Raw genomic sequence first — 112267 nt, forward strand, 5'->3', positions numbered from 1 at the left:
ATATCTTTTATATTCATAAAAGTGCCACTATGTCAGAAATTAAAAGAGGAAGAAATCCAGAGTTTAAAAGATGTTAGTTGCTACTAATAACTATATGTACATAATTAAACCACCTGGAACAGCAGGCTGTAAGTGCTTGGTGAATCAGAACTTTAAAACCAGCATCTGGCTCGCGGGGGGGGGGGGGGGGGGCGGGGGGGGCGGTGGCGGCTCACATCTGTAATGCCAGCACTTTGGGAGGCCCAGGCAGGATCACTTGAGGCTAGGATTTTGTGACCAGCCTGAGCAAGAGCAAGACCTTGTCTCTACAAAAAAATAGGAAAATTAGCCAGGCATTGTGGGGCATGCCTGCAGTCCCAGATACTTGGGAGGCTGAAGCAGGAAGATCACTTGAGCCCAGGAGTTTGAGGTTACAGTATGCTACGATAAACATCCCCAGGATTAGTAAAGGCCCTGGGTAGACTCTGCACTCACATGTTCCAACAGTGCAAGACAGCTGTCACAGCTTTCCAAAGACACCAGCAGAACTCAGCTGTTCCCTTCCTGGTCCCTTTACCCTCTTTTTAAAATTGACAGTGTGTGTATGTGTGTGTGTGTGTGTGTGTGTGTGTGTGTGTGTGTGAAAGAGAGAGAGAGAGTTTCAGACCCTATATGTTTGGATTAAACAGGGACTTCCCTATATGGAGCAGATCGTAGCCACATCTGAATACACAAATACACAGCAGTTTCACTAAGGACATAATTTGAGAGGAAAAGAAAATGTTTCTTTGCCCCAAAATATGTCGTTTTTTTTTTTTAGTGTCCTGACGTGGGCCTTAAATTTCACCTTTAGTTTCATGCCAGTAAGTTGAGAAAGTATTTCAATGTTCAGGGGTCTCCTATGAAACATAATACAAACAGCCCTGGCAGGAGAAATGCCAGAGCCATTGTTATTATTTAATACCCTGGCAGAACATGGAAACACAGATCGAGTTGGGATTGGCAACCCAGGACGGACGAGGTGTGAGGAAGTGACACCAAGCCGAGCTCTGTCGGGCCAGCCACCCGCGTGGTGTCAGGCGGGGACAGAGTGCCCGCATAGTCTGCCAAAGAACACAGATTGACTTCTCCTCTTCTTATAAAAAGAATTACTACTGTTTCAAAAAGTACCATCAAAAATTCCAAAAATTTGTCCTCGAGAAACTTTCCTAAAGAGGAAAAATAGTAACAGTGTGGTTCAGGATTATACCACGCCACCGGAACTCTCGAAGAACTCCTGTGAAAATCAGTCTGCTCCAGTCATTTTGGTGCCCAGTGGCCCTTCTCTATATTTTGAGAGCAATTTCAATCCTTCTGTATAGAGTTTTTTGGGTTTTTTTTTTTTTTTTAGGAAATTCTAGTTTTGTGAGGCTAGGGTTGGGGCAGAATGCTGAAGAGCCCCTTGGGACAGTGCCATCGCGTCGCTTAGAACATCTGGCCGTGGGTCACAGAATGCACCTCAGTCTGGCTTGCACACATGGGGACTTGGTTGGCTTGTGGGACTACTGAGCCCCAAGGTGGTTCAGGCGTCAGCCGCGGTTCACTGTGGAGGTTCGGGCAGCACCAGCCCTTCCCCTGCATTTCTCTGGTTTCCCTGAATGTGGGCTTCACTTTCAGTGGTCGGAGACCCCCACCTCCACATTGTCCATGGTACAGAGCGCTGGAGACACCTTTACCCCAAAGCCCCACCGTCCATTCTGATTAGAATGGCTTGGGTCTTATGACCACTCCGGACTAATCACTTTGGCCCTGCCCTGAGTGGCTTGACCTAAGTCACATGCCCCATCCCTGAAGCTGGATCAGAGTTAGTCCCACTGGAACCACACATATGGAAACAAGAGGAGTAGCAAAGGGGTAAAGGGAGAAGAAGGGGGGAAAAGGCTAAAGGCAAGAACATGTATAGAATTAGGCCAGGTTTTGAGTTCTAGGTCTCCCCCAGCCGTTCACTGCACAAGTGCCTCACATTGTACAAGCCCCAGTTTCCTCGCCTGTAAGTGCTGACTACAGTAATACCTACCTGGTAGCGCTACTGTGAGAATTAAGTGAAGAATTCATGTGAGATGCAGAGAACAGTGTCTGGCGTGTCACTCAGTAAGAGCGACTTACTATTATGTAAGGCTGGGTGGGTGTTCACCTGTGGAGCTAAAGTCCCTTTTCCTAATTCACCTCTCCTATCCTTCTGTATTATTGGGAAGCAATCGTAGAAGCCTGGGCCTCACTCGCAAGCCCACATTCCCTGTCCTGAAGCAGTTTCTTGGCATCTTGATTTCGTATAGCTTGTTTGTTAGACCTGGCATGGGGGCGTGTTTCCTGAGTTACATGCTTGGACCAGGAATTCTGAAAAGAATTTAAGGGAAATATTTAGGTAAAATTTCCTCCAAAACAAAAACAGTGTAACCAGCCAAAGGGGCCTATGAAAGAAAATGTATTTTTTAATTAAACTTGTTTCCTGCAAATAAAGACACACATCCCAGACGTGAAGAACTAAATGTAACATCTGCAAATGTAACAATTACGTCTGCCTTCAGAAAACAGCCCAAAATAGCTAGTGAGAGAACAGAAAGGGCCACATCCTGATTACAACCCTGACTTGTTAGGGAGGGCAGTTTATCATCTCAGCTGCTCAATTTCAGATTTGAATTGGCTGTGTTTCTCTCAGCCAGTAAAACAAGTTCCTCTGCCCAATTTCCCAACCATTTCGCCAGAGTTAGTTTATGTCTAGTTTGTGAATGCTTTCAGTTGTTCACTTTGGAACTGATGCCTTCAGCGTCCTGCAAATGCTCCAGCCTGAAATATTCTTCTCCCCCACACCGAGCTTCCCTTAACAGGTGTGACAAAACCAGATTCTTCCTCCAACATCTCGGTCTCGCCGCTCCCAAGGATAAGAATGTTTGTATCAATGTCCCTTTAGCGAAAAGCAATGATTTATTCCCCCAGCTGATATTTTTCTGGATTTCCCTGAAACCCACCCAAGGATGGAAACACAGGAAGCATCCATGCCCCTGGAGCCTTCATCGTTTTATTGTGGCTTTCCTTCCCTTTCTTCCGCTGGAAGAAAATTTGAGAAAGGGCCAGAGATTATTATTGACATGATCAAAGGGCTGCAACCAGGTTTCCACATAAAGATAGACTAAAAAGATTAAAATGCGTGAGTGCAGAAAGACCACATCTGAAAAGGCAGATACTAACAACGTTGTGACAGGTAACAGTGAAGAGAGGCACTGTGCTAGGTGTTTCCCTGCAAATCGACACGTAATCTCTAGAGCAGCCGTGGCTGGTACACAATGGTCCATATTACAGGAGAGGGGTTGGGATTGGAGAAGTTGGGGGACTGGCCAAAGGTTCCCCCGGCTCATGAGCTCAGCCGGGATTCAAATCTGTCTGATTCCAAATCCAAGCTCTTTCTGTCTGACGTTGCCTTGGCCATTTGGTTAGAGACTATATGACTACACTTTTAGTTGTGGGCTTGCAGAATTTGCTAATTCAAGCAGCAAATAAGCTAAAAACAAAGGAAGGCTAACACAGGGTTAGATTAATTCATTGATGAGAACACTGAAAAAAAATCATGGCTGTTTAAGGAGTGTATTGAACTACTGAGTTTCCTGATTCGCTTGTGCTCTTCAACAAAAATCTTTGGTCCCTCACTGTCACACCCACCTGGATGGATGGGCCACCAGCATAGTCTGGCTTTCTCACTTTCTCTTTCCTTCTTTCCATAAATATTTATTCAACACCTTTGCTGAGGACTGTATTAAGCACAATACATAGAACAGAAATTCAATAATGTATAATATAATCCCAGTTCAAAATCAGTTTATTTTTTGGTTCCATGGAGAGTTCAATGGAGGCTTCCATGAGGAGGGGATGGAAGAAGTGGGGACAGTCCACTGGGGACAGTCCCCTGGGGACACCCCGCATTGCTGCCACATCAGGCAATGAACTCAATGGGAAGAAGAAAAGTATCAAAATTGTCTCATGATGGGGAGACCATGGTAAGTACAAAAAGAGAAGAACAAGGCACTGTCACTGTGAGGTGGGGATGACACCAGGCTTGGCTTTGTGGTGGAGGGAGCAAGTGAGCTGGCCCTCGAAGGTAGGCTGGGACGCTGGAGGTCCTGGCGCCCACCTGGGACTCCCTGGCCATCCACCCTGGTGTTTCACTCCCAAGGACAGGGACACCCTGCTTTTCTGCTACCATCAGGCAACGAACCCACTTTCAGACTACATAAAGTGTAAAATAAATAAAACTTCCCCGAAGTGCAGGCTTTTCTATGACTACTCAGTTGTGATTCCTGACACTCAAGTGAATCGGTAAGTGTTTCCTAAGGCCCACTGGGGACCCAGATCTCCCGTGGCCACTGTAAGCCTGGCTTCCACGCCAAGAGCACCCTTGTCACCCTCCTGAACAACTGATTTTGCATCCCTCCCTGGCCAGAGGTTATTCTCTTCACCTGGTGGGTCCTCACCTCTTTTCATGTTTGACTCATGTGCTCTGAGTCCTCTTCAGGGGCGGAAGGCATGGAGCTGATCCAGTGAGCGAGGGTTCCATGGGGTTCCGTGGAGGGTTCCGTGAGGATGGAGTGGATGAAGGGGTGGCAGTCAGCCAGAGGAGAGCATCAGAACAGGGAGGCAGCATCGCGACCCAGAACAAAAGCTGTGAGCAGGTAGCAGAGCACAGGGTCAGAGAATCAGGAGCAGAAGCTACCATGTTGAGGGTCACAAGCAGGAGGTGCCCGCAGCAGCCTGGATGTGCACCGGAGGCAGGGAGGCCGGGACCTGCGTGGCTACAGCCATCAGCTTTCTTCTCCCCTTTGCCTTCCAGAGCCTGGCGTGGAGCTCAGTACAAACTAATACTCACAAGCCACAACTTTCACAGAAACCAGGAAAGTGATCTTTGTGACTTTTCTTCCTCCCTTCTATTTTTAATTTTTCCCACCTCGTGTTTGGCAATGACTTAGAAGGAATTGAAAGACAGGTTAACTCAGAAACTCCCCTAACTGGTCGCCAGGTGTCAAGTCCAACCTGGCCAACCTCCACGGCCCTTAGCAATGACCCCCCCCACCCCCCGCCAGCTGGGGTGGCAAATGTCACATCTGGAGTCATTTAGAAGAGAAAGGCTCTTATTTCTCCTGCCTGGTTCCCTGGCCACAATTTTTCATTATCATATTGAATTTCCCCACTCCTGGCTCCTGAGGTGCCAAACTTTGTCTGTTAGTTTGGTTTCGTTTTATTCCCCCTTTACAGTCACACCCTGAGCTGTCCATCTGGAGTTGTTCCTTTCTGTTTCCTTGTTTCAGCTGGCTTGCATCGTGCAATGTCGTGTGTGCTGTGACTTCAATACTCCACAGTCACATTCCAGCTTCCAGAATCTTGGAATCAGGAACAAGTCACTAACGGGAGAGCGCGGTCCCACCTGGCCTCAGAGAGCTCATCCCCAGAGACCATTTAAGGCTAGAGAAGCATCCTAGGAAATAAATCATTGAAAATAAACACAACTTTGAAGGAAACTGATTCTCACCTTAGCAAAGGACACCACGCCATCTCCTGTGGATACTTTCAGGGTGGAGGTGATGATGTCGGCATTGTGTTGTGGGCAAGCCCCGGGGGCAGAGGCAGCGTGGGAAGGAGGGCCTTGTGTCCTGTCTCCCCACACAGCACCTGGGATTTCGGCAGAGCCCCCAGGACAGAGAAGCTACAGCCAGGAGTTGACTTTACAAGGGAGTCAGAGAAACATCAGGGTACCTGCAACATTTTGTGGGGTTCTAGAGGCAAGGGGCACAAGGTCAAGAGGGCAGGACACAGCATGGCTTGTTCCATGCACGGGGCACCCAGCACAAAGGGGAGGGAAGGCTGGCCAGGCCTGGGCTCGGGCGCCACACACCCCCACAGCAGCCAGACGCTCTGCCTGCACGGAGCTTCAGGAGTTTGGACAGCAGCCCCAGGATTGGGGACTGAGGGTAAAACAGGAAAGAACTGCTCTTGAGCCGACAGGAGGCTTCCAGCAATACCGGGTAGACAGCAAGGAGGGCCTACAGAGATTCCCTAACATGCAAGTGGGGTTAGAAGTCGGTGATATTTAACAAAGTTATTATTGCTGAAGTGTCTTCATATGAACCCGTAGGACTGTTGTTGGCAGGTAAGAAATTCCAGTGCCCCTGACGAACAGGCTTTCCCTCCCCCAGAGCCACACCAGAATGGGGACCCCGGTTCCTTACCCAGCACGCCACCCCAGCTCCGTCTGTTCCCCCCACTGCCATCTGGAAGTCCATGTGGCTCTACTTGTGACGCCTGCACTGTCCCTATATCACTGTTTTTCCCTCTGCTCCTGTTGCAAATAGAGCCTCTTCCTCACTGTGCTCTGCACCATAAGCACTAGAACCTGTCGTGTGTCCATATTTTGGGCGGGGGCACACTTCCTGGCCCCACAGCATGTCCACTTCCCTCACTCCCAAAGAAAATTGGGGGAGGGGGCTATGGTGTTCTAGAGGAGAAGAAACTCCAAACTCAGGGTAATTTTCAAAGTATCAGACATTTAACTATATGACAAGAATGGAATTTATAAAGACCATTGTCCTAGAAACCCAAACAATATTTATAACACACATTTATTAGCCAATTATTTAGAGCTTTATTGTGTCCTTGACCTTCTAGGCTCCACGAAAACCAAATGTAGCCTTGACTTCAAGTGCATGAGCCAAAAGCCATAGAGTACGAGTTTAGGCCAGGAGGTTAGCTGGGGGGTGGTAATCTAGCTAATGACATAGGTGTACATACTAAGGTCATGCAGGGCCTGGCTCTAATCATATAACAAGGACTCCTTGGCAGCTTTCCAACATGTAGAATGGCCTTTGTTTCAAAGAAACAAATGTCTTATCAGGCAGCCAGTCTCAAAGACCATGCTTGGGATTCTACCAACATAGATGGTACCTCTATGTGAGTTAGAAAAAGATGCCCCTGTTTAGAGGAACCAGGATCAGTGGCATATGATTTGGCAAGCAGGTGGCACCTTTGTGCAAAAGGAAGGGGCATCCCAAGACACACAGCTTCGGCAAGTGAGCACAAGCTGGATTTCAGTCCCCACTCTCCCCTTGGTCAGAGGTCCTTGTGCAGTCCACAACCTATACAACCTTACCCAGCAGTGCAGCCCATGGTTTGGAATTGTCTCCTGCCACATGGTACATGTTGAAGAAAGAAAGCTAAATAAAGGGAATATTTTGCCTCAAAAGACATCAGTTTCTGCCTGTTGATTGATGGTGCCTGATCTCATCGTCACCTACCCTGCTACAGCTCCCACTCACCACTCCCAACCAACCCCCAGTCTTAATAAGGAAACACCCCAGCTAAAGGTTATTCTGGAGGCCGAACTGCTAAGTAAAACAAACACAACGGCTTCCCTTCTAATTTTGCTTATTCCTGTCATTTCTCATGTATACTTGGAAAAGGACTTGTTCCATTACCACAACAAAAAGTCATTAACTCCCTTGCACCGTAACAGGCTTGTTCTCTTCCAAATAAAACTACAACTCTATCAACTTGGGAACATCACTCCCTCAGAGAAGCTGTCCTTCTCTGATGCCCAGGCTGGGCTAACAGCTCCTCTCTGCGGGTCCAGAGCACCCTCCCGTGGGCCTGCCTGTGGCTGGACACTAACCACACTGGACTGTAATTGCGTGTTTACTAGTTATTCCCTGACTGGGACATGAGCAACCTGGGAGCCAAAACAGGATCTCGTTCGCCTCTGAGCAAATCCCTAGCACCTGCCTTAAAATATCTGTTGAACGAATGGTCTAAGAAGGAAAAAGAACATTGATTGTGTGCTCTATTAGTTTCCTAGAGCTGCTGCTAAAAAAAAAAAAAAAAAAAAAAAAAAAAAGGGACCACAAACTGAGCGGCTTAGAACAATGGAACTGTACAGTGGAGGCGGAAGTCTACAACCGAGGTGCCGGCAGCGCCACGTTCCCACCGCAGATGCTGGGGACGGACCTGTCGTGCCTCTGTCCTCACTCCTGGCAGCCCCAGGTGCTCCTCAGTTTGTAGATGCATCCCTCTCACCCTGTCTCCACACGGCCTCCTCCCTGCCTGTCCGCGTCACCGTCCTTCTGTGGCTGTCTGTTTCTCTGTTCCCACTTCCCCTTTTAATAAGGACGCCAGTCATATTGGATTTGGGCCCACCCTTGTGGCTTCATTATAATTTGATTACCTCTGTACATACCCTATTTCCAAATAAAGTTGCATTGTGAGGTGCTGGGGCACAGGCCATCGATGTATCTTTTGGAGGGGGGCACACAATTTGACCCATAACATTTGCCTATGGTCTGGCCAGCATTTCCAGGTTGGTACTTTGACTTAATCTTCATAGCAGTCCCATGAAGTAGCTGCTCTCATTCCCCTTGTTCATAATATTAGGAAACCCACGCTCAAGGAGAGATCGCCAGGCAGTCATTAGTGAAGCCGCGTTAGCGCCCACGCCTCGGCGACTTCAACACCAGACAGCCGAGCGCCAGGTAGAGGCCAGCTCTGGCTGGGGTACAGGTGGACCTCAGCTCAGATCCTGCCTCGGCACCCACAGACTGCATGTCCTGTTTCCTCATCTGCTAAATGGGGCCAATGACAAAACAATTGCCATATAATGTGTAGCACAGAGACATGAAAATGAGCTCATGATATCACTGGAACTAGGTCCTCCCAAGAAGCAGCCCCAGGGACTCTTAATTATGAAGAAGTATCTGTTTCCTTTTCAACTCTCCCAGCTCCATCAGGGGTGTCCAGGGACAGCCCAGCCCGGACCCTGTCCCCTCTGCTGTAGCATCCCATTGCCTCAAGCTCTCTATACCTGTCACTTCTGCATCTTTGTCCTTATTGTCACTGTTTCACAAAGATAAGTAACAATGGGGCTACTTTGGGGTGGCCACAGTCACGGAAATCCTTTAGGGGGCCTTTCAGTCAAAGGACACCCTAAGGAGAACTGACACTTCCCAAGAAAGCAAAACTCACGCATTCTCTCAGAGTCTCTTTCAGTAAGTAGCAACCCTACAGTCCTAAAGTTCACGTTACCCTGTTCCCTCCACATTTTCTCTATTTTTTCTTTCTCTCTCTCTCTCTCTCTCTTTTTTTTTTTTCTTAAAGTGCTATAAACTTGAGGGGGTTGAGTCTTAGCTCCATCACTTCCTGGCTATGTAGCCTTAGGCAAGCTACTTAATTTTTTTATACCTCAGCTTTCTCATCTGTAAAATGGGTTAACAATCTGCTTTAGTGATTGCATAGAATATGCAACATGTCAGGCTTGGTAAGCACTCTGAATATTATTTCCTCTTCCTTTGAGTCCTTTTTAAGTACATGCATTAAAACAAACATGATATTCATATAGAACATTAGAACAATTTTCAATATAGTCAAGAAGACAATGTAGACTCTAAATTCAGTTATGCAACTGGTATCTTAAAAAATAGAAAAGTCAGCTCAGGAAGATGAAAAAATTCTGGAGATAGTGGTGATGGTGACCCAACAATGTTAATGTACTTAGTGCCAGAGAACACCTAAAAATGGTCAAAAGGGTAAACTCTATGTTCTATATATTGTACCAAAATGTAAAATACTTAAAATTGAGATATTTAAGTTAAAATTGTGTTGAGAAAAATAGAAAAGAGTTCATTCTGAATTTATTTTCCTTACTGGGCAAGGAAAAAAAATAGATCCATGAATGTTTAATACTTGACATGCCTTTCCCAATAATTTAACATTTTTTACAAAGTGTTCACTATTGTATAAGTCTATTCAGATTTCTTTGATCCTGAAATGTTGGCAGACATTGACACTATAATAAAAATTCATTCAAAAGCATTCTTTAAATTTTTCTCAAAATTTAAAAGTATATCAAAATGCTTTGTTCTTTATAAGGGTAACTAACAGTCCCTTCAGCTGAGGCTTGGAACAGATTCAAACTCTTAATGGAACGGGAAAGTATCTCTTATCAGAGAAATACGGAGGGTGAAGCCCTCATGGGCTTTATAATACTGAGGTTTCTCTCTCCACCCCCCCGCCCCCCTTTTCTGAGGAAGAGAAGGGAAGGAAGCAGGAGCCCTGGCGCTACGCAAGCAAATTGGTTCAAATATCCCAGAAAGAATGAAAACAGGAGAAGAGAGCACTTCACTGAGAATCAGTGGCCTTGGGAACTTTGACCCTGAATTCATCTGAAGTGGTTTCTTCAGTCCTCAAATGTGGATGGGCTTGCTTTTAAGGGTGCCGTGCTAGGTTCTTTCTCCTAAATTAGGTAATTTAAAAGTTACCACTGTCCTGTGAAATACTACGGCCCCATTTTTAAAAATGTTTTTAATGAGGTTCAAGGAGGTTAAATAAATTGCCAGTTTACCATGAGTGAAGCTATTAATAATATCTGGTCAGAGTAATTTAATAGAGCCATTCTTACCAGAACCATGTTTCTGCAGAAGTATGGAGACCAGTGTGTGTATGTCAGGAAAGGGGCCCGTCCTCCCTGCCCACCCGGGGCTGCTGTCCAAGCTCCTGAAGGTAGAGCCTCCCTCGCTGCTGATGTGTGTTTGGGGGACAGTCTATGCCCAGACTGGCTTGTCCTTCCTCCCCTTCGTGTGGACACAGAGCAACCCGGTCACTTGGACCTCCTCAGTGCTTGTTAGGTTTCCCCCACGAGGCCCCGGGATAGAGTACAGGGGGTGAACAAGGCAGGGGTATAGTGTGAGCGCAGTGTCCGTGCCCAGGGCCCTTCCAGTGTGACAGGGAACTTGTTATAAACAAGTACGAAATGTGAACACAGGACAGACACTGCAGTACCCAGTTATATTAGTTACCCATCACTGCTGCAATGAATTACCACAAACTCAAAGGCTTGCACAACACAAATTTCTCATCTCTCAGCTCTGGGGGTCAGAAGCCTGAAATGGGTCTCACAGGACCAAAACCCAGGTGTAAGCAGGACTGCATTCCTCCTGCAGGCTCTAGGGGAAAAGCCCCATCTGTGCCCTCTGCAGTTTCTAGAGGCCACCCACATTCCTTGCTCGTGGCACCTTCCTCCATCTTCAGAAGGCTGCATCTCTCTGTGCCTTTCTGCCATGGTCACACCTTCCTGTGAGTCTCTCCTGTCCCCCACTGTCCACCTTTAAGGACCCTTGTGATTACATTGGTCCCACTGGGATAATCCAGGGTCATCTTCACACCTACAGGTCCTTAACTTAATCACACCTGCAGAGGTCTCTTTGCTATGTATGGCAACAGGTTCTGGGGATTAGGACACAGACATCTCTGGGGGCCATTATTCTGTCTTCCTTGCCAACCCAGATTAGGGGACACAGGACAGGCTCCCACAGAAGGGGCTAAACTCAGCTAAGACCTTTCCTAGCTTTTTAAAAAATGAAATCAATTCCTTGTTAAATTAAAATATTCAAGCCTAGTGCCACAAGGTAACGCCAAATCCCAGATAATGTTGAATTGTGCATAGTCAGTTACAGAGAGGTGACTGATTTGTCTGAACTGACCGCCAGCGTGAGAGTCTTTGTGTGTGGCGTGGCAGTCTCCCAAAAAATAAACATGGAATTACCATATTATCCAGCCTCTGGTTCTGCCTCTGGTTATGCAGCCAAAGGAACTGAAATCAGGGATGTGAACAGATATTTGTACACCCAAGATATGTCAATGACAAATGAATAAACAAAATGTGGTCTATACATACCATGGAACATTATTCAGCCTCAAAAAGGAAGGAAATGCTGACACATATTACACCATGCATGAATCTTGAAGACACTATGCTCAGTGAAATAAGCCAGTCACAAAAGGACAAATATTGTATGATTTCTCTTACATAAGATGCCCAAAGTAGTCAAATTCATAAAGACAGAAAGTAGAAGGTGGTTCCCAGGGGCTGGGGGGAGGGAGGGGGAGTTGCCGCTTGAAGGGGACCCAGTTTCAGATCTGCGGGATGAAACGTTCTGGAGATGGACGGTGGCGATGGCTGCACAACAGCGTGAATGTACTTAATGCCACTGAACTGTGCACTTAAAATCCTTAAGATGGTAAATTTTATGTTATGCATATTTTACCACAATTTTATTAAAAACTGTGGATTTTTTTCAACCATTGATTAAAAAATGAAACCGAAATGCTGAAAAGTTAAGCTTTGAGGAAGTTAAAAGTGCCATCTTTTAGTAAATTTTTAGGTTGTTTTTTTTTAATCAGCTCTTCTATTCTTGGAGTTTACGTTGGTCTAAATGGGCAGACCAGGCAGGGGCAGCAAAAGGGCCAAACTGTCCCCACACATCTTCCTCGGCCTTGGGATCTAAGCCAGATCTTTCTTTCTTTTTTTAATTTGTCATTTCCCCTGTCCGTGTCCCATTTCCGTCAGCTCTCCTGGAGCTCTGTGACAGCTCGGCTGCCCCGCCGGCATCTGCGGCTGTCGCTGCTCCCCGCCCGAGCCCGCGGTCCCGCAGCTGCCGGCGCGCTCAGGCAGAGGCCCGGGGCTCCGAAGCTTCAGGGTTAGGCAGCGAAGCCAGACCCTTCCACGCAGTTCTGCCTATTAGGTTTGTATCCCCGCAAGACTACATTTCCCTTAAACGTTTCCGATGTTTAGGCGGCGCCTCCTTCCGCCTGTCTCCCTGTTGGAAACAAGAGCGCGCCAGCCGCAGGGACGGGACACTCGAGCTCGCGGGAGAGGGCGGACAGGTCCCTCGCAGAGCCCGGCTCTGTCCCGTGCGCTCCCAGGACCCTCGGAGCTCTGGTGGCTGGGACAGAGGAGATGAGACGTCGAGGCAGCCACGTGGCCCTGCGCAGATACGTAGACGGTCACAGACGGGGAAAGGCCACACTCAGGGTGGGAAGCAGGGGGGTGGGCAGGTCTGCGGGTGGGGACACGGGAAGCGCGCCACGCACCGCTCCGCGCACACGCAGCAAGCGCTCCACAACCCAGCGACCACCCTCAGCTGCGGGCACTGTTACTGAGTGACTTGGGACAGACATACTTCAATCCAATCCAGAATGCATGCTGGGCTTGTCATTTTAACCCAAAAATAACATGTCTTCATTAATTATTTTATGACCCAAGTACAGACCCAGTCCGCGGTCTTTCTTCATAGAGTTTAGAAAACAGGAATTGGAGGAGTCAGAATTTGCATCTCGCAAAGATGGACCACAGGAGAATTCCCAACCGCTCGGCAAGTGGAATTAAATTCTTGCTCTGATTCCATGAGTGCCCAGCAGCCTTCCAACTGTCACTCGGTTTCCTGCAAAGGGCCAGGGGCGGGGCGTGTCCAATCCTGGGGGTCCGCGTACAAAATGGGCTGAAGGTTTGAGTTCTAATCCTGCCACGGACAAGCTGCACAGCTTTCAGTGTGCGTTTTTACCTCTCTGGGTCTCAGTTTCTTGGACTAAATTATCTCAGACATCTCTTTGGCCCTAACAGCCTATGACTGTGACCAGTCCAGTCCACTGGCAGTTACATTTGTCACAGCACTAAATGAACTCAGTATTCTCCTTTTATCACCTGGCCTCTCCTGAGGTTGATTTAGATGTGCCACTTTCTCTGATTCTGATTATTCCAGGGGGAAATAATGAAAATTTAGTTTCTGGATTCATTAGCCTGAGAACAAAGACCTACCTTACGGAGAGGCACCCAAAATTTAGTAATTATGTCTTCAAATTTTTCAAATACATAAGCTCCAGCCTCTTTTCCATCTGAAAAATAAAAGTAAAGCCAAACTTCAGTTTGCAAAGAATGATTGAATGTTTAAGGGGAAAGAAAGTTCATGAATTATACATCTGAGTAAGCACAAGTTATATCATTCATTTACTTTACAAGGGTCCCTGGGCTGCAAATTTACACTACCAGTCAGATAGGAAAAAGAAAATGTAATCTCTTTAGTTCTGGTCTGTAGCTGGTCTGCTCTTCCTCCTGAGCTCCACCTGTCAGGGCACAGAGGAAAGATAGTTAATGTATAGACTGGTTTTCAGCCTTACTTAGATGCAGTAACTTAAGCAGTCCTTTTGGAGCTCAGTTTTAGGGGAATGCTGTCTCCATGCCCCTTTTCCATACCCACCGCTTCCAGGACAGTATCTGGATATGAGGGAGGAGGCTTCCTGTGATCTCATGATGGTGGGATGAAGGGTTTTGGGGACCCAGGGACTATCCTCAGCCTCTTGCTGTCTTGGCCAACCTGGCTTGATTTTGTCTGTTGGATCTGCCAGTCTGCTGGTGATGTCTGTGCCCCACGAACCCATACCTCTTCTTTGCCAGTGGGATCTCCCGTTGTCTCAGTCTTCTCAGCTCTAGCTGCCCAATAGGCCACTGAGGCTGAGTTCCCCGCCCAGGCTGTGTCGGGGGTGGGTGGGGGGGCGCTTACCTTACCTTACCTTACCACAATTGGCCTCTGGCGACTCACTGCCTTTCTGCTCAGCGTTTATGCCATGACAGAAACAAAGTAGGGATGAGAGTGTTAGGTAGACTCATTCTCTATGCAAACATGTCACAGTACCATGTTGGATCACCCCACAGTGGCCTAAGTCCCTGCATAGGACTTTTTCCAATGTTCTAAATGGTAAACAGGGAAAGCATGCCCAACCCCTCTACCCACTCCCATATTCTCTATGATTTATCTGTCACCAGTCCTGTGCTGGTAGTTTAACAACAGGCTTTCCAGGCTTTGAAGTGTTTGCCGCTTACCATGATGTAAATATTCCCACCATGTCCAATCTTAAGCTGCTAACTATTTAACCATCAGCTTGCAAAATTCCTGGAGTTTTAACCATCAGCTCTCAAGAGCTGATACAAACCGGCTCCCACACACCACTGTCTGACACTCTCAGTCCTCTTCAGCATAAAGACAGAAAATTGCAACAAAGTTCCAACCAGCTATCTCTCTTGCCTCTTTCCCTATATTTTTTTGCTTATCATCTCTAAGAACATTATCACTTCTCAGACTTCTAGCTAAGATCCAGTGTAGTATCATCTCCAAGAATGAGAAGGTATGAATTTTCTCCCTTCTTTTAACACCCAGAGTAACAATCTGCTCAGCCAAGACAGGCATCTTCTCTACACTTAGTCACGAACTCCAAGATCTGAGCTCCCCAACGTAGGTTCTTAAGATGCTAAATAGGAGCTAAAAATATTAAAATATGTTTTTCTTTTCCAAATCCTATTGTCAGGCTATTATAACAAAATTTGAGTGTCAGAAACTGAATATCCTATCATTCATACTGGATCATTTCTATTGATCTACCTTCAAGTTCGCTGATACTTTTTGTCATTTCCATGGAGGCCATTCAGTTAGTTTTTAAAATTTTGGTTATTATATTTTTTGCTTCCAAAATTCCCATTTGATTATTTTTTCCATTTAGTATCTTTATTTATATACTGAGATGTTCTTTCTTTCCATTCATTTCAAGAGGGTTTGCCCTTGCTGCATTGAGCATTTTTGTAATCACTGCTTTAAAGTCTTTGTCAGGTAATTTCAACATCTGTGATATCCTGACCTTGGCATTTTCTGGGGCCTGCTTTTCCTACGCAAGTTGAGATTTTCCTGGATCTTTGTATGCCAACTAATTTTGAATTGTTTCCTGAATATTTTAGATATTATGTTATAAGGCTTTAGGTCTTATTTAAATCCTATGAGAAATGTTGATATTTTCAGTTGGGCAGGCCAACTGCTTTGTTTAGCAAACTCTATTGAATTCAGGCTGTAAATTCTAACCAACTTTCTCTCAATGTGGTTTCAAGGTCAGTGTCATCTTCAAAACTTTTGCAGTGCTGTTCAGACATGTCCTACATGTGTGCCATCCAATGACAAGTCTGGTGCTGGACTGCAATCTGTCCCCAGTTCAGTTCTCAATGATGTTCTGTTTAGAGTTAGGCCCGTGCATATTTAGCTCAGGAATGAGCTCTGGAGCTCATAAACTTTCTGAGGTTGATCTTCTTAGATCCTTCCTCCCCACATTCTCCCCAGTGTTTCCTGCTTCTCTTTTCTGTTTCTAGCCAGAAAGCTGGGGATCTATTCACCTCACTCTGCCACACACTTGCTGCAACTGAGCCCATATCTGGGGCCAAATGGTGGAATAAGGAATTTCAAAAAGCAACAAAGGTCCAGCCCACACTCTTGGGACCACAGCTCCTCCAGTTGGAGGGGAAGTTTCCCTCTCTCAGAGGTTTGGGCTCTTGGGGGTCCCCCCTGCTGCCACTGTCTCTGGTGCCACCTCAGGATTGCTTGAGGACTGGGATGCAAGAGATTGCAGGAAAAAAGTAAAAAGGAAAACTTCCCCAACTCTTTCTTAGTATCAAATGACACCTTTCCCACTTCTCAAGCCTGAACCGATGAGCTTTTCCTGGATCTTCCTCAGTGCCATGTTTCAGGCTGTGCTGAGTCCAGGAAATACTGGAGGGGAAAAATATGTAAACTCACTACCAGTTTAGCATTACTTCAAATTCTAGTCTTCTTATCCAATCCACCTGCTGCTATTTACTTTTCAGAGCCTCAAGTAGCTGCTCCATGCATTCTGTCCAGGTTTTATAGCTGATTTTAATGGCAGTGACAGGGTGGCATGTATTTAATCCATTTTATCTGGAGCCAGAGCCCCCACAGTGTCAGCACAGAGATCTTGCTAAAGCACAAATCTAGTCCTCTCTGGTTAAAGTCTTTAAACCACTCCCCACCCCTGTGCCCTTAAACCCTTCCATCTGTGATGCCATCACCTCTGTAATCTGTCGTCCTCTCTTCCTCGCTCCAACTTCCCATTCCCACCTCTCGCTCTGCCCAGCAGCAGCACTGAGCCACATGCAGCTTCTAGAACACACGTGCTCCCCTGACCTCCTGGCCTTAGCACGGGCAGCTTTCTTACCTAGAAGATGCCTCTCCCTTTTATCTCTGGCTACTTTCCCATAGGTCTTAGAGATGCTGCTTTCTCTAGGAAACGCTTCCTTATCCACAAGAATGGGTTGGCTTTCCCTTCTGTGAGTCCCATTGCATCCTATGACAACACTCACCACTCTGTGCTATGACTGTCTGTTTACCTGTCTTCCCCACTAGACGGTGAGCACCTTGAAGGCAGGCACTGTGTCTTCACCAGTTCCTAAGAGAGGGTCTGGCACATCATAGGTTCTCAATGAACATCTGTGGAACTGAACTTGGGTACCAATAGTGCCTCTGGGAAGTGGACTTCCTACCCTGATAACAACCTGCCATTGGTTCTTTGTCAACAACATGCTCTACCCCGGATCTTAGACTTCACCTTAGATTGATGACACTACATCTTTCTAAACCCCCATTACCTGAACCGCCAGATTTCTAGCCTGTCTTCTGACTCAGGGAACCGAGTGTGGCCTCCTGACATGACCACCCCTTGACCTCAGTCTGACCTGAGGAACTGAATCATATTGGTACCGGCAGTGCCCTTGGGAAGTGGGATTCCTCCCCCAAACCTCTGCCTCCTTTGTCCCACCCCCCAACAACCACCAGATACTGACAAAGGGAACCGTGGTGTCCTTGTTTCCTTAACCACTCCCATCCCATCTGTCTGCCTAGACCTCGTCCAAAAAAAATCTGACATGCAAGCCATAGAGGTCATTTTAAATTTTCTGGTAGTCACATTTTTTAAAAAAACAAAGAAACAGGTGAAATTAATTTTAATATTAATAACATATTTTATTTAACCCAATTATCCAAAATGTTATCATTTCAACTTGCAACCAATATTTTAAAAAATCATTGCAGAGATATTTTACATTCTTGTTTTTATACAAAGACTTCAAAATCCAGTCTGTATTTTATACTTACAGCAAATCTCATTTGGACTAACCTCATGTCAAGTGCTTATTGGGCACTTGTGGCCAGTGGATACTGTATTGAATAGCACATGACTTGAGATTAGGTATTAATATTAATAATAATAATAGCTAATACTGTGTACTTAGAATATGCTCAGCACTCTACTGAGCCCCAAAGACTTTCTATGTATTATAAAACTTAATTCTTACAGCAATCTCTAAGCTACGGACTGTTATTAATCCCATATTATAAATGAAGAAACAGTGTCACAGACCAAGCGCTTGCCCAAGGTGACACAAGCTGTTGAGGGGCAGAGCCAAAGCTAGAAGCAGACTGGTGAGTCTCTGGGCTCATGCATTTATCACAACTGTGACACTGCCTCCTAACCCATGGGACAGTTCATAAACTTACGGAATTTGCTAACCTTAAGTTGCCACACATTGGAAATACATGTGAGGGCTAAAAATGTTATGGATAACATAGACAAAAAGTATTGTTGGGTAAAGTCATGTTTTGAAAGTCATCAAAGAGGGTAACCATATCCTTCCAGAAAATACCCCCCAGTGCCACGGCCAAAGAACGGTACTGGGTTGAACAAATGACAAGCTCAGCAAAGGTAATATTTATTATGTTCTCGAGCTTTGAAAGCTTCAAAGAGGATTCATTTAGAAAAAGTTAGTTTTCAACAGATTTGGCAGACAATTAAAATCAAGCTGGTTTCCTCCTTGGTCCCCTCATTCGACAAACTTTACCCCTCTGGAGCCAGTGTTCTTAGCCCAGCACACAGTGGGGGACTTTTAGCTGCTTTCCCAAGTGCTGTTTTCAGACCTGCTCCATGAGGGACATCAATGGCCTCCTTCTCTTGTCCTTGCTAACTAAGTGGAGCACCCTCCCAGCAACAGGAAGGGGAGATTCGCTACCACCTTCACCATTTAGAGCAAACAGCATCTCCCAGGAATAGCCTTGGGTAATTAAACTTTTATTTTTGTTATGATTTATTCTCTGGGAAATATTTACCCCTTTAATCTTTGGACTTCACACATAAAATGTAGAATTTTTATTTCAGTTAGGATTAACTCCTATGGTAACAGAAAATCAAGCAGTGACTTACACACGTTAATTTCTTTCTCCCATGAAACTAGGCAATCTACAGTGGCCCAGGATCAGTGGGGTTCAGATTTCTTTTATTTTGTTTTAATAACTCCATCATCCTCCACACATGGCTTCTGCCACATGGTCCTGAATGGCTGCTGGAGATCCAGTAATCTCATCACATTCCAGCCACCAAGAGACAAGAGAAGGCAAGGAGGTGATAGCACTCTTCTTTTAAGGACTCTTTTCAGAAGTTGTGTCTACAACTTACACATACACCATATTGGCCAGAAGGCCACTTCAGAAGACTGAGGGTCTCAGTTCTTTCCTGGCTGTTGGCTGGAGGTCATACACAGTTTCCTGTTACATGGGACTTTCCAACATGGTAGCTTGATTTGCGAAAACAAGATCCAGCAAGCACAAGAGAGACACCCCAGCCTCGAGGGAGGATGAGAAATGTAATCTTTGCTCTCAGTGTCTGTGGTAGCCACGAGATTATGCCTCTCAGATCTCTGACCGCAGGGAACATAGTTGTCCGAGGCCCCCAGCTGCTGCACTCTGAATCCATCGCAACATCTGCATGAGGCCACATTGCCTGCGGGCTGTGCCCAGCTAATGACTGGGTGCATCAGGGCTACTAAGGCAGGCGCATTTCTGGGGGTTGTAAAACTTCTCTCATGGGAGAGGTTGGCTCAAGGGCCACATTCACTACCTGTTGCTGCATAACAAACTACCCCAAAACTTAGTGTCAGGGGTGGGGACCAGATGTCAGGTCCACGTTCCCTGGTTCTTGGTTCCCAGTACCGAGGAATGGTTGCTGGTACTGAGTGGACGGAGCTAATGAGCAGATGAAGCGGATGCAAGCAAAGTGCCGGAGTGTGTTAATGCACACTACGTTCCGGAGAAGGAATGGGTCAACCCCTGTGAGTGCGGGAGACCCTGAGTTTAACAAGATTTTCCCCTGTGTGCTGATTCCCTAACTTTATGTTAAGTGGCGGGGGGATGGAATATTCACGGTTTTTCTTGCAAAGTGGTGGGGAATTCCTGGAAATGGGAACCCTCCCCATTTTTCACCTTATAAGGCAATTTCTGGGGGTTGCCATGGTACTTGTAAACTGTCATGGCACTGGTGGGTGTAATTTTTACTATGTTAATGAGGGTAGTTCATTTAAGGGCACAGTTACCTCAACTGTGTGTGTTCCAAAGACCTTCTTTCATGGCCTTTTTCGTATCTCCACTTTGTGGGCTTTCCACCTCTTTCTGGTTGGTCAGTCCTTGGAGACCCCTTATCATAGACCTTACATCTGCTCTTTCTTGGAAGCCCCCTTGACATGTCATCTGTTCTTTCTTGGAAGCCCCCTCCCCTTCTGGTCAATTTGTTCCTCCTTTTGTAGACAAAGCAGCTCCTAGTGTCATCTGCTCCTCAATGGACACTCCCTAGACTAAGCATCTGTTCCCCTTCCTCCTTGTGCCACCCTAACATTAGTGGCTTAAAACATCACACATTTGTCATTCCACATTTCTGTGGGTCAGGAATCCAGGCACAAGTTAGCTGAGTCCTCTGCTTCCAAGTCTCTCCTGAGGCTGCAGCCAAGGTGTCACCCCGGGCTGGGTCTCATCTGAGGCCCGACTGGGGAATCTGCTTCCAAGCTCACCTAGTGGTTGTGATTAGGACTCAGCTCCTCATGGGCTGTTGGACTGGGGGCCTCAGTTCTTTCTTGGATGTTGGCTGGAGGTCACTCACAGTTCCTTGTAGACTAGGACTCTCCAACCTAGCAGCTTGCCTCACCAAAACAAGATTCAACAAGAGAGAGAGTCTAGCAAGATGACATCATGGAAGTGACATGCCATCACTTTTGCCGCATTCTATTCAGCAGAAGCCAGTCACTATGTCCAGCCCACCCTCCAAAGGGAAGAGATTACACAAAGGCATGGCAACCAGGAGGGGAGATTGCTGGGGGTTACCTTTGAAATTTTCCCATCACAAGGATCCCAACAGCCTTGCCAGACTTCCCTTGGAATCACTGTAGCCCCAGATGCTTCCATTCAGCATCCTTTCCCTCCCTCCCTCCCTTCTTCCCTCCCTCTCTCCCTCCCTCGCTTCCTCCCTCCCTTCCCTCTCTCCTGCACCTGGGCTCAGACCTGCATTGCGGTCTGGTCGCCTTCTCAGCCTTCCTCCAGCTCCCTCCCCATCTTGTGGAACAGGGTTTCCCCCTAATAAATTCTTTGTATATTTGTTTATGATCATTCATTTATTGCACATTTTATTCTTATTACATTGGGCTGGGGCATGCACCAGTGTATAGATTATGTGATTCTGTTGCTTTCAGGCAGAAATGGGATCCAGGTTCTAGTTGCCTCCAAGTTCAGGATCTGGATCACAATTAGCAGAGGGTGACCACTGCTGCTACAGGGGAGGGGGTGGCTGGAGGATGCCGGGAGAAAGGCAGGAAATAGGCATAGAGCTGACCAAGCAGGGTTCATGCTCCAGGGCTCCCATCTTGGGTGCCCAAGGATCCTGCCTGTGGCTCATGGGTAGAGGAGCCCATGACAGCCCCTCAAAGTAAACGGGGATGGCACAGGCCCAGGGCTGGAGCTCAGGAGTTGGAAAGATGACCACATCTGCACAGGGAGGGCCTACAAAGGTGTTGTTCTTCCATCTGCCTCCCAGAATCCTCTATAGGGCCTCTCCATGAAGACAGGGCCAGGGTTGCTCCTTGGCCTCCTGATTGTCCAGTAAAATCCTGTAGACTTGTCACCAGCTGGAGACACTCTTGCCAGCGCCTATCCACGCCCCTCTGTTTGAGAAGCTGGGCAATTGCTTTGGGCCATTCAAGATTCTTCTTCCTCAACTCTTCTAATTCAAGAGAGCTCCATTCTCTTAGGAAGGTCTGTATCTCCACGTCACATCAAGGGCTAATTAACTGGTCTGATGGTTTCTCTGGTTTCTTGGTTTCTTCTTCCTTCTTGACTTCTGAGGGTTTCTAGTAATTTCAGTCTGAAGTCTCACTTTGTCCATTTTTACTTCAGTTTTCATCTGGGGTACTTTTCACTGCCGCTGGGGGACCTATCCCAGGGTCTGCAGACGCCAGTACTTACTTGCCCTAGGGGGACCCAGGAGAGGCAGGACGCGTGTTTGTTCGCTCCTCTCTGCTTGTGGCGGCCTCTTCCTGCATGTTTAATCCCTTCTTAGCATCTGCTTCTCAGAGGACCCAGACTAACGCAGTGGCCACGGCCAGCTAGCATCTGGCAGAGGGGAAGAAGGGGAGAGAGAGCTCTGGGGAGTCTCTGTCAGTACCCTTAATATAGTTCCAACAGCATCCCCCTGTGGATCTCGGCACTCTTTATATTACAGATAAAATGCAGCCTCTTCCAAAAGCATAATTTAAGTAACTGAAAAAGCCTATCTCTGTGTATGTGTATTGTATGTATGCTACAATAATCCTTTATCTAACTTAGAATTTACATTTCTAAAGGCTAAGGGCCTAAGCATAAAACCAATATGAAATAATGAAGAGGACAGATATCAAATCCTACATTTTTTACTTCATAATTTAAAGACATGCTTTAGATTCAATAACTTTTATATTGCAATTTTCCCTTTAATCCTTTAATTTTGCACTAATTTTCCAAAATGACGGGTAGATTTCCCCTGTATGCTAAGAAGTCAGCCTTAGAGAGTGGACACGGGTCTTAGAAACTCAGAGAAGGGCTTAACGCTGACTTTGCACAACGCTAGCCCTGAGTCCGACGGTGCAGTAAATGGCACTGATGAATTCTTTTCCCTATTGCCTGAGATGACAAAAGTCTACTATGATTTTATTCCTCATTCTTGTGTCTGTTTTATCTTCACAGTTAATATTAAATATACCAGTAAATACCCTATCTTAAAAAGTAACTCTTTCGTTTCCCTTTTGCACCACAGCGAACTTGTGGGAAGGGGGAGGTGGAAGAATTGAGTAACTTCCTTAACACGGTTGGCCCGGGAGGCCCGTGCTGTGTAGTTCACAAACGCAGCCAGGAGGTGGCGGTAGTGACCAACGACAAAATCCTCCCGCGCTGCCTCTATCAGCTCCTCGCTGCCCTGCGGATGCTTCCTGGATCTAATCTGATACTTTTGAAAGAGATTTCCTTCTTTCAAAAACACCAGGCCCAAACAGAAACTAACCTCATCCTGCAGATAAAGAATGTTTGTGCCTTACAAGTTGTGTCAAACCCTCCCAGTGACAGCCAGACCTTCCGTAAATATTTTCCCAGCAGCAAAATGCAGCTGCACAATTTATGCAGCCGGGAGGCAAAGTCCCCCTGCGGAAGCCCACGCCCCATCCCACCTCCCCGTGGGGGGGGAGGTGTGCAAAGGGAATAGCGACCTCCGCTAGGCCGATCCCAGCTCCGGGAGGCCGAGCGCGCTGAAGGGCCCTGCAGGAAGTAGCGGGAGCTGAGCCCCGTGCTGTGCAGGGGTAAGGGTGGTGCCCCAACCCTGACTCACTCCCACCGGACGCTGCTGTGCCTGCTCAGACCCTGAAGGGTCCCAGAGGACATGGGAAGCCACAGTGAGGAGTCCAGACCTCACTAGAAGGCAGCAGCACCACTCAAAGCTGTAAGGCCGGGAGTAGCACGGCTCAAGGAGTTGAGAAGTGGCCGAGAAAATAAGCTGTAGGACGTTGAGTAGGTTTTCCTATCTTTGAGTCTCATAGTGAATTTCGGATAGTGTATCTTGAAGAATGCTGAGGAAGAGTCTAGACATGAGCCCTCAGGCTCCTTTCTCTACTGCAAAAGCCCTTTATGATCTGGGGAAGCAGCCTCGTCTCCATGTGATCCCAGGGAGATGGGTGGTGGCAGAACGTCTCATGAGCTGTGGCCTCGGAGGGACCCGGCTCAGGATGCAGAAGAGGCGAGTGAGCCCTCGAGCCTCCCTCTTCTCCTGCGTTCAATGCAGGGTCGTGTGAGAAGTCAATGAGATCATGTATGTAGGTCACTGGCCGATGGCAAGTGCTCAGCAAACAGTTGCCATGGCGGACACTTGGCCTGCCCACCAGGCCATAAACACACGTGTTCCCGTGCACACACACGCACACAGAAGGTCCCTCCTCCACCTCACACACGGCAGGTCTGCCGGGAGTCACTTCTGTGCTCCAGCCAAAATGCCCTGGAGGTTCCCCTTTTATGGTCTGCATGAAAACGCTTTCGAGGGTCCCCACTGGGGTTTCAGCGCTTTCAGACTCTGCACCCCTGGGGGTGGCCCTGACTGTGGCCACCATTCCAGGGCTTCCCGGAGCAGACCTCTGCTTTTATTGTGGCAGAGTCACCTGCTGATGTTGGTAAGTCACTGGGAAATGTTTGTTTCTATGGCATCGGATGCCTTGAGACTAAGCTGAGGCTGCGTAGCGCATATTTGAACTACAGGGAAGGGAAGGTCAGTCCTGCCAAGGTTAGAAAGAAGGTGGGAGCTCACAGAAACCACACAATGAAAAGCCACTGCTGATAAAAACCAATTTCACACCTGTTAACCACGGAGAATGAGCTTGCAGCAGCCCCGGGTGCCTCTCGCAAGGGACCTAGGTGTGCCGTCTCTGCCTGGTGTGCAACCCACCCCACCGTGCCCTGCGGTCTCATGGGAACTCGTGCTGTTTACAGGCGCCAAGTCGGAGTTCATCAGCGTTCGCTCAGACCTGTTCCAGATGACTTCTCCCGCCCAGCAAGGCTGGGACAGCGTGATGCAGCCTTCCCGGTGGAAGCTTCCAGTGTTCTAAAGGAGTCTTACAGCAGGAAGGAGTTCGCTGCCAGGCCCAAACTGCATTCCTTTAACAAAACCTGTGCAGACCCCGGCTTACAGCGGACTGTGCTCCAAATGTTGGTTTGGAATCTGTTTTCCCACCCAGTGAGGCTTGGGGTGGGTGTGTTTCCAGAACTCCCACCGCTAGCCCTCCTGCAGAGGCGGGGAAGCCAGGGAAAGCCTGGCACGTCTGGGGGACTGCACTGAGCTCAGGTGGCTGGAGAACCGACCAGGAGAACCAAGGAACAGAGAGAGAAGAGACAGAAGGTGCGCAGAAGCCCATTGTACGGTGAAGAGATTTTAGAGGCCACTTTAGGGAGTTTGGGCCACAGTTACCCTGAGGATCACGGGGTGCCATTTAAAAGTTTTAAATAAAGAGCCCCCTGATCAGAGAGACTGAAACCCTTCTCCCCCCAAGGTATTGTGACAGCGGGAGCAAAGTCTACAGCCTCAGACTTGGCGCTGCAGCGGTTCGGATAGCTGGGAGGAGAGCAGAGAGGCAGTGAAGGGCCTGGGTCTGCCGTGGTGTGTGGGCAGGGGTGTGCGGGGAGGGGTGTGCAGGGAGGGGACCCTGAAGCTCTTGGCTGCAGGGTTCCCTGGAGGAACCCTGGAGGGCAACCAGGGAGAAGGAGAGGCCAAGAAGACACCAAGCCCCACTAAATCCCAGATCGAGGAGCTCTTTTTAGGTGGGGGCTGTGTTTAATGCAGGTGTTCGTCAATTGGCACCTGTCTGTGTTCTGCTTTCTTAGAAAATCCATTTCCTCCAAGCCTAGAAACTGCTATCATTCCATACAGGATGGCCGCACGGCAGTGGCCATACTCAAAAAAAGGTGCAAAATGGGGAATAAATGGATCTACTTTATGTGGGACGCTTGCTATCTGAAAAAGTGTGACAAAAACCAAAGTCCATTGCCCTTCAAGCCAGAGTATATTGATTTCTCTTTATGCTCACATATGAACTGCCTGAAACTGGAAGCCTATGGGAAGTAATTTAAGGTTAAAATTTTTTATGATATAATAATGTTTTTCTAAATGCAAAGATAGTATAAATACACCTGCAGCACTAATGAGAAGGTTAAAATTGTGTATTTAACTATATTAATAAATAAAGCCATGGGACAAACTAAGGGAACTAGAGGAAGCACAGATTCCTAATCATGAGTCAGTCAATTAGAGCAAATGGGCAAAGCTTTTGAACTGAAATATTTTGTAAAAGCAGCACCAATTTTGCACAAACGGTTTTTTGTTCTCTAGAGTGCACATTTTATAATGCAAGCATTTTAATTGTGCTCACCTTTCCTTTATTTTATTTCTGCTTTAGACACATGCCAGGATTAACAAAAACTTTAAACAAAAATATATCTAGAACAGCGTTACAATGTTGGAACTTCCCCTCTCGACAGCAAGAGAGCTTCTTAGCTACATTGCAAAATCATTGGCAGGCTTCTGTGAGATTTCAGAAATAGTTTAATGGCAAGATGGCTCACATATTTTTCCATGAATACATTGGAAACAGACTGATGACTATTGAAACATAAAACATAACTACTACCATATTTCATGGAATCTACAACTGCATCAGTGTAAGATGCACTATTATTTAATGAAGGACTCAGAAAGGAAAAACGCTGACACAGAACTATATCTGTCACAGTACTTTCTTACCACTTAGAATTTTTTTAACATATTAAAAGAGCTCTTTTAGGCCTATTTGGGTTTGTTGTTGTTGTTGTTGTTTTGAGACAAGGTTTCCCTTTGTCACCCAGGCTACAGTGTAGTGGCATCATTGTAGCTCACTGTAGCCTCCAACTCCTGGGCTCAAGAAATCCTCCTGCCTCAGCCTCCCATGTAGCTGGGACTACAGGCGTGTGCCACCATGCCCGGCTAATTTTTCTATTTTTTGTAGAGATGGGGTCTCACTCTTGCTCAGGCTGGTCTCGAACTCCTGACCTCAAGCAATCCTCCTGCCTCAGCCTCCCAAAGTTAGACCTACTTGGACTTAGAATTCATTAGTCACATATCACTCTTCTGCATAAGCTAAAATGGAAAAATAGGTGAGTAAATGAGTTAAGATATGCATAAGATTTCTTCACAGTCAGAATCTAACTCTTTAAAATCTCTCTTTGATTCAGGACCTTTTATATCCATGTCTTCCCAGACACTGTTGAACTATGAGCCATCAAGAGCTTCCAGGAGAGTCTCAGTGAAGCCATATTTCTTTTAAAAGTGCCTCACAGTTGTCTTCGGGATTTTTCTCCAAGTCTGACACTGGTTGTCTGAGCTCTGATGCTCACAGCCAACAGCGTGTGCAGGGCACAGAGATTTCGGAGCAGCTAAGGCATGAGAAAGCATTCCCCTTAGAATCGATGCAATACTGTCACTGGCATTTAACGTGTACTTTTGCTGTCTTTCATTTTCACTTCTCCTCCTACCCCTAACCAGACACATTTGTATACATATATGTCCAAAGATAACTTCTAGGGAAGGAAGAAAATCTGACATTCACAATAAAAAATAGGGAAAACCACATTTCAGACAACCATGGCAAACCTATACTTGGGGATTACGGTGGCGGTCTACCCTCCAGAGTGTCCCCGACTGGTGCGCAGAGTCTCCAGCGCTGGGAGCGGGAAGGAGCAAGCGCGGGGTAAGAAGCCAGGGAGGCTCGGAGAGGCGGAAATGGCCAGGCCTTGGGGTCAGGCGCCACTGGGTTTGGATGGTGGTTTTTCTCATTTAACTCACCGCGTGATGCTCATGTTCCCTCACCTTTCTAAGGCCCAGGCTGCTCATCTGAAAAAAGGAAGATTGTAGAACACGTCCCACAGAGTTGTCATAAGGAGTAAATAGAGTACCAAATGGAAACACCATCAATAAGTGCCAAATACTTTGGGGTTCCCCCACTTACCCAACCCTCAATAAAGAGCCCCAGGCATCACCCCAAAGGCTGAAAATAAATCAGAACCACTCCAAGAAAAAAAAATAACCAAACAAAATTAAGCATGCTTTTGTCTGTATTACACTGAGATTCATGAATGGAGACAGATTCTCTTGAAAGTAACATTTTCCTCCTCCCATGGGAGGCCAGCCGGGATTCCAGGCAGGGAGCCTCCCAGCACACATCAAAGTTGTGGGGGGCTCAGCAGGCTTAAGGTCCTGCCTGCTGGCAAAGGCCAGAGAGAAACCACCAAATAGAGGAGGCTGGAAAGGAGCGAGGCCTACTCCAGACTGCCAGATTGAGGGTTTCAGACAGCCCCACCTCCACATGCAGACGTTCTGGCTGAGTGGGTCCACTTCATCCCCTCCCTGGCAGCTTTGCCCAGGGGTGACGAGCAGACCTTTGGTCCCTGCTAAAAGCATCTGTGGAGCTTGAGGTCAGGCTCACCCAACCCAACCATGCCCAGCCTCACTCCTCCACCTGCCCCTGCTGTGGTGGAGAAAAGGGCACACCTGGAAGTCCCAGGGACCCCCCACCACCTGAGGCATTAGAGTGCTTCTCCTGAGGAGCTAGAGCTGGTCACAGGACCCCCAAACAACATTGCAGCTTGTTCCTTCCAGCAAGTGCCACCTACTGTGAGGGAGGTCAATTTGCATGCCCTTTTACTGGATTTACTGACTTATCATACAGGGTGTGGTCAGTTCTGACCCCCAAGTACCAGGTACTGGCTCAGAGATTAAACTGCACATGTCAGGATCTAAACAAAAGAAAATCCAAATGTAGGAAGCAACAGTTGCCCCAGATAATGAGGAATCAGTGAAAGAACCCTGGAACAATAAAGAATCAAAGTGAAAGAACACCTGCAATGGATACCAACCAAAATCAGAATATTGAAATGACAGATGAAGAATTTGGAACATGGATGGTAAGAAAGCTCAATGAAATGTAAGATAAAATGGAAACCCAACACAAAGAAAGCAGAAAAACCATGCAGCAAATGAATGAAAAATTCAGTAAAGAAATTGAAATGTTGAAGAAAAACCAAAAAGAACTTCTGGAAATGAAAAATTCATTCAAGGAATTACAAAACACAGTGGAAAGCCTTAAGGATAGGTTAGATCAGGCAGAAGAAGGAATTTCAGAGCTTGAAGACAACGCTATTCAATTAAACAAGTCAGTCACAGAGATAGAGCAGAGAAATAAGAGGAACAAGCCAAGCCTACAGGAAATATGGGATTACATAAACAGGCCTCACAGAAGAATCATAGGTATCCTTGAGGGTGAAGAAGAAAACACAAAAGGGTTGGAAAACCTACTTGAGGGAATAGTAAAGGAAAATTTCCCTGGTCTTGCTAGAAATGTAGATGTCCAGGTACAAGAAGCTCAAAGGACTCCTGAGAGATTCATGGCAAAGAGGCAAACTCAATGACTCATAGTCATCAGACTGGCCAAAATAAAGAGGAAAGAGGCCCTCCTGTGAGCAGTGAGGTGAAAGCACCAGGTAACTTACAAAGGAAAACCCATCAGACTAACTGCACACTTTTCAACAGACACCTTATGAGCCAGAAGGAACTGGGGCCCCATTCTCAGTGTTCTCAAACAGCATAATGGCCAGCCTAGAATTTTGTATCCTGCAAAACTAAGTTTCATATATGAGGGGGAAATAAAGACTTTCTCAGACAAGGAAAAACTGAGGGAATTTGTCAAGACAGGACTTGCCCTGCAGGAAGTACTGAGAACTGCATGATACACGAATCAGTGCGACAGACACCCACCAGTGTAAAACCTAAAAGCTAAAGGTCAAAGCCCAGATACCACAATGTCTCAAGAGACAAAACAAACCAACAAAGATCTACTCAACAGGATGAACAGAAGTCCATTGCACTTATCAATTCTTTCAATAAATGCGAATGCCTTGAACTACCCACAGAAGAGATATAGGCTGCACAAATGGATTAAGAAAAACATAAAAGCCAAGTATCTGCTGTCTTCAGGAAACACATCTAACCAATAAGGACTCATTCAGACTCAAGGTGAAAACAACATTCCATCCAAATAGAAATCAAGAGAAACTGCTGGTGTAGCAGTTCTCCTATCAGATGACATAGTCTTAAAATCAACAAAAGTAATGAAAGACATAGATGGTCATTATATAACAGTAAAGAGAATAATTCAACAAGAAGACATAATAATCCTAAATATTTATTCACCTACCATGACAGTACTTAGATTCATAAAGCATATCTAATTGATCTAAACAAAATGATAAACAGCAACACCATAATAGCTGGAGACTTCAACACCCCTCTGCCAGAACAGGACAGATCCTCCAAACAGAAAATTAACAAAGAAACAATGGACTTAATCAGAACTCCAGAGCAAATGGGCCTGACGGACATTTACTGAACATTCTACCTCAAAACCACTGAATATACATTCTTCTCATCAGCTCATGGGACATTCTCTAAGATTGACCATAGCCTAGGCCACAAAGCCTGTCTCAAAAAATTTAAAAAATAGAAATTATACCATGCATCTTCTGATATCACAGTGGAATAAAAGTAGAAATCAATCCTAACAGAAACCTCTCATTTCTACTCAAACTCATGGAAGCTAAATAACCTTCTCCTGAATGATTATTTCATAAATGAGGAAATCAAGATGGAAATCAAAAGATTCTTTGAACTAAATGACAAGAGAGACACAAGTTATCAAAATCTGTGGGACACAGCTAACGCAGTCCTGAGAGGAAAGTTTATTTCCATAAATGTCTATATCCAAAAGACAGAAGAATCACAAATAGACAACCTAATGAATTGACTCGAAGAGCTGGAGAAAGAAGAAAAGACCGACCCCAAACCTAGCAGAATAAGTGAAATTAATAAGATCAAATCAGAACTAAATGAAATTGACAACAGGAAAATTATATGGAAGATTAATGAAACAAAAAGTTGGTTCTTTGAAAAGATAAACAAAATTGACATGCCTTTGGCTAGACTAAGAGCAGAAAAGAAAAATCTCTAATAAGCTCCATCAGGAATATGAAAGGAGATATTACAACTGATGCCACGGAGATACAAGATATCACCTATGAATTCTACAAAAAGCCTTATGCACACAAACTGGAAAACGTGGAGGAAATGGACAAATTTTTAGAAACACACAGCCTCCCTGGGCTCAAGCAGGAAGAAATAGAATTCCTGAACGAACCAATATTAAGAGCTGAAATTGAAACAGCAATAAAAAACCATCCTAAAAAGAAAAGTCCTGGACCAGATGGTCTCACACCCGAATTTTACCACACCTACAAAGAAGAATTGGTGCCTATCCTGCAAAAGTTATTGCACAACATTGAGAGGGTTGGAATCTTCCCCAACACATTTTATGAAGCCAACATAACCCTGATACCGAAACCAGGAAAGGAAGCAACAGAAAAAGAAAGCTACAGACCCATATCCTTTATGAAAATAGATGCAAAAATTCTCAGCAAAATCCTAATCCAGGTGCTTATCAAGAATATAATCCATCACAACCAAGTGGGCTTCATCCCAGAGATGCAGAGATGGTTCAATATACACAAATCTACAAATGTAATTCACCACATAAATAGAAGTAAAAACAAAGACTGTATGATCCTCTCAATAGATGTAGAAAAAGCATTTTAGAAAATTCAACACCCTTTTATGATAAGAATGCTTAACAAAATAGGCATAGACGGGGCCTACCTAAAAATGATACAACCTATATATGACAAACCCATAGCCAACATCATACTGAATGGGGAAAAATTGAAAGCATTCCCACTTAGAACTGGAATCAGACAAGGTTGCCCACTTTCTCCACTTCTATTCAACATAGTGCTGGAAGTCCTTGCAAGAGCAATCAGGCAAGAGAGCAAAATTAAGGGCGTCCAAATGGTGGCAGAAGAGATCAAAATTCTCACTCTTTGCTGATGATATGATATTATATCTAGAAAACCCCAAGGATTCAGCCAAGAGACTCCTGGAATTGATAAATGAATTCAGTAAAGTCTCAGGATAAAAAAATCAATACGCACAAATCAGAGGCATTTGTATAGGCCATTAACAGTCAAACTGAGAACCAAATCAAAGACTCGATACCCTGCACAATAGCAACAAAGAAAATAAAGTACCTAGGAAAATATTTAACTAAGGAGTTAAAAGACCTCTACAGGGAGAACTATGAAACACTGAGGAAGGAAATATCAGAGGACGTAAACAGGTGGAAAACCATACCATGCTCGTGGGTCGGCAGAATCAACATTGTTAAAATGTCTATACTACCCAAAGTGATCTACAGATTCAAGGCAATCCCTATTAAATTACCAACATTATTTTTCACAGATATAGAAAAAATAATTTTATGCTTCGTATAGAACCAGAAAAGACCCCATTTAGCAAAAGCAATTTTAGGCAGTAAGAACAAAATGGGAGATATTAATTTAACAGACTTCAAACTATACTACAAGGCTGTGGTTCTTAAATAAGCTTGGTATTGGCACAAGAACAGGGACACAGTCCAGTGGAACAGAACTGAGAATCCAGACATTAAACCATCCTCATATAGCCATCTAATCTGTGACAAAGCAGACAGAAACATACACTGGGGGAAAGAATCCTTATTCAATAAATGGTGCTGGGAAAATGGGATAGCCACATGTAGAAGACTGAAACAGGACCCACACCTTTCACCTCTCACAAAAATCAAATCACAGTGGATAACAGACTTAAACCTAAGGTGTGAAACTATTAGAATTCTAGAAGAAAATGTGGGAAAAACTCTCATAGACATTGGCCTAGACAAAGGATTTATGAAGAAAACCCCAAAGGCAATCACAGCAACAACAAAAATAAATAAATGGGACCTACTCAAATTAAAAAGCTTCTGCACAGCCAAAGAAACTATCATGAGAGCAAACAGACAACCTACAGAATGGGAAAAAATTTTCGCATGCTACACATCCGATAAAGGGCTGATAACTAGAATCTATTTAGAACTCAGGAAAATCAGCAAGAAAAAATCAAACAACCCTATCAAAAAGTGGGCAAAGGACATGAATGGAAACTTTTCAAAACAAGACAGAAGTATGGCCAAAAAACATATGAAAAAATGCTCAACATCTCTAATCCTCAGGGAAATGTAAATCCAAAGCACAATGAGATATCACTTATCTCCAGTGAGAATGGCCTTTATCAAAAAGTCCCAAAACAATAAATCTTGGCATGGATGTGGAGAGATAGGAACACTCATACAGTGCTGGTAGGACTGCAAACTAGTACAACCTCTGTGGAAAGCAATATGGAGATACCTCAAAGAGATACAAGTAGATCTACGATTTGCTCCAGCAATCCCATTATTGGGCATCTACCCAAAAGAACAAAAGACGTTCTATAAAAAAGACATCTGCATCTGAATGTTTATAGAAGCACAATTCACAATTGCAAAGATGTGGAAACAACCCAAGTGCCCATCAATACATGAGTGGGTTAATAAAATGTGGTATATGTATAGCATGGCTATAAGAAAGCTATATTTTCTCAGCTATAAGAAACAATGGTGACATAACACCTCTTGTATTTTCCTGGATAGAGCTGGAACCCATTCTACTAAGTGAAGCATCCCAAGAATGGAAAAACAAGCACCACATGTACTCACCATCAGATTGGTTTCACTGATCATCACCTAAGAGCACATATAGGAATAACATTAATCGAGTGTCGGGCAGATGGGGGGAAGGGATGGGTGTATACATACATAATGAGAGCAAGGCGCACCGTCTAGGGGATGAACACGCCTGAAGCTCTGACTTGGGGTGGGGAGGGGGGGACAAGGACAATATACATAACCTAAACTTTTGTACTCCCATAATATGCTGAAATAAAAAAAATTAAAAAAAGAAAAATACTTCTATTTAGTAAACCAATTTAGAGATTTAAGAAAAACATCCCTCAAAGCCATTTTCACCATTTGCTTTCACCACCCTTGTGCATTTCACTCATCATGTGGGGAAAATCAAGCATTTGGCACTGAGGAATAATTCAGAGTACCAAGTCCAAGGGGAGCATGAGATAGTGGAGCTGGTGATCAAAAAGAACTAAGGCAGCTCCAAAGGCAGTGAGCTCCTCACACCATTACCGAGGCCTCAGAGGGGGGCCTGCCCTTTGTCATCCATACACCGGACCCTCAGACTGACCAAAGGATTATTTTTAACCACCTGATGAATTATACTTCCCTTCTTCCCTATGTTAACCATTCCCCATTTCACACACATGACTTTATCTAGAGTGGAAAAACTATAAAATATTGCTGGTCTCAAGGCACCCTCTGCTGATAATTCCAAAGATCACCATCAAGGAAGGTTAATGTACCGAGTGCCTGAAGCTGCCAAGAGCAGCAGCAGCAGGAGGAGGACTTAACCCTTTCAGTTTACATGGTCATCTCCCAAAAAGTTAAACTCATTAATGTTTCTAGTCAAAAGAATGGTGAAAAGCAATTTTAGAACAGTTATCACTGCCTAAGTATAAAGCTTCAAAAATACTTAGCTGAAAGGCCAACAGACTATGCTAACTACATAAGAATAATAAGGGGTTTTAAAATCAAAAGAAGGCGAGAGATATAAACAGTCCTGGATGAATATTTTAAAGGTAAACTGATTTACCTACATCATTTTCCTAAATTATAGTATCTAGTTAGCTGTCACATCACACAAACCTCATGAACTTGTCCCACTAAAAATTATGCCTTCAAGCCTAATTAATGAGCTTAATTTATTTTCTATGATTCCATATTTTGACTTACATGTTTACATGACAAGGATTTTCTAGCTTCTACTTCTACTTGATAGAGTAGATTATATTTTTCCAATTCAACATTTTTAAGTCTTCCTGAGACATTTTCATTTTGTAGAGTTCGGATTCCAGATCTTTAGTTCTGAGTTCCACCTGAGTTTTTACTGCAGCCATATGGCTGTCTCTTAATTGCTCTATGTTTTCTTGAGATGCTGCTTGTGCCTGAAACAAATTAAAATGATGCATTTTTAGTCATTAAAACCTGGACAATTATTATATATATCTTTCCTTTCCTTTTGAATCAGTGCTTCAGAGAGTAATTTTATCTTCTTTTATTTTATTCTTTCTCCTTTTCAGAAACATGGTCTCCCAGTGCCACCTAGGCTGGAGTGCAGGGGCCAGATCATAGCTCATGGTGGCCTCCAACTCCTGGCCTCCGGCAATCATCCTGCCTCCACATCCTGAGTACCTGGCACTACAGGCACACACCACCAGACCCAGCTAATTTTATTATTTTTTGTAGAGTCTGGGGTCTCCTATGTTGCCCAGGCTGGTATCAAACTCATGGCCCCAAGTAACCCTCCTACCTCAGCCTCCCAAGTTGCTGGAGTCACAGGCATGAGCCACTACATGTGGCCTCAGAGAGCAATTTTACATCTGTGAAAAAAGAAGCTGAAGTTTAAGCCATTTATCATCAATATCAATTAATTGATCGTTGTATCTGAATTATTAAAAAATTGAGGGGGACAGTGAAGATGGCTGACTGGAGACATCAGCTGGCAGATCATCCAAGAGGGAAGGAAAGTTTTCAGACAAAGGAGGTAAAGGAGAGGAAGGAAAAAATCCTAGCTCACGTGTGGTCTGCAGGTGAGGGTGCCAGAGCCTGCCGGATATGCCATGGGAAGAAGCTGTGGACCAGAACAGGAAGAAAAGAGATATCCACACAGATCAACCCCAGAGAAGCTCAGAACCTGGTGGAGAGGGCAGGTGGGGGGTTCATTTCTCCTTCCCTCCCACCTCTGGTAGCCAGTGGGCCCCCAAGCCGCTGGACAGCTTTTCTACCCTCACGAGCCCAAAGGCTGTTGCCACCACTGGACTGGCAGCTTCCAGAAAGTAAAGTATCGGGCTTCTGGCCCCTTCGAAATTGCCCCCCAGAGGCACCGTCTTGAGCTGCGATGGCAGGTGCCACCCTGCTTCTCCACACATGGTGTTCCCTTGTCCACCCCAGGGAGCTCCAGCCCTTCAGTTTTCTTGTCACCTGTTCCTGCACAGACAGTTCCCAACTTGTGCCCACATTGCGGTGGACCCTGAAGAATTTGGGTGACCCCAGACTTTGGACATGCTGTGTGGGCTTCCTTCCAGATGGATGAGGAGGGCTGGAATGCTGGCTCTCAGCCTTTAGACTCTTTTTCTTCCCCATTACTCCCCCACCCATTGCAGCCAAAATGGACGATTGAGCTGAGCCTCTCAAAAGTGACTGTCTCCCCTCTGTTGGTGCACCCAGGACACCTTTCCCATTGGGGACCTTCAGTGGACCTGTGGGTGCCCACTCTGGCAGTTCCCTGCCCACCTGCACCCCCTGGGGCTGCTCGGCCACATTAACAGCCTTATGGTATTTTTTACTGGAGAAACATTTCTACATCCCCTAGAGATTTTCCTATCTCTTAAGTCATCTATCTCCATTTTTCCATGGTACACTGCCTTTTTCAAGATAATTTATCCCCACACTTGTCATATGTGTGGCCAAAAACTTTGCAATAGGTCCAGGTTTCTCATATTTCTTTAAATCATATTCTGAAGATAGATTCCCACCGCCAACACTCTAAAGGGGGTTTGGGCATAGTTTTTCTGCAAAGGGCCACATAGGAAATATTTTCAGCTTTGTGGGCTGCCACAGCTATCAGACCAGGACTCTGTGGCGCAAAAGCAGTCATAGGCACTGCACAAACAAATGGACAAGGCTATGGTCTAATAAAACTTCATTTATAAAAACAAATAAAAGGCCAAATTCAGCTCCAGGCCCACAGTGTGCCAACTCCTGCTTTAAAATTCAGAAGTTTGAACTGTAAACCAATGTGGAAATTTTTGCCTTAGGTATCTGGGACAATAGAAAATAATTTTGTAAGAATAAAGCTTACATCTAATCATTAGGGAAATGTCAATCAAAACCACAATGAGATACCACTTGTAGCCTTTAGGATTATCCAAAAACTGGAAAATATTAATAACAAGTGATGGTGAGGATGTGGAGAGATTGGAATGCTGGCTCGTGGCTGGTGTGAATATAAAGTGTGCTGTTACTGTGGAAAACGGTAAAGTGGTCTATCAAAAAGTTAAAGATAGAATTATGATATAACCCAGAAAATTCAATTCAAAAGAATTGAATCCAGAGGCCCAAAGGGATATTTGTTTATTACAGTCTTATTCAAAATAGCCAAAATGTGGAAGCAACTCAATTGTCCATCAACATGTAAGTGGATAAACAAAATATCATATAGCTATACAATGGAATATTATTCAGCCAAAAAGAGGAATAGAATTCCACAACATGCTACAACATGGGTGAACCTTGAGGACGTTATGCTATACAAAATAAACCAGTCACAGATATTACATGATTTCACTTATACCAAGTACCTAGAACAGCCCAATTCATAGAGTCAGAAATAGCATGATGTCACCAGGGGACTCCAGGCTGGGGGAGTGGGTACATAATCTTTCATGAGTACAAAGTTTCAGTTTTGCAAGATGAAAAACGTTCTGCAGGTGCATGGTGGGTGATAGTGGCACAACGATGTGAATGTTATGTACTTAACACCACCAAAGTGCATGCTTAAAAATGGTTAAAATGCTAAGTTTTATGTTAGGTATGTAATATTTTACCACAACTAAAAAGCATGAGGCAATTTAAAAAATTATGGCAAATCTGAAAAAAGCTTTAATGTTGTCTGAGGGTGGATTGGTAGCACTATGCCTCTCACAGTGTGTGCAAATGTGTTCTTTGGAGCAGGGAGCTGCTCTGCATGTTCTGCTGTGAATGAGTCTTATGATATGAAATCTTTTGTGCCCGGTGTTGACCTCGTCTATAAGAAGGCATTTTATGGAGCCACAATCTGCATACAACTTACAGATTTCAATTACTGTTAAGTTCAGGGAGAAACTTCAAAAGAATAACAGGCATAAAAAATAGAAAAATACAGACCTGTCATCACCAAAGAATTGTTTACATTTCTACATCAGTTTGATGCCGATGCAAAATAAATATTTGAAATAGAGACTTGCTCAAGAATTTTCTCTCATTCTCATTGCACAGATTGCCCCCACAGGGGAATGAGAAACAGAAAAAAATAAAAAATCGTCAGGGAAATAGTTGGCTTCTAGTATTTCAAAGACTTATCTGAGAGGAGGGAGTTTGATGACTTTTTAGCGTAGGTTGATTTGTAGAACTGTGAGGAATTGAGTTGCATAGCAAAGTATGAAATGTCAGTCCTGTTTTGAAGCCTCCCGTGTAACTGAGAGGTAGAGAAATCCATAGCTCAGTGAACTTTTAATCAGTTGTTCCTTTAGCAGGAGAAGCCAAGTAAAACCAGCTGTGTGTGTGTGTGACCACTCCAGTTACTCAAATTGTGAAATATGCCCTCCCAAGGAAGAAACCAGAGTTTTCTGTTTACTTTTTTTATGTTTAGCTCATGTTTTCTTAAAAGCGCAATGCATCTCTATTAGATAATTAAAGAATATTTCTTCAAAGATCACCCTGGTTTGCTTAAGTCAACAGATCCTAAGCGTGCGCATCTAGTCTTTTCTCAAAAATTGCTGTTACAGGTTGAATTATGTACCTTTCCCTCCTAATTTATATGTGACAGTCCTAAGATCCAGTACCTGGAAATGTGACCCTTATTTGAATACAGGGTCTTTACATGGGATTAAAGTTAAAATGAGGTCATTAGGGTGGACTCTAAGGTGACTTGTGTTCTTATAAACAGGGGAAATTTGGGCCCCAAAATAAGCATAGAGGGAAGAGGGTGTGAAAACATCTTGAGCGGAGATGGCCAAGGAGAGAAACCTCAGCAGAAACCAACCCTGTTGACACCTTAATCTTGGACTTTCAGGCTCCAGAACTGTGAGAAAATACACGTGTGTCGTGAAACCCCCCACTCCGTGGTCCTTTGTCACGGAGGTCCAAGAGAATTGATACACCTTCCGATTTGTTCTTTAGGGCGATGCGACATGTAAAAACATATATTTCTAGGGGAAAGAACACACTCATTCGCGTGCCCTCACACACGAGCACATGCACACAAACGTGCCCACTCACAGATACTCACGCTGACATGCACACACACGCTTGCACACACACACCCCACACACGGAGTGCTAGAACTTCTTTTGCTCTTACACTAATTAGCTTCTTCCTGCTTTAGGGGTGAGACTGCAGTCAAAGCTGGTCATGAAAAATGAGGGTGATGTGCTTCTTTCTGAATTTTCTCTCTTTCTCTCTCTTAAATTAACTACATGCAAGCTTACATTTTACAATGCTAAAAAGAGACACAGTTTTAAGAAGCTTGTATCAAGAAAACACAGTAAATAGAAAAAGAAAATTCCAGTATACATTTTAGCGTGTGCTTTCAGATCCTTTGACAAAATTGCAGAATCCTTTTCAGGGGCTGAGAATGTTGCGGTAATTCACAAACCGCCACAGTAGCCATCTCTAACTGTCTCTGCACAATTACTGTTAACCACAGGGTGAATACAAAGGAACAGATGAGAAAGATAGCGCCAGAACATTGCATGAAGCTTGGCCCCAGCTCGTCCTGTAGGGGATGCTCCTGTCCTGCACTCCCCAGAATTATAACAGAGCTTCAAAAAAAAAAAAAAAAAAAAACAAAACAGTGAAAAGTTGGGGAAATAGGACTGCATTTCTGCCCTTGGTGATTCAAGGTAAAAATAATTTTCAGCATAATTAAGAATGTTATCTGGATTTTAATGGTGTTTCTCTATTCAAGGCTTTGAAGCTAAATGTGTTTTAAAGAACATTCTTTGGCTTTTCTGTTTTTATGTATGAGCCCTTTTTTTCCCCTGGGAAACCAACCATAAGTTAAATTATATCAAATTGATGATTTTAATATCAGTTTAATTTTAAAACACCCCCACAGCTCCCCTCTGGCATGCATAGTTATGTGTGATAACAAACAGCGTAGGCCAATAATAATGAGCTAACTAGGTGAAAATGGGATTATTTATCTACAATTGGAAATAAAAGAGGGAAACGTAAAAATGCAGCATAAATAGGAATCCTCTAAAGGGCAATATATGATAAATTTAGGGTAAGAGCCCAGCTTGGTGCCTCACAGCTGTAATCCCAGTGCTTTGGGAGGCCAAGGTGGGAGGATCACTTGAGGTCAGGAGTTGAAGGCCAGCCTGGGCAACATAGTGAGACCCCCCTATCTCTACAAAAAATTAAAAAAAGAAAATTTGCTGGATGTGGTGGCACATTCCTATAGTTTCAACTACATGGGAGGTTGAGGCGGGTGGATCCCTTGAGTCCAGGAGTTGGAGGCTGCAGTGAGCTATGATCATGCCACTGCACTCCAGCCTGCATGACAGAGCAAGATCCTGTCTTTAAAAAAAACTGAACAAACAAAAAATTTAAAAAATGAGAAAGTAAACAGCAACACTTAGTGCACTGTTGCATGCTTCTATGAATGAGAAAATTCTTCCTCTTTAATGAGGTAAATGTTCTGTCAACTTGCTTGAAAATAATTATATATAACTGAAATTATCTCCCTTGTACTATTCAGTTCTTGTTCTTACTTTAACTATTTGGAACGTTTTTCAAACTATAAATTTTATCGACGAAGGTATGCTGCCATTGCAATTCCATCAGATTTTTGGCTTGTTGCATTTCATATTTATTTGTATGTGTATATATCTCTCACACACACATACATATGCCATAAATACATGCATATAGAGATATATACATATTTATCAGATATATTTACATATTTATTCATATAAACTCATGAGTGTATGTGCAAGTAAAGATAAGAATGCAGTTCTCTGTAGTCCTTAGCTATGATAAAAATGACTAAGCTACAGCTTCCTTTTTGTTCATACTCCAACATACTCCTTCACTACTAACAGACTAGAACCAATGGATTACTGGCATTTATATAAATCTTTATAGTGAGCACTGAGTACTCTAGGAAAAGATGGTGGGGTTTGGTTTTGTTTTGGGGGGCTATGTGTCAGGCACTATTCTATCTAAGCACTTTAAGTTAGTTTAATCCTCACAATACTGTAAAGGTAGTGCTATTATTGTTCCCATTTTATAGATGAAAAATTTGAGGCACAGAGATTTAAAAATTTGCCTATATCTAGTAAGTACAAGAGCTGGAATACAAAATCAGTGAGTCTCTTAAGCTTAAACTCTTAAGCTTTATACTGTACTCCTCTTATTTCTGTATGTGTTGGTGTGTATATGTGTATACATATGGATATATATGACACGTATTATTTTAGTGGCTGTAGAATATTTCATTGTATGGATACACTTTAATTTACTTAATCTATTCCTTTCTGAGGGACCTTTAGGATGTTTCCAACTTGTTTATATGTGTGCTGTGATAATTAGTATGCACTGAAATATCTTACATGCATCTTTACACATTTAAGTATACCTATAGTTAAAATTTTGGTTGGGTGCAGTGCCTCATGCCTATAATCCTAGCACTCTGGGAGGCTGAGGGGGGAGGATCGCTTGAGCTGAGGAGTTTGGGACCAGTCTGAGCAAGAGTGAGACCCTGTCTCTAACAACAACAAAAAAAAAACATTAGTCGGGCATGGTGGCACATGTGCCTACAGTCCCAGCCATGCAGGAGGATAAGGCAGGAGGATCACTTGAGCCCAGGAGTCCAAAGCTGCTGTGATCTAGGCTGATGGCACAGCACTCCAGCCTGGGCAACAGAGTGAGACTGTGTCTCAAAAACAAATAAATAAATGAAATGAAAAAATTTCTAGAAGTGTAATTACTGAACCAAAGAGCATGCACTTTTAAAGTTTTGTTAGGTGTTGTTAAGTTATCCTCCAAATACTTGTAACAATTTACATTCACACCAACAAGCTATAAGAGTTTGTCAAACAACTGAATTTAAATCTAAACTTGGGAGAAGCCATGTGGCCAGTGATGAGAACTGTCTTCAAGAGCCTTTGGGGGCACTTATGTGCCTTTTTAGCATTCCCTTTCTCAAAAGCAAATAACTTTGGATTTTGATTGTTGGTTACGTAACTATTGGAAGAAGGAACAGGGTTTTTGTAGTGGTTTTTTATTTTAAATAAAATGTGGTATATGTATACCATGGAGTTCTACTCAGCCATGAAAAAAATGGCAAACTAATATGTCTTGTATTTACCTGGATGGAGCTGGAGTCCATTCTTGTAAGTGAAGTATCACAAGAATGGAAAAACAAACAGCACATGTACTCATCATCTAATTGGAACTAATTGATTTACACTTATGTGCGCATATGGAAGGAACATTCATCGGGTGTCAGGCAGGTAGGAGGGGGAGGAGGGGATGGGTAAATTCACACCTAATGGGTACAATGCACACTATCTGGGGGATGGGCACACTTATAACTTTGACTCAAACGGTACAAAAGCAATTTATGTAACCAACACACTTGTACTTCTATAATATTCTGAAATAATAATAAAAATAGTGAAAGTAATCACCATTTTAGCATATTCTTTATTCACATCTTTCTATTTATTGCCTGGGCTACCCTATTCTCTTTTCGTTCTCTAATATTATTTCCTATGTCCTGCTTACGTGGGGCTTGAGTCATTCTTCTCCAATTTCTTAAAGTGGAAGCTGGAACTCACTAATTTAAGATTTTCGTTCTTCTTTAAAATAGTAATTCAGAGACATACTAATTTCTAAGTATTGCTCTAGCGTCATCCTACTAATTTGATACGTTGTGCTTTCATAATCATTTTGTTCAATGACTGTGTGACTTGTTCAATGACTGTGTGACTTCCCTTCTTTGACTATCCACATAGATATTTTACAAGTGTTATTTATTTAATAGTTTCCATTATCTGTGGATTTTCCAGACATGTTTCAATTATTGGTTATATTTTAATGCCACTGTGGTTGAACACACGCATTCTAGTCACTGGATTTTCTTTCAATTAATTGAGATTGCTTTTAGGCTAGAATATAGTCTCACCTGGTACATGTGCCTGTGTCCATTTGAAAACTTACATGTGTCTTAGAAGTGAGCTCAAGTATACTTGTAGGATACAAAAATATTGAAGCGCAAACAGGGTAAATTTAACAAAGTCCCACACCCAAACATTGCCAGTCATGGGAAGCAGTAGAAAAATATAGCCAATACGGTAAAAAGAATCAGTCAATCTAGACCCGGAAATGACACACATGTTACATTATGGGTCATTGACATTAAGCAGTTACTATAATGGTATTTCATGTGTTCATAAAGTTAGATAGAGACACAAAAGATATATTTAACATCTAGATATGAAAACTAGTGTGAGATGGAAATTGCATGGAGCAGAATTAACAGTAGATTAGTTTGTAGGAAAAAAAATGACTTGTGAATTTAAAGACTTCACAGTAAAAACCCTATTCAAAAAATTTTAAAAAGATACAGAGAAAAGAGATTTAAAAGAATGAATGTGGGATTTATGGGCTGTGGGGAATTTTTAAGTTATACCATACTAATGTTAATCAAATAAAATTTGGTATGGCTGTGATAATGGTTTTTGTTTTACACTATAAAAGGATCAGTTTATCGAAAGGATGTAAAGTCCTGAACATTTATGTACCTAATATCAGAGCCTCAAAATGCACAAATCAAAAGTTTATAGATGTGCTAGGACAATCAGAGAAATTCATAAGTTTATGTAGGCAATTTAAATATCTGTCCCTCAATAATTGACAGAAAAAGTAGACAGAGAAATCAGTAAGTATAACAGAGATCTGATTAACAATATCAATCAAAATGACCTAATTGATATTTGTAGGAAAGTCCACCCAATCATAGTTCTTTTCAGGACAACATAAAAAATAATCTGGGTGAGGCCGGGCGTGGTGGCTCACGCCTGTAATCCTAGCACTCTGGGAGGCCGAGGTGGGTGGATCGCTCGAGGTCGGGAGTTCGAGACCAGCCTGAGCAAGAGTGAGACCCCGTCTCTACTAAAAAAGTAGAAAGAAATTATCTGGCCAACTAAAAATATATATAGAAAAAAATTAGCTGGGCATGGTGGCACATGTCTGTAGTCCCAGCTACTCTGGAGGCTGAGGCAGTAGGATCGCTTAAGCCCAGGAGTTTGAGGTTGCTGTGAGCGAGGCTGACGCCACGGCACTCACTCTAGCCTGGGCAACAGAGTGAGACTCTGTCTCAAAAAAAAAAAGAAAGAAATTATAGAATAAATGTAGTACCCCTGATTTCCTACAGAAATGAGGTTTCATACTAACAAGCTTCAGAATTCAGCAAATAAACCCCTGCCTTATGCAACATAAGCACCTAGAAAGTTATCATAAGGCCGACACAGCTTGAGTGTGAAATAAAATTTTACTCTATAATAACATTAATTTTTAATAACACTTTTTCATTATTTAGGTGGAAACGATGCATTTTTCAAGAGGAGATGCTATAAGTAAATATCAATAATAGTTTCCAATACAATACAATGTTTGCTAGTGATATCCAGAAATGGGTATGAAGTGAACACATTTAATGCAATTTGCTGCACGCATGGGTTGTGTAAAACATGCTGTTTTACCTCCAAGCTTATTGTGTTGGAGAAAGCACAATGTTTTAATCCAGTTGGATCCCTGACCATGGCCAGTCATGTAGGTATGTTCCTCAGTCTCCTTGAGCTAGCTTCCCCATAGGTGAAAGAGAAATAAGATACATTGGATAAATATACCTTGTAGAGCTCAGTTACAAGCCTCACACTTGCTCAAAGAAGAAGCATAACACGGAAAAGATATGTTCTGCGTGGAAAATGGGTTGTCATGGATAATGCAACTGGAGCCTCAGTCCACCATCTGAAGACAGGTTGCAGACAAGCTATGTGGTTACTTAAACTTACCCTATTTGATTCTAGATCACAGAGTGTATGTCAAAAGGATGCAAACTCTGTAATGATCACCTTCAAAGATTTTTTTTCTCTGTTCTATTCCTTTGAGGTATAGAATAAATAATTTTAGAGGATGGGTGACTAATTACTCATATAGCAATTTTTTTTTCTCCAATTTTTCTACACAATGCTATAATTGTTTTCATTGAACATAATACTAAATAAGACTGTGATCAATTGTTGTAAAGCAATGAACAGGTACACAGTTTGTTTATAAGATACATTTTTTAAAGGTGTCTGTTCCCCTTGTAAGACAGTTTGATGAAGAACAACTTTTTTTTTTTTTTTTAAGTCTGGCTTTAAAATGGCAGAGGTCACTGTTCCTCGAAATGACTCATTGATTTAGGTACATTATTTGCTTTCTGGCCTTACATCTTCATGGAATGCTAATTTTATTGTGGGTGTGTTTATTGATAGATGATTGTCTAATTAGATAAACTGAAAAAAAATGTTGAGTCCAACTTCTCTGTGTTGCAAATATTTGTTTATTCTAAACGGACTGGCTATGTTGCTCCTTGCTTTCAGAAGTGACCAAAACTATCCAGATGAATAATTATATTTTTAAGTAAAACGATTATGGTATACTTGCAAGTTCATATTTGCCCTGGGATGTAATTCAATATAATGTTTCATAACACTTCCAAAAGTAACCCTGATGATGTTTTTCCTTTTGTAAGACAAATTATAATCTGTTTATCATCCCTGATTGAACAAATTAAATCTAATTGAGTCTTCTCTTTAGTCAAGGAAAGATTACGTTGTACTTTCTGTAGGAGAATGATTTTCCTGGAAAAGGTAGGTCAACATAAACAATTACAAGAATTAGTGGTTGTGCTGTTTGAATATGTAATTTCAGGCACTGTTTATAGAATTCCCAATTTAAGGGGTCCCCAGTGGCTAATTCATGAGAACATCAAGCTTCAATGAGAGAACTCACTCCTTAATTAAAACAGGGCAGGACAGAAATAAAGATTCAGAAAATAATTACCCCTTTAAATATCTTTACTTGGATAACTCATATTTTTGAATTTGTAAAAATCTCCTGAGGATATGAATGTGTGTGTTCTTTCAATTTTAAATTAGTTTTTGTTGTTTACCTTTGGAGGGATATTTAGTTTACTAGGAGGTTACAAGATGTGGCTTTTAAGTCATAAGTAGGTATATCATCAGAAAATAATAGGCCACCAAAGAAAATATAAACTTTTAAAATAAATTCACTGACATATATATTGTGGATTCTAAAAGCTGACATATTGCATTCTGTTTTGTCTTAAATCTAGTACTCAGGACTTAGGAAAGAATTCACAGTTCTGTTTTACTGAACCTTCTTTTCTACCACTGAAATTCATAAGTAACTTATTTAGGGTGGCTAATCTATCATGGTATGGCATATTTTGCAAACATATTTGACATTTCAAGAGTAATATTAATATATGAATGCTTATAGGCCATCCGGCTACTGGGAAAACTCAATGATTGAATAATTCAGAAAAACAATGTTGTTTTCTTTTTGAATACATTTATAACATGGAGTGTAGCTATACTTTTTTTTTTCTATAATTTTTTCTATATATTTTAGTTGTTCAGCTAATTTCTTTCTATTTTTAGTAGAGACGGGGTGGGGGGGTCTCGCTCTTGCTCAGGCTGGTCTCGAACTCCTGAGCTCAAACGATCCACCCACCTCGGCCTCCTGGAGTGCTAGCATTACAGGCATCAGCCATCACACCTGGCCAGCTATACCTTAATTTCTGGGAAATTACTTAAAATTAATCAAATCAGTATAAAGGGACCCAGGACATTCATGCATTTTTCAAATATATAGAAGAAAACTCTATTTTTTTTGTATTCAATATTCTTTTTAATTAATTTGTAGAAATTTTTAAAATATTCTCTAACAAGTTCTTTTGTGGTTATATGTTGTAAATATGTTCTCCCACTGTGTAGCTTGCAGAAGAGAACTGTATTAATGGGAATAGCATCTGGCCCCTTCACACACTCTCTCTCTCTCTCTCTCTCTCTCATACACACACACACACACACACACACACACACACACACGTGTGTATAAGTGTATGTGTATGTGTATATGTGTATATGTGTGTGGGGGATATGTGTATATCTTATGTACATAGGATATCTCTTTTTGTTAAAGCAGCATGTAATATAAGATCTCAAATATATAAATTATTTCTATTATTTATTCCTCTGTTGTTGAATCATGAGATTACTTCTTGCTTATCTCTCAGAATAGTCAAAGTCTTAAATCAAATCTCCAAATGTTTCCCAATGCAGAGACAGATGTTGAGTGCTTTGGTTTGTCAGCTCCTAATTCTTTGGGGAATGCAAAATGTCAAGAACAAAGAGGGCGCAAATTGTTTTTTCTTTATAGTAATTTCTAGAATTCAAACCTACGGCCCATACATAACCAATGCCCAATACCTGGTATTCAGGTGCACACATATTCTTTGTGTGACACATCCTGAAATATGAAAGCCAACAAATGTCAGTGGCAGCCCTGTCTTTTGGAAAACCATTGTTCCCCTGACCCTGCAGGCTTTATCTAGAGGAACAAGGACCATATTTCTGCAAATGACTCCTGCAACTCAGTGGGAGCTTCGAGGTAACTTAGAAAGACATGTATTATTTTTCTCCATCATTAAAAGAGAGCCTCAAAATTGGAAGTGGAGAGTACATTATTTGACTTAAATGAAAAAGTGGCCTGGTGATTCTCTCTGTTGCTTTTTTGAATATTATACGGTCCTTACATAATCCAAATGACTTTAGTGATCAGTCTTTGCAACACCCAAATCTGCAAATAATAAGAATCCACTTCATCTATGTAGAGCTTCACTGACATTCACTAGGTTGCAAACAAAATACTAAGCATTAAGGAGTGGCATGCGTTTCCGAGGGTGTTTGAAAACGTATAAGACTTGTGTCTTGGTTTGGATGTTAAGATACACAGAAGCTCTGAAGACACCACTTGCAAATACCAGTGTGTTATTCTATGCCATTGCTAATAGCATGATAGAAACGGCTTCATACTCAGCAGACTATTGCCAACTCCACGGTGTTCTGAGAGATTTATAATGTGTGGCATGAGGGAAAGTAGGAAACACAAAAAGTGATGCTTTACCTGAAGAGTCAATCTTAAACGGCACCAACAGCAATTCAGATTAGTCATATTTGCTGGAATATAAATGATGCATTAACCTTTCTTGGGAAAGGTATTCTCCTAAGCCACCCCTTCCAGAAATTTGGCTCAGTTTTGGAGCCTGAAGTCTCCTCTTGATGAATAGAAATACCAAAAGTTAGACCCGTGGGCCACAGGATATCCATAATCCAAGACTGGACACCTTGAGAAAGTTGTCAGAGCTGTAAGACATTAAAGACGGGAAATGTGAGACATTTACTACAGGAATAAATACCCTCCCCCCTTGGAAAGTGGACAAAATAAACAAGTTCGTACTGCAGTTGGTGCATCCCTAAGTTGACTATCTAAAATCTGAAATTCTCCGAAATCCTTAAGTCTTTGAGCATGGACACAACACCATAAATAGAAAATTTCACACTTGACCTCATGTGATGGGTTGCAGTCAAAGCACAGTTGCACAAGGCACAGTTTGTTCAGCATCCCCAAGGGATAAAAGACCCCTTCAGCTGCAATTTATCTTTTCCAAGCATGCTAAATTCCCCACTTAAGCATGCCCACAAAGGGGTAATGAAATGGTACGTGTTCAGACCAAACTCACCAACATGGCTTCCCCATGGATACCCAACTCAGAGCCAAGACCTATGCGTTACTCACTCTGGTTTTGTTTTACCTATTCTCTGCTTTGTGGTGTAAAGATATTCTTGAAAATGTGAAAAAGAAAGGAAAAGAAAAAAAAAAAGAACAAAAAGTAAATAGCAAGAAATAAAACAAGGAGGAGATATAAATAATCAGAATAAAAGAGACTCAAGATATATAAACGAACCAAGCACAAGGTAGTTTTTATTTAGATCCTGATCCAAACAAACCAATCATGAAAAATATTTGACACAAATATAGGAATCTAAACATGGACTGGATATTTGTTAATATTAAGGGAACACTGTTAATTTTCTGGAATATGACAATGGAATTGCAGTCACTGTTGCTGTTGTCTGACGGCGGATACAGGTGTTCTGGTGATGCCACTGTGCTCTTCTGATAACCTGAACACATTGTTTCTTCGCTGTATTCATGGTATGCCTTTTTTTTTTTGCCGTTAAGTACTTATTTGTGAATAAGTGTAAGACAATGATCGCTTACTGGCCGCAGATAAATTCAGAGTCAGGAATGGCGATGATGCCAAACCACCACAGATTTTCCACAGAGGTGGCTGAGAGAGTGATATCTTTGCTTTCCAACAGTTTGATGTACACAGACTTAGTTTCATGTGCACAATTATTAAAAATGTTGTATAAAATCACCCTCAGGCTATGTGTATAAAGTGTATATGAAATGCAAATAAATTTCACGTTTAAAGCTGAGTCCATTCCCAAGATATCTCATTATGTGTATGCAAATATTACAAAATCTTAAAAAGTCCAAAATCCAAAACACTTCTGTTTCCCAGCCTTTCACATCCATCATCTACATGTTTATCAATCTCATATGTCCACTGTATCTACAGACACACACACGCACATCTGAGTAGTACTGGGTGTTCAGAGATTGAGAATTTCCAGAGGAGAAGAAAGGAAGAAGCGTGCAAGCCTAGGTCCTTTTTTCTAGCAGTCTGTTTCGCCGTTATGTCCATGCACATCTCATAACAGAATGGCTTGGCAAAGCTCTACGAGACAGAGACGTTTGAGTGTTCGCGGCACAGTTAGTTCCTTTTGTCGGCAGAGAGGTAAAGGAAGAAGAGGATATGATGTGTACTTTGAACAGACATGCCACAGGGGCTGCCAAAGGTACTAATTTAGGTTACATCATTTTATCTGCACAGCCCCATTCAATGGAGCTATTCCCCAGCATTTATATTATTTTTTGTTGTCTTGTTCACTGTGCCATTTTCAAATGGGAATGATGCTTATAGAAGCAAATCCCTGTGATTTTCCTGAAAGTTTATGATATTCCTTTACCACTGAATTTATGTCTTTTGCAGCATAAGTCTCAGTTATATATTACAGGATAATTTTCAGTAATTTTACTCGTTTTCTGAAAGAAGCACAAGGAAATCTACCACATCCTTTGGTTACCCATCAATTATTTCAGGGTATAAAGATTTGTTTTTCTCTAAAGATAAAGTCAGTAATTCTGACACATGATGGATAAAAACTCAGATGAAACCTATTTTCATCAGCACAAAAGAACCAAAGCACGTAGCCTAAATAATTCATTTTCCTAAAGTAGTTTGATATTTCTGATCCATAAAAAAATTATGACCACCTCTTGATACTAGAATTGATGAAACCTGAATATACTCACTGTCAATTGTATAATGTATTGTTTAAAAAATCCCATACTTACAGAATTGTGCCTCAGTCATATTTCTTTCTAGTTTTTTAATCAATATTGAACACCTGTTTCACATACTTCCTGGCCGCTTCAGCGACTGCCTGTGTAAGAATCACTTTGCTCTCTGGCTTAATGGAGTTGACCATTTTCAACATCTGTCTGCTTCAAATCTCAAATCCAACATGTTTTATTTAATATGTATTAAGAATCACAGAAACAAATACTTTTTAAAAGATTAAAAGATTTTCCTCTGCTTCTATTTTATTTTTGGAATTATTTATGCAACAGAAGAATTATGAACGAAATATCCTAAAAAATAAAAATAAGTAAACAAAATACGGTGGACTCGTGGACACATTGGATTAGGTGATTGCTGATTGATTTATCTTTAGGAACAGCTCTGGTAAACTTGGAATCTACTGGGAATATCAATCACTTTTTAAATGTTCACTTGTTGTTTTTGAAAGAGCGTGCCGGAAGTGGATGACACTTCAGAGATTTGGGTCCTGGTGTCCTGAACACCTCTGGTTTCCTGACTCAAGCATGGGAAGTTAGGAATTGTAAACAGGCTTATGTAATAGTCAGTCGTAGTTGAGCCCTGACCATCTGCAGTTTTGGTAGTGATGGTTACTCAGGATTTGTGATTCCAACAGTGTTGATGGAAGAGGAGAATTGAAGATCAGCAAGTGGTTTTCAGTAAAAGATTTGTTGGTGTCGGCTGTTGTTATTATAATGGAGTTAAAAAATATATTACAATGTACTGATGTTAGTTAGGTAGGGATTAAATCTACAGGTGGCAGGTGTAGGTCAGGAGGGTGGTTCCTCGGGGCAGAGAAGCTGGGAACCAATCAGGGGAAGGCACAGCAGAGACACCTATTCATCATTTGGTAACATCCCAGCCCTGCTTCACCCAGAACACAGCTGGAAAGTCCAGTGGACCACGGAGGTGGACGGTGGGGCCCTGCCAAAGGGAGCCTTTACCTATGTGCTAAACTCACGAGCATGATAAATCTACTGAGAACCAGAACTCCGTGTCCACTGGTCATGGGCCTGCCTCTTCTGGGTTTCCTGAGTACAAATAATACCCATCTTTTTATTTAATTAACATCCGTAAACTTGTTTTGTTTTTTGTTTGCCATCTTGTTTTTGACTGGTGAAGACACTACTTTACTTTTTTTTTTTTTTTGAGACAGAGTCTGAGAATTAGTCAATTAGATCCTCCCAGAAGGAGCTGCTGGCTTTACATCTGGTGAAAGAGGGGCAGGCATTTTGCAAGTGTGCGTGGGACACACGGGACAGCCTCTGCTTCCCTCTCATGGCACACATGCCAGCTGCTTGTTCCCCATCCCTTCCTGCCTGAGGAGGTCCAACCGGGCAGCTGAGCTAGAGCAGGGGGAGGGGGAGGGAGGAATGGAGAGGTCCAGACTCCATGTCATGCCTCCCACGGAGGCCTGGCCCCGAGTGGCTTGGGCCCTAGGGCATCTCCCCATTATCTTCTTAGGGAAGATTAGAGCAAGACAGAGGGACCTTGCCCTCTATGCAAGGTGACAAGAAGTAAGAACCCAGGAGGATCAGCCACTCACAGGAAGGAGGAGGAGGGTTGGAAGGGGCAGGACAATTGTTTGGTCTTGCTGGACTTCAGGGGGCCTTTGCTGTCCTCTGCTACCCCTCGCCCTGGACCTGCACTGTGCACCTCAGCCATACTAATCCTCCCCAGTCTGAACCTCACAGGCCCCCTAGGGGATGGGGACGGGGATGTGAGAAGTGGCAGCACTACCGGAGAGCCTGTATCAGAGCCGAGAGGCTCAGGCCAGCTGTACCGCTCAGAGCTGGAAGGCCGTAAGCCAGGCACTGTCCTCTACAGCCCAGTTCTCATCAGAACCACGAAGGGACTGGGCAATGGTCGTTAAGGTCCTCTACTGCTAACCCACTGAGGTTCCAAGAAAATCACTTCCCAGTGTAAAAGTCCTTCAACTGGAGCAGTTTGGTGAGTACATTCTCCATGAAACTGGGGGCCACAGACTGGCATCAGAGGAAACAGGATCCTAAGACCTTCCCACCTCTGAGATCCTGAATCCGTGAACCTCATCTGTGCTGGGTTTTCCAGGTGTGTGTCTTTTTGTGTATTAATTCTGACCTAATTAAAAATTAATAGACTTTAGAGCAGTTTAAGGTTCACAGCAAACTTGAGTGGATGATACAGAGATTGCCCATACGCCCCCTGCCCCCACATGTGCACAACCTCCCCCTTGTCAACATCCCGCATCAGAGTGGCCGGCACGTTTGTTAGAGTGGATGAAGCAACATGGATGCATCGTTATCTCCCAAAGTCCATAGTGTACACTGGGGTTCACTCTTGGTGTTGTGTGGTCGATGGGTTTGGACAAATGTACGATGACGTATCCACCATCCCAGTATCACACAGAGTAGTTTCATTGCCCTAAACAACTATCCATCCCTGCCTCCCCCAACCCCTGCCAACCGCTGATCTTTTTTCTGTCTCCCTAGAATATCATATCCTTGGGATCATACCTATGTAGCCTTTTCAGACTAGCCTCCCTCACTTAGCAACATGTATTTAAGGTCCCTTCATGTTATTTTGTGGCTAAATAGCTCATATCTTTTTGATTCCTGAGTAATATTTCATTGTCTGGACGTGCTACAGTTTATTCATTCACCTGTTGAAGGACACCTTGATTGTTTCCAATTTTAGGCAATTATAAATAAAGCTGCCATAAACATTCACGTGCAAGTTTTTATGTGGGTGTAAGTTTTTGACTCCTTTGGGTAAACACCAAGGAGCAGGGCAGCTGCGGCATCATGCTGCTCTTTTATACACAGCCCACGCCCTCTCCCAACCCCCGCTGAGAACTATGGAAAGGCACAGAATGTGTCTTGCCCGCCTCTGTCTCCAAGACTTACACCTGAGGTCCTCAATAAATATCTATTGAAATGAAAAATTCAACTAGACAGTCACATCTCAAATTTTCCAGAACACTTTAAATTTCATTTTATTTTATTCTTTGCAACAAAGGTGATTTAATGTAAACACAACCAGATGAAGACTGCAAATGCTGTGTAAGGCTTTCCGTAGTTAAACATTTCACAAACTGGTTTGTTAAAGAAGCCCTTTGATAGATGTTGATTCCTGCTTTGGGATTCCCAGGATGCAGTCGCTGGAGGGACGGTGAAAGGCACCTAGAGCTGGCAGCAGGCCTCGGTCAAGTCCTTTCCCACACGGGCCCTTGGTGTCCCCTGTGAAACAAACACAGGGGTTGGACTGGCTGACCTCCAAGTTCCTTTACGTGAGGCTGTTCCAGGAAGGCCCCTTAGATGAGCCCCCGTCTACCACGCTGGGAGAAGACAAGGGCTAAGAAGGCAGCTGTGTGGGGAGAAGGTCTCCACCAGCGACGGTGCCACTCGCAGGGTGGGGCCCCAGGCCCTGGCAACAGGACGGAAGAGGCTAGGAGCACCCTCGCCCCCTTCCACTGCAGATGACCCCTTGTACCTTTTATTTTTGCAATCTGTTCATTTTAACATATTGACCGTAAGAATATTCACGGAGCACTTACCAGGAGCCCTAGGCTCAGTGCTCTTAACGGACTGATTTAATTCTTATACAGCACAGTGATGGAGGGATTATCATCGTCCACACTTCTAGATCCAGTGCACCCCACACATATTTAGTGAGTGCATACCATACGCCAAGGCTCTGGCTTAGGGCTTCAGTAGTGAATAAAAGGGGCAGAGTCCCTGGCCTCGCACAGTAAGCCATCGAGATAAATGAGCAGAAGGTGAAAGTGTTACTGAAGAAACAGAAGGGGAGCAGAGAGGGCGTGGAGAGTGGTGGGGCAGAGTGGGGCTGACTTCCATGTGAGACACGGTAGCCAGGGTGGGCCTTGCTGAGAAGGTGAGGTCTCAGCAAAGACTGGGAGGAGGAGGGAGAGAAAGTTAGCTGAGTGGGTTTCTGGGGAAAGAGTCTTCCAGGCAAAAGGATCAGCCACAGTGAAGGCCCAGAGGGGGCTGTGTCTGGCACAGAGGAGTGGGGCAGTGGCGGAATGGGGACCGATGATGGAGGGTCTGGTGGGCCGCTTAAGAACTTGGGCTTTTCTTAGCCACAAATGGGGGGCCAGGCAGGGTTTGAGCAGAGTGACACCATCGCCCTGACTTCTCTGTCCAGAGGGGACTATGCAGAGGGATGGAAGAGCAGACACGCAGAGGCCCTTTGCATACAGGCTGCCAGAGTCAGCCAGCAGAGACGGGACCAGGACGGTGGCTGGGACCTGCTGGTAGCAGTGGAGGGGTGACAAGGGGTGGGATTCGGGGTCTGCTTGAATGGTAGAGCCACCATGATTCCCTGAGGAAACTGGCACTGACTGTAAAGGCCTAGGACAGAAGCCCTTCCCTAAGCCCCGTCCTTGGGCAGCTCTGTGGGTGGCCCTTGGGAAATGGGGGTTCCAGGTCGGCTGCGTTTCCAGGTAGGCTGGTGATGCCGGGCCGTCCAGAGGTGGAAAGCACCCCACTCAGCTCCCCGTCTCCGGACTGCATGGGCCTGAATCCCAGTTCCACTTACCCTTACCATCAAAGGTATAAGGGTGGTAACTTCCTACTGCACTCCCGGGAAGGTGACTTCCCAGTCACCTGGCCCAGCATTCCAGTTAAAGAGGAAGCAGGCAGAACCGGAAGTGCATTCGTGCCCAAGCACCCCCATACCCAGCCAGGAACTGGGGCCTGTGTCTGGGTACAGGCACAGAGCAGAGAAGGGGGCTCCTCTTAGCGCCGCTGAAGTAACGTCAGCCTACCCACCGAGCTAGCTGGTGTCGGCCATGCAGTCGCAAGGCCAGCCTTTCCTGGACACAGCACTGGCGCTGCACTCCGAGATCTGGGTAACGGAGTCCTGGTCCGCAGTCCTGAGCTACCTGAGGATGAGCACATCAGGAACCCGGCCAGGCCTCTGCTGCATCATTTTTAAAATGGAGACAAAGGGGTCTATCCAAGAGAGCTGAAAGGGAGCGCACATGTGAAAACCACTTTATAAACTAGAAAATGCCGCACAGAAGTCAGGTGAATGCTCACAGCCTACGCCCTGGGGTGAGGGCATCAGACACAGTAAGGATGCCATGCTGGCCAGGTGGGGAAGTGACTCATTCTAGCCAAGGGGGACAGATAGAGGCCTCAAAGACAAAAAGGGGTCTTGAAGAATGGGAGGGATTAGCTCAAATAGAGAAGAAAGGTATTCCAGGTAGAGGGAGTGTCATGGGTAAAGGCACAGTCTACAGCTGCAGGGAGGCTACCAGGAGCTATGGAAGAGTTTTGAGCAGGGGAGTGGCACAATCTGATTTGTTTAGAGGTCACCCTGGCTACTGAGGAGAGTCGGAGTGGAACTGCTAGGGCCCAGCTGAGCAACACTGAGGCTTGGGCCAGCTGCACTCTCAGGGGAGAGGGGAGCCTGCCCAGGTCCCTGCAGTCAGGCTCTGTGTGGGGAAAGGCAGGTGGAAGTGAGAAGCTGGGGAGGGGGCAGCCCAGGCCAGGCTGCTGCTTGTCATGCGGCCTGGATTTCCAGCTATTGACACAGACTCTGACAAGGAAAGCAAAGGCCAAGAGAGGCAGAGACAAAGGGGCTGATTAAATCCTTCTTCCAGGGGGGTTGTTCAGCCCTGCCCTGGGAAGGCTGGCTGGAAAACCTGGACCACAGCCCTTTCCTCCAGAGCTGTAGGCCCAGTTAGAGGTGGGGCTTTGAAAATGGCTGAGGAGTTTCTGCACCCGCACCCCACCCCAGCTGACCCAGCTCCCAAACCCATAATGTTTTACTCCTCCCTTTACAACCAGCGTCACTTATAGGACCACGATTTGAGACTCAGTTTTTCATTTTCTAGAAGGAGGGCAATGATAGTACCCACTTCATCAGGTTTGTTATAGGTCAGGTTCCCTAAAGAACACACTCTGAGAAGGAGCTGAGTCGCCAGATAAAATATAGGACATCCAGTTAAATTTCGTGGGGGCTTGGTTCTTCCCGTGTGTCTTGCCTCATTCCCGAGTTAGAAGTTCCAAGCCTGCAGCTGATGAGGCTGGAGAGAGCCTTCTCATCACTGGCTGCAGGAGGACCCTCGCATGCCAGCTGTGCAGGGCAGCCTGGTCCGGGCTCCCAGCCTCTCTGCGTTTGGCCTCCACAGGGACAGAGGCTGCAGGCAGGTGGCCAAGGGCCGCCCCCATGTTTGGCCCTTGCTGGCTCTGGATGAGCAAGACCCTCACCCTCTCACTGCTCTACACACACATCTGTGTCCCACTGAAAACTCACCCACCCTGCATGCTCCTTTTTCAAGGACTCCAAGGGCCCTCTGATTAACACTGACTTTTCTGGTAGCTGGGCCACAGAGCACAAACCATTTTCTGTGTTCTCTGGAATGTCCTGGCTGGGCACCTTTGTTCCCATCTGAAATTCTCTCTTCCTCTGGACTTAGCTATACCCAGGGCCACCCTCTACAGGCAGGTTCCCTGTCACCTCCACCCTTCTAGCCACTACTACTGCCCACACGACTCTATTTAGCTCTTAAGGCCCATGTACAGCTTGAAATTGGAGGGAGGGAGTCTGGCCTTTGCATGTCCCAAATGCAAGGGCTTCTCTTAGATTTCCGTACCTCCACAGGCATCCTGCATAGAGTATGCTTTCTGTAAACGCTCTCCAGGTATGCAGTCAGGTGCCATTTTATTCTCATTGTACCGATGTGGAAAGTGAAACCCCAAGATCCTGCAGATCCTCAGGCCTCCTGATGCCAGGCTACGCTGCCATGTAGTACCGATGAGTGGTCTCCTCTCTCCTCACCGTAGTGGCATCCTTCGTAGGAGTCTGAAATGGGAGTGGGGTGAGGGCAGGGGTCTTAGAGAAGCAAGCTCCTAGCTTTCCTCCTCAGGGAGCAAAAGCACCTTGTCAGGTGGCAAAACAAAGAAATGACCCAAGGAAGACCTTGGTTCAGGCCGTGGAAGAAGGAATGGGTTTTGTTACAAGTATTTTGTCATCTTGGCCCACTGGAACTTCTGTCCATCCTTTGGACTGAGCTCAAGCTCTACCCTTTCAGGAAGTCCTTCAAGGACAGCCCTTCTGACAATTGTCTTCTCCTCTACTTCATGCTTATACACACTGACTTCTTGTGGCTTGTAGTCTCAGAAATGCTATGAACTCTGCTGTGGTTGCAGACAGGTCTCTCTCTGCCTCTACCACCCCCACCCCCCCTAGGGTTTAACTTTGAATTGCCCCTTCCCAGTCCTTCCTTCCCCCAACACTTACCCCAGGGGTCCTTGGGCAGTAGGTATGTCCAAAGTTATCTGAGGATGAGATAAAGAATGGGAACTCCAGAGGGTGAAGGGACCACCCAATGACCTCAGGAGGACCTTCCTGAAAGCTCAGAGGACAGGAGTGGGGTGTCCCCACCTGGGCTTAGCCACAAATATATAGAATACAGTTTGGACTACTTCCTGATTTACTTCCCCTTACGGCTGGGACATGAGACCTTTCTAGCCTTTACAGGTACTCAGAAAATGTTTGAGGAGTTGAATCACCCAGATGGTTCTACATTATCATCATGGCCACCATAGCTAACAGTTATTGGTCACTTACTATATACTCGGGATGAAGACAGCCAGGTTACTGTCAGGAAAGAGAGATACAAATACAGTTGACCCTTGAACAACACGGTTTGCACTGTATGGGTTCACTTTTATGCAGGTACTTCCCGATAAATATAATGCAATATTTTTGGAGGTTCACTACAACTGGAAAAATCTTGCAGATGAACCACACAGCATAGAGATAATCAACAAAATTAAGAAAAAGGTATGTCATGAATGCACAAAATATATGTATTATAGGTATTAGTCTATTTTATCATTTACTATCATAAAATATACACAATCTATTATAAAAAGTATACATTTCTCCAAATTGGGGCACACAGGCTACATGGTGCCATTTGCAGTGGACAGAAATGCAAAGAAATGTAAAGATGCAATATTAAATCATAACTGCATAAAATTAACTACCGCATATATTCTACTACTGTAATAATTTTGAAGCCACCTCCTGTTGCTATTGCAGGAAGCTGAAATGTTTCAAATATCCACTTAAAATGCCACGTGACACTAATCATCTCCAACTGAGCACTCTGTCTTTCCAGAAAAAGTCATCTCTCATGGTTCTCACGCATTTTTCACCATTGTTATTGCAATACCACAAACTTTGACTAACACCATGGGACCTATATGAAATTCCATTATGATGCTGTAAGTGCTCCCAAGAAGCAGAAAAAAAGTCATGACACTACAAGAAAGAGTTGAGTTGCTTGATAAGTATCACAGATTGTGGTGTGGAGCTGTGGCTGTCCCCCATTTCAGACAGACATTCACCTTGTAAACAGAAGATGTACACTGATATCAACAAATACAGTACATTAGTATACGTATATTTCCTCTTCCTTATGATTTTTGTAATATTTTCTCTCTCACTTACTTTAGTATAAAAATATAGTCTATGGTATGCAGAACATACAAAACATATGTTAATTGACTGTTTATGTTATCGGTAAGACTTCTAGTCATTACATCTTTGGGGAGTCCAAAGTTATATGCAGAGTTTCAACTGCACAGGGGTTCAGTGTCCCTAGCCCCCACGTTGTTCAAGGCTGAACTGTACTGAAAGGGAAAAGTAGAATGAACTCTTCAGAACTGGAATTGGAAATGTCAGTAAGAACTCAGAGTTTTCAATACATTTTGATACAGAAATACAGACTAATGTAAGCATGCACGTGTATTTGTGCATACACATGTGCTCCCTGCTTTGCTCACGGAGGAAGCTTGTGAGCAAGGATGACCCCAATAGCCCAAAGCACACCGGCCACAACGCGTGTCCAGATCATGGTTTCCAAATATCATTCTCCCTTAAAAGGAATCAGGGCTTCTAAAAACATGGCTGATTCCAGGGATAGGGCAGAGAAAATACAACATAAGCTTGGAACATTGTTTTCTGCCAGAAGGTACGGAAGTACTCGAAGAGTAATGGGGAGAGACCAAAAAGACATGAAGTCAGCTGGAAATGGCTACCACTGACCAAATCTGGGGGCATTTGCCTACCAAAATTGTAAGATTTCCCTTCACCCCTCTTTGTCGGTTTTATTTATTAATGCATAATATGAGGAATGAAAGAATGAGAAAATAATCATTTGGCAACAATCATCATAATAATTTACTCAGGCAGGAATCAGCAATGAATGAAATGTTCAATCTAGGGCATGAAATTCTGAGCAGAAGCCAGATATTTACAGAGCCTCCAAGTACCTTCACGCAAGAGCTTTCTGAAATGCAAAGGGCAAATAGCAACTTTGCCACAGACAACCCCAGCACATCCTTCTTCACTAAATAATCAGAGTCAACACTGGCCAGTCATGACACCCAGTGACAACATCTTCTTCCAGATATGCTGCATTGAGAGGAACTCGGCATCACTTCTGTGACATTCCTGCCTGAATGCAGCATAACCTGAATCAAATCATGAGGCACCTTCACAGGAACCCAAACTGAGAGAAAACCTACACAATAACTAACCTGTGCTCTGCAAAAATGTAAATGCCATGAAAATCAAAGACAGACCCAGGTACTGTCCCAGATTAAAAAACTCAAAAGACCTGACAAATGGACACAACACATCATGGATTGTGACAATCCCTCATCTTGAATTTTCTTTGGCTATAAAGGATATTGAGATAATTGGAAAAATCTGAATAAGGTCTTATTAACTAAAAAAATATACAATGAGGTTTATATACTTAGAAAAAGGAGAGCTTTATATCTCATGAAGTATTTTCAACCTGCAGCGGTCATTCTGACAGGCTGGGAAACACGGCTGTCGCCTCAAGCCAAGAACACATGTTTCAAGGGATGGACAAAAGAAACAGGATTTGTACTGAGCTGGATGGCTAAATATACATATTTAACAAGCTATTAGAAGAGTCATGAATAGTAATGAGAAGACCTGTGCATGTAATTGTGCTTTACACCTGCCATCCCATGATGGCTGGGGACTCAGTTTTAAGGTTTTTCTGGAGTCCCCTTGGCGAGAGGCATCTGTTCAGTTAGCAGGAGCCTTAGGATTTTATTTTTAGTTCCCAGTCTGTAGATGAGATGTTAATATTGAACCAATTTTAATTTCTAGATTTCAACAATTATGATAAAGCTCTATAAGATCATATAAGAAGATAATTCCTTACTACAGGAGATACACAGTGACATAGTCACAAAAAAAGACAAATCAGGTCTCCAACTTACAAAGAGTTCAGAAAAAAGTGTATATTATATATTTCTATAGGTAGAAAGAAAAGAGAAGGCAGAGAAAGGATAAAGCCAATGTAGTCAAACATTAACATTTGAGGGACGGTATCCAACCAAGAATTCTTTGTACTATTGCTATAATTTTTCTGTATGTCTGAATTTTACAAAACAGAATACTTATACAATGAAAAATACATTTTAAATATCAACAAATTGTAAGCCATGGAATAAAATCAACCATGAATCCATTTTGAAAAAAGTAAATGATTCAATTGAAGGTTTCATGAGGAACAGAGATATTTACATATCTCAAATTACCAAGCCCACAAAATCCTAATTAATTACAAGGTGAAAAAGTAACTTTACAGATGAGAGACTGGCAGATACCACTGTTACTGATCAATGCTAACACCGCCAGTAATAGGACAAGCCAGATTATAGGTCACATGACAGGATGCAACGAGAACCTCACAGGATCACTTCTGTGATACTCTTGTCCAAAATGTTATGGTCTAAACCTAATCATAATGAAAGCTCAGAAAACCCAATGGAGGGACACTCTACATTACTGGACTTTACTCTTCAAAAGATTAGAGGTAGTGAAGGTCAAGAAAAGACTGAGGAGCTGCTCCAGACTGAAAGAATCTAAGAGACAGGACAACTAAATGCAATCCATGGATCTGAATGGGATTCTATGGTTACCAAGGGCATTATAGACAATTAATAAAACTTGGAAAGAATCAGACCATTTAATAATTGCATGTATTCATGTTAACTTTCTGATTACCAAGACTGTATTGCAGCTACGTGGAAGGTCCTGACTTGTAGGAATACTCACTAAAGTAATCAGGGGTGATGGCACAATGCCACCAATTAATGCTCAAATAGTTCAAAAACAAAAAGCTCTCTGTACTAAAACTTGGAACTTTTCTATAATTTTAAGAATATTTCAAGAAGTTAATAAAAAATAAACAAATAAACAGATAAAGTAAGAAACCTTAGGCAAATTTTATTTTTCCATGAGGAATAAGTCATATAAATCAGTGCTTAAAATTAAAATTCTGCCAGTTCAGTGGTACTGTAACAACTGTTATAAATGCAAACATTGACAGTGACCACAGTCCCAGTATGTCGATATGATGTCTGTCTAAGCATACAGTGATGTCTGTCACTATATATAGTGATAAAAACTGGAAAACAGAAATTAGCCATCAATGTATGCCACTAATGTATTCTTGAAAACTTGCTTGTTTGGCTGATTAAGCAGCAGACACTTGGGCAGCCTGCATATGCTCAATGATACTGGTTTTCATTTGTGAGGTCTCCTCGAAAGTCTCCCAGTACAATATAATTTCTCCTTAACATCAGTACACATCTTCAGGACGCTTTTCAAATTAGATCTTCATGCAGATCTGACTCATCAGAAGATCCTAGAGCAGCAGCTCTATAGGATCTAGATTCCAATTCAGCAGCATGTGAAAAGAAAAAGAAAGAATTACATTCTTTCCCTAAAGATTTCATACTAAGTGTAAGTCACTAAAAATAAGTTGAGAACTTTATCAGGGTTAATAAGAATGAAAAATATGTATGTATGACTACAAGACAAAATGACTATTAAATATTATTTGCCCACAGTAGCACACTGAATTAACTGTGATTGTGGTTAAGTGTCAGAGCTCTGGTTTTCCCATTCTTCATTCACTTATTCCACAACCATGCTGAGAAACAGGCAATTTCCACACAGAGTCACAGATACCACGACACGTATAAAACTGGACACTATTGGAACACACACAAGGGCCATCTGTCCAAGTTTTGTGTCAATACTGTAGACTTTATGTGGAGATGAATGTAGGTTGAAACCTGAAGGACAAGGACAAAGTGTGCCAGACAGAAGGAAGTGGCAAATGCAACCAGCTGGAGCTGAGGAAGGACTTACTTCTAAGTCCTTCTTAGGACTTCTAAGTCCTTGTGCACTTACTTCTAAGTAGTCTAGTTTGGTGAGATGCTAGAGCAAAGGGGGAGAGGAGGGCAAGTGGCAAGAGAAAAGGCTGAATACCTTGACAGGGAGCAAACTGATTGGGGAGTTTTTATTCCATGCCAAGGAATATGCAACTTTTTCTGAGGGCAAAAGTAAACCAATAACATAGGAAATGACTGATTTAAAATGTCACCTGTCAAGTGATTGCTTATGAACTGAAACGGCTGTCCCATTTTGGCCTTAAATCACTGCCATAAACCTGAGAAGTTGAGGAGGGTTTGGTTATTCTGTGAACAGTTTCAGCCTGCCTCTGGACACTTCCACAGGGATGCAGGAATGAAGTGTGGAGTCTGAAAAAAAGCCATACAGAGATGTCATGAGATGTTCTTAAGGCTATGGAACATGACGAATTCATGAGGCATAAGTATGCTCTTCAGTACAAATGTTTATGTTTTCACATCTTTTACTAGATGTGTCTAAGAAAAAATACTAAATGTAGTATCTATTAACCAAACAATGGAAAGGGATATCATTTGCTATATAGAGTTATATTTTCTTTTAACTCCTGCTGCATCTGAAATAAGTCTAATATTATTTAGAATGTTTAAGTAAATAAGAGACATTATCATGGGAATCATATCTCACTTACAAACTTTGGCTTTTAATACATGTCCAGACTAGACTTAACTTGAGGCTTGCTTCAACACAAAAATAATCCCATAAATGAAATACAATTCCTACTTATTTTACATTTACGTAATAGAAAATATATATGTATAATGCTATTTAATCTCATAAACATACAATTATTATGGCTCTATTCTTGGGTATCCATCATTCCAAAGGGTGATGTTTTCTCTTAATTGTACAAACATTGGACGATTCAAGTCATATTCTAAAATGAATATCTAATTCTTAGCAAAACCCTGCCTTTTATAAAAGGTTAAACCATTTTTCAGTGTAATGGATTTTTCCTTAAAATTGACTTTCCATTTTCCACTATTATAAATTTAAAATTTTAAGAAATGTTCTACGCTATTAACTTTTCACCGCAGAATCTTAAATACATCCATGAAGAAGGTGCTACTGTCACATTATGTGAAAATTCCATCGGCCAAGAGGAAGTAAAATTATTAAGCTATCTGTATTAGGACTAACATTTCTTTATTCATATGGCCACAAAGACTGCAGAAAATTTGCTTGAAAAATAGATAAGTAAGTATAGGTTAGAGCCAGTTTTCAAACTTAGTTTCTTTGATTCATGGCTCTCTAGAATTAGAAACAGGGAAAATAATATACAGCTCTTCCAACTGTAGCTGCGATTTCTTTCCAGAATTGGTACCAACTGATTGAAACATCTAATTATAGCTGTATTTATCTACTTAATTATGAAATGGGTGGGAATATCTCAAACTACATTGCAAGCATCCCCCTCTAGAGGGAGGGTTCTTACTGAAATCTTTTGTAGGAAAGGTATTTTCTCCCTGAATGCCCAGAACCGGGTCTGAAATAGTATACTGAATGTAATAAATACTTTCTGATGATAATGATAATATGATATCCAGTGCCTGTTCAAATTTTTGAAAACAGGTTTCCCAATATTTTGAGAGACCGTTTTCCATAATATTTCTGTGACAATAACATTACAGACAGCACTTATAAACTGAATAATGTGACCAGACTATTACTAGCCAGGTCTTGTAAAATAACTCAAAACCAGATAAAAGGAGAGGGACTTAACGAAAGAATCTTACATAAGCATTAATAAACACAATGTCAACTGCAGGTTTTTACATGAATGACTTTAATTAAGGAAATACTACTGTAACTATCTCTTCTGGGGTCAGAGACGGAAGCTCAGAGAACAAACGGACAGATTCCAAATGCTGGCAGGAGCCACTCTGGAGGGGCCCCCAGAGGCTGAAAAAGAGGGTCTGGAGTGTTGATGGCTCCACTTTTCTCCTGGCTGGTGGCAGGCCGGGGGAGGGGGGAGTGTTATCTACATACACAAGTGAACATTGGCCGACATTAAAGGACATTTTAAAAGTTCTTTGCATTTTATCCTTCCTTTTCCCTGAAATCACAGATTTTCTTCTTAGTTCCCTTAAAAGAAGTTCAGACTTATTGTCCTCAATGGAATGACAATACAGTGTCTGGCACAGATTATGGAAAACAAAAGGACAGAAAAATGTCTTGGGGACATTAATCCCTGTCCTATTCAGTTAGACAAGGGTTCCATCCGTGGCTTTTGAGGTGTGTAAAGCAATAGCTTAGGAGAAACTGAACACTGCCAGGTGAAATTAAAAAAAAAAATTCAGTTAAGCTTATGCATAATACTAATTCAAAAACCATGCTAGCTTCTTCTGGAGTAAAACACATATTTTTAATAAAAGTGCTTCTGCTTTCCCTGTGGCCTCTCTCTGTTTGTCCAGGTGGGGATTATGTCTCAGGTGGTAGAGGTGGGTTCAAGCCCAACATTAACAAGGCAGCACATCTACACCTTCATTTGTATCATTCCATTCTTAAAAGTATAAGGTGAGAAAATTACACGCAAGTGAACAATATGCCGGCACTTTTTTTGCTAATTGGAAGGATTCCCTCATAACTGGTGATTTTCAAACTATGTCCCACAGAAATCTGAGGTCCTACAGAGGACACTGCAGGGTGAAGGGATACGGAAGTCACAACTTCAGAGCCCCCAGCCCTCCTTTAACTAGACAGCTCTACTTCTATCTGCCCTATGTGAAACGGTTTCATGCAATTTCTCTAAAAAAATGACAAGTTATATTTCTTACATAATCTTTTAAAAATGTCTGAAATGCTGTGATTTAGTCAAAGTCCTTAATATTACATAAAAGGCAACAGGGGCTCAGAGAGATTGCAGCCTGCCTGAGCTTTGCTCTGCTCTGATTTCTTATGACATGAATTCAGGTAAAGAAAGAAGGTTGAGGCCTCATTTAACACAGGTCTATGTTACTTTTCTCCACATTAAGGAGATAATAAACACAGCATCAAAACTAAATGGCAGGGTACATGGACTGAAATGAATATTTTAATAACAATGATACACAATGAAAACTAGCTGTTATTTTTGATGGATTTTGGTTCAAACAACTGTTTGAACAAAATTTTTTTTGAAACAATTTTTTTTGAGAGAGGTCCTCGCTGTGTTGCCCAGTGGAGTGCTGCGGCTATTCTTAGGCACAATCATGCTGCCCTATGGCTTTGAACTCCTGGGTTCAAGTGATCCTCCTGCCTAGGCCACATGAGTAGCTGGGAGTACAGGCATGCACCGCTCTGCCTGGCTTTTAAAATTTTCTTCCTAATCAAAAATGGTCAAACATTAGACGAATATCTTCAACTTGGTTAAGTATAGTTCAACTGTTTTTTTCCTTAGCGTTCTGCAATTGATACAGCTTTTCATTGTTGGATTCATCTTGAGATCCTCAGAAGTGGATTCTTAACATGAGTGAAATCACAGGGTTGGAGTGGAAGGTCCTTGTTACATCTTCATGAGAGCTGGGGACCATGTTGGCATTGTACAGTATTCTGAGAAGGAAGAGTATAAGGAAGTCTGTTTGGTTGTAGTCACTGTTTAAAGACTCTTGATGTCATTGCCAGCTTAGTCATCAATCATTCGAGTGAATGCCATTTTCAAAATTTAAATAGTTCCTTGATTTATCTATTTTAAAACTGCTGCATGATTGCCCTGTAGTAGGTACAGTTTATAATAATTGGGATAAAAATGCTGTAAGATAGCAATTAAGGATATATTCTTATGTAGCAAAATGACAAACTTTTAAAAACAGAAATTTATCTTTTTTAATATTTGGGAGTGTTTATTTCATAAAACTTATTTATCTGAGCTTCCTTTAAATAATAAACATGCATATGTGGTTAAGTATCTGGATGCCAATCATTCACTTATGATTAATGTTGGAAAACTTGAGATGGTGCAGGAAATCTTTCAAAGCGTTATCAACCACAGCCAAGCTAAAGTCAGTTAGAAAGGAAGCAAAAGCACCTGTAAACATACTTTATTAGTCCATAATATTCAATTTCTAAAATCTAACTTAAACACAGCTTCTAAGGAAATTTAAAATGTGCCAGTTTAGTTTTGTTTATTGAATAACATTAACAAATGGGTATCTGTTGAAAATAAGAGCTGTAAGGACTTCCATAAAACTATAAAATTTATCTTTCCTCTCTTTATGAACACAGATAATTATGACCCTTTACTTAACAAGCATAAATCAATTAAACAACTCAGTATTTCACCAAATTCAAAAGAAGTATTCTATCAGAAATCTGAAACCCAAAGGAAAAAGGTGACATAACTAACTGTGATCAAGTTGTTCTTCATGTCATTATTTGAAGTTCATGGGCATGAGGCAGGGACCATTAAGTTTTCATTTGGAATCAATTCTCTGTCAAGACCTAAACCGTTATTAAGAATGCCACCACGAGGTGGCAGTACGACTGGCCTCAAGGCCTGAGTGGTAAAAGCAGATCTGGCTGCTATTAGTCTACAAGGAGTTTGTTACTGAGCTCTGCTGGTCTCTCACTCATTCTGGGAGATTACAAAACACAAACGCTCACTATTTCATTTTTTCCTAAATGATTGTACTTTTTAAAAAGTTATCTTCAGAAAATGGAATTTCCCATTAAACAGTGTTGTAATTCTGAATATGTGTCAGAGAGCAAGTCTAGTGGATGTAGTTATAGTTTTAAAATTGCTCCGAACAAGTACACATATCCCTACGGGAATTTTGAAGACAACAAGTAACTCAAACAAAGTAAGGAGGGGAGGGAAATGGCTATCGATGATGTATGGCTTAACAGGTAATACTTGCTGCCTTCTGGAATAGCTCTACTTGCAAGATTCTTGAAGATGCCATTAGAAATACTTGTATTTAAAGGGGAAGTGAGATGATGCATACATTTGTTTGACTATAACAGCCATTTCAATATGTATAAAGATATCAACACATCATGTTGTATTCCTTAAGTATAGATAATAAAAGACTAAAAACTAAAAAAAAAAAAAAAAAAACTAGAAATATTTGTATTCAGTAAACCAATTTAGAGATTTAAGAAAAACATCCCTCAAAGACATTTTCAACATTTGCTTTCACCACCCTTGTGCATTTCACTCATCATGTGGGGAAAATCAAGCATTTGGCACTGAGGAATAATTCAGAGTACCAAGTCCAAGGGGAGCATGAGATAGTGGAGCTGGTGATCAAAAAGAACTAAGGCAGCTCCAAAGGCAGTGAGCTGCTCACACCATTACCGAGGCCTCAGAGGGGGGCCTGCCCTTTGTCATCCATACACCGGACCCTCAGACTGACCAAAGGATTATTTTTAACCACCTGATGAATTATACTTTCTTTCTTCCCTATGTTAGCCATTCCCCATTTCACACACATGACTTTATCTAGAGTGGAAAAACTATAAAATATTGCTGGTCTCAAGGCACCCTCTGCTGATAATTCCAAAGATCACCATCAAGGAAGGTTAATGTACCGAGTGCCTGAAGGTGCCAAGAGCAGCAGGAGGAGGAGGAGGAGGACTTAACCCTTTCAGTTTACGTGGTCATCTCCCAAAAACATAGTTAAACTTATTAACATTTCTAATGAAAGGAATGGTGAAAAGCAATTATAGAACAGTTATCACTGTCTCAATTATAAAGCTTCAAAAATACTTAGCTGAAAGGCTAACAGACTAGGTTAACTACATGAGAATAATAAGGGGTTTTAAAATCAGAAGAAAGTGAGAGCCAAAGAGTCCTGGATGAACATTTTAAAGGTAAGTTCATTTAACTGTATCATTTTCCAGAATTATAGTGTCTAGTTAGCTGTCACATCCCGCCAATCTCATGAACTTGTCCCACTAAAAATTATGCTTTCAAGTCAAATTAATGAGCTTACTTTCTATGATTTCATATTTTGACTTACGTTTCTGGTCCACATGCCAAGGATTTTTTAGCTTCTCCTTCTAACTTCATAGAGTAGCTTATCTTTTGCAATTCAACATTATTAAATTCTTGATACATTTTCATTTTGTGGAGTTTAGATTCGAGAAATTTAACTTTCAGTTCCATCTCACGCTTTACTGCAGCCACTTCTTTCTCTCTTAATTCTTGTCTGTTATCTCGTTGTGCTGCATAGGCCTGAAACAAATTTAAATGATGCAATATTGATCATTATAACCTGGACAATTATTATATATTTCTTTCCTTTGCTTCAGAGTCAGTGCTTCAGAGAGTATTTTATTCATTTTATTTTATTTTGTCTCCCTTTTAGAAACATGGTCTCCCTTTGTCACCTAGGCTGGAAGAGACAGCTCATGGCAGCCTCCAGCTCCTGGGCTCAGGTAGAGTACCTGAGTACCTGGCACTACAGGCACATACCAGGTAGTTTTATTATTTTTTGTAGAGACAGGGATCTCACTATGTTGCCCAGGCTGGTCTCAAACTCCTGGCCTCCAGTGACCCTCCTGCCTCAGCCTCCCTAAGTGCTGGGATTACAGGCATGATTCACCACATCTGGCCTCAGAGAGCCAAAGAAGCTGAAGTTTAAAATATTTATCATCAATATCAACTATATGGATTATTCTATATGGATTATTAAAAAATTCAGGGGGAGAGGGAAGTCGGCTGACTAGAGACTTCAGCTGCCAGAGCATCCCACAGGGAAAAAACTGTTTCAGATAAAGGAGAAGAAGGAAAAAACACAACTCAGATGTATTTCACAAGGAAAGGTGCCAGAGTCTGTCAGAGACTTCACAGGAAGTAGTTGCAGAAAAAAATAGAAAGGAAAACGATATCCACAGAGATCAGCCCAGGGAAGCTCAGAGCCCAGTGGAGAGTGCAGGTAGGGGGTTTCATTTCTCCTTCCCTCACACCTATGGTGGTCAGCGGTCCTCCAAGCCCCTGGAGAGCTTTTCTACCCTCACGAGCCCAAGGGCTGTTGCCACCACTGGACTGGGAACATCCACAAAATAAAGCATCAGCCTTCTAACCTCTTCTGGATCACTCCCCATAGCCACAAGCTGGAGCTGAGATGGTGGGTGCCACCCTGCTTCTCCACACATAGTGTTCCTTTGTCCACCCCAGGGAGCTCCAGCCATCCAGTTTTCATGTCAGCTGTTCCTACACAGACAGCTCCCAACTCCTGCCCAGACTGCAGTGAGCCCTGGAGAATTTGTGTGATCCTAGAGCCTGGAAATTCCCTGTGGGCTTCCTTCCAGGGAGACAGACATGGTGGGCTGGAGTACTGGCTCTCATCCATTCAGACTCTTTTCCTCCCCCTTCTCTCACTGATTGCAGCCCAAAGGGGTGACTGAACTGAAACTCTCAAAAGCAGCTGTCTCCCCTCTGTTGGTGCACCCATGACACTGAGGTGTCCACAGACAGTGGGGCCCACACCTTTCCCCTTGAGGACCTTCAGTGGACCCTTCAGGGGTGCCTACTCTGGGGGTTCCCTGCCCACTTGCACTTCCTGGAGCTGCTCACCAGCACTCGTAGCTGCCCACTGGCACTCAGCAGTGAAGGGTGGACCCTGAGGCAGAGGGGTACCTAGCCTGCTTCAGCACTTCGTGGATAACTCGGGACCAGCACGATTCTCTCTGGCATGGTCAGAGAATGAACTTGGAGCTCTAGGGGAAAGGCACGCAGGCCAGATCTCATGCCCCGAGGACTAGATCTCATGCCCCGAGGACTAGGACTGTCTGGGGGCACTGAGGGGAGATCTGACAACTAACTTCCGGACGCAAGTGAGCCCACGTGGGCAGAACTGACAACAGAGTGCAGTGTGGGTCAAAACTGCAGTGAACTGGCGGAGCACCCCTGACCCCACAGGAAAGCCACACTTTCAGACTGAGGCAGGACCTCAGGCAGTGAAGTTCCCAACCCACGGCACCACTGCTCGTGAGCTGAGCAAGTTCGGCCTCCCGTTTGCAACCATATGCTGTAAGGAGATGACCAGGACAGAGAAGGAGGGAGAAGAGTGAAACCCACTCCCACAGCTAGTCTGTGATTCCCAGATGGCCCCTCTCCTACGAGCAGCCTTTCTAGTTTGATAACTTGCTTCAGTCCCTTCCTAGTGGCTTTATCCAGCATCCTGGGAACTGACCTTTGACACCTGCCTCTGCTGAGCCTGAGGCAGGCTCTCTGACCCAGCCCTGTCCAGCCTGGCTCCTCCACCCACTGCTACTGTCATGGAGAAGAAGGAGTCCCCTCCCACGGCCTGGCGCATTTGAGAACTTCTCTGAGGGACTTGAGCCAGCCACAGGCCCCAGAGAACAACTCTGCAGCTGGCTCTTTCCTAGAAGCACCACCTACTGGCAGGGAGAATAATTTGCACAGCCCATGACAGCATCTACTGATTCAATCAAACGAGGCCTGGTAGACTCTTATTCACAAGCAGCACCTACTGTCTCAGAAATTAACCTGGGTGTCCCAATATAATTCACACTGCTGGGAACAGGGAAAGAGGGAGAATAGAAGCAGCCTGTGTGGGTGCTGCTTTTAAGCAGCAGATAAAAGTTGCAGGTGGCTTGACCCGGGAGGGGACTCCCTCCACTACTGCAGACCTGTGGACTGATGGGGAGCTGCAGCAGAGTCTGTGCAGAGACACTGCCCTGGAGAACAGGCACAGCAGGGATGTGGTGGCTGCTGCTCCTGGGTTTCTATAGCTTACACCACCCTGAATGCTCAGGTGCACGGAGCCAGGTCTGTTCAGGACTCAGCTTTCCAGCAGGAGTCTTCCCATCACTCCTGCTGGGCCAGGGAGGGAGCATACAGAACCGACGCTTCCCTGTGCCGTGCCTGTGTCAGCGAGCCAAGTGCCCCACTCCCCAGTGTGAGTTCTGAGCAGAGGAGGAGCCTCAGATGCTACAGGAACCAACTGGGAAGACTTGGACAACTGCCTTGGTGGGATCTAGGTAGAGGGGGAGAACCTCTGTGGTCCTTCAGCTGGGACAAACCCCTACCTAAGTGGCTCAGCATCAGCAGTCTCCATGCCAATCGGACAGTCCCCCCATCTGTGCACCTCCGCTCCTGCGATCCCCAGACCCAGCTCAAAGGCTCTTGCTGTACCTAGGCCTGAAGCTCTGCCCAAGTGGCTCTAGGGCCCTGGCCAGTCCTGCAACACAACCTCTGAGATTACAGAGTTGTGCCTGGGCCCCAAGAACAAACCCCTGAGTCTTCACCACTGCCAGTGAGCTGGCAGAACCTCCCCAAGGTCCAACACTTCATGAGGGATCCCACAGCCCTGAGCACCCATCACTCCTGGACTGGGATCAAGCAAATGTCCAGAGCCCGTTCACCCAGGACACTGCCTAGAGAGCCTCTCCAAGCTGCCACTGTCACCTCTGCTGGGTGAAGCTCAGTAGAGCAATCCCCTACAGCATCAGTCTCTGTGGAGAGGGTTGCATACAGCCCCCCAACTCAAACTTCCATCAATAAGCTGGGGAATAACTCACCACCCCATAGGAAGATCATACAGTACCACCCTGAGCTGAAGCCATCGCAGGGGAATGGGTCAAAACAGAACAGCTGTTCTATAGGCTCTCGGTGCACCCACCCCTCTCTGATGGGTCAACATTCAAGACTAGGACACAAAAGCATCACCTAGGGTCCACCCCTTCTCCTAAGTAAACAGCAGAGTTCTCAGCAAAGGAGAACAGGTACCCTGTGAACCTATTAGCCCAGAGCCAGGTGAAGAGGAGTCAAATGAGAAGAAATCACCAACAGAACCCTGGCAACAGAAAAAAATGAAATCGTTCGACACTGCCAGGCAATCACAATGGAGCTACAATACTGGACTCCAACCAGAATGTAATTTGCCAAAATGACAGAAATGGATTTATGAATGTGGATGGCAAATAAGATGGATGGAATTGAAGAGAAAGTTGACAACCAACAAAAATCAGCCAAGAAATATTTCAGGAAATCAATGAAAAAGTCGCTTAGGAGACAACACAAGAAAGAATGTAACAGAACATAAAGAAGTGAAAGAGTTATTTAGGGAATTTTAAAAAATAGTAGAAAGCTTCAAAAACAGAATGAAAGAAGGAGAAGAAAGAATCTCAGAGCTTGAGACAAGGCTCTGGAGCTAATCCAGTCATTCAAAAAGGCAGAGAAAAGAATAAAAAAGACTGAGCAATCACTGAGATAGATATGAGACGATGTGAAGCAAACTGACATATGAATTATAGGTATTCCTGAGTGAGAAGAAGAAAGAACAAAAAGCATGAAGGTCTGTTTAAGGAACTTATGGAGGAACTTATTGGTATTGCCAGAGATTCAGACATCCAGATATAAGACAGTCATCAAACACAATGAAAATTCACAGCAAACAGGGCATCTCCAAGACGTGTAGTAATCAACCCGCCCAAAATCAAAATGAAGGAGAAAATTCTGCAAGCAAGAAGACAAAAGCCAACAACTAACCTACAAAGGGGAACTCATCAGGCTAACTGCAGACTTCTCAGTCGAGATTTTACAAGTCAGAAGGGAATAGGGCCCCATCTTCAATCTTCTTAAACAGAACAACTGCCAGACTAGGATTTTGAATCTTACAAACCTAAGTTTCACAATGGATGGAGAAATTAAGTCTTTTCCAGACAAGCAAACACTGAAGGAATTTGCCCTGGCCAGACCTGTCCTGCAGGAAATACTCAGAATTGCATTGTATATGAATCAGCATAATAGATACCCACCAGTGTAAGATCACCCAAGAAAACCTAAAACTCACAGTTCTTATAAAATAACAGCACAAGAGGGAAAACTAAACCATAAGGTACTACCCAAAATGGCAAAAACCCATCAGCAACCCAGATATCAATTCTATCACTCAACATTAAGAGTCTGCATGCTGTACTCAAAAGACATAGTCTGGTGAAATGACTGACAAAACACCACCCAAATGTCTGCTGTCTCCAGGAAACATATCTAAACCACAGGGACACATACAGACTCAATGTGAAAGGATGGAAAAAAAATATTCCACATGAACAGAAACAAGAAGAGAGCAGGTGTAGACATTTCATACTAGATAAAGTGGACTTTAAATCAACAAAGCTATAGAATGACACAGAGGATCTTTATATAATGGTAGAGGGATCAATTTAACAAAAAGACATAACAATCCTAAATATAAGTGCCCCAATACAGGAGCTCCCAGATACACAAAGCCAATTCCACTAGAGCTAAGCAAAGAAATAAACAGCAGCATTGTACTTGCCATGGTCTTCAACACCCCACAGTCAGAGCTGGACAAATCATCAAAGCAGAAAATAAATAAATCAACACTGGACTTAAACAGGACTCTAAAATACACGGGCCTAAGAGACCTCTACGTAATACTCTACCCCAAAACTACTGAATATACATCCTTCTCATCAGCACATAGGACATTCTCCAAGACTGATCATATCTTAGGCCACAACACATGTCTTAAGAAATTCATAAAAATTAAAATCATACCATGTCCTTTCTTAGACCATAGTGGAATAAAACAAGAAATCAATCACAAGCGAAACACTCAAATCTACACAAAGACAAGATAATTAAACAACCTGCTGTGCAATGATTATAGGATCAAGAATGAAATTAAGATGGAAATAAAAGGTCCCTTGCACTGAATGACAAAGGGGACAGAAGCTATCGCAAGATATAGGATTTTCCAAAAGCATCCCTCAGGGGTAAACTCATAGCTTTCAATGCCTACATCAAAAAGACAGAAATATCACAAACTAATAAGCTAACAGCACATGTCAAGGAACTAGAAGAAAAAGAGGAAACCAAACTCAAAGCCAGTGGAAGAAAAGAAAGAATAAATGTCAGAACAGAAGTAAAAGAAATAGAAAATAAAAATATATATATATATAAAGAACTAGAAAAAATAATTCTGCACTTCATTTGGAACCATAAAGGAGCCCAAAGAGCCAAAGGAATCTTAAGCAAAAAGAATTAATCTGGAGGCATCACATTACCAGCCTTCAAACTATACTACCAGGCTATAGTAACTAAAACAGCATGAGATTGGTACAAAAAAACAGAGACACAGACCAATGGAATGGAACAGAGAACCCAGATATAAAACCATCTACCTACAGCCAATTCATCTTTGAAAAAGCAGACAATATACACTGGGGAAAAGCAGCTCTATTCAATAAACAGTGCTGAACAAACTGGATAGCCACATGCAGAAGAATGAAACAGGACCCTTTGCTCTCACCACTCACAATAATTAACTCAAGATGGATAAAAGGATTAAATGTAAGGCACAAAACCATACAAAATCTAAAAGAAAATGTAGAAAAAACACTTTTAGGTATCGGCCTGGGCAAACAATTTATGACTAAGACCCCAAAGGCAATTACAGCAACAACACAATAAATAAATGGGATTTGATTAAATTAAAAAGCTTCTACATGCCAAAGCAAATAAGAGAGAAAACCAACAACCTACAGATTGGGAGAAAATATTGGCACATCCTACATATGATAAAAGGCTAACATACAGAATCTACAAAGAACTCAAACAAATCAGCAAGAGGCAAAGAAATAACCCCAAACAAATAACTCTAAAGGGGTTTCACACCCAAATTTTACCACACCTACAAAGAAGAACTGATGCCTATCCTGCAGAAATTATTCCGCAACATCAAGAAGGATGGAATCCTCCTCAACACATTTTATGAAGCCAACATAACCCTGATACCAAAACCAGGAAAGGATACAACAAAAAAAGAAAACTGCAGACCAACACCCCTTATGAATATAGATGCAAAAATTCTCATCAAAACCCTAGCCAACCGAATTCAGGTGCTTCTCACAAAAATAATCCATCACAACCAAGTGGGCTTCATCCCAGAGATGCAGGGATGGTTCAACATACACAAATCTATAAATATAACTCACCACATAAATAGTAGCAAAAACAAAGACCATATGATCCTCTCAATAGACACAGAGAAAGCATCTGACAAAATTCAACACTCTTTTATGAAAAGAATGCTTAACAAAATAAGCATAGGCGGGGCTTACCTAAAAATGATACAAACCATATATGACAAACCCACAGCCAACATCATCCTGAATGGGGAAAAATGGAAAGCATTCACACTTAGAACTGGAATCAGAAAAGGATGCCCACTGTTCAACATAGTGCTGGACATCCTTGCTAGAGCAATTAGACAAGAGAGGGGAAATTAAGGGCATCCAAATGGGGGCAGAAGAGATCAAACTCTCACTCTTTGCTGATGATATGATATTATATCTAGAACACCCAAAGGATTCAACCAACAGACTCTTGGAATTGATAAATGAATTCAGTAAAGTCTCAGGATACAAAATCAATACACACAAATCAGAGGCATTCATATATGCCAATAACAGTCAACCTCAGAACCAAATCAAAGACTCAATACTCTTCAGAGTAGCAACAATGAAAATAAAGTACCTAGAAATATATTTAACTAAGAAGGTACAGGACTTCTACAAGAACTATGAAACACTGAGGAAGGAAATAGCAGAGGATGTAAAATGGTGGAAAACCATACCATGCTCGTGCATTGGCAGAATCAATGTTGTTAGAATGTCTATACTACCCAAAGTGATCTACAGATACAATGCAATCCCTATTAAAATATCAACATCATTTCTCACAGATCTAGAAAAAATAATTTAACACTTCGTATGGAACCAGAGAAGACCCCATATAACCAAAGCAATCCTATGCAAAAAGAACAAAACGGGAGGCATCAATGTACCAGACTTCAAACTATAGTACAAGGCTATATTAACTAAAACAGCATGGTACTGGCACAAGAACAGGTACAGAGACCAGTGGAACAGAATTAAGAACACAGATATAAAACCGTCCTCATTTAGCCATTTAATCTTTGACAAAGCAGACAAAAACATACACTGGGGAAAAGAATCCTTATTCAATAAACTGTGCTCAGAAAACTGGATAGCCACATACAGAAGACTGAAATAGGATCCACACCTTTCACCTCTCACAAAAATCAACTCACAGTGGATAACAGACTTAAACCTAATACATGAAACTATAAGAATTCTAGAGGAAAATGTTGGAAAAACTCTTATAAGACATTGGCCTAGGCAAAGAATTTATGAAGAAGATCCCAAAGGCAATCACAGCAACAACAAAAATAAATAAATGGGACCTGATCAAATTAAAAAGCTTCTGCACAGCCAAAGAAACTATCGCAAGAGCAAACAGACAACCTACAAAATGGGAAAAAATATTTGCATGTTACACATCTGATAAAGGGCTGATAACTAGAATCTATTTAGAACTCAGGAAAATCAGCAAAAAAAGATCAAAGAACCCTATCAAAAAGTGGGCAAAGGACATGAACAGAAACTTTTCAAAAGAAGACAGAAGGATGGCCAATAAACACATGAAAAAATGCTCAACATCTCTAATCATCAGGGAAATGCAAATCAAAACCACAATGAGATATCACTTATCTCCAGTGAGAATGGCCTTTATCAAAAAGTCCCCAAACAATAAATGTTGGCATGGATGCAGAGAGATAAGAATACTCATACAATGCTGGTGGGACTGTAAACTAGTGCAACCTTTGTGGAAAGCAATATGGAGATACCTTAAACAGATACAAGTAGATCTACCATTTGATCCAGCAATCCCATTACTGGGAATCTACCCCAAAGACCAAAAGACATTCTGTAAAAAAGACATCTGCACTCGAATGTTTATAGCAGCACACTTCACAATTGCAAAGATGCGGAAACAACTCAAGTGCCCATCAATACATGAGTGGATTAATAAAATGTGGTATATGTATACCAGGGAGTACTATTCAGCTATAAGAAACAATGGTGATACAGCACCTCTTGTATTTCCTAGATAGAGCTAGAACCCATTCTACTAAGTGAAGTATCCCAAGAATGGAAAAATAAGCACCACAGGTACTCACCATCAAATTGGTTTTAACTCATCCACACCTAAGTGCACATGTAGAAATAACATTCATCAGGCATCGAGCCTGATGGGAGAGGGGAGGGGAGGGGTATATACATATATGATGAGTGTGATGCGCACTGTCTGGGGGATGGACGTGCTTGCAGCTCTGACTGGGGGGGGAGGGGGAAGCAAGGGCAATATATGTAACCTAAACATTTGTACCTCCTTAATATGCTGAAATAAAAAAATGTGGGCAGAAGACATGAACAGAAGTTTTTCAAAAGAAGAGAGACCAATGGTCAACAAATAAAAAAAAAAATGTTCAACATCACTAATCACCAGGAAAATGCAAATTAAAAACACAATGAGACATCACCTTACCCCTTTCAGAATGGCACTCATTAAAAAGTCAAAAAAAGCAATAGATGCTGGCTTGGAAGAACAGAGAGAGGAACACTTACACATTGTTAGCAGGACTGAAAATTAGTACAACCTGTATGGAAAATAGTATGGAGATTTCTCAAAGAACTAAATGTAGACCTACCATTCAATCCAGCAATCTCAGTACTAGGAATCTACCCAAAGGAAAGGAAGTCGTTTTTTTCAACAAGACACCTGCATTAAAATGTTAATTTCAGCACAATTCATAATTGCAAAGATCTGGAATCAACCTAAGTGCCCGTCAATTCCTGAGGGGATTAACAAATGTGGTATATATATATGTGCGTGTGTGTGTGTGTGTGTGTGTGTATATATATATATATATATATATATATATATACACACATACATACCATAAAGTACTACTCGGCCATAAAAAAGGATGAATTAATGTCTTTTGCAGCAATGTGGATGGAGCTGGAGACTGTTATTCTAAGTGCAGTATCTCAAGAATGGAAAAACAAACATCACATGCATTCTCTAATAAATTGGAACTAAATGATGGGCACACATGTGCACAGAGGGAAGTAAAAGTTATTGGAAATCAAGCAGGGGAAACCGGGGATGAGGAGAGGAGTGAAAACCTACCTAACGGATGCAATGAACACTCTTTGGGTGATAGGCACACTAATAGCCCTGACTCAAGCATTACAAAAGCTATCCATGTAAGAAAAATATTTATATACCCCTAATATTTTGAAATAGAAAAAACTGGCAACTTTTTGGAATCAAATTAGATTACAATATCATGTAGAAAATAGATAAGTACATCTACCACCCACATTGTACTCAGTAAATCTGTGGATACTTGTAGACAAAAAACTACAATTATATTATAATAAGTATAAAGACAATGTTTTTCAAAGAAAAAAATTGGATCATTCTTAAAAATAGTACGCATGTAATCTGATAATCGAAAGAATTATAGAATCAATTTAAAATTGTAAAACCTGAGCAATATAACTTAAAAACAGTTCAAGAGTATGGGATAATTTCTAAATCATAAGTTTTTTTTCTTTTCCTAATAATCTTGTTTTATGACAACTGGACTTAATAATCAAATGACTCTAAGGAGGAGAATCATTACTCTGAAAGACCGTATTAGTTCTAATGATGATGGAAACAAAAATTTAAAGGGAGAAACAGATGGCAATTTCCTTCTAGAAATCTACAAAGTAAATTACCATAGGGGAAGTAGAGGAAACACATACAATGTATATATCCACGATATAATCTGCAGTGAAATAAATGAAAGTGCATCACAGGTAAATGAACCAACCTGCAAAAACAGATTGATTTTTTTGAATTTTTCTGCAACAGTCTGTTCGGCTTTTGCTTTAATCTCCCGTTTATACTGGTCAGCTTGATGACGGTCTACCATATTCCTTTCCATGTAATTTTTGAGGTCTACTATTGCTTGCTTCAACCTCATATTCTTTGTCTGTAATTTCTCATATCTTTCTTGGATTATTTCCTTAGGTAACGATTCCGGCTGAACAACTTGATTCTTTGCATACTGACGTCCACATTTTGAACATGGAAATTCCAGTGCTTGTTTTTGTTGATCAATCTGCAAGAACAAAATAATATAGTTTGGTAATGACGTAGGCTGACAATAGCCTCACAGAAAACTAATAACACATTTTGAAATACAGTTAATTGAAAGAAAATTTTATCTATACTGTACTAGATTCCTGAAATACAGACACTTGAATTGCTCAGGAAATCAAGGCCAAAGTTAAAACCACCACCAATCACAAAAACAGAGTCTTTAGTCTCATCCTCTTTGCCACACAACATTTGCACTTGATCTTAGATTTTTCTATGCTTGATTCAATTCTTTCATCCTTGAAATGGCTCGTAATAGAAAGTCTCATGCCCCTTCTTGCATGACTATTCCCCAGAATATCTAGAGAAGTCTCAGGGATATCTTATTGAGTTATTTAGGCCTGAGTCAATAAATGGCTCCCAGAAAAAGACTTTCAAAGTAAGACTCAGATTAATGAATCCTGGACATATGCATTCTAATGTCATAAGCCTTTTTCTGAATGGCAAATGCCTTAGGATCATTTGAATTACATTCCCAGGAGTGATGATCCTTGGGGTTAGGAAGCAATCATCTCCCACTATAAATGTGACAAAATCCATTCATTTGAACAAAAATGTCTTTATTCAATAGCACTATATTATAATCTTTTGATTCTTTAGACAAAATAAGGGAGCACATTAAACAACCACCACCACCAAAAATACTTTGTAGAATTTCAGCAGTACCGAGTTGGAATAAATGATTTTCCTTTAGCTGTAATGATTATCTGATTTTAAAAAAGTGAGTGAAGTGATAGTTTTAAAACATGTCTACAAACTGCTTGACATTTCTGCCATGAAATTCCCTCTCCTGAAAATGAACTGACTTTAGCAACTGGTTTCTAGTGACTATAACATGGTGGAACTGCTGTGTGACTTGTAAGCTTAGGTTAGAACACATAATTTAGCTTCCACCTGACAGCTCTCTCTAGGGAAGCCTATCCATGGAACACGGTCGCCATATTGTGAGGAAGCCCAAGCCGCATGGTGAATCCTCCTGTAGCTCCAGCTGAGCACCCCAGCTAGAGTACCAGCCACAAGGCAGCTTTGACTGCCAGATGTGTGAACAAACATGCCTTTAGGTAATTCTAGTCCCCAGTTTCACGTCACCCCAGCTGTTGCCAAGTAAGAGAAGGAATGAGCTGGCCTCTCTGAGCCCTGCTTAAAACTGCAGATTGTGAACAAAATCATGTTGTTTGGAGACACTGAATTTTGAGGTGTGTTGTTACACAGCAATAGAGAATTGGTACAGACATGGATACTAAATAGGGCGTGCTGACATTAGACAACAAGAACCACTAAAACATGTAGGATCCCTTGGGACCAGGAGGAAGGAGGATGTTCCAAGGACCTAGACAAGAATAAGAATGAAAACCAAAAGGTCTTCCAGGAGACTGTTAGTGGAAGTCTGAAGGCCCTGGTACAGGATGACAGGGAGGGTGTCAAGGCCAGTGAAGAAATGATACTGAAACCTGGAAGAAAGCGCACTGCTGCTACACAGCAGCTAAAGTAAAATCAACATGAGAGATAAGCTAAAGAAAATTAAATAGCAAGGATCCAGGACTTCTTGGGTTCAAATATTAGTTTCCCATTTTCAGCCTGTCCACGTTTCAATTTACGATATGTAGATGGTCCCTGAGTTAGGATGGTTAAAATTATAATTTTGTAACTTTACAATAGTGCAAAAATGATATACATTGAGTACATCCATCTGGAATGGCAGGTCTTGAGCTTCCAGCCTGTGTGTAAAGCCACAATCAATGACACTTCTGGGTGTAGTGAGTAGGAAGTGGTGTGTTTTTGAAGTGGGAGAAATGTAAAAAGAATGCAGCCAGGGGGTAGATTGTCCTGGCTTAAAAACGTTTCCATACCTTCTTTCATACTCATCCCGTAGATAGAGATGTCATCAAGATGGCTGATGGAGGCACCTAGCACTTGACTACTCCACAGAGAGGGACCACAGAACAAGTAGATTAGATGCCTTGAAGAACTCCTCTAAGAGACAACACTGGAATTCAGCAGGGACCCTCCTAAACAAGGAATGAAAAGGAAGCGAAGCAGCCAGGCTGGCAGGATCAGCTCAGAGCCAGGACAGACTCCCCTATCCCCAGCGATGCACAATCCCCCAAGGGCACCTGCAATCCTAGCCACGGAGAGCCCTCAGCCCTTGCAGGTGCTGAATCTAACAAAGGGAGCTGCCTGGAGCCCACACAACCGGGCTGTGCCCAAGAGGCAATTCACGCTGAGTCGCACTCAACCCTGAGACCCAGCTGCTGCAGGATATTGCACTGTAAGCACCCAGGCCCCACCAGGCTAAGCTCCACCTACCCTGTGGTCCTGCAGCCCCTGCATGTGCACATGCCTGGAGCCCCGCTGACAGCTCCTTACATTCTCCTAGAGGGTTATAGCATCGTGCACCACCTGGACCAAGAGGCGTGGCTGGGTCCCCAAAACTCTAGCTCACATAGCACCCTCTATCTCTAGGAATAGGTGGTCTGGCCCACGAGAGAATCTGCCCAAGGACAAAGGGAACCTAGGTGCATGCTCCCCAAAGCCTGGGGGCCACCTGACTGTGGTCACTGCCTATGACGGTAACCCCACCCCCTCCACGGCAGGGCCACCATGCACCTGTGCACACCTTCAGGTGACGTGAGGACTGGCCTGCTCATATGTACCACACCAAATCCTGTGGACAAGCCTACCTGACATGCTGCGGCTGGTACCTGCATGCACCACATGAGAACCTGAAGACAAGGCCAGCCTGCCTGTTTTAGCTGCTGCCATCACCAGTGCCCACATGCACAACCCAGGTTCCTGAGGATCAGCCCGCCCTTCCCAGGCCAGTGCACCTTTGGGGGCCTGAGGACAGTGCTACTGCCCACCCCCACCCCCACAATCTGGGGTCTGGAAGATAGGCCTTCCCAACTGGGCAATGCTGACAGCTCTTTCGCCTGACCTTCCCCTGACCTGCCCACCACCATCAGTGCACACACAACTGTGCCACCCAGGGGCTCAGGACTGGCCCACCATTGCTACTGTCACAAACGGTGCCATATGTGCCACCTGGGAGCGTGAGGACCAACCTGCCACTGTCATCACAGCTGCTGGGCCACACTACCTGGAGGCCCAGGCACCAACGCACCCAGCCACCACTGACACCACTGGCACCCATCTACACCTCTGGGGTACATGTGCTAAGAATAGGATCAGTGCCAGTGTTATACTAAAGAACCAGGTACCAGGTGGAAAGAGGGGCTACTGTGAACTGAAAGATGATGGATGAACTTAATTTCCAATGAGAAAAGCTGACAGCTCAGACCTAATCTTCTTTCTTAGATATAAAAATCTACAGATGATTCTCTGAATTATAATGAGTTGATAAAACACAATACAATAAATAGCAGACTCAGTCAGCACAGCCCATGACCAAGAACTTATGGAAATGGGAGTGAAGAGGGAGGCTCTGGGTGACAGATTAAAGGTTTGAGTGGAGAAAATTGAAAGAATGGACTCTGTCTTTGTAAGCCTGATTTCCACTCAAGTTGTGGAGTCAGCAAGGCATAAGCTAGCCATAAGCTCCTTCAAAAAGCAAAAAATGAAGACATTCAATACATTGACTTTTTACTATTACATAAGACAACTGGTAATATGCAACAGATTGCAAAAAATTTCTCATGAAATTTGACTGGGTACTGACATAAGAACAGACACAGAGCAACCATCTGAACGGTTAGTTCAAAATTAAACCCTTGCCTTTATGACCAATTGATTTTCAAGAAGGTTAACAAACCACACAAATGGGAAAAGAATCATCTTTTCAACAACTGGTGCAGGGAAAGCTCTACATCCACATGCAAAAGACTAAAGGCAGACTCCCTCCAATTTCCATGTCTAAAAATTAACTCCAAATAGGAGAGCTAAATGGAAGAGCTAAAACCATAAAACTCTTAAAACACAGAGGCATCAATCTTTGTGACTGTATTTGGCAGTGATTTCTAAGACAGAACACCAAAAGAAGAAATAGATTCACTCAACTGTATAAAAATTTAAAACTTCTGTGAAAGTGAAAAACCGAGCCACAGAGTGAGAGAAAATATGTGAAAATCATGTATTGATAAAGGCCTTGTATCCAGGATATACAAAGAACATTTATAATTCAGAAATAAAAAGACAAACCAATTTAAAAGTGGGAAAAGAGTAGACATTTCTCCTAAGAAGATATACACATGCCTAATAAGCACATCCAAAGATGCTTAAAGTCAGTACTCATTAGGGAAATGCTAATCAAAATCACAATGAGGTATCACTTCACACACTAGGATGGAAATTTTTCGGGCAAAGAGATAGAAAATATGTGTTGGCAAGGAGGTGGAGAAAGTAGAGCCCTCATACAATGCTGATGGGAATGGAAAATGGTACAGCCACTTTGGAAAACAGATTGGTAGCTCCTCAAAAGATTAAGCGGAGATCATTAATCTCTATGCTGTATCTAATTTCCTATGATCCAGCAATTCAACTCAGGAGTATACAACCGAGAGAATTGCAAAGATACGTAAACACAAACATTGAACATGAAAGTTCCTAGCAGCATTACTAATATCATAATAGCCAAAACATGGAAACAACCCAAAGGGCCATCAAGTGATGAATGGATACATAAAATGCCTGTGTGTCTAAACAACGGAATATGAATCAGCAGTTAAGACATTAAGAACTGATCCAATTGTTTTCAAAATGGCTGACCAGAAGCATTACCAGCACACGTTATCCACCTAGACGAACCAAAAGAGCGTGTAGGCAACCACATCCTGAGTATATTATCCAAGAGGCAACATGAGAGTTCAATAGAAAAGCAAAAAAAATACTCCAAATTCTGGGAAGGACAAGAAAGATAAGCAGCTCACAGGGCCAGGAGTGGCTGAACACGGGGAGTGGATCCACGATGCAGGTGAGGATGAGTTTCTTTCTGAGGTCCACATTCCCGCTGGGGAATCATACCGTCCACACCAGGAGAAAGCACCTTGACTCTCCCAAGCCCTGAATCTAAGTTAGGGAGTGGCCAGGGGACTCTGAGAAAAAGTAAAAGCAATGTAAAATTAAGAGCTAGATTGTTCTGCACAGACTATACCACAAGTGCTGGTGTAAAGTCAGCAAGGGAAAGCTTCACAGAGAAGGGGAAATTGTGTGCTGGGTCTGAGTAAATGAGGCTAGATGAACAGAAACTGAAAAGGCAGAAAGGATGGCATGAGTGAGGCAGAGAGATGGTGACTCCAGCCCAAAGAACTCTGAGGATAAAATCCTGTGGCAGGGAAATGACAACATATGTCCACATAGTAACTAGGAAATGAATCTTCATAGCTGCATTATTCAAAACAGCCCCAAAGCAGAAGCGACATAAATGTCCAGCAACCGATGAGTGGGTAACTGGTATACCATACAAGCAAATAGTACTCAACTAAAATAGAAAGGAAGTATTGATATGTGCTACAACACACACGACCCCTGAAACATGAGGCTATGGGAAAGAAGCCAGTCATGAAGTATGACACATTCTATGACTCTATGTTTATTAAATGTCCACAACAAACAAATTGGCAGAGACAAAAATTAGAAGATGGTTGCCTAGGAAGCAGAAGGTGGAGGGACATGGGTGAGTGGCTAAGGGCTATGGAGTCTCTTTTTAGGGTGATGAAAATATTCTAAAATGGACTGTGGTCATGGTTACACAGCTCTGTGGGGATACTGAGAGACAGTGACTTTTATTCTTTAAATGAGTGAACTGTATGGTACGTGTATTATATCCCAATATTTCCTTAATTCTCTATTTTACATGTGCATACTATATATGATCTTAATATTTCTATGCTTTTTAACAATGTTTTTCTTTTTATATATTTAGGGCATACATGTGTAGTTCTGTGATATTGATATACTGTGTAGATATGAATGAAGTTTGGGCTTTTAATGTAATCATCACCTGAATGGTGTTTATTGTACCCATTAAATAACATTTCACCCCTGACTCCCCTCAATCCCTTCTGAATCTACAAATGTCTGTTATTCCACTTTCTATGTTTACGTGTACACATGATATAGTTCCCACTTACAAGTGAGAACATGTGGTATTTTTCTTTTATTTCATTGAAGAGAATAGCCTCCAGTTCTATCCATGTTGCTGGGAAAGACCTAATTTCATTCTTTTTTTCTTCTGTGCTTTTACAAACCATGTAAATGAAAGGAAGGTGAAGGAAATGTCTGCGTTTTGAAACAGTTTGTAAATCAGCCTAAATATTTGCATTTTGGAGAACACTAAAGATAGCCTTTTCATACAAGTTATCCTGAAATAGGCCGGGTGCGGTGGCTCATGCCTCTAATCCTAGTAATCTGGGAGGCTGAGGCGGGAGGATTACTTGGGGTCAGGAGTTCTAGACCGGCCTGAGCAAGAGCAAGACCCCGTCTCTACTGAAAATAGAAAAACTGAGCTGGGCAACTAAAAATAGAAACAAAAAATTAGCCGCAGCCGGGCGCGGTGGCTCACGCCTGTAATCCTAGCCCTCTGGGAGGCCGAGGCGGGCGGATTGTTTGAGCTCAGGAGTTCGAGACCAGCCTGAGCAAGAGCGAGACCCCGTCTCTACTGAAAATAGAGAGAAATTATATGGACAGCTAAAAATACATATAGAAAAAATTACCCGGGCATAGTGGCGCATGCCTGTAGTCCCAGCTACTCAGGAAGCTGAGGCAGGAGGATTGCTTGAGTCCAGGAGTTTGAGGTTGCTGTGAGCTAGGATGATGCCACGGCACTCCCTCTAGCCCGGGCAACAGAGTGAGACTCTGTCTCAAAAAAAAAAAAAAAAAAAAAAGAGGAAAGAAAAAAAAAATAGCCGGGCATTGTGGCAAGTGCCTGTAGTCCCAGCTACACAGGAGGCTGAGGCAGGAGGATCGCTGGAGCCCAGGAGTTTGAGGTTGCTGTGAGCTATGCTGATGCACAGCACCCTACCCAGGGTGACTGAGTGAGACTCTGTCTCAAAAAACAAGCAATACAAAAAAAACCAAGTTACCCCGAAATCCATGAAAGACATATACACAGATCCTGTGTCCATTCTCAAAACTGAAAATGGGAAATCAGAAAATATTACGGAACGTTCCATGAAACATTATCCTCTTGGTTAATCAGGCTTCCCTCACCATAGCAATAGTGAAATCACTAAAGATCACAGTTGAACAACAACAACAAAAAAGACTCTCAACTTCTGTGAGGAATGATGTTTAATTCTGAATTTTCCTAAAGATGTTATAAGAAAAACCATATGCAATTAGAAGAAAAAAATGGCTGAATGACAGAGTTTAGAAAATAAATGCATGTAAAGATATATAACTGTAATAAAATCAATTATAATAAAAATACAAATGAAAGCTACACACTGAAATCACTATCATAAACACTTTATGTTACTTAACCAGCTATAGATGAACTGTTGACATGTTACATTTCATACATACTTGACTTTTGATTTGATCTATTTTCTTCTTTGAACCTGTCCCATCTTCTAAATTAACGTGACATGGTGAAACCTCTACAAAAGCCTCTGGCCTTGGTTGTTTTTTCAAGGTAGTAGCCAGTTCTTGTAGATGTCTCACAAGTACCTGATAAGATGTTTTTGTTACCTCATTTTATAAATCACCTTATTATTAAATCATGTTAAGAATATCTAACTCTAACATACATACTTTGAAAAATATCACCACATATATTGATTCACCTTCTTTTCCTCATGTGTACACATTCCTGTTTATGACTGAATTCAGTTGAGATCACAGAAAGTGTCAGCTTCCTGCCAAATTGCTATCCTGTTACTTAATCAACAGATTCAGCCCACTAGTCACTTGTCCCCTGAGGAATTTGCAATGTTCCACGATCTAATGAAGTCTCAAAAAGAAATGGGTATGTGGGAGGGACCGATGGGGGTAGGAGATTCTACATTGTAAAATGCTTTCCTTCTTTTTTATCAGAAGCTTAAATCAACCTCAGAGTTCCTCACATATTCAATTGCCTGCTCAAATCCTTCCCATAGATTCCTTTGTCAGAGTAAAAGCAAAATTCCAACAGCCTTCAAGGTCCTAGCATACCTGGCCTCCACCCTACTCCCTGACTTCAGCTCCTACCTCTCTCCCCTACTCACTCCATCCCCACTAGATGTGAATCCTGCCACACCTCATTAGTCTGAAAATGGGGATCCAATGCCAAACTCACAAATCACAGATAGCTATAGTTATCTTTATACTAGACAAAGTTATTTCCAAATCATAGTGATTGAGCTTTGAAATGACAATTATGAGCAAATTATGTGTAAAAATATACAAAGTAAATAAAAAATAACACTGAGAAGAGTAAATCAACTATGGTTTTGCTAAAATTCAGTAGTACATTATGATTTTTTTTTAAATTTCAGAGTATTACGGGGGTACAAATGCTGTGGTTACAGGAATTACTTTTGTGCAATTTGAGTCGAAGTTATAAGTGTGCCCATCACCGAGACAGCGTGCACTGTACCCTTTAGTTGCGAATTTACGTGTCCCCTCCTCTCCCCACCCGCCTGATTGGTTTCTGCTGAGTGTTACTACCATCTTATGATTTAATAAAAGTAAACTGCTGTTGAAGAATTGATAGGTCATAAACAGTACATCATTTCAAATTGAAATATTTTCAGATATAAGTCAAACAGACATGAATTAAAATAAAATTATGCCAACTAAAACATATAAAAAGCTACTGAAGTCAAAGTATTACAAGATACAGCAGTACATTTCAGTTCATCTCTGGAATCTAAACTTAATGGTCAGAGTAACCCACTTCACTGAATCTTAATTTCATAATACTCATTTCAGGTATAAACATTTCCATGTATCTGCTTCATCATGGTGTTAAAATGGGGCAACATAAAGACATTGAAATTGCATTTTACACAGTGTAAGTCTGCACTATTAATGTTAGTCTATACTGACAATTTGTAGCTTAACCTCTTAGAATTTCGAAGGTGACGTGATGTCTTTCCTCAAAGAACAGCATCTCTCACATCTATTTGCTGGAAACAAGGTATGTTTCTACGCTGACAGAGCAAATACTTTTATCATTCTAGATATTTTTGAATCCAGCTGGATTCAACATTTACCCATAATGAAATATTATTTGCAATTTTCTTTCAGGAGATTTGAAAAACATTTACCATTCTGTGTACTTACTGTTCTTTCTGCAGACTCTTTTTCCAAATGACACATTGTTTCTTTTAAACGATCACATTCATTGGTGAGCTCCTGAAGTTTTCCTTCTAGAAGCAGACTTTGCTTGTCACTGCCAGCTTGACTTTGTTTCACAATATCCTGAAGCTGGTCCTGGATATTGGTTACTGTCTCGTCTTTCTGGGCAGCTTTGTTGTGAGCAGCATGTAGTTGCTGTCGAAGCAACATATTTTCTCTTTGTAGTTCACAGAATCTCTGCTCTAGAGATTCCTGCTCGCCCATGTGTGGATTCACTTTGCTTTGGTCACTGCCATACGTTTGTTCTATTTCTTCCGTTTGGCACTGTGTTTGCCTTAGGTCTCTTTGTACAACTTCTAAAAACAACGTTTTTTCTCGGAGGAGCTCTCTTGTGTGATGGAGCTCCGTTTCCAGGCTATCGATCTTACTTTCTGCTTTAGAAAGTTTTTCAGAAAGAATCTCATTGTTTTCTTTTAGATTCGACATGGAAAAATTCATTTTGTCTTGTAAGTGATCCCACTCATCTCTTGCTGTGTAGAAAGCAAGCTCTAGGTGTTTTCTTGATGTCTCTCTTTCATCAAGATCACGTGTAGCGGCAGTCAGTCTGGAATGGCAAGAGGCAAGTTCTTCTTCCAGTCTTTCCTTGTTTTGTGTTTCACTCTCCAGTTTACACTTTAGCATTGCATTCTCAGCTGTGAGAACACAAAGCTTCTCACCATACTGACACACAGTTTTATTTAATGTTTCCAAATTCCGCAATAGAGTCATGTAAACGTCATCATACTTTTCTTTCGTAATTTCCGTGTCCTTTGGATATTTCTTTTCATTTTCTTCATTCTGACTTTTAATTTTGTCTCTCTCCATTCTCACCATGGCAAGTTCCTCCTGCAACATGCGATTCTTATGGAGCAGATCTTTTTCTCTTTCTTGGCTATGAGAAATCTATGGAAAACCAAGGAAGCTTTTAGCTATCTCTCAATACAAGGACCTATCTATCATGATTTCCTCTGAAATTAAAAGATAACCTGTCCATTTATACAATGAAAGGGTTGCAGTAAGTGGATATACAACTGGAAAAGAAGTTGGAGCAAACCCTCCAACCTTATAGAGCATAAATTCCCACAGGATCAAAAATTTATTTGAAAACAATTAATCCATGAAAGTAAAAAAGAAACCACTACCGGATTTTTAAGGATCTCAGAACTGGAAAAACCTTTCCCTGAATTACAACAAACCCAAAGGCATAGAATGAAAGATTCATAAATTTGACTACATTTAAAAATTGGGTTTGCACTCTAATATCTAACCTTATACTACCCCCATGGTGAGAGCCTTAGGTCTGCCTATCTTTGGACAGATAAAATTTCCCAAAGTACTTTACGTTCCTTTTTCCTGGGAATATTCTCTAGATACTCTACTTTTCTAACATTTGTATAGTCTTCTTTTGCTATCACCTAGATTTTCCACTAAATAGCCAGATTTAGAGAATGTGACCTTGTGGGGCTTCATGACGACAAAGGAAGCTTTCCCCTTCTGCACTCAGCTTATTCTTTTCCCCACTGCCTTTTATCATTCTATGCTTATCCGGATCCTGGGATCTCAAAAAAAATGATGGTGTTCACTGAAATATATCAACCAAGTTTGCCACAACACAAGGGGCAGAGTGTAACTGCTGAGTTGCCAGTGCAGAATTCTGAAAAATGAGATGCTCCCCAAATTCCATATTCAATAGACATAAAAATTTATGGATGGAGAATGTACAGCATGAGTAATTACCTGCTTCACCTCCCTTATCTACTGATAATGGCAGTAAAACCAAGAAAGATGAAATGATTCCTCCAAAAGTGGTATTCCTAAAGTGGTATTACCTAGCGTTTTATGGCACCAAAAGAGACGAAGCAATGCCATCATGCTGAGTCACATAAATTATCAGAGAAATTCACCAAATTTGTCAGATAAATTAAAGGTGTGACTTTGTCAAAGTAATATAATGCCTTGGACGTAGAGGGGCGGGGTGGGAGGCCTCTTCTACTTTTACTTTTAAAGAAGAAATGTCTCCAGATTTTTGTCTACCACTGACACTCAATGTCGAGAACTCAGCTTTCTACTCTGGAGTCAAATACTAAATTTTTGGCTGAGCATTTATGCTACTTATAAAATCATATGTGAAAAATCTAACCATACTTCATTAAACAACATAATATAAAGTTCCTATTCAACAGAAACATTTGAGAGTGGTGATTTTGAAATAAATATGTGGAAGTATGTGTATTTATTGTCCAAAATATTTAAAGTGGTCATGATGGAATTATAAGCTCCAAAAGTTTGACTTAACTGATCAACTCGCACACATAAAAGCACATTCAGAGATTCATTGGGCTGGCCACATTTGTTGCAACTCTCAAGGTTAGACACAGTTGTATCTCCTCTCAGTCACTGCGTCCTTCCCAATGTATTCCCATTGTGTTCTTTCCAAGAATGCAATTCATCTTTCAGTCAATGGGGTGAGGGGGACCCTAGAGCTCATTATTAATAGATAGTTTTATCAATTTTCTTTATGCTTATCCTGGTGCAGGTGGTCACATGGTATACCGCTAAATTATTAGTAGTTTCCCAGTCCTTATGCCACCTGGGAGACTGATAGAGGGAGTTAGGTTGATGAAGAAATAATGATTATGAGAAACTTTTCCTGAAATCCAATCATGTACATAGCAGAAATAATCTATTTCTACACACAATTACATATATGGAAAACCCTATTTTACATATGAGCTTTTCATATCATAAGTAGAAAATCAAAATGGATCAAGAACTGATCAAGAGAAAAAACAAAGAGTAGCAGTAAGTGAACCCCTACCTCTTTTTCAAGCAGACCTTTTTCTTTCTCCACAGACAGTAATTCGACTTGTAACATGTCTACCTCATTCTTAAACTTTTGCGTATCTTGCCGTAATTCTTCTTTTAGATATACTTTTGATGCTCTGTCACTGTGTGGTGAAGAACTCAAATTTTCATGGTATGAACCTATGAAGTCACAACATTTTGCATGACATTAAATTACACCCATGGATAGCTGACCGTATCTGCTTGTATTGCTCTATGGTAGGGAAAAAGGAGCTCTGCAGGATCATGGGCCTCAACCATCAATGCCTTCACAACAGGAGGAGGACAGGTAGAATGGGAAAATTTTGCTCTACTTCTCTGTCAGGTTTTGGCACTGGACGCTCACTTTATATTCGTCCCACCTTTCTAATCCCCTGTTCTTCCATTTTCTGAAGAATTATTTTATTTGACCACTTTCTTTTACATCCTCCTTTTTCTCCTTCCTTCGCATACTCCCTGTACTCTTTGCCTTCCTCAGTCTTCATTCCCTCTTTGACTCCTTGCCTCCTCCTTATTTCCTGACTTCCCCCAGGTCTTAGACCATCTTGAAATGGAACTAACGATTCAGCTCCTTTCACTGACATTCTCAATTTCATCTGTTGCTAGCACCTGAGAAGATCTACAATGTGTCACCATTTCACTTCTCCTTTTCCTTACTAGGTATCTTAATAGGTGATTTTTTTTTTTTTTTTTTTTTTGGCCTGGTAGAATAGATCAGGGCTCATGTTTTTAAACAAATGTTCTCCAAATGACTTTTTTTTTTTTTTTTTTTACAAATATGGTTCTTACCTTCTATTTGTCCATTTACTGTATTTCTTCCTTTTTGATCTACAGCCCTAGATGAAGGACCAACATCCTTCTGTACAGGACTCTTTGAGACACTCTGTCAAAATTTATATCAATAATGAGTTTCAATAAAAAAAAAAAAAAACCAAGAAGTTTCATCAAGACTTCCATCATGTTCTAAAAAAAAAAATCTGAATCTCCTATTTTAAACCCAGTCAGATCTAAAAGGAGAAATATCTATTGAAAATTAAAACGTTTCAATAGAATACTTCATCTATGCTCTCTAGATAAAGTTTACCTCTCATCTTCATATGGGATATTGACTGTAATCCAAGCACAGAATGCCAAAGCAAACAGATTTCTGGACAAAATATTAACTCATGTGAATATTTTAACAAAGAACTAACTTCAAAATGCCTAACTCGACTTTGCATTCCCCACCAAAAAAGTCAACTAAAAAAAAAAAAAAAAAAAAATATATATATATATATATACACACACACACACACACACACATACATATATATATATATATAAAACACATTTGCTATAATACACTCGGCATTAAGCATTTAAAATATTTCTAATTCTAGAAACATTTTAGTGTTAAAACAGAACACTTGGCATGATATGAACTTTGGAATATGTCAATAAAAATGATGATGATGATGGTTACCCTCTTCCTGCTTCCTGGTCATTCCAGGATCCTACAGGTAAAATGATGAAATGTGATCCACTGATTTCTGTGCACAATGTTGTCCTCCTAGACTTTCACATGGCTGGTTCCTTCTTCAACCATGTGAAAGTTGGCCATTTAAATGTCACCTTCAGAGAAATCTTCTCTGACTACAGAATTACACTCTCACTCCCAGCTCCACCCTAACTACGAACCTCTTTAATATTGTCTAACCTAACCTTCTCTGTTTTCTTTATATGGAGCACTTAATAAGGACTATCAAATGTTTTTTGCTTACTACCTTTTCTATTCCTACCATTGCAGTAACAGAGTTCATCTTGTACATTCAGCATCTAACCACTAAGCACATAATCTGTACTCAGTAACAGGAATTTATTCAAGGTCAACACATGTAAAATCCTATCTGGAGGGTTATCAAGTGCCAAATCACTATATTCCTATAGCACATCTCCAGTAATGGTCTGCTGAAACTTAACATACCCCAGACTAACAAGCCACATGCCCATTCTAACTTCCCCATTCTTTTCTGGATGCTAATGCTTTCAGATTTACAAAAAACACCCTCGATATTTATTAACTCACTGAACACCAGTGTGATCATTTGACCTTACTTTTGTATACACACTTTCCAGTTAAAAACTGTTTTCACATTTCTTATCACAGTTATTCATCACCCATACATACAAGGTAGATATTAGTATGACTTTTAAGAATGAGGTCACTAAAGGTCCAAGAGGATGAATCATTTTTTCCACTATTCCAGGGACAGTATGTGATACAACCAAGACACTAACCTATCTTCTGACTCCCACTCAGTGCTGGTACCACTGTGCAACAACTGCTTCTAAGAGGTCAGGCCATTTCCACCTCTTTCCACAGTTGTGCCCTTACTATACATTGTCATTATTTCAAGCATGGGTGCCACAAATATATTCAATGCATTCTATTCTTGAAAATGAATTCTACTTACCTGAACATCACTAAACCAAAATGTTACTATGATACTCCTATATTTACTATTACCCATACATTTCCTTCTCCTGAAATGGTCCTTGCAGACCGACACTAGAATATCCAAATGCATTAAAACCTTCAAGTATCAAGTATTATCATTTGAAGTTTCATGTTGCAAAAAATTCTCATCCAAACTGTTTCTCTCTGAGGGTCATTAGGCCCCTCACACATCCAGAAGTACCAAACAATCTTACATCGGGCCATGGGGTGACCTGGAATTGTTCTATAGGTTACAGATAAACATACTTCAGAGACCAAATTGATTCCCTGTCACTTCTAAGCCTTACTTGTTGCATTATACTGCCTGCACAAAGGAATGCTATAAACTGGCAGAATTGCATCATGCAGCCCTAACATACTTACAACACAATTACTTTCTTAATAATGAGGTGAAAATGTAAGAAAATAATTCCTTCTATATATATATACAGAGGTGAGAGTGAAAAGTCAGATCATCGCTTTTTAAGATTTAACAACACTCGAAGCTTATATTTTAAAAACACAACAACAGACAGTACCTCACAAGCCGAGTCCAAAGGCACTTCTACAACTTCATTTTCTCCAGGTTCTAATGCGGACATCTTATCTATAAAATGTTATTCACAGATACACTCATGAGAACATTTTTTACTGTGTATTTTAAATACATACACGAATCTATCACCACTCATTTTCATTTAAGGAAATAAAATTACTAGCAAAAACTGATTTCAGGATTGAAGCAGATACAGAGAGAAGAAGTTGATAATAGAAGAAAAACAAGAAAAGAAAAATATTTAACCGAAATGGATGTTGCATTTTGATCTACATACGTTAACTGGTGTTTTCATAACAGCATGTAAGCGTGGAAAAATTTTTAGCTATAGTCACTAACTTACCACTTCTGTTACTACGGCACACAGCAGTAAAACTGCCATTAGCATTTCGCACTTGAGGAGCATTTTCAATAATGCTGATACCATTTTCCATTTTTGTAGTTGATGGATTTGCTGTTCCCTCCTATTAAAAAAAAAAATCCCAACTTCAGAACACATTGTATTTATTCACACACTTACCCACCCAGTCAGTTAAACAATACGTATTTATAGTGTCTATCAAATCATGGGCAATACTCTGGGAAAAGCTGAGCACATAAACAAAGGCAGATTCTGCACTACATTCAAGACAGGATTGAGATGTATTAAAAAAAAAAACAGAAAAAGAAAATTCATTACTTCTATAATTGAACTGAATAAAGGATAGTAAGGGCATGAATAAGAGAACCGTCACTTCTACCTGGTAAACTGAGGAAATGCTGCAAAAATAGGACCAGATTTTGAAAAACAAAGTGAAGAAGGAGAGTATAAATGCTTTCTACACAGGGCAACTTGATGAAAAGGATGAGGCAGAACACAACTTGGTAATTAGGAGTAGCAAAGAAATGTGGTAAAATGACCACAGCTATAGGAAGCGGGATGGAGAGTGGAAATGGGAGAATCAGTCCCAACCACAGCAGACGAGTATGACCCAGAATGTGAACTATCCCCTTCAAGTAATGAGGATCCTCTGAATAAAGAGATGACTTAGGTCTTCACAAATATATTTTAGAAAGGTCACCCAGGCAGCAACGGAAAGATAAATGAACCTGGCGGGAGCCGGGATAACGAGAAAAGAGTATTTCAAAATTGTAAGTCAGAGAGTGAGTTAGGCTAATAAGATATGAAAAATGGTAAGCAGCTAGAACATATACAACCTGGTGAATGACTGGACTGGGGACTGCAGGGAGGGCTGCGGTGCAGGACTGTTCCTGCTTCAGAGTTTCACTGCTATTTATTAGGGCTCTTTACTAGGGTGAAGAAGCCAGATGGCAGAGTAGATTATGAAGATCAGGAAGACTCAGAAAAGAGTCAAGGACAGCTTCATGTGACACTATAACAAGCTTGGGTACCCAGGGGATGTGATGTACAAGACAGATACATGTAAAAAAATCGGGAGGAGGAGTAACCTTACTTAAGAAAATTACACAGAGTAAAGAAGGTAAGTATTTGAAAAATATACTAAAGTGGTAGAATTCAATAATGTAAACTCTGAAATTCCAAAAATGAAAACCAGAGGTGGTAAAAAAAAAATACTGTATATAATTTTTCAATTATCTAACTCAATATGTGTTTCAAGGACATAAAATGTGCTTTTATTTACATACACAAATGTTCATTTCTGGAATATTGCCGGGATATGCATTTTTAAAAGGAATCAAACTGTTGAATTTTCAAACACCGATTCAAGATGCCAATTCAAGAGGATTCCTTTGTAAAAATTAATCTTAAAAGTTTTAAACTGTAAAAGAGCTCCTTCTCCATTTGTGTGATTACAGAATTATGAGGCATGTTTAAATGCTACTATAACATACGAAGAAATGTAAAACCCCATGTTGAAATTGATGTGGTTTTCTTCTGCCCTGGTAAACAACATATGAATAGTTCTAATTTCTCTTTACACCAGATAAGCTATTAGTTAAAAATTGGAGATGGTATCTAGTTGAAGAAAATAAAGCTATGATTCCCCAAGTTAAAGATTAAAAATCTTCAGATATGACCGGGCGCGGTGGCTCAGGCCTGTAATCCTAGCACTCTGGGAGGACGAAGCGGGTGGATTGTTTGAGGTCAGGAGTTCGAGACCAGCCTCAGCAAGAGTGAGACCCCATCTCTACTAAAAATAGAAAGAAATTATCTGGCCAACTAAAATATATATATACAAAAAATTAGCCGGGCATGGTGGCACATGCCTGTAGTCCCAGCTACTGGGGAGGCTGAGGCAGTAGGATCGCTTAAGCCCAGGAGTTTGGGGTTGCTGTGAGCTAGGCTGACGCCACGGCACTCATTCTAGCCCGGGCAACACAGAAAGACTGTCTCCAAAAAAAAAAAAAAAAAAAAAAATCTTCAGATACATCTTCAATTATCAAGGAGGACTCAATGTTCATAAGGAGAAGAAATCCGCTGAAAGGTAAACTGTACAGGATTCCTCAGGTTTAGAGATGAATGCATCTACAGGCCAAGTGGAACAGCTATGAATGCTAAAGTTCATAAATCTTCCTGAGAATGCCATAAAGAGTCCCCTTTGCGGGAGATATTTTTAAAAGTAAAAAATAATCACCCAGAGATGATGTTCTATATTCCACTGGAAACCATTCCTTCAGCATGTTTCTGTGATAAGAAAGGCACACAAAGCTACTACACAGAAACCTGTAACTAAATATGGAGACAGAGAGGGAATGAAGGGACAGACACTGAAGAAACCTTTTCTGCAAGGAAAATTTAGGTGGGTGTAAAACCATTTCAAAAGGTTCGGGCACATGGATGAACACACAAAGAAAAACAAGAAACATTCCCACTCAATTATGAATGTAAATCAAGAAAGAAAAGAAAAGCAATTTAGAACAATAAGATCTAAAAAAGAGACTTCTATTCAAAGCACATCCACAATAATACTAATATTTACGTGACAGTTACTTTTTGTCTCCACTTTTGTAGGCTTTAATTTTGTTATAAAATGAGGCATTCAAGTAGTGAAACATGGTCACACACCACTACCTGAATGCTGTAACCTTATAAATACAAAAAGAGAAAAATGGAAACAGAAACATTCCATCAGTTTCTCCTAGGAGAAAAAAACATGGGTAATCAGAATCCTAAACAGTAATGTGCGCCTTGTAATGATATCATGTCTTAAAGACACCTTTAGAAACGGTCACTAGAAAGAGCACAGAGGGGAATACAGGCAGAATGGCTAACTACAGATATCGGGCACTGGATCCTATGAGGGAAAACAGAAAGTCTCAGATGTTAACGCACACCCCAGGTGTAATTCTAAGGACAGAGTGCCAGAACCCACCACAGATCCTACGGGAAGAAGTTGCAGGGCAGAACAGGAAGGAGGAATGTTCTGGCAGAGAGAGACCCCAGAGGAACTGGGAGCCCCATGGAAAGGGTAGGTGGGGAGGTTTGTTTTTCCTCCCCTCACACCTCTGGCAGTCTGCAGGCCCCCCAAACTGTCAGACTGCCCCTCTGTCCTCAGGAGCCCAAGCGCTGCTGCCCTCAGGGAACTGGGAGCTTCTTGAGCACAGAGCACAAGGCTGCTGGCACCCTGGAGGTCATTCTCCCTCCCCACAGACCACAGAACACATGGTGGGCACCATACTACTTTCGCACCCATTGTGTGCCTCTGTGCTGCCCAGGGAGCTTCAGCCCTTCAGTTTCTCATTTCACTGGAACCCACACAAATGTGCTGCACAACCTACTCAGACTGCAGCAGCCAGAGGGGACCAGTGAATCTTGGGGAAACTGAGTGAGCCCACAGCTGTCACAGTCTGTGCAGAGTGCCTACAGGTGAGAGGACAACACAGTATGCCAGAAGGGATCCTTGGGACATGGGGGTCAAGAATGACAGGTCTCATCCTTTTAGACTCTTCTCCTCCTTCTCCTCCTCCTCCCCTGCCCACCCACACTGACACAGCCCTGGCAGTTCCTACAGATGCCACGCCTACTACAATAAGTGACATAATCGGATACTAACATGTCATCTGACATCCACTCAGTCCTGGTACCACCGTGCAACAGCTGCTTCTATCTAAGGGGTCAGACCCTTCCCATTTCTTTCCACAGTTGTGCCCTTACTGTCCATTGTCATTAAGTCATACTTGCCCTTGCAAAAGCATGGCAGCCACAAATATATTCTGTTCATTCTATTTTTGAAAATGAATTATATTCATCAAAATATCACTAAACCGATTTGTTATTACAATCTTACATATTGATTATTCCCCATAATTTTCCTTGTCCCATAGTGTTCCTTGAACATCTTTACTTGACAATCCAAACATATTAAAGTCTTCACATTTCAGCCATTATCTTTTGTAGTGCATGTTGGGAAATAATTATACTTCAACTCTTTCTCTCTGAGTATCTCTCATTAGCCCTGTCCACATCCAGATGTACCCTACAGTCTTACACTGGGCTATGGGTTCCACTGCACTAATTGGGTAGGTTTGGATCAACATACTTCAGAGCGCTAATTGATTCCTTGTCACTTCTAAGCCTTAGTTTTTGCACTACAGTGCACTGCCTTGTTAAATGAATGCTGCAAAAGAGCACAATTATACTAGGCAGCTGCTATATACTTAGCACAGAAATGTTTTCCTAACAACAAGCGGGAAATCATAGGACAATAACTCCTTATATGTATATGCAGAGGCGAGAATGAAAAGTTAGATCACTGCTTTTCAGCTTTTAACCTCACTTAATGCTTAGGTTGTAACAGCATAACAACAACAAAAACAACACACAGTACCTCTGAATCCGAATCCCTAGGTGGCGACGCTTCCTCTTCCTTCGGTCCAGACGTTAACAAGGACATCTTAGCTGTAAAATGTCATTCACAGAGTCATTTATGAGAACATGTGTGACTGTATGTTTCAAATACCTACACAAGTCTACTGCCATTCACTTTTATTCAGATGAAATAAAAGTAATAGCAAAAAATTATTTCAGAATTGATGCAGATTAAAAGAACAAAAGGTAGGCCGTATGAAGGAATACAAGAAAAGAAAAATAATTACAGGAAATGGTTGTTACATTTGAAACCACATACGTTAACTGGTGCCTTTACAACAGTATTTACGCATGGAAAAATCTCAGAGATAGTCACTGATTTACCGCTTCTGCTATTTTCACGCGTTACAGTAAAACTGACATTACATTTTTGCTCTCGTGGAGCATTTTCAATAATACTCATACCATTTTCCTCTCTTAAACCTGCTGGCTTTGTTGTCTCCTCCTGTAAAAAAAAAAAAAAAAAAAAAAAAAGAAATGCACTTCAGAACACATTGTATTTATTCTCTCACTCACCCACTCACTCAGTCAGATAACACACAGTCACTGTGTCTGCCAAATCATGGGCAATATTCTGGGACAAAGCGGAACATATAAATAGAAGGCAGATTCTGCCTGATATTCAAGCGGGACTTGAGATGTATGGAAGCAAATAAGAAGAAAAATGGGTAAGTCACTAAGTCACCAGTTCGACAAATGGACTGAACAAAGTCTAATGAGGGCACAAAGGAGAGAACAGTCCGTTCTAACTGGGAAACTCCAGAAACGCTACAAAGAGAGGAATAGATTTTGAAAGGCACACAAAATACAGACCGAAGGTGTGAAGAATTTCTTGACATGTGGGATCAGCACAAGGATAAGGAAGCAACCAGGCAAATAGGCGAAGCAAAATAATGTGGTAAAACTGCAAAACAGCTATAGGAAGCGGGATGGAGAGGGAAAACGGGAGAATCAGTCATGGAATGAGCATCCCCCTCAATGAGGAGATGACTTACATCTTCACAAATATATTTCAGAAAGGTCACCCAGGCAGCAATGGAAAGCTAAATGAACTTTACCAAGCGGGGGTCTTCCAACATCATAAGTCAGAGAGTGAGTAAGCGTAATAAGATAGGAAAAATGGTGAGCAGGTAGAAGATACAGAACTTGCTGAATGACAGAATTGGCGACTGGGGGGAGGACTGGAGAGCTGGACTGTTCCTGCTTGAGTCTTTCACTGCTATTCATTCGGGGTTGTTTACTGGGGTGAAGAAGCCAGATGTCGGAGTATATTACAGACAGTCAGGAAGACTCAGACAAGGGTCAAGGACAGCTTCACCTGGCAATGCGTCAAAGCTGAGGCACCCAGTGGACGTGATGCACAACACAGAGCTGGGTAAACACACTGGGCGTAGGAATCGGTAAGCTTACTCGGGAAAACTGTCTGGAGTTATGAAGGTAAATATTTGAAAACCATACAAAAGTGGTAGAATTCAATAAGGCAAACATAGAAAGAACTCGTTAATTCTAGAAGGATAAGGAGAGGAGGGAAATAAGAGACGGGATGCAATTTTTCAATTACATAACTCAGTGTTTGATTCAAGGATATGAAATATACTTTTATTTATATACGCAAATATTTACTTCCAGAAAATTGCCGGGATATGCATGTTTAAATGAAATGAAATGAAATGGCTGAATTCTACAACACTGATTCAAAATGCCAGTTCAAGAGGATTCCTTTGTAAAAATTTATCTGATGAGTGTTAAACTGTAGAAGACCTCCTTCTCGATTTGTGTGATTACAGAATTAGGAGGCATCTTTAAATGCTACTATAATGTAAAAAGGAAACATAATACTCTATGTTGAATTTCACGTGCTTTTCCTTCTGCCCCGCTAAAGGACATACTAATAGCTCTAATGTCCGCTTTATGCCAGATAGGGTAGTAGTTAAGAGTGGGAGAGAGCATCTAGTATGAAGAAAGTAAAGCCATGATTATCCACGTTGAAGATTAAAAATCTTCAGGTACACCTACGATTGTCAAGGGGGACCCAATGTTCCTAGGAAGACAGAAGAATTTGACTGAAATGTCAAATGTACAGGGTTCCTCAGTTTTAGAGATGAATGACTGTACAGGCCAGGTGGAACAACTGTGAATACGAAAGTTCACAAAGCATCCCGGGAACAATATAAAGCGTGCCCTTAGCAGGAGATATTTTTAAAATTAAAAAATCATCGCCCAGAGATGATTTTGTATACTCCTTTGGAAACCATGCCTTCAGCATGTTTCTGTGATAAAAGGTAGTTTATGTGAGCAAGCAATCGACAATTCTGTTTATGTTCACGTGGCATGTGCACATACAGGTGGCCATTAGGTACGGATATTATTGCCACAAGACAAATCAGAGTAACTCCAGAAAGAAATAATCGCTGCATTTATTTCTCTAAGAGGGTTGTGGCTCAAAATTGCTTTTCTGATTTCATCGAAACAGACTGAGAACCTCCTGTATATAACCTCACATTTCAATTTTCGTTAACAAAGATATCCAATCAAAGGCTTATTTATTTCTCTCTCCTTATTCTCCAAAAGATCTAAAACAGCCACCAAGATTATATCAAACAATAAGATAAATTACTTAGGTAACTGATGGAATGACTGAACACTAAGTTGGACACGTTTACCAAGAAACAAAAGAGTCAAAACTACTTTGCATCATGTAGGACACAGATTTTACTAGATTCAAGACAAGACATCACTTTACTAAATTGAAAAGAAGTGAGGATTAAATTTTCTTTGCTTCCCACATGGATTCTAATTGATGCTCACTAGGTGTACACATATGAGGACTAACATGTGATAATTTGAAACATTCATTTTAATAGAACCATACAGGGTAACTGGGATATCCATCACCTTAAATGATTCTCTTTTCTATATGCTAGCAACATTCAAATTATCCTCTTCTAGCAATTTTAAAATGCCCAGCAGATTAATGTTCATGACAATCATCTCAAACTTTCTTTCAGTCCTTCATTAACATCAGGGATATGTCATTCTGAAGAATCTTTTGCACTGACTGCCTCTCGTTTCTTAATTTGCATTTATTTTTATTTTTATTCATTTTTTTTTATTTCAGCTCATCATGGGGGTACATAAGTTCAGGTTATATACATTGTCCATGTCCCGCCCATCCCCCTGAGTCAGAGCCTCAAGCGTGTCCATTCTCCAGACAGTGTGCCTGGCACTCACCATGCAGTCATACCTCCATCCCCTCCCACCCCACCTCCCGGAGTCTTTATTTGCATTGAAAAGCATTTCCATCTAGCACTCTGGGAGGCCCGGGCTGGTGGATCCTCTGAGCTCAGGAGTTCCAGACCAGCCCGAGCAAGAGCAAGACCCCCTCTCTACTAAAAATAGAGAGAAATGAGCAGGACAACTAAAAATATATAGAAAAAAATTAGCCAGGCATATTGGCGCATGCCTGTAGTCCCAGCCACTTGAGAGGCTGAGGCAGGAGGATTGCTTGAGTCCAGGAGTTTGAGGTTGCTGTGAGCTAGGCCGATGCCACGGCACTCTAGCCCGCTGTCTCAAAAAAAATAATAAAAATAAAAATAAAAAATAAAAGCATTTTCTTCATATTTTTTAATGTGCAGAGATCCTGCTCTCATTTAACTCCACTATTTCTGAGGTGTTTTTATACTAATCTGTCATATTGACGCTCTTACTCAATCATTACGTTTATCTTGCCCTTCGCACATGAATTCTTCCCCTTCATTCATTCCTCCATCCACATATTTGTGGAGCAGCACTTTTGGGTTGCTTTCTAATTCTTTGCTCACACAGTGGCAGCCCTAAGAATTGTTTTCTCCCACCAAAGTTTATAAATCTCAATCCTGTACATCTCTCTCTCTTGTGATTACACTGGTTTCTATGATGACCTTGAGGCCATCCATTTCTTTCTAGGATCCTTGTCAGCATGATGAGGGTCAGGGGGTGGTATGTGAACAAGGCGTGGGGAAAAGAAGGGGTTTTTGTTGTTGTGGGTCCTTAAACTAACTTACCTCTGTGTGACCTTCCTCAGTTGAAGACATCAAGAAAGGTTGCAGACCAGGGCCATGTGTTTCCACGAAACGAGCATGAAAGCCCTGGACTTTGACTGACGTCGGAAGGCTTTCAACCACATCTCGATGATGAGAAATACCGTCCTGTAACATGGTTTCCTTTTCTGTTCCCACACCATTATATTTGCCTTTTACTACTGCAAAAATAAAGAGTATATGAAAATATGTGTAATTAGTTAACAAGGAATAACACAATATAGGCAGTCTTGAAATAGCTTACCACTTTTCGTGAGTTGCTGAGAAGTGGCCATTGGCTTCGTCAATCCCGGTTGTGCAACATTCTAGAACGAAAAACAGAAGCCTTAATAAAAATGAGTATCAACACGGGTAACTCAAGTGTAATGTTCACCATTACCAGACGAATCAACACAACGTGCACAGATCGTGGAATAACTTGAATGCAGACCCAACACTCAATTCTGTCATTATTTAGCATATATCTTTATGTGGGGAGAGCGTTATGGGAGCTACTACAGATGTTCTCAAAATATTATCCCCCTCATCCCTACTTCATTACTATACAAACACTATGATTCATTTAGAGTATTTTCTTAACCAGAATAACCTAGGACAAAAATTTTCCGACATAGTTGAGAGCATTTCTGAAACAACTATCATTAAGGAACTTACAGTCATCATGTGTTATATTTTTACATCTATCCACGTGATTTATATTTGTATGAATTATCTCTTGCCCATGAATATGTGGGAGTTTAGTTTTTACTAGTACCTTACCTAAAAGGACGGAGATTCAAAGTAGTATAAGACACTTCTATCTTGTTTGACAAAAAGCTACAGAGAAATGATTGTGCCCACTCAGGTCTTTGCAAGAAAGAGAGAAATAAACAGGAATAAAACTCATATGGCACTGATGGATGAAAGAAAGGCACACATAGCTACTACAAAGAAACCTGTAACTAAATACGGAGGCAGAGAGGGAATGAAGAGACAGACACTGAAGAAACGTCTCCTGCAAGGAAAATTTAGGTGGGTGTAAAACCATTTCAAAAGCTGCGGGCACATGGATGAACACACAAACAAAAACAAGAAACATTTCCACTCAATTATGAACGTAAATCAAGAAAGAAAAGAAAAGACATTCAGCACAATAAGATCTATAACAGAGACTTCTGTTCATAGCACATCCACAATAATACTGACTAACATTTATGTGACAGTTACTTTTTGTCTCCACTTTTGTACACTTTAATTTATTGCTATAAAATGAGGCATTCAAGTAGTGAAACATGGTCACATACCACTATCTGAAAGCTATAAACTTATAAATACAAAAAGAGAAAAATAGAAACAGAAACATTCCATCAGTTTCTCCTAGGAGGGAAAAAAAAAAAAAATGGGTAATCAGAATTCTAAACAGTAATGTGTGGCTTGTAATGATATCATGTCTTAAAGATACCTTCGGAAACCCTCACTAGAAAGACCACAGAGGGGAATACGGGCAGAATGGGTGACTACAGATATCGGGCACCGGACCCTACGAGGAAGAACAGAAAGTCTCAGATGGTAAGGCACACCCCAGGTGTAATTCTAAGGACACAGTGCCAGAACCAACCACAGATCCCACGGGAAGAACTCGCAGGGCAGAACAGGAAGGAGCAACGGGTTGTGGCAGAGAGAGACCCCGGAGGACCTGGGAGCCCCACGGAAAGGGTAGGTGGGGAGGTTTGTTTTTCCTCCCCTCACACCTCTGGCAGTCTGCAGGCCCCCAAACTGTCAGACAGCCCCTCTGTCCTCAGGAGCCCAAGCGCTGCTGCCCTCGGGGAACTGGGAGCTTCTTGAGCACAGAGCACAAGGCCGCTGGCACCCTGGAGGTCGTTCTCCCTCCCCACAGACCACAGCCCACGTGGTGGGCGCCATACTGCTTTCGCACCCATTGTGTGCCTCTGTGCTGCCCAGGGAGCTTCAGCCCTTCAGTTTCTCATTTCACTGGAACCCACACAAATGTGCTACACAACCCACTCAGACTGCAGCAGCCAGAGGGCACCAGTGAATCTCGGGGACCTGAGCGATCTCACAGCTGGCACATTCTGGACAGGCTGCCTACATGTGAGAGGACAGCACCGAATCCCAGAAGGGCTCCTTGAGACACAGGTGTCAAGAATGACAGGTCTCATTCTTTTAGACCCTTCTCATCTTGCTCCTCCCTCCCCCTTCTGTCCACCGCTGCTGGCACAGCCCTGGCAGTTCCTGCAGATTTCATGCCTAGTGTAATCAGTGACATAACCAGGATGCTAACATGTCACCTGACTTCTCCTCCGTCCAGGTACCACTGTGTAGCAGCTGCTTCTACCTAAGAGGTCAGGCCCTTCCAAGCTCTTTCCACAGCTGTCCCCTTACTATACATCGTCACTAGTTCCTACCTACCCTTGTAAAAGCCCAGCAGCCACAAATATATTTAGCGCATTTTGTTTTTGAAAACAAATTCTACTCATCAAAATATCACTAAATAGAATTGCTGTTATTAAACTCTCACGTATTTACTATTCCCCATACTTTTCCCTCTCCTGTTTCCTCAACATCTTGACTTGACTATCCAACATTTTAAAATCTTCAGGTTTCAGGCACTCTCTTTGTTACTTCCGGCTTCCAAAACATCCTACTCCAAACTCTTTCTCTTTGAATGTCATTGGACCTTTCACATGTTCACATGTACCATGCAATTTTACATTTGGCCACGGCTTGATCCGGAAGAATTCTTTAGCTTGTAGGACAACATACTTCAAAGCCCAAATTGATTCTTTCCCACTTCTAAGCCTTATTTTTTACCCTACAGTATGATGGCCTCTTAAAAAAATGCAGCAAACTAGCAGAATTATACTGTACAGCTGTAATGTCCTTAGCACACCATTATTTTCTGACCTATAAGCTGAAAACTGTAAGACGATCAGCCCTTATATGCAAATGCAGAGGTCAGACTGTGACATCACACCACCCCTTCTTGGATTTTAACTTCACTCAATGCTTAGATTTTAACAGCATAACAACAACAACAACAAAACACAGTACCTCCGAAGCCCAATCCCAAGGTGACGACGCTTCCTCTTCCTTCGGTCCAGATGTTAACAAGGACATCTTAGCTGTAAAATGTCATTCACAGAGTCATTTATGAGAACATGTGTGACTGTTTATTTCAAATACCTACACAAGTCTACTGCCATTCACTTTTATTCAGATGAAATAAAAGTAATAGCAAAAAATTATTTCAGAATTGATGCAGATTAAAAGAACAAAAGGTAGGCCGTATGAAGGAATACAAGAAAAGAAAAATAATTACAGGAAATGGTTGTTACATTTGAAACCACATACGTTAACTGGTGCCTTTACAACAGTATTTACGCATGGAAAAATCTCAGAGATAGTCACTGATTTACCGCTTCTGCTATTTTCACGCGTTACAGTAAAACTGACATTACATTTTTGCTCTCGTGGAGCATTTTCAATAATACTCATACCATTTTCCTCTCTTAAACCTGCTGGCTTTGTTGTCTCCTCCTGTAAAAAAAAAAAAAAAAAAAAAAAAAGAAATGCACTTCAGAACACATTGTATTTATTCTCTCACTCACCCACTCACTCAGTCAGATAACACACAGTCACTGTGTCTGCCAAATCATGGGCAATATTCTGGGACAAAGCGGAACATATAAATAGAAGGCAGATTCTGCCTGATATTCAAGCGGGACTTGAGATGTATGGAAGCAAATAAGAAGAAAAATGGGTAAGTCACTAAGTCACCAGTTCGACAAATGGACTGAACAAAGTCTAATGAGGGCACAAAGGAGAGAACAGTCCGTTCTAACTGGGAAACTCCAGAAACGCTACAAAGAGAGGAATGGATTTTGAAAGGCACACAAAATACAGACCGAAGGTGTGAAGAATTTCTTGACATGTGGGATCAGCACAAGGATAAGGAAGCAACCAGGCAAATAGGCGAAGCAAAATAATGTGGTAAAACTGCAAAACAGCTATAGGAAGCGGGATGGAGAGGGAAAACGGGAGAATCAGTCATGGAATGAGCATCCCCCTCAATGAGGAGATGACTTACATCTTCACAAATATATTTCAGAAAGGTCACCCAGGCAGCAATGGAAAGCTAAATGAACTTTACCAAGCGGGGGTCTTCCAACATCATAAGTCAGAGAGTGAGTAAGCGTAATAAGATAGGAAAAATGGTGAGCAGGTAGAAGATACAGAACTTGCTGAATGACAGAATTGGCGACTGGGGGGAGGACTGGAGAGCTGGACTGTTCCTGCTTGAGTCTTTCACTGCTATTCATTCGGGGTTGTTTACTGGGGTGAAGAAGCCAGATGTCGGAGTATATTACAGACAGTCAGGAAGACTCAGACAAGGGTCAAGGACAGCTTCACCTGGCAATGCGTCAAAGCTGAGGCACCCAGTGGACGTGATGCACAACACAGAGCTGGGTAAACACACTGGGCGTAGGAATCGGTAAGCTTACTCGGGAAAACTGTCTGGAGTTATGAAGGTAAATATTTGAAAACCATACAAAAGTGGTAGAATTCAATAAGGCAAACATAGAAAGAACTCGTTAATTCTAGAAGGATAAGGAGAGGAGGGAAATAAGAGACGGGATGCAATTTTTCAATTACATAACTCAGTGTTTGATTCAAGGATATGAAATATACTTTTATTTATATACGCAAATATTTACTTCCAGAAAATTGCCGGGATATGCATGTTTAAATGAAATGAAATGAAATGGCTGAATTCTACAACACTGATTCAAAATGCCAGTTCAAGAGGATTCCTTTGTAAAAATTTATCTGATGAGTGTTAAACTGTAGAAGACCTCCTTCTCGATTTGTGTGATTACAGAATTAGGAGGCATCTTTAAATGCTACTATAATGTAAAAAGGAAACATAATACTCTATGTTGAATTTCACGTGCTTTTCCTTCTGCCCCGCTAAAGGACATACTAATAGCTCTAATGTCCGCTTTATGCCAGATAGGGTAGTAGTTAAGAGTGGGAGAGAGCATCTAGTATGAAGAAAGTAAAGCCATGATTATCCACGTTGAAGATTAAAAATCTTCAGGTACACCTACGATTGTCAAGGGGGACCCAATGTTCCTAGGAAGACAGAAGAATTTGACTGAAATGTCAAATGTACAGGGTTCCTCAGTTTTAGAGATGAATGACTGTACAGGCCAGGTGGAACAACTGTGAATACGAAAGTTCACAAAGCATCCCGGGAACAATATAAAGCGTGCCCTTAGCAGGAGATATTTTTAAAATTAAAAAATCATCGCCCAGAGATGATTTTGTATACTCCTTTGGAAACCATGCCTTCAGCATGTTTCTGTGATAAAAGGTAGTTTATGTGAGCAAGCAATCGACAATTCTGTTTATGTTCACGTGGCATGTGCACATACAGGTGGCCATTAGGTACGGATATTATTGCCACAAGACAAATCAGAGTAACTCCAGAAAGAAATAATCGCTGCATTTATTTCTCTAAGAGGGTTGTGGCTCAAAATTGCTTTTCTGATTTCATCGAAACAGACTGAGAACCTCCTGTATATAACCTCACATTTCAATTTTCGTTAACAAAGATATCCAATCAAAGGCTTATTTATTTCTCTCTCCTTATTCTCCAAAAGATCTAAAACAGCCACCAAGATTATATCAAACAATAAGATAAATTACTTAGGTAACTGATGGAATGACTGAACACTAAGTTGGACACGTTTACCAAGAAACAAAAGAGTCAAAACTACTTTGCATCATGTAGGACACAGATTTTACTAGATTCAAGACAAGACATCACTTTACTAAATTGAAAAGAAGTGAGGATTAAATTTTCTTTGCTTCCCACATGGATTCTAATTGATGCTCACTAGGTGTACACATATGAGGACTAACATGTGATAATTTGAAACATTCATTTTAATAGAACCATACAGGGTAACTGGGATATCCATCACCTTAAATGATTCTCTTTTCTATATGCTAGCAACATTCAAATTATCCTCTTCTAGCAATTTTAAAATGCCCAGCAGATTAATGTTCATGACAATCATCTCAAACTTTCTTTCAGTCCTTCATTAACATCAGGGATATGTCATTCTGAAGAATCTTTTGCACTGACTGCCTCTCGTTTCTTAATTTGCATTTATTTTTATTTTTATTCATTTTTTTTTATTTCAGCTCATCATGGGGGTACATAAGTTCAGGTTATATACATTGTCCATGTCCCGCCCATCCCCCTGAGTCAGAGCCTCAAGCGTGTCCATTCTCCAGACAGTGTGCCTGGCACTCACCATGCAGTCATACCTCCATCCCCTCCCACCCCACCTCCCGGAGTCTTTATTTGCATTGAAAAGCATTTCCATCTAGCACTCTGGGAGGCCCGGGCTGGTGGATCCTCTGAGCTCAGGAGTTCCAGACCAGCCCGAGCAAGAGCAAGACCCCCTCTCTACTAAAAATAGAGAGAAATGAGCAGGACAACTAAAAATATATAGAAAAAAATTAGCCAGGCATATTGGCGCATGCCTGTAGTCCCAGCCACTTGAGAGGCTGAGGCAGGAGGATTGCTTGAGTCCAGGAGTTTGAGGTTGCTGTGAGCTAGGCCGATGCCACGGCACTCTAGCCCGCTGTCTCAAAAAAAATAATAAAAATAAAAATAAAAAATAAAAGCATTTTCTTCATATTTTTTAATGTGCAGAGATCCTGCTCTCATTTAACTCCACTATTTCTGAGGTGTTTTTATACTAATCTGTCATATTGACGCTCTTACTCAATCATTACGTTTATCTTGCCCTTCGCACATGAATTCTTCCCCTTCATTCATTCCTCCATCCACATATTTGTGGAGCAGCACTTTTGGGTTGCTTTCTAATTCTTTGCTCACACAGTGGCAGCCCTAAGAATTGTTTTCTCCCACCAAAGTTTATAAATCTCAATCCTGTACATCTCTCTCTCTTGTGATTACACTGGTTTCTATGATGACCTTGAGGCCATCCATTTCTTTCTAGGATCCTTGTCAGCATGATGAGGGTCAGGGGGTGGTATGTGAACAAGGCGTGGGGAAAAGAAGGGGTTTTTGTTGTTGTGGGTCCTTAAACTAACTTACCTCTGTGTGACCTTCCTCAGTTGAAGACATCAAGAAAGGTTGCAGACCAGGGCCATGTGTTTCCACGAAACGAGCATGAAAGCCCTGGACTTTGACTGACGTCGGAAGGCTTTCAACCACATCTCGATGATGAGAAATACCGTCCTGTAACATGGTTTCCTTTTCTGTTCCCACACCATTATATTTGCCTTTTACTACTGCAAAAATAAAGAGTATATGAAAATATGTGTAATTAGTTAACAAGGAATAACACAATATAGGCAGTCTTGAAATAGCTTACCACTTTTCGTGAGTTGCTGAGAAGTGGCCATTGGCTTCGTCAATCCCGGTTGTGCAACATTCTAGAACGAAAAACAGAAGCCTTAATAAAAATGAGTATCAACACGGGTAACTCAAGTGTAATGTTCACCATTACCAGACGAATCAACACAACGTGCACAGATCGTGGAATAACTTGAATGCAGACCCAACACTCAATTCTGTCATTATTTAGCATATATCTTTATGTGGGGAGAGCGTTATGGGAGCTACTACAGATGTTCTCAAAATATTATCCCCCTCATCCCTACTTCATTACTATACAAACACTATGATTCATTTAGAGTATTTTCTTAACCAGAATAACCTAGGACAAAAATTTTCCGACATAGTTGAGAGCATTTCTGAAACAACTATCATTAAGGAACTTACAGTCATCATGTGTTATATTTTTACATCTATCCACGTGATTTATATTTGTATGAATTATCTCTTGCCCATGAATATGTGGGAGTTTAGTTTTTACTAGTACCTTACCTAAAAGGACGGAGATTCAAAGTAGTATAAGACACTTCTATCTTGTTTGACAAAAAGCTACAGAGAAATGATTGTGCCCACTCAGGTCTTTGCAAGAAAGAGAGAAATAAACAGGAATAAAACTCATATGGCACTGATGGATGAAAGAAAGGCACACATAGCTACTACAAAGAAACCTGTAACTAAATACGGAGGCAGAGAGGGAATGAAGAGACAGACACTGAAGAAACGTCTCCTGCAAGGAAAATTTAGGTGGGTGTAAAACCATTTCAAAAGCTGCGGGCACATGGATGAACACACAAACAAAAACAAGAAACATTTCCACTCAATTATGAACGTAAATCAAGAAAGAAAAGAAAAGACATTCAGCACAATAAGATCTATAACAGAGACTTCTGTTCATAGCACATCCACAATAATACTGACTAACATTTATGTGACAGTTACTTTTTGTCTCCACTTTTGTACACTTTAATTTATTGCTATAAAATGAGGCATTCAAGTAGTGAAACATGGTCACATACCACTATCTGAAAGCTATAAACTTATAAATACAAAAAGAGAAAAATAGAAACAGAAACATTCCATCAGTTTCTCCTAGGAGGGAAAAAAAAAAAAAATGGGTAATCAGAATTCTAAACAGTAATGTGTGGCTTGTAATGATATCATGTCTTAAAGATACCTTCGGAAACCCTCACTAGAAAGACCACAGAGGGGAATACGGGCAGAATGGGTGACTACAGATATCGGGCACCGGACCCTACGAGGAAGAACAGAAAGTCTCAGATGGTAAGGCACACCCCAGGTGTAATTCTAAGGACACAGTGCCAGAACCAACCACAGATCCCACGGGAAGAACTCGCAGGGCAGAACAGGAAGGAGCAACGGGTTGTGGCAGAGAGAG

The 112267-nt window shown here is 41.9% G+C and overlaps 1 protein-coding gene across 1 annotated transcript; it reads right to left on the reverse strand.

Moving 5' to 3' along the window:
- Positions 1–53042: 53042 nt before the first annotated feature.
- LOC123638204 (ankyrin repeat domain-containing protein 26-like) lies at positions 53043–99709 on the reverse strand. Its single transcript, XM_045551639.1, has 14 exons — positions 99679–99709; positions 99314–99384; positions 94867–94987; positions 94507–94574; positions 92281–92374; positions 91466–91632; positions 88594–89550; positions 86854–86997; positions 79046–79336; positions 68318–68532; positions 62620–62710; positions 57348–57385; positions 56701–56909; positions 53043–53317 (listed from the first exon to the last, which is right to left on the reverse strand). Exons 2-13 carry the CDS (start codon positions 99377–99379, stop codon positions 56882–56884), a joined length of 2280 nt encoding a protein of 759 aa, XP_045407595.1. The 5' UTR covers positions 99380–99384; positions 99679–99709; the 3' UTR covers positions 53043–53317; positions 56701–56881.
- Positions 99710–112267: the final 12558 nt, after the last annotated feature.

The sequence above is a fragment of the Lemur catta genome, chromosome 5 (assembly GCF_020740605.2).
Source record: "Lemur catta isolate mLemCat1 chromosome 5, mLemCat1.pri, whole genome shotgun sequence".
Lineage (NCBI taxonomy): Eukaryota > Metazoa > Chordata > Mammalia > Primates > Lemuridae > Lemur > Lemur catta.

Coding starts and splice junctions, on each gene's coding strand:
- LOC123638204 (XM_045551639.1), bottom strand. CDS start 99,379: ATGTCCTTGTTAACGTCTGGACCGAAGGAAGAGGAAGCGTCGCCACCT. Junction 91,633..92,280: donor AGTAAATGGACAAATAGAAG/GTAAGAACCATA, acceptor GTGACTTCATAG/GTTCATACCATGAAAATTTG. Junction 68,533..79,045: donor AAATCAATCTGTTTTTGCAG/GTTGGTTCATTT, acceptor AATTTGTTTCAG/GCCTATGCAGCACAACGAGA.